The sequence below is a fragment of the Nuphar pumila genome, chromosome 11 (assembly GCF_984573655.1).
Source record: "Nuphar pumila chromosome 11, dmNupPumi1.hap1.1, whole genome shotgun sequence".
NCBI lineage: Eukaryota > Viridiplantae > Streptophyta > Magnoliopsida > Nymphaeales > Nymphaeaceae > Nuphar > Nuphar pumila.
Genome location: NC_143259.1, coordinates 112446510 through 112559550, shown reverse-complemented (window position 1 = coordinate 112559550; position 113041 = coordinate 112446510). Strand labels below are relative to the sequence as shown.

The following is a 113041-nucleotide window of genomic DNA, read 5'->3' as shown; positions in this document are numbered from 1 at the left end:
ATATGCCACGTGATAAGAATTGTTGGAAGAATGTGTGATTCTGTGTTTTGTTCTGCCATGTGAAGTGATACGATGCATATTGTTGATATATATGCTTATGCCCATATTGGTGGTTGTTGACCCCAAGTGCGGTCAATTGATTTGATCAGTCGATCGTCTTGAAGCATGTATCATTGTGTATGGCGCTTGTTGAGAATCTGATCTCCAATGGATTATCTGCGAGGGGGGGTGTATGACCAAAATCAGGTGACCCACTAGAGTGGTGGAATTCTGTGAGGACGTGCACTGTCCAAGACCGGGTAGCCGCGACGACGGTGAACTGTGAGGAAGTGTATGGTCCAAGACCAAGTATACCATCTAGGGCGGTAATTCCTTGTGAGGTCGTATATTTTCCCAGACCAGGTGATTCGGCATGGATCTGGTTGATTATTAGTGGCTATCGACCCAGTGAGCGGTCATTTGTGTTGATGCGGGTATCGCAGTGATTTTTCTTTGATTATGGTTTTTTGTTGAGGTTTGGGTTCCCAAAGATTTTCTGTGAGGGTTCGTGTGACCAAGATCTGGTAACCCGGCTAGAATGGCAGAATCTCTGTGAGGATATACACTGTCCAAGAGCGGGTAGCCGCGGCGACGGTGAACTGTGAGGAAGTGTACTGTCCAAGACCAGGTATACCATCTAGATCGATAATCCCTTGTGAGGTTGTACGTTTTCCGAATCAGAAGGTCCGACGAGGAACTTGTGTGACTTTGATTGTCATGAAAGGCTATGGTGAGCTATATTGATCTTCTGATATTGATGAGTATAGCCAGTTGTGAATCTATAGATTTGGCTTTCTGTTTTAGCATAATTATATGCCCAACTCAGATGTGAGAATTAGATTTATATTGATTTTTAGATCTAGATCATGTTTTTGACCCTCTATTGGAAGGGTGAGCTTTTATGTTGCCTTAAGTGAGTCTTGATAGGTGGCAGTTGGCCGCACAAGGCCTTGAGGGAGTATAGATTGTGTTTATTCATGACGCAAAGTTTGTTAGAGTTTGTGAGTGTGACACACGACGTCTTGATGATGATTTAGAGACCCCGTTCAAGGAACGTAAGCCAGAGCAATGTCTCGTTTTGTCTCTTCATCCCTTATCGGGTCAAGTAGAAGTTAATGATTAGCCTATCTTATGGTCTTCTACTAGACTCATTTTCTTTGATGACTCGTCGTGTCTCTTCATCTTTGAAGATAACGAATAAGCATTCTTATAAGCCTTCTGCTAAACTCCTCCTTTTATGACTCTCTATGAACTCTTGCGAACTCTTGCGGAGACAAGTGTTAATAAATTCACACATACGCTTTGTTCGATCAAGTTGTTGGCTTCAAACCTTTCTTTGGGACTCATTATGTGTTGTCCTGATCCCTTCAGAAGCTTATGTGTCTGGGGGTTTATGTGCATTCGTGCATCCTGATCTTTACCTAGTTCCCTTAGATTGCGATCTAGGCAGATCACCTTCCTATGAAATTTCGAGGACGAAATTCTTTTAAGGGAGGTAGGATGTAAAGAGCATGGAAAAAAAACCGTGTCGGACACGTGTCAGACACATGCCCTGCACGTGTCGGACACGTGTCACGGTCGGTCCGCCGTTTCGGACCCGGATCCGAGCTGGACCCGAGCCCGAACTCGGACCCGGCTTTTCGATCGTTCGAGAAGCCTGTGACTTTAAAAGTCACAGGCGTCTTGGGCGAGGGCCAAAACCCCTCGCCCCTTCTCTCTCCTCTGCACCGCCCCCATCACGCTCCCGCCGACGATCGGAGACGCCGGCGAGCGATTCCGACCGGCCGCCTCCCCTCCAGCTCTGGTGAGTCCCCGATCGCTGCCTCTCTCTCTCTCCTCGCGCGATCTCTGCTCCGTTCCCCTCTGCGCCGTCTCCCTCTCGCCGTTGTCGCCGGCGATCAGAGACACCGGCGCGCGACTCCGCCACCACCTCTTCGCTTCCGCCGCTTCCCTTGGGGCCACCAACGGCCCGAGCAGCTGCCAATCGTCGCCTCCCCCTTACTGTCTCCCCTTCAGCCGCCGACCTTCGACAGTCGGTATCCTCACCGCCGACGACCGGCGATCCTCCCTGCGGCCACCTCTTCGCCTCCCCTTTGAGTTCCGGCGACCCAGTGGCCTCCGAGCACCGGCGACTCGCCTCCGACCTCTTTCCCTCTCTGCTGCTCCTCCCTGCGTCTGGCAGACGCTCTGGCAGCCCGTGAGCCTCGGCAGCGCCACCACCCTCTGTCCGGTGGCCTCGTCCTTCCAGCCCCGATGACGCAAGATCTCCTCTTGTCTGGCGATCGGCTGTGCCAGGACCCTGACGTCGGAGCCATCAGCGCCCCTTCCACTCAGCTCCTCCCCCGTCGCTGTGATCTCGGAGGTATAACCCTCCTCTCTCTCTCTCTTCTGTGTGCTGGGTAGATCGACAGGGGGGCTGAGCCCCCTGTCATCGCCGCCGGTTGGCAGGGGCAAAACCCCCCTGCCTCCCTTTGTTTTGGGTCGACAGGGGCTGGGCCCCCTGTCGTTGGCTATTCTTGGCAGGGGGTTCCGCCCCCTGTCATTCTTTTTACCGTTAGACGACTGGGGGGGGGGGATGAGCCCTTGTCGGCAGGGGGTTAAACCCCCTGCCTTCCTCTTTGTATCGGTCGACAGGGAGACTGAGCCCCCTGTCCTCGTTGCTTTGTCGGCAGGGGGCTCGCCTCCCCTGCCATTTTGCCTTGCCGGTAGGGGGGTTCAGCCTCCCCTGCCTTTTTGCTTTGCCGACAGGGGGCTCTGCGTCCCCTTGCCTTTAGCTTTGTCGACAGGGGGTTTCGCTCCCCCCCTGCCCTTCTTGTTGTTTTGGTAGGGGGCCTTCGTCCCCCTGCCTTTGCCTTTGTTTGCTTCCTCGGCAAGGGGCGAGGCCCCCCTGTCCTTGCTCTTGTTTTTCCGGCAAAGGGCTTCGCCCCTTGCCTTATGTTGTTCTTCCGGCAGGGGGCGGAGCTGCCCTGCTCGCTTGTTGCTCCGCGGCAGGGGGCTCTGTCCCCCTGTCCTTGTGCTGTCTGCAGAGGATGGAGTTCCCCCTGCATTTGTGGCTCAGCAAGGGGCGGAGCCCCCGTGTTCTCTTGTTCCTTCTCGGCAGGGGGTTCTGTCCCTCAGTCTCCTGCATTTTTGCCGACAGGGGGCGAAGCCCCCTGCTTTTCTGTTTTCGAGTAGGGGCTTGCCCCCTGCATTTCGTTGTTCTCCGGCAAGGGGCTTTGCTCCCTTGCCTTGTTCTTGCTGTCGGCAGGGGGTTGCGCCCCTGTCTCGTGTTCTGACAGGGGGGTGTTCCCCCTTGCCTTGTTGTGGTAGGTGTGGTAGGGAGCTTCTGCTCCCTCCCCTGCCTTTCCTTGTGCTAGCAGACAGGGAGATCCTGCTCCCTGCCTCTGCTGTTGTTGCCAAGCAGGGCTGAGGCCCCTGCCTCTGGCACCCTTGTTTGCAGGATGCAGAGCTCCTGCCTCTGCCTTCTGCAGGCAGAAGACCTTGCTGTGTTTGCTTCTCTTTTCTTATATGGCATATACTAATGTTCTAATATCTCCAGATTGAACGGTGGATCCAGCTCGCCCTCTGTGGCTCGAGCTCTTCTTTGCCTACGCTGCATGCGTACGAGGACCCGCAACCCCTTAAGGTAGGGGATTTTTGCGCGAAAGGACAATGAACTGATAAATGCTAAAATAAGAAAGATAACTAAAAGAGGATGATATATGTATATGTATAATGTATATACGTATGTCTTTACCTTCAAGGATGCGGTTTTGCGATCCTTGTCATCTTTACTTTCCTGCACTTTCCTTTCTGTCTCCGCCGCGCTATATGTGCCTAGGATTTTCATTCCTGACTTTACATTTCCTGTCTTTTAACTCAAGGACGCGGTTTCGTGATCCTTGTCCTCTTTACTTTCTCGTACTTTACTTTCTTGCTGCCCCTCGCTTTGCGCCTTGGCATTTACTTGCTTATGTCTGCTCTGTTCTCCAGGATGCAAGTCCTGGTCCTCCTTTACGTTCTTGCACTTTACTTCCTCTATTTACTTGTTGCCCCGCGCTTTATGCGCCATGGCTTTGCTTCTGCTTTATTCTTCGTATTTTACTTTCCTTTGCTGGCATGCTTGCTTTTGCACTTACCTTTTGTATGTATTTGTCTTTACCTTGTTGCTGCGCCTCGTGCATATGCCTTGTTCATGCATGTACCCTATCTTTGTCGCATACTCCTTTTCCTGCTTGCGCTTATTGATCTATCGATGTGCAACCCCATGCCTCGTGAGTCATCCTTTACACTTGCGTAGTCAGTATAGGATCTCTTACCTCACGAGTTGTTTGCGTAGTTGCCTGCTTGTGCGTTACGATGATCGAGGTATGATCTCATACCCCGTGAGTACCTCTAGCGTTCTACCCTCGCGATGCGGCTTCGCTCATCGAGTCTTGCCCCTCGATTTGCCTTTGTATTGGTTTGTGCACGAGTTTGCCTCTTGTCAGCTTGCGCTCCTTGAGCGCAGCTTCAAGTGTATAGTGTATATCGTTTCACTTATCTTAAAGGTCTCGACACACACTTATGCACTTCAGTCCTTCAAAGACGATGTCGTAGGTGCGATCCTATTTTCAGAAATGTATAGCTTGTAAAGTGATAGTGGCTAGATCTCCCAAATCGATGCATTCGGGATAGATGTGTTACAACCTTAGTTCGCCTATTGGATACGACTTAGATAACCTGTGCACGAGTAGGGCGGGGATCCTAGCGAGGTACTTGCGCCATGCCTAGATCGGCGTTACCTCACCTTTGATGCGAGACCTAGTTTCTAGGCTTTCTGGCTCAACCATGTTTGTAGCGCCTTCCTTCGTGAAGGTATTGTTGGATCTTCTATAAGGGACTCATGTTCCTTCTCTTGTAGTTCTACCCTTAGTCACGTACGATATGTTTGGACTATGAGAGCAGATCGAGAGGTCTATAGTAACCTCTAAGCGTGTATTGACACATTAAGCTAGTCCTATTATATTGATTTTCGCCTAATAGGCAGATTGCTCGCGATTGTCTATAGGATCCGAGCACGATCAGTTGGAACTGAATGAGTTCACTGCGGGCTTCTATAAAGTAGAAGCATTGGGATTTCCTGCGAGAGATCCATACCCCTCTTATCGTGGTTGTACTTTTGAACAGGTACGTTGCATACTACGATGAGTAGGATAAGAGGCCTATGTCTGCCTCGAACATGCAATGGCATGTGTTTGAGATCACAAAAGTGATGTTTCTACCCTCACTGAGGATTGACCCCCCTTTTCATCGTGATTGTATATGTGAATAGTTACGATGCGTACTGCTGTGAGTAAGATGTGAATTGTGTGCTTGCCTCGAACGCGCAATGGCGCGTATAACTCACCTAAATAATAATCATGCGCCTTTACAGGCAAGATGCTCGAATGGGTTGAAAGACCAGAGCATGAGAATGGGACGGCGGTTAAGAAACCCTCCGTCGTGCTCATTCGGGATGGTTCATCAAGAGAGAGGATGGATGGTACAAAACTCAGATGGACAGTCATATATGGCAATCTCGGGCAAAGATCTGACCTTCCCCAGTCATCGGAGGTTAGGGGAAATCCTTCGGGCCACTTCTGCAGAAGTACGAATGCGCATCCATTGGGCCTTTGTTTGCCTTTGGGGATTTACTCTCTTGGTCACAGACCGTTCCCTTAGGAAGCAGACTCAGTCAGTCATTCGGAGTATAATAAAATACATAGCATAATGGACCCTCGAATCGATCTCGGCTGTTTCTACGTTTTGCCTTGTGCGTACCCACAACAGCTTGCTCAGTAATGAGACAAGATATAACTTATGCACATGATTATGAGATATGCATGTTGTGACGTGCGTTGCTTGCTTGCTTGTTAGCTCGGTAGTTAGGTATGCTACTCGTTGAGCTAGGTACGCCTGTCGAGGCGTTACCCTTGTTGGTTAAACTGCTTACGCAATTCCTTGTTTAGTAATAACTAGCTTCTCATACTAGTTGATTGCTTATCTTGTGTAGCTTATGAATTGCTTGTGATGCAATAGCTTGTGCCTCACGATTAATGCAATCACTTATCTATGGATTGAGCCATCTTATGGTACTTGTATATGTATTATGAGTGTTATGAATACCCGTCTTATGCAATTGCTTTGCTTGGCTGGTGGATAGAGTTAGTTATTCTTCACTTATTATATCAGTGGGATTGCTATAGTTGTTTGTTTAGCACTTTGATCCTCCCTGCTCTTGTGTGTAGCTGTTTGCTTTACTAGAGCTTTGCTTACTCCACAACACATTTGGTTAGATCTGCTAGTCTTGCTTGTTTCTGCTTGAGCTAGCGTTTATCTTACTTATTGCAGCTTCTGCTCTTTCTTGTCCTTTGCACCCCTACTAGTTTGTTGTGTGACTGACCCATTTTCATGGGCAGGTGGTGAACAGGTTGAGACAACTTGCGATGGCATGATGACGCGATGCATTCAAGGCAATGCCCTTTCCTGACGTTGCGCTCCTGGGGACTTTTTTGATAGATGTGGTATAAGGTTTCTTTGAAAGCATCTCTTTTGATTAGAACTCTGGATTTCTAAAACTGTATTACCAAAATGTGGTTCTTCTTTTCATTTCAATAATATATTTGAACTGCAAATCGGTTTGTAAGGGGGAATCTGCTTTTGATGGTAATGTGCCCAAGGTCTAGGGACTTGTTGTTTTGAACCTGATCTTCCGCTGAACTCCTGTTTTAAACTCTGAAAAATGATTGATTTCAAAGCTTTCAACCTTTTTATAAAAGGTTTCAAGTCCATGATTTTGCGGCGTTACAATGTATGTGTGAAATTTGCAAAGAGAATATAACAGATATCTTCATTGATTGTTTTCTCAATGTTACATGGTATTTATAGAAGTTATACAGGTTACCGAAAAAATAAAAATTACAATAGTTATATAGTAGAACACGGCTACAAAAGGCTCACTAATCCTTAATGGATTTGTTGAGATAAGCCTCCTAATTAGCACAACTTCCTTAGGAGAAGAAAGTTTGTTGGAATAGATCGACCTTTGAGAGAAGTCAATATTCAATATAGGTTTGTTAGGATAAGTTGATATTCAATCTTATCGTCATCTTAACACTGCCCCTCAAATTGGAGAGTGCAGATCCAAAACTCTGAGTTTGTTTGTGAGATACAAAATTTGTTTTTTCTCAGAGCTTTGGTAAAGAGGTCTGCAATATGATCTTTTGACTATACATATCGTGTTCGGATGACACCTTTGATGAGTTTTTCATGGATAAACGGTCAATATCTATGTGCTTAGTCCTCTCATGAAAGACTGGGTTGGCAGCAATATGGATAGCTGCTTGATTATCGCACATAAGATCAGCATGCCACATCAGCTTCACTTGAAGATCTTTAAAAAGAAACATCAACCAAGTTATTTCACAAGTTGCATTTGCCATGGTTCGATACTCAACTTCTGCAGATGATCGTGAAACCATACTTTTTGGTTTTTCATGAAATTGAACTTTTTTCAAGAAAATATAATACCTAGTCACTCACTTTCTGGAGTCTGAACACCCAGCCCAATCAGAATCACAATAAGCTATGACATGAAGATCAGACACAACTGATAGCAGAATTCCTTGACGTAGACCATTTTTTAAATAGCGTATCACACGAAGTGCAACCTCTAGATGAGATTTTCTTGGCATATGCATAAACTTGCTTAGAAAATAAACTGCATACATGATATCAGGATATGTAATAATTAGATATATTAAACGTCCAACCAATCTTCTATACATTGAGGGATCTTTCAACTCTTCATCATCAAAGGATGTCAGAGATAACTTTTGATCCATTGAAAAATCAACTGCCTTGGCACCTAGCATACGTGCTTTATCTAAGATATCTAGGGAATATTTTCTTTGAGTCAAAGATATTCCAGACTTGGATATGGACACTTTTATTCCCAAAAAATACTTTAATGGACCCAAATTCTTCATACGAAAGTTCTAATTTTGATAATTTTTTAACTCAGTGATAGTTGTGTCATCATTTCCTACTATCACTAGATCATCCACATAAACCAAAAAAGCTATAAACACACTATCCTTGTAAAGTGTAAATAGGGAGTAATCAACTTTAGACTGAGAAAAACCATATTGAGTCAAGGTGGTAAAAAGTTTTAAAAATCAATTTCTAGCCGCTTGTTTGAGACCATATAAGGACTTGTTGAGTTTGCATACCAAATTCTTCCCCTGTTTGCCAATCTCTAGAGGTAATTCCATGTAAATATCTTCATCAAGATCCCCATATAGGAAGGCATTGTGAACATCCATTTGATAGAGATACCAGTTTTTAATGGTTGCGATAGCAAGAAGACATTGAACAAAAACTAATTTTGCGACTGGCGCACATGTCTCATGGTAATCTAGTCTTTCTTGTTGAGAGTGTATCACTTTGCCACAAGTCGTGTCTTGTATCGTTAAATAGAACCATTAGAGTTATATTTGACATTGAATACCCATTTAGACCTAACAGGTTTCACTTTGTTTGGGCAAGGAGTGACAAACCAGATGTTGTGATCCTCCAAAGCTTGTATTTCCCTACTTATAACATCATGCCAACAAACATCTTGAATAATATGATGAAATGAAGTGGGTTCATCTATAGTAGAGATGGCTAGAAAATTTTTTGATGTGGTGCAAAAAATTTTTGGAAGGCGACACAATTTACTAAGGAAAAATGAGTACCTTTTGGTGTACTGGTCGAAGTTTCGATTAAAATAGGATCAGATTGAGTGGTTGTACAGTAGAAGTCTCTTAACATGATAGAGGAACATTTTTTTGGAGCTGATCTTCGAAGATTTGGTTCAGTTTCATATTCCTAGGTACTATGGTTACTTGGAGAGACAATGTATTTAAAAGTGGACGTTGGAGCATAACGAATTTTGAGTAGACCATGATCTGTGGAGGATTCATCCATGGATGCAGGGATTGGAAACACTACGTCATTGTCACCCTCTTTAATCATATGATATGGAAAAGTTGATTCATAAAAAATAAAATTGTGACTGAAAAAAATTGAGTGAGTTTTCAAATCGTATACTTTGTAAGCTTTTTGTCTAAAAGGGTATCCAACGAAAATATATTTTTTGGCTCTTGAATCAAATTTGGATTTATTTTGATCAATGCTAGTAGCATAACACAAACATTCAAAAACTTTAAGATGATTGAAAGTTGGTTTTTGATTAAACAAAACCTCATAGGGTGATAGATCTCCTAAATGAGGAGTGTGATTGATCAAGTAAGCATCGGTTAAGACACATTCACCCCAAAACTTGAACGGTAGACTAACTTGAAACATTAAAGTTCTTTCTACTTCTAACAAATACCGATGTTTTCGTTCAACAACACCATTTTTTTGAGGTGTGGATACACAACTATGTTGGTGATTAATTCCATTGTGTTAAAAAAAACTTTTAATCTCATGCGAAAAGAATTCTGACCCATTGTTGGATCTAAAAGACTTAATACGATGAAGAAATTGATTTTGAATCATATAAAAAAAATTCTAAAGTAAGTGTTTGATTTCGCTTTTATGACACATCAAGTACACCCAAACACATAGAGAAAAATCATCTACCAAAGTGAGAATGTAATGGGTCCCACTTAAGAAACTTTGAAAATATAGACCCAAAATATCAACATGCACAAACTCAAAAATGTTTTTTGTAGATATGTCACTTAAACCAAAAGGTAGTCTTGTCTGTTTAGCATGATGACATACATCACAATAACGTAAAGTGTTTAGAAGAATTTTAGAATCACATTTAAAAAAAGTTTCATGCGACTAGTCGAGGGGGGGAGGGGTATCCAAGACGTTGATGCCAAATGTTTAGGTTGTTCATGGGTGATGATAAGGATGCAATAAGAGGTGGTGAGATATTCAACAAGTGCAACCCATCTCGCTCTTCACCCACACCAAACTTCGTCTTTGATGCTAAGTGCTCAATGACACACGAGTTAGAAAAAAAAGTAATTGAAGAATTCAAAGATTTGGTTAGCTGGCTAACATAAATCAAATTGAATTTAAACGAAGGAATACATAGCACATTTTGCAAGGAGATTGAATCTGAATTTTTTACCAAACCTTGATATGAGGAACCCATGAAAGACCCGTTTGAGAGTCCAACATAAATGGTGGATTTTTCATGTTTGTTAAAAAAATTAGGCGAAAAAACAATATGATCACTGGCTCCAAAGTCAATGATCCAAGATGTATTTGAAGGAGAATAAAATGACAAACCTACGAATTTGGTTGTAGATAACTTGCTTTTAATGAAGGTCATAAGCTGGTTATACTCACTTTAGGTGAGCGCAACAGTCTCATCTGTACTTCCTTTCGCCTCACCTCTATATGATACAAATGCATTAACCATTGATGTAGAAGTAGTCCTACTCAAACTTGTTTTATAAAATCTATGTCCAGGTGGGTTTCCATTCAACTTGAAACACTTTTCTTTAATATGTTCAGTGATACTGCAATGCAAATAGGTAGATCTACTAAGTCTTTCATCTTTGGTTCATTTATTTGAACTAAATTAAATGGCACTAACTGCTAATTCACGATGATCATTACGAGAAGAGCTTGAATATAAGGCTGATTTATTTGACACAATTATAAGATTGACTCGAGCTTCCCTACTTCGTTCATCCTGAATAACCAAGGAGTATATTTTGGCAACTGACCACAATGGGTCTTTAAGGAAAATTTATCCTCTTACTGTATCATAAGAGTCATTAAGACCCATAAGAAACTAAAAGACTCGTTCACGTTCATGTTGCTTTTTCGATTGTTTGGAAGCACCACATGTACACAAGGGTAAAGGATTATATGTAGACAATTCATCCCAGAATCCCTTGAGCTTAAAGAAGTATGTAGTTATGGACATAGAATCTTGCCAAAGATGAACTATTGCACATTGGATTTGATAAATCCTAAGAGCAATACTTTATGAAAAACGCAAGTATGCCTAGCTAGACTTTCTGAGCTGTAGTTGCATAAATGACACTATTAGGCAAGTCTCGAGAAATCGAGTTTAACAACTATAATAGAATTATGTTGTTACATCAGACCCATTTAAGATAATCTGGTGAATCACGTTCAGGCTTTAAAATTGAACCGTTTATGAAGCCGATTTTATTTTTGATACTCAAGGCCATTATCATGGCTCGACTCCAATGGCATAATTGTCTCTGTCAAGAGGTTGAGATACAAGGACAATTTCTGGACTGTCAGAATGATGAAGGTAAAATGAGCTTGCAACCTCATCAAAAAAATTTGTAGAAGAGGATTGTGTTTCAGCCATGGCAGTCCAAGAAAAATGCAAAAGTTTAAGTTTCAAAAAAACAATACTTAGCTTCAGGGCCGAACATGCAAAAAGAAAGCTGTAGGGAGCTGGCTATAAGTGTTGAAACAAGCTAATAGACAGGTACTGGTATGGAACCGGTAGCGTCATTGCTGCACACCAATGAAACCTAACGCACTAGAGGAGTGAAAGAGGGAAGGGCATGAGCCGATAGCCGGAACCAACAACGCAGCATCACTGCTGTCGGTGCCTGACGTTGGAAATGCTAGGGGACGATCAGACCAAACACACAAGTTAATGTGCAGATCAGATGTCCACAACAGCAGGAAGATGGCAGTGAGAAGCGCGTACAATGAAGAAATCAGATCTGTGAAACATAGAGAAGGTGCTCTACCACTTGTAGCAGGGATCTGTAAACACCCGATACGGTGCACAACATCAATCCAGATGATTGCAGGTCACCTAAACATGCAGAAATCCTGGCAGCTCTGCTACCATGTGAAATTTGCAAAGAGAATATAATAGATATCTTCATTGTTTGTTTTCTCAATATTACACGGTATTTATAGAAGTTATACAGGTTACCGAAAAAATAAAAATTACAATAGTTATAGTAGAACACGGCTACAAAGGTTCACGAATCCTTAACGGATTTGTTGAGATAAGCCTCCTAATTAATTAGCATGACTTCCTTAGGAGAAAGAAGTTTGTTGGAATAGATCGATCGTTGAGAGAAGTCGGTCTTCAATATAGGTTTGTTAGGATAAGTCAATATTCAATCTTATCCTCATCTCAACAGTATGTGCCAGTGGTGGCCCGTATAATGTGGAAATACATGTCACAATGACACGCCATTTGAGGGCGTGTCATTATGTAATACAATTCCGACATTATGAGACTCGGCTAGCACTTTAAATACTGTTTTATTATTTTTAATAATATTGTGTTAAAATATGTTTTTATATATTAAAATATCAAACAATAGTTTTTTATTTACTAAAATATTCAAAAAATAAGTGCCGCAACAATTTTTTTTTTGAAAAACATGCATGTTGAACTCAAGAGTATCAGATTGTACTGGTGTCTTTGTTTCATAAGCTGAACAATAGATATGGTTTTTGCAGAGGATGCTTTTGTAAATTACTTATTTCTGATTTTGGAAATTAGAGTGTTGATAGAGAAAAGATCTGAATTAGTCAGGCTTGATAAAGAAACCATAGTTACATAAAGCTTCTTGTTATATGGGGAAACTTGCTTAACCTGGTTTCAGAAGCTGGAAACTCTTTGCTTCCTCGAAAGGAGAAGCTGTGGAACCCACTTTCAAAATATGAGAAGCTCGAATCCTTTTGATGGGAAGCCCGCTTCCTCTTCAATTTCTAAATCTATTTTCTTTCACTTCCTTAAAGTTTTTGCTTCTTTTCAGTTTTCCTTCACTTCCAATGTTTTGCATATTAGAAAATGCTAATTTCTTTATAGCAAACTTGCATGTTGGTTTTATATTTGCATCTTTGTGATTTCTTACTTATGACTGTGCTTTATTATTACTTCTGTGTGTTTCCTCTTCATTTTTGCATGCACATGCTTAATCGCTTCATAACAAAATCCCACTTCCTGCTTCCTGCTACTTTTTAACACTTGCACGCTTTCCCTTTACTCATTGCTTCTCATATCTATTTTGTTTCTTGGTAACTATGATTTGAAAGACAACAAATGAAGTATCTTTGTTGCATTCTTCTTTAACTAATAGAAAGGATTACGGTTAAATATAGAGAACAACAAAATTTAGTTTTTATTTTTCTTTAGTCTTCTAAATTCCCCCATTTGACGTTTTAGACAAAAAAAAAACCCAGCAATTCTCTTTAGGAAAATTTTGCCAGTCAATAGAAAACTAACTTTTCAAACAAAGTCATCTTTAGATAAACCATCGTTTTATAATTTTTTTTTTCTGAATGTGAAATTTTAATTGGGTAAATATGGTGCTTTTATGATTAGTTTTACTTTTATTTTTTAACTTAAGTGTTTGCAGACAAATTATTTGATTTTTAAAAAAAATTCCGACGAAAGCCTGAGAAAAATAAATTTATTTGAAAAAAATAATCAGAAATTAATAGACGAGAAATTGTTTAAAACTTTTATGGCTATGGGATTCCACTCCTCCTTGACCCACCTTTTTCTCAAAATTCTAAACTAATCCAACCCTCCAAGAAGAGGAATTTGGTCGGATCCAAGAAGAGGAATTTGTAAAATTTAGCTGTCCCGAATCTAAACTAATCCAACCCTCCAATGTATTTTGGGATCTGAAACCTGACCTGTTTACATCCCTCGAATTATTGAATCCGACCTAATGAGATGTTGGATAGTGGGTTTTCAGATAAAAGAAGGGTAATACTAGATCCAGACCCGACGAGCTTAAATAGCTAACTGGATATAGCTTTTATACTTAATTTGGTTTTGGATATTCTTGGAACTAGGTTTGCATTCATATTCCAAGTGAATCTCTATACCAATCCCAAATCTGACTAAAGGGATTGGTTGGATATCTGATCCAAACCTGAGCATTGACGTCTCTGATTGGGTGGCATCATGCCCCATCCAAATAGAAGGTGAAAACATGCAGACCCGATCCAATAAGCGTCTTAGATTTAGGATTTTTTGGATTGGATCATGTTCTAATGTATGCATTATTGACTCCAACTTAACCAGAATGTGTAGGATTTGGATATCCGTCAATCTTTGGATTTGGTTTGGATTTAGAATCCAACTTGGATATAATACTCTGTAACAATTCAGAAATTGGACATTGTTTCTCGTACCAAATCCAACTCAAATGTACTCGGATTTTGTGGGATATCCGACCTTAATCTGAACCGTTGATATCACTACAAAAATCCAAACTCAATTGCTTGGGGTCTTGTCAGAACCGATCCATCATCAGCCCATTTATAATGTCCAAAATGCAGTCTGCTGGTTCAAGTAGGGAACTGAAACGGCAGATCAAAGTCGGCGTTTGGAAAGAGATGAGAAAAAACGGTTGGATTTCATGGACATCCCTCGAGCTTCTGATCCTCGTACTGTACGCCGCCGTCTTCTATCTTGTCATCATCCAACGGTCATTGAGTCTCTCTCATGGTGGGTGCCTCTCTCTCTCTCTCTCTCTCTCGTTCTAAGACCAATTTGGGGTCTTTGCAGATTACACAAATGGATTGAGTCCAAGGAGATTGGTTGGTCTTCGGGAAGGATGGATCGGGCATCGATTGAATGTACAACAACTACCCTTCTTCTCTTCTCTTTTTTCTTGATTCTCTTTTCGTTTTTTTGGGAATTATACCGTGTTAAGAAAAAGAAGGCATCCGCCTTAAATTAATGTAATACTCATTTTTACTTAAAAGATGAATGGGACATGGTGGTGTGTGAGATTATAGCTCCAGACTGACCCTATGTTAAATGAAAGCTGGTTCATTATAGTAAGCCAATTTAGAGATTAATGCCTAAAGTAAGAAGATAAATAATTGGTAGCAATGGTGGCAGCAATAATAAATATGGTTTCTTTCTTCATTTGCTGCACATTGCCTATCATAAGTTTGACAGTTGTTAGGGAAATCAAACTTTCTATTGCTAGGGATGTCATTGGTATGGGCTTGACTTGGATATCCTAGTAACAATTCCTCATTTAATTACTTGGTACATCCATCCGGGGTCCAATTTGATAATTGGCTTTTTGACACCATAGTTTGATAAAAATTCCGAAGAATTGAGTATGGTGAAGATCTGGACATGACTAGACCCTCTCACATGCAAAATTTGGATCTGGCAAAGGTTGCAGTGGATTGAAACTTGGTTGTTTAAACTCAGGTTTCACCAAGTCTGGCCCTGTTGATCAGAAAGAAACCGTTCATCTCTTGCTTTGGATGGGAAGCTAGGTCAGCAGCGAAGGAAACTGGACCAACAAAAGTTATCCAATTTCTCTCCCTTTTGTTTAATCGTCTTGGAATCTTATTTTTAGTTGTGGTTCCAAACAAATCCAACCACTGATAACAAGGAGTAGGTGCACCAGGAGTGTCCTATCATAACCAACTATACATATGGTTCATCTTTGCTACTATCAATAGTACCATATTGTTAAGTAGCCCCACTATTTTTTTTTACTTGAACGTTTTGTGAATCTGATGATGCAGATATGATCTCCATAGTGTATGTATGAGATGAAGGCTTTCTGATATTTGTATAAGTTTCTAAAAAAGCTAAAAACTAATGGTTCGATAACACACTAAAATTTCATAGTGAAGATAAGGATTCACATCAAAGTAGTTGGATCCAAAGCGTGTTCCCTAGGAAGCAAAACATCATAAATACATGTGCATGGTTTGATTGAACAAATTGAGCCTGCAACTTTGACATTATACTAACCAGTATGGTACTATGGTAGTAGCAAACACAAGCTCGTGTGTGTGTGTGTGGTGTGTGTGTGTGATGACAGAACTACAAAAAGAATTAGGAATCAATCTTATTCAATCAAGAAATAAAATACAGAACCTACAATCCTCCATATAATGTTTATCATTTTTAACTCTCATATTAACCATGAAACTGAGCCTGAGATGCTAAGTATAAGTCTACCATAGGACATGCCATTCATCTAGTATATAAGGCTTCACAAATAGAAATACTTCAATGCTGGTCAAGAAATTTGGTGGATTGTCAACCATGGAACTTGCAATCTGAAATCTCTTTGCAGAACCTTCAAGGCCGATGCCCATATTTTCATGTAATTGATTCTAGTGTTGGTTTTATTCTGCATCCTATGATTTTCTCAAACTCAATTGTGAGTATCTCTGGCAGTTAATGGACTACTTTGTTGTTCTTTTGCAAACTTGTTGAACTCGAGTAAAATAGTAGTTGCTTTGGATTAGGGACTTTACATATTATAAATTTTGCAGGACCTTTCTGATAGCCAATGGAGGAACTTTCGTGGGAATTTGGCTATTCTTACGATTGTGTTTGGAGGGTTTACACTTTTGGCATATGCCTCGAGATGGAAGCTTCACCTGAAATGGAGAGGCATGTCAATTGTTTGGCTTTTGCTCTCCTTGAGTTATATATGTTATCTACATGGTGCTTGGTATGGATTTCTTTCATAATACTGGTCTTCAAGTAAGTTCTGATTTTCTTGTTGGTCATCATTGTAATTTTTCTTGTCAAATTGCAGTGTGGTATTTATCCTTGCTATTGCAACAATGAACTTCATTTTGGTAAAGGTGTGTTGGTTTGTCCCTTCTAATGCCAGCCTATTAATTCTTCTAATGCTTAGGCTTAATTGCTAATTGTTACTGTTTATTCTAAAGTATCACTGTAATTGCCCCAAAAATAGCACTGCATCATAACATATTGTAAAAGTTTCACACTTAAACTTAAAAAACAAAAAGTAAGAAAATTTCAATAATTTCATACTATAAGAAATAAGGTTACTAAGCCCACAAGGGCTCCGCTTATCTGGTAGGGGTGACTTGCGAAGATCACCAAAGTTGACGGGATGTCACAAATTCGAAACCCATGGGTGGCATACCTTACTGCAAGGCCAAAGCTAGGTGTACTCTGTGGTGGGCAGGGGGAGACCTCAAGGGTTTTATCTGTGAGCAATATTTGTAACTTGTGCCTATGAAACCAGCAGAAGATGTTTGAGAAAAGGAGGAAGAATATGACATTGGAATAGAGGAGCAGTCCACGATTTTTCTGTGTTTTGCTACCTCCTGCTTTCATTAATATTTAATATAAAACATTGGGGTTCAGATTTGACTTTATTACCTTTGATACAGAGACATAGTACATAACCGAAGTGCAGACTGGATTGGATCCATCATGACCTGATCCAAATATATTTACATGTTATTTTCTTACAACCTCCCTCAAGCTGTATATATAGATTGGATCATGGACAACTTGCTCTTTAAGAACCAAATTCTCACCTTTTATGTCCCTTGGTGAGGATGTCAGCTACTTGATTATTGGAGTCAACATACTTCACTTCAATTTCTTTATCCTTAATCTTTTCTCGAATAAAATGTTGATCTATTTGGATGTGCTTTGTTCTGCCATGATGAATAGGATTTTGGAAAATTTTAATGGCACTTTGATTGTCACAGTGTATAATAGAACATCTAATCTTTTGATTCAAAGTGGATAAAGTATGATGAATCCAAGTGACTTCGGCAACAAGAGATGCCAAAGAAGGATGTTTTGCTTATGCACTTGATCTGGCTACAGTTCGTTGTTTTTTGCTGCTCCAGGATATTAGGTTACTTCCTAAGAAAATACAATATCCTGAGACAAACCTTCTCATATCAGGATCCCCTGCCCAGTCTGCATCTGTGAACCCCAAAATAATTAAAGGATCCCATATAATTTAAGATATCGTAAGACATCACTAAGGGTACTCTTAATGTACCTTAAAATTCGCTTTACAACTTTCATATACCCTTCTCTTGGATCATGCATAAACTGTGACACCTGAATGATTGCATAAGCAATATCTGGGCGAGTGAAACTCAAGTATTGTAGTGCTCCCACTATACTCCTATAAGTCGTTGCATCTTGCTGCCAACCATATTCTTTTAATTCTACCACATGCTGGTCAGAACTACCAGTAATCACAATGTCATCCACATATATCAACAAAATAGTAATTCCATGCTTTCTAATGCAAGTAAAGAGGGAGTAATCTACCTGACTTTTTTGAAAACCATATCTTCAGATTTCATCAGAAAATCTTTGAAACTAGGCTTTTGAAGCCTGTTTTAGTTCATACAATGATCTCTGTAAAAGATACTCTTTATTTGCTAGATCTCCTTCTACAAAGCCCCAGAGGTTGTTTCATATAGACCTCCTCTCTAAGCTCTTTGTGAAGCAAAGCGTTCTTTACATTCATCGGATGCATTTTCCAATTATACATCATAGCAAGACAAAACACCAACCGGATTGTTCCCATTTGATCATAGGGCTAAACATTTCATCATAATCTAGTCTATGTTCCTGTGTATACCCTTTTACTACAAGCTGAGCTTTAAACCTCTCTATACTGTAATCTGCCTTTTGCTTTACCTTGTATACCCATTTGCTGCCAACCATATTTTTGTCAACAGGTTTGTCCACTCTCCCATGTTCAGCAGGCGTGCAATGCACATATTTCTTCATTCATGGCCTCAACCCAACGACAATCTTTTGCTGCCTCTAAATAATGTTTGGGTTCTTGGATCTCCATCATCGTATGAAAATATATCTGATAATCAAAACTAGAAGCACCATAACTCACTCACATGTCAATAGGATTTCTCAGGTTGATCAACCTCTGTCTCTTGTTGACCAATGTCACAATCCACTTCAACATTTACATGCTGATTTGTCTCCTGTTGAGCTGAATTGTCCGCTATTTCTTTTGCTCTTCTATGATAAACCTGCCCATATTCGCTTGTCATTGGTGGTGAATGCATCCGCTCTGTTCACCATCGAAAGAGACATGCTGGTGTCCAGAATCATCAGCACCTCCTTGCTGCATATCTGCACATGGACTGTTATCCCTCAAATCATTGCTATGAGCCTCATGACAATGCTTTTCAGTATTCTGCAGCATAGACATATTCATCCAATCTTGCATATCGTGATTACATAGAGAGGGAAAAGAGGATTTATCTGCATTAGAATCTTTTTTTGTAAAAGTAAAATTGTTCTCATAAAAAAACATGCCTAGATATAATTATGCAACGTTTTATTGGGTTCCATAGGTGATACCCTCTATGTTCATCATCATACCCAATAAACCTGCATATTGATGTTTTATGGAGAAATTTGTTACTTTGATAATCATCAACATGCACATAATAAACGCATCCCCAAACTTTCAATTCAACCAAACAAGGGTCTCTTTTAAAAAGGACTGAATAAGGCATCTTATTGTCCAGAATTTTCATCGGCAACCTATTTATAATATGAACAACAGTATGAAAAGCCTCACTCCACAATCCCAAACAGGCATGGCTCGCATGAATCATTGTCATCACGCTCTCAACAATGTGTTGATGTTTTCTTTTAGCTATGCCATTCTGTTAAGGTGTAGGAGGGTATGATTTTTGATGTACTAAGCCATGATTTTGTAAGTACTCTTTAAAAGCATTAGAACTGTATTCACCTCCTCCACCACTATGTAAACTGGTAATGGTTTATTCAAACTGGTTTCTAACGAAGTTTTGGAAACCACAAAACAGGCTGAACACTTAAGATTTTCACTTCATGAAAAAGATCCGTGTATATTAACTATACTCATCTATGAACGCCACGTAATATTTACTCGAAGAAGAAGAATCAACAGGAGCTGCTGACCCCCAAACATCAGAATAAATAATTTCGAAAGAAAAATAAGCCCTCTTTTTGATAATCTGAAAGGAGAATTGATGACTTTTACACACTTGACAACTAGAACATAAATTCTTTGTTACAAACTCTTTATTACAAAATGAACCAGATACTAAAGTAGAACTAATTAAAGACTGCAGAAAATAATGACCACAATGAGTCATGAGATGATGCCAAAGATCTATCTATGATTTTAAAGAAGACTGGGACTCAGAAAGGAGCAACTGAAATTTTTGAGCTTCTTTTATCACATAGAGGTTTCCATCTCTCTCTCCCTCATTATACGTTTCCTTTGAATCCAGTCCCTTCACACAAACAAACAAAGGAGTAAAGATAACAAAAGAGTTATTTTGTTGACAAAGTTGAGAAACAAACACAAGATTACATTTTTGGCCTGGAATAAGAAAAGTGTTGGACAAAGTTAAAGATTTATGAATGCTAGAAACATGAGTTTTTCCTATGTAAGTGATGGGGTGAACAGTTCCATCGCCAGTAACAATTTTACCATGGATAGTATAAATTGAGTTAAAAAATCTTATCCTCATCACCTGTAACATGATTGCTTGCTTGCTCCTGAATCCAAAATCTATGCTTTATCTTGAGATCTTTTTGGTGAATCCACATGCATTTGCTGAAAGGCTGCAACTAAAGCTTCATGGTTTCTTTGTTGCTTATTACCCTGCTGAACTTGAACATAGTTGGCATTATGTTCCACCTTTTTTGTTCTAGATGCTACTCCATAGCTGCGTAAATCTCAACAATCAGCCGTAGTATATCCTCTTTTCTTCCGCAATTGACAGGTAAGTGTTAAATAATGTAACATAATTTAATATGTAATCTCATAGTTTTAGTTTACTTTTAAAAGTTTAGTTAGGATTAGGTTAGTTTATTTAACTAGGTTAGGTTTCTTTTTCTTTTTTAGTTTATTTTTGGGCTTTTTTGGTTTTATGCTTTTTTGACCAAAGTCAAGAAGCATAAAGTAGAGAGAGCTGTTGGACTCCCAACAGCTCTATTTAGAGCCGTTGGGAGCCCAACTACTCCCTCATTCCCTCTCTCCCTTGTATTATAAATAAGGGGTGATCCCCTTGTGTTTTGTATTAAGGCTTTTCATAAAGCCCTTTCACATTCAATAAAGAGGTTCATTTTTTATGCCCTTGTGCATGTGTATCCGTGCCATTTGTGCACTTGTGAGAGTTCTCCTTGTGCCTTTGTGCACACCTCTTGTCTCAAGTATCGTATGTGTACACACACTCTCTTTATAGAGATTTTCACATGGTATCAGAGCAATGTTGCTTGGGGAAAGAAAATCTTGCGGTTCTTCACAATATTGAGTGCCTAAAAAAGCATGCCTTCAACTTTCTTAGAATTGGCGTGAAGACTTCTCTTCATCCAATATTTTAGAAGATTACTACAACAAGTAAGATTTTAAATCTCATTGTGGTACATATTCTTTTATCTCGTCTTATCTCTCTAATGGGTGAAAAAGACTCCCATTTCTCACTTGGCTTTAAGCTCAATGACTCCAATTATCATGCGTGGGCCGGAAATATGGAAGCCCATATTAAAGGAAAAAGGGCTTTGGGGTTATGTTTAAGGCTTGATTCCGGAACCGGAGCCTAAAATTACTTTGGTTGAAAGAGGAGAAATCAAAATTCTTGAGGGAGATGAAAGAACTAAGGCTCTTGAAGAATATAGCAAAAAACACGAAGAATGGGAAATGAAGAACTTTAAGATTTTGTCGTGGATCTTCTCCTCCGTTGAGACTAGAATCAACGCCATTATTATAAAGTTTAAAAAGGCTTCTCAAGCGTGGGAGTACCTTCAGAAGATGTACACTTCTAGAGACTTGTCCCACAAATATTACCTCCAAAAGAGGGTGCTAACCCTTCTTCAAGGGGAGATGACTATAAGGGAATATTTTGCCGAACTCTCTTCTATTTGGAATGAGCTTGCTATGCTCGAACCTAAGTGGAGTGAAGAAGCCATAGAGCTTCGTCATAAACAATTAGAAGAAGATCAATTTTTCAATTTTTTGAATGGGCTAAGGCCCGAGTTTGAGCAAATTAGATCTTCTCTCCTATCCTCCTTCACCTCTCCCTCTCTTGAAGGTGTCGTTACAAAATTAGGTGGAGAGAAAACTCGTATGGGCATTAGCAAACAAAATCCAAGTGTTCTTGCAATGCCCACAAATCAAGATGAGTGTGATGGAGCAAATGTTGTTTCTAAGCCCGGAAACAACTTGAGGACATATAAACCTCATCATTTTAAAAGCCAAAATCAAAGTGGTCAAGGCGGAAGAAGGGACTATAACAAAATTGTGTGTCACTTTTGCAAAGAGCCAGGTCATATCAAACCGGTTTGTCCTAAGTGGAAGAAATTACTAGCAATGGCCACCACATCTCAACCACAAAAAGAGGAATCTACAAATGGAGCTCTATCTCTAAATCAAATTGTGGAAGCTCTTCAACCTCTTCTTAAGGGAGTTATTTTCGGTGCCGCTGTGTCTACTCTGTCTCCTCCAGGTAAAACTTCTTGGCTATTGGATTCTGGTGCTTCATTTTATATGTCTCCAAACATTTTCTCTCTTTTCGAATATTTTGAAAGTTCGTCACCATCGTTTGTTTCAACCGCGGATGACACTTCTCTTGAAATTAAGGGAATTGAAAATTTTAAAACCCAAAACTTCTTTATTCCTAAAATTAGATTTATATCAAAATTGAATTTTAACTTACTTTCTGTCTCTCAACTCTTGGACCTTGGGTGTGACATTCAATTCTCATCTAATAAATGTTTAATACATGATCACCGGTCTGGGAGGTTGATTGGGGAAGGCTCTAGGAAGGGAGACTTATACTACGCAGACTCTCTTCAAATTCCTAAAACCCCCTTTTGTAATGTGGCCCAACATAAAGACATAAATGTTTGGCATAAAAGACATGGTCATCCCAATATCACCAAGTTGTCCTATTTGGACTTTACTAAAAATCTTTGTAAAAGTATTTTCTCTTGTAATGATTGTATTCTTGAAAAAATGAGAAGTATACCTTTTGAACAAAGATCTATATTTAGCTCTAAACCTTTTGAAATTATTCATTCGGATGTTTGGGGACCGACACCTGTTATATCCAAGGGAGGTTTCGCCTATTATGTGATTTTTGTAGATGATTTTTCACGATTTTGTTGGATATATTTTCTCAAACATAAGCATGAAGTCTTTACATGTTTTAAATCATATCATATACAACAACAACAACAACAACAACTACGCCTTCATCCCAAAACAATTGGGGTCAGCGATATGAACCAAAAAAGAAATTCATTTTGGGTCTTCCACATGAATCCTTTTCCTCCAATCATTTCTATCCAATGCCATGTCCTCGGTGAGGTTCAAAGCATTCATATCCTTTCCTATCATCTCCATCCAAGTCTTCCTAGGCCTACCCCGACCTCTTTTAACTAATATATTTTCCCATTTCTCCAACCTTCTAACTGGAGCATCATTAGGCCTTCGCCGAATATGTCCAAACCACCGTAAACGATTCTCTCGCATCTTATTTTCAATGGGTGCAACACCTACCTTCTTACGTATCTCTTCGTTCCGAATCTTATCTTTTATTGTATTTCCACACATCCATCTAAGCATCCGCATCTCAGCTACACTCATTTTTTGAATATGATGTCTCTTGGCAGCCCAACATTCCGTACCATATAGTAAAGCGGGTCTAATAGTCGTCCTATAAAACTTTCCCTTCAACCGCAATGGCATTCTACGATCGCACAGCACTCCAGTAGCACTTTTCCATTTCATCCACCCAACCTTTATCCTATGATTTACATCTCCATCAATTTCTCCATACTTTTGAATGATGGATCCCAAATATTTGAAATAATCATTCACCGGTATATCTTGCTCACCAAGCTTCACTACACTCCCATCACTACTTCGTTGCTTACTAAACCGACATTCCATATATTCAGTCTTACTCTTACTCAACTTAAAACCTCTAGCTTCCAATGTCTGTCTCCATAATTCTAACTTAGCATTAACCCCAGCTCTAGACTCATCAATCAAAACAATATCATCAGCAAACAACATACACCACGGTACATTTTCTTGAATCATATCATATGATGATAAAAAATCAATTTAATATTAATTTAAAGATATTTAGGACCGATTCTAGAGGTGAATATCTATCTAATGAATTTAAGAAATATCTTGAAAACTATGGTATTGTCCATCAAAGATCGTGTCCTAAGACCCCACAACAAAATGGTTTGGCCGAAACGAAGCATAGGCATATCATTGAAACCACTAGAAACCTTCTTATTTCCCAAAGTATTCTAATTTTTTTTTGGGCCGAAGCGGCTTTTGCTTCCGTTTATCTTATTAATCGTCTTCCATCCAAAAATTTAGATAAAATCTCTTCTTTTGAAACTCTTTATGAAAAAGAACCTGATTATAGTAGGTTGAGAATTTTTGGTTGTAAGTGCTTTGTCTTTATAGATAAAAATGCTAAACTCTCACCAAAAGCCATTCCTTATGCTTTTCTTGGCTATTCCGAAACCCAAAAAAGGTTTCGATGTTATGATACTAAGAATGATAAGTTATATGTCTCAAGGAATGTAACATTTTTGGAAAATGATAGTGGTTTTAAAAAGAATGAATCTCATTTAGAAAATGCCGACTATTTCTTTTTTTTGACCTATTATCTAAAAATGATCATATCTTTAGTGATGATGAATCAACATATAACAGTGACAATGAAATGGTGAAAATCAATAATAACTCTAACACTACTACCTCTCAAGAAGAAAATATCACTAGAGACCCTATCACCTATACTCATAGAGATAGACGCACCTTTAGAAGTGCTATTGAGCAATATAGTGAACCTAGCGAATCTATCTCCACACATGATTCAAACCCTAGAAGAACAGAAAGAATTAGAAAAACGCCCTCTAGATTCGTATCCTTTGATTCTTTCTCTCCTAAATATCGGGCTTGCTTAAGTGTCATTCACTCGTATTTTGAACTGAATTTTTTTGAAGATGCCAAACGCTGTATTGAATGAAGAGAAGCCATGGAGAGTGAACTCAAAACACTTAGGAAAATCGACACTTGAATTTCAAATGCTTCTCAGTGGAAAGAAAACTATAGGATGTCGATGGGTGTTTAAAGTCAAAACTAAGAGTGATAGTTCTCTTGAGAGGTACAAAACTCGTATTGTAGGTAAAAGGTATAGTCAAGAATACAAGATTGACTATGTAGAGACATTTGCTCCAATAACTTGTATGGTTACTGTCAGATGTCTCATCACCATTGCTTCCATTAGAAAAAAAAATATTTATCAAATGGATGTCAAAAATGTCTTTCTAAATTCTGATCTTAATGAAGAAGTCTACATGGATGCTCCACCTAGTATGAAAATTCCTAAAAATAAAGTTCTTTGTCTTCGTAAAGCTCTTTATGGCTTGAAACAAGCTCCCAAAGCTTGGCACGATAGGTTTAACAATGTAATGACTGAAAATGGTTTCACTTCATGCTGTACTGACACTGCATTGTTTGTTAAGAAATCTGATGCAGAGATTGTTATATTACTGTTATATGTTGATGATATATTAATAACAGGTGATGATGCCAAAGGAATCAAGAGCATTAAATCTATCTTGACTTCAAAATTTGAAATGTCAGACTTAGGATTTCTGACATATTTTTTGGGAATTGAGGTTGCCTATTCTCACAGAGACTATTTTTTATTTCAAACTAAACTTGCTTGTGAGATTATTAATCGATCAGGAATCACAGATGACAAGGTCTGTGAAACTCCTGAAATAGTAGGTTCAAAGATGAAGATTGATGATGGGATTCTCCTAAAAAATCCCACACCTTACCGACAACTGGTTGGATCTTTAACGTACCTCAGCATTACTGTAATGAAAAGAGGCGGAAGCTCCACTGGAGTAAAAAGCACTCTTTAAGAGTGACCTTAAGAGCCAAGAACACAAACACTATAAGTGCACACACAAAACTCTCAAAAGTATAAAATGACTTAAAGTCATAAGTTGGATTTATTGAAGAAAGGAAGAGAAAGGTGAAAACCCAATGCTTACAAGAGGAGAACACCTCCTCTATTTATAGAGGAGGGAGGCTCAAAGAAGGGACCACAAGGGGCTCCCTTGTAGTCGTTGGGAGCCCCAACGGTCAGAAATCTGACCGTTAGGGCCCCAACGACTACAAGTGTGGAGCCCTTGTGGTCTTACAAAAAGGGGGAAAATAAAAAAGAAAAAAGTAAAAAAGAAAAAGAGAAAAAGGAAAAAAGTAAAAAAAGAAAAAGGAAAAAAGTAAAAAGGAAAAAATACATTGTGGTTTTACAAGAATACCCCTATCAGGTATTTCACTAAAAAGGAAACTGTATATATATACATATATGTATATATATACGAATGTATATATATATATATAAGTATATGTATATATATATATATATATACATATTTTAACACGCCCCCTCAAACTTTACGGGGAGAAGACCGAAAGTTTGCTAAGAAGAAACATAAATCGTGGAGTTGGGAGCGCCTTGGTGAAGAAGTCAGCTAGTTGATACTCTGAAGTAACATATGGTAATGAGATAGTCCCTCTGAGATATTCGTCTCGAACATAATGGCAATCCATTTCGATATGCTTGGTCCGCTCATGAAAGGTGTGATTGCTGGCAATGTATATCGCACTTTTGTTATCACAGCAGAGCTTGGTGGGAGTGGAAATGGGGACGCCCATGTCACCAAGGAGACTTCGGAGCCATACGATTGCCATAGTTGTCATTGTCATGGCCCGATATTCAGCTTCAGTGGATGACAGTGAAACCTTCTGCTGCTTCTTGCATCTCCACGAAATGAGGGATTCACCTAAAAAAATACAAAGACCCGTTATTGAGATACGATCATTGGGTTTTCCTCCCCAGTCAGCATCAGTAAAAGCAGTTAAGTCAAGAGATGAGGAAGAGGATAAGAAGAGTCCCTTGAATATAGTATTTTTGATATATCACACAATTCTCATTACGGCCGCCATATGAACCGAAGTAGGTGCATGCTGAAACTGACTTGCTGCATGAACCGCATGAGCTATATTTGGACGTGTGATGGATAGATAGGTGAGAGATCCGATTAATTGACGGTAGGGGGTTGGATTCTCAAGAAGAACACCATCTCCAAGTCTCAGTTTTGCATTAATAACTTCGGGAGTCTCAACTTTCTTTTCATCAGATATTCCTGATTTGGTACAAATTTCTGCAGCTAATTTCATTTGAAATAGGATGTATCCTCGCGGGGAATAAGCTACTTTAATCACTAAAAAATATCTCAAATATCCAAGGTCAGACATATCAAACGTTTCTTTTAACATAGACTTTACTTTATTTACTCCCTTTTTGTCATTCCCAGTGATGATCATATCATCAACATACAGTAAAAGCATAATAATGGAGTTACCTGTCCTTTTAACAAAAAGAGCAGTGTCAGTATAGCAAGAAGAAAATCCTAAATTGATTAATACATTACTAAACCTATCATACCAAGCTTTAGGAGCTTGCTTAAGTCCATATAAAGCCTTTTTTAATTTCAAAATTTTTCCATTTAAATTCATACCTGGAGGCGGTTCGATATAAACTTCTTCATTTAAATTACCATTCAAAAAGGCATTTTTGACATCAAGTTGAAAGATTGACCATTTTTTAACAGAGGCTATCGCAATAAGAGCTCGAACACTAGTCATTTGAGCAATTGGGGCAAAAGTTTCATCATAATCTACCCCATACTCTTGGGCATATCCCTTGGCTACCAACCTAGCCTTATATCTTTCCAATGAACCATCACTCTTAGTTTTTACTTTAAAAACCCATCTACATCCAATGGGTTTCTTGCCATTGGGAGGATCAATGATTTCCCAAGTTTGCGCCCTTTTAAGAGCATTAAGTTCTAGTTCCATAGCTTCATTCCAATGAACATATTGTTTAGCATTATTGTAATGAGATGGTTCATGAAAGGAGTGAAGAGCAAGTAGGCATGCTCGAAAGTTAGGAAAAAAAGAATCATAAGAAACAAATCTATTGGGTATTTTGGAAATCCGACTTGATTTTCTTTGAGAGGTCTCTTCGATTGACTCACTTTGGGAAAAATTTTCAAGGGCACAAGGAGGATTTCTTTCATTCCTTCTAGAGTAGACTTGTATTTGTCTTGAAACATTTTCTTCTAAGTTTTGATCATCATTTGGATGTTCAAAATGATTTTCACCAAGGGGTTCACTAGGATCAATATGATCATCTATGATGTTTTCTTGAGGCAATAAGTCAAATAAAAAAGAATAATCAATATTTTCATTTGGTTGGTGCGAAAAACCATTTTCTTCTTCTAGGAATGTGACATCTTTTGAGATATAAAGTTTGTTTTTGAATATGTCAAAACATCTATAACCTTTTTGTTTTTCGCCATATCCTAAGAAAATACATTCAATAGCCCTAGGAGAAAGTTTATCATTTTTGTGAGTTAGAACAAAGCATTTACATCAAAAAATCCTTAGTCTTTTATAATCGGGAGACATATTGTAAAGTTTTTCAAATGGAGAAAGATTTTTCAAAGAGGATGAAGGGGTTCTATTGATAAGATACGTTGAGGTTAGAACCGCTTCGGCCCAAAAGGATTTTGGGATATTTTTTGAAATTAATAACGTTCTTATAGTTTCTATTATGTGTCTATGCTTTCTTTCCGCAAGACCATTTTGTTGCAGAGTGTTGGGACAAGAACGTTGATGACAAATTCCATTTTCTTTTAAATAACTTTGAAAATCATTGGACATATATTCGCCTCCCGAATCAGACCTAAGAATAGATAGATTTCCCAAAAATTGATTTTTAACCATTGCATGAAATTCTTTAAAGAAGGAGTAAACTTCGGATTTGCGACTTAGGAAGTAAATCCACGTGAATCGAGTGAAGTCATCAATAAAGACCACATAATATGAAAATCCTCCTTTAGACAAAATAGGGAAAGGTCCCCACACATCGGAATGAACAAGTTCAAATGGTCGAGTGGTAAAGTAACTTTTTCGAGGAAATGGAGTAGCTTTAGATTTCCCAAAAATGCAATCTTTACAAGTCATGTGATTGTCTTTACAAGTATTGTTCAAAAACGGAAAGAGATTTTTTTACAAAATTTGGATAAGCAAGTCTCTCATGCCAAATTCCAATACTTTTGTCTTTTACAAGATTGCAAGAAGATTTAGATGGAAGAGTCAAAAAGTCCATAAAATAGAGATCACCCCTTCTATGGCCTTGCCCAATCAGCTTCCCTGACTGGAGATCCTGCACGGTGCAATCTTTAGGTGAGAAAGAGACTTGACATCCATGATCAGTGATTTGAGAAATGGAAGAAAGATTTAAATTAATTTTTGGAACGATTCTTACTTTAGGAACGATTTTTTTTTGAGAGTTTTTAAAATCAAGCGTTCCAATATTTTCAATTTTTAATGATGTTCCATCGGCCGTTGAAACATAAGAGGATATGGGTTCGGGAAAAACATTTGAAAGAGAGTTTTTATGAGATGTCATATGAAAAGAAGCACCGGAGTCTAGTATCCACATACCTGGAGGTGATGAAGAATAGGCGATGGCGGCTTCGGATGTTGAGGAAGAAGTTTTGAGAAGATGTTGGAGAACTTCAGAGATGTGATTAAGAGTCTCTTTGATATCTCCCTCTTTGGCATTTTTTTCTTCCTTCTTTGGAGAATTTTCTCCAACCGCGGCCACTTTTCCTTTAAGTTTGGGACAAACCAGTCTAATGTGTCCCGGTTCATTACAATAATGGCATATTATTCCCTTTATAGGCCCATTACTATTTTTGTTGAAGTGAGGAGGTCTATAGACTTTAACATTTGATCCGGACCTAGTAACGACCAAAACTTCATCATTTTTAATGCTTAAGCCAAGTCGAGTTTCCTCTTGGCATATTTCGGCGAGGGCATCTTCAATAGGTAAGGCTTTGCTTCTATGGAGAAGAGATGCCCTAACTTGTTCAAATTCCGGGCGAAGACCATGAATAAATTGAAAGAAGTGCTCATTTTCAATTTGTTCCCTTCTTAATTCAATATCTTCTGGAGCCACCCATTTAGGCTCAAGAAGAGCAAGTTCATCCCAAAGAGGGGTTAGAGAGCTAAAATAGTCCCGGACACTCATATCCATTTGTTTGGTGGAACAGATTTTTTCTTGACAAAAAAATTGTCGAGCAAGATCCTTTTGGGTATACATACCCTTAAGGAAAAACCATGCCTCATTGGCCCTTCTAAATTTGGCAATATTAGCACAATTTTTATGGTCAACATTGTTCATAAACCATGCCAAAATTTTGGCATGATTACTTTCCCAATCCTTAACTTTGGATTGATGGTCATTGATAGCTTTGATGCGCTTATTGCCATCTAAAGCTTTTTCAATCTCATTTTCAATTTTAGTGAGAACAAGAGATGGTTCGGGAGTAGTTCCCATAACAAAACCCCAAAGTTTCTTACCTCTTAAATGATTTTCCATCGCGGAGGCCCATATGAGATAGTTGGACCCATTTATCTTAAAAGAAAGCTCCACTTTAGAATCACATTCCATCGGCACCAAATCCTTCATTTCTTCTTAAAATTTGAGAGGCACACGTTCCAAGATAATAAAGAGAAGCCCAATCACCAACCGAGCTCTGATACCATGTAACGAAAAGAGACGGAAGCTCCAATGGAGTAAAAAGCACTCTTTAAGAGTGACCTTAAGAGCCAAGAACACAAACACTATAAGTGCACACACAAAACTCTCAAAAGTAGAAAATGACTTAAAGTCATAAGTTGAATTTATTGAAGAAAGGAAGAGAAGGGTGAAAACCCAATGCTTACAAGAGGAGAACACCTCCTCTATTTATAGAGGAGGGAGGCTCAAAGAAGGGACCACAAGGGGCTCCCTTGTAGTTGTTGGGAGCCCCAACGGTCAGAAATCTAACCGTTGGGGCCCCAACGACTACAAGTGTGGGGCCCTTGTGGTCTTAAAAAAGGGGGAAATAAAAAAGAAAAAAGTAAAAAAGAAAAAGAGAAAAAGGAAAAAAGTAAAAAGGAAAAAATACATTGTGGTTTTACAAGAATACCCCTATCGGGTATTTCACTAAAAAGGAAACTGTATATATATACATATATGTATATATATACTTATATATATACGAATGTATGTATATATATAAGTATATGTATATATATATATATATATACATATTTTAACAATTACGAGGCCTGATATTTCTCATGCAATACATGTTGCTAGCCAATTTCAATATGCACCTACTACAGTTCATATGAGCGCCATTCTTCGCATTATCAGATACATAAAGGGTACAGTAAACAAGGGGGTATTTCTATCTTCTTCTTCTGAATTGAATTTAATTGCTTATACTGACTCTGACCGGGAAGGTAACCCAAATAATCATCACTCCACCACTGGTTTTTGTATTTTTTTAGGAGAATCTTTAATTTCTTGGAGATGCAAGAAACAACAAAAGGTCTCACTTTCATCCACAAAAGCCGAATATAGAGTCATGGCATCTACTACCATGGAGATTGTTTGGATTCGCAGCTTGCTGAAAGATATGAATATTCAAGTTCAAGGGCCCACAAAACTATGTTGTGATAATAAAAGTGCAATTTACATTGCCAAAAATCACACATTTCCATGAGCGCATGAAGCACATTGAGATGGACTGACACTATGTACGTGAAGAATACGTAAGAAAAACCATAGACCTTTCATATGTTACATCAAAATACCAACTGACAGACTTCTTCACTAAAGTGCTGTGCTCTCCAAGATTTAACTTCCTTCTTGGCAAACTTTCGGTTATGTCACCCTAAGTTTGAGGGGGGTGTTAAATAATGTAACATAATTTAATATGTAATCTCATAGTTTTAGTTTACTTTTAAAAGTTTAGTTTGGATTATGTTAGTTAGGTTAGTTTTTTTTTTCTTTTTTAGTTTATTTTTAGACTTTTTTAGCTTTATGTTTTTTTGACCAAAGTCAAAAAGCATAAAGTAGAGAGAACTGTTCCAACAGCTCTATTTAGAGCCGTTGGGAGCCCAACGACTCCCTCATTCCCTCTCTCCCTTGTATTATAAATAAGGGGTGATCCCCTTGTGTTTTGTATTAAGGTTTTTCATAAAGCCCTTTCACATTCAATAAAGAGGTTCATTTTTTATGCCCTTGTGCATGTGTATCCTTGCCATTTGTACACTTGTGAGAGTTCTCCTTGTGCCTTTGTGCAAACCTCTTGTCTCAAGTATGTGTGTGTACACACACTCTCTTTATAGAGATTTTCACAGTAAGACCCCATGTTTTTTTTTTGCTGATGTTGCTGAAAATTTTGTTGCTGCTACTGCTGCGGTAAGAGAAATAATCCTCTTCCCCCTTGTCCATAGTTCCTACCTCGGTCCCTTGATCTGAAATTATTTTGTCGCCATCGAACTCTATTTGATCCCACATTAATATTAAAAACTTCAAGAAGTTTATCTCGTTGATCATTATTCCCTTTTAGAACATGTGAAGCTTCTTATTGCAGCAAGATGGGTCGTAGTTTCTCATACAGAGGGAGGTGTTCCTGACACTCCAGAGATATGACAAGCATTGAGTATTCTGGTCCAAGTCCAACAAGGATCTGTTGGACTTTATCTTTGTCAGAAATGGGTTTCCAATCAAGGCTAGCTCATCGGTGATGGTCTTCATCTTATTCATGTATTTCATGATAGAAGACGAGTTCCGCTTCATGTTTATAAATTGAGATTTTAGCTGCATTGCTCTAGATTTATAGACCTTGGAATAAACTTCACGAAGTTTATCCCAGAGTTCCTTCACACTCATTCCATCCTGTGAAAGGGTACACAAAAGATAGCTAACATTTTATCCTGTCGAATCCAATGACAACATTCTGGGTTTCACGTGAGACTGCTTCCAGTATTCCCTTCTCCATCTTTCTTCTCTGTTAGGTATTCAGAAGGCTTTGGTTCAGAGTCATTCAAGTGTCCCATCAGATCCAGACTCTATGAAAGAAGTGATTTGCCGTTTCCAGATAAGGTAATTTAAAAAAGTTAGTTTAAAGAAGAGAAGTGTTCATGGGAAGAGGAGTACAAAGTTGGGCATTTGAAGAAATTGTGGGTGCAAGAATAACAAAAGATAAACTCACGATCAGTTTTTTTTTCTTGGCAGAACCAGGAAGGGTTCAAGCAGTAACAGTAAAAAAGTATGTGGCACCAAAACCAAGGAAGGCGATATTTTCAGTTAGAGTCGTGATTTTCTCAATATCACGACTTTAAAAAAAGGGTGTAATTTTCAGAATCATGTCTGCCCTTTCCTGATATGCTGTAGTACAAGAAAAAAACAGGAAAAACAGGGAAAAGAAACAAAACCAAGGAAAAAGAAGGATTTAGGGTTCCAAGATTGGAAGAGAAGAAAAGCAGGGAAAAAGAATGATTTAGGGTTCCAAGATTGGAAAAGATCAAGGTTTTCTCCCTCTATTTTTTTTATTAAGAGGGACATGAACAGCAGGTGAGAAAGACCAGGAGAGAAAGGTCTTTCCTTTTTGTATATAAGAGAAGTATGAAAAAGGCTATTACGAGAGATTGCAGGCAAGGAAGAAAGAGTGGGACAATAATAAAAGAAGAAGATGAAGAAAGGATTAGATGAGAGGACAGATATGATTAAGAGTTACCTGGATGAAGATGTTGGCTCTGATACCATGTGAGAAATATTTGTAACACGTGCCTCTGAAACCAGTAGAAGATGTTTGAGAAAAGGACGAAGAAGATGACATTGGAATAGAAGAGCAGTCCACAATTTTTCTGTGTTTTGCTACCTCCTGTTTTCATTAGTATTTAATATAAAACATTAGAGTTCAGTTTTGACCTGATTACCCTTGATACAGAGACATTACATAACTGAATTACAGACTGGATCAGATCCATCCTGACCCGATCCAAATATATTTACACGTTATTTTCTTACATTATCAACTGGGGGCCAGCCAATGCGCGGTTGGTGATTGGGGGGGGGGGTTCCCTTGGATTATCCAAAAAAAAAATGGAAAGAAATAAGGCTACTAAGTACTCACTATTAAATAAAGTCAAAATGGCAAATAACAAACAATAATTAACCTTGTAAAACAAGACAATAAATTGTAATGAGATCATTGGATTTTTCATGTATCATTAGGTATTAGTGAGGACAGTAAGGGCACATGCTTCGCATTCAGTGTGCTTAACCGGTTCTATTTGTTCCTTTTGCAGATATTTTTGAAATCTGCATATTTTTCACTTGTAATTTGGACATTCAACATTTTGGTTCTTCTTTGTAACCGTATTTATGAAGGATATTCCTTTTCCTTGTTTGGGTAAGTTTGCTTAAGTAAATTAAACTCGATTATGCTACCATTTACCGTTATGAGTGCATTCTTATACGGGACAAACCAAGATAATTCCTTTTAATCAATTTGGGCAGAGAAAGTTGGGCATTCTTGGATGGCTACCGAGGTACATTTAGATGGCATATTTGCTTCAATCTTGGTAATACCTTCACCTCTTGAAAATAATGAAATATGTTTCTTTATTCACTTTGGTCAATTCATGCCATTTTATATCCTCATGAATCTGTATGTCACTTTCTTTAATCATGATCTTGGTTCTTGCTGAAATATGATTAACTGCAAGCTTAAGCTGATTTATATTTTATAGTTTTTGTTATAGTTTTTAGGAGAAGTGTAACTCTTTCATTGATTTTGCCAGAAAGTTAATAGTTTTTTTTTTTCATATTGAAAAAGAAGTTTGATGCCTTCTTGTTTTGAAAAGTTTAAAGTTTAAACCTTTGATAACCAGGGAGAATTTTGTTCTGGTTGCCATTGAAAGGTTTAGGTTTTTGCTGACTGGCTATTTGTACCTGGATACATTTGATATCAAGATATGTATCACTTACTGGCTATTGCTGCTAAAAAGGCATACCCGTTTCAGGGATCAAAGTCTAAACCAAAATGTGCTGAATCACATATGCTGATTTTGCGGCATAATCAAAACCATCCATGCACACTTGCATGCATGTGCAAACATGTGCATGTACACAGAATCATAGGCATATGAAACATGCAACACTCCTTCCTTCCCACCAACATTGCAAGGGCTTGTAAACATAAAGCTTAAGCCTGAAAGGGTTAGTCATTGTGACTATTTTTCTTGTATGACAATGTCATTCCTTCCCTGCAATATCTGTTCTCCAATTTCTTAGATAAATTTCTGGAACACATGTTAAATACTAAATGCTACTCCATCAATGTATCACTGTCACATGGCTTAATGATAATTAAGTTAAGAGAATGAGTATGCTGAGTGGAAGAATATGCAAGAAGAAAGGATGCATACCAGATAAATATACATGTATGTTTTATAGCCTTTGGCTTTATCAAATTTCTTTTAAATTTCTTATGTCCTTATCATGGTAAACTCAAAGACCTATTTTTTAAAAAATAATGGGAAATATAAAATAGATAAGTTTTAAAAATTTTAATCAAAATTTCTTTTTTTGCAAAATTATCTGATATATTTTCTGTTTTCCTGCAAAATCCCCATCACTGTAAGTTCTGCTGAAGTTTCCATACCAATATTAATGCATAGCTGGATTTTTAGGACACTATCATATCCAAGGGGCCTTGGGTTCAAATCCTGCAAGAAAGTTATTCCCCAGATTCATATATCTATATAATCACTAGAATATGAGAACTAGAAATATGAGCATTTCCAACACTTTTTTTGCAAATCCAACCATGTGAATGTGCTTAGCATGGTGAATTTGATAGGAATCAACCATTGGATCATGTGTTTTCGATGAAAAAATGTGATTTTTGAATGCTTGAATATTTATGATGATTATGAGCCATTGATTTTAAAACCTTAAAAAAATCTCGTTTATGCATCAAAATCGGATGATTCAAGAGCGTGTTCTTATAAAACCAAGCGTGTAGATCACACCCGTACGGTTAGATTCAAGAGAAAAGAACAAAAAAAACCATGAAAATCACGGTTCACACATTAGTTTTCATGCTTCCAGTTCTCATAATCTAGTGACTATATATATAGGGAAATACATCCGTGCTAAATGAAATATGCTAAATGTTTTTTTTGGGCTTTTTTCATTTTATTTTTAAATTCTGACTGTATAGATGTGTTACACATCTATGTACTTGATTTTATAGGAATCAACTCTTGAAGCGTTCGATTCTGACACACGGGTGGGTTTTTATAAAGTTTGAAAAATCAATGGTCAAAATCTTTGTAAATTTTCGAGATTCCAAATATCATTTTTTTATCGAAAACACATGATCCAGGTGTGGATTCCTAATAATCGACCATGCCCAACACATTTATGGGGTTGGAACTGTGAAAAAAACATTGGAAAAGCCAAAAAACCGATTTAACATGTTTTATTTAGCACAAATGTATTACCACATATATATATATATGAAAAATTGGAAGCTGCCTACCACGTTTTTAGCCTATCACCAGCAAATAGGTGTTTTTGGGTTGTTTTTCACAAATCTAACCCTGCAGATGTGTTCGCCATGGTCGATTTGCTAGGAAATGACACTTGGATCATGTTTCTTCGCTAAAAAACATGATCTTTTAAGCATTTAATATTTATAAAAATTGTAGACCATTGATTTTTAAATCTTATAAAAACCTACCTGCATGTTGGAATCGGACGATCCAAGAGTCGATTTCTATAAAATCAAGCATGTAGATCACATTTGTATGGGCAGATTTGAAAAATATATAGAAAAAACCCTTCAAAAGCTCGGTAGGTTGGCAGTAGGCTAGAAAAGTGCTAGGCAGCTATAACGTACTCTCTCTCTCTATATATATATATTGCATGTGTATTTATATATGTATCTCTTGATTTGTCTTTTATTTAGGTTGATAAATCTCTCCTGATTCTTGAACTTAGATTTTTATGTTTGGTTTTCGTTGTGATGTAATTTTGGCAGTGATCTTGCGAATGATCAGCTTTGCATATGATAATTATTGGTCTCAGAGTACTCATGTTGATCGAAAGGTAGATCTTACTGTATATTTCTATCTTATTGTGAACACTATCAATGCTGAATTTCTGGCCTTTGATGCTGTATTTAATGGATAATTGTTGGACAATCCTATTTTGCATTTTCTATATTGGAAATTGCATTCTGCAACTAGTGTTTTGAATTTGGCTGTTTTCATTCACTCTAGGCCATACCAAACACAAGTGGAGTAAACTTATTATGTATTGTCTACTTTGATGTATCAATGATCTACAAGAGTCATCATGTATATTTCTTATGATGTGTTCATGGAATTCTCTCTACTACTTTTGACATTTCAGTAGGGCCATATTGACAATATTTTTGAAGTAATCATACAACATTTTTTTTGCCTGATCCATTTCTCTAATAGTAAAACTCAGACACGTACCTGAATTTAAACCTAGATATGTATAGGTTCACCATGTTGGTATCAAGAGATTCTAAAACGGTGAAGTTTAAACACTTGTTCATATTAGAAGATTTAATTTGCCATCAATTTAGATTATTAATGGTGAAAGTTTTTTTATCTGCATCCACTTACAACAATTCGTATGTTCTTTTTCGCTTACTGTAGATGATCTACTGTCATCTAAATCTAAATGTGCATGTGACATTGCAATACTTCTTTTTTCCTTGAAAGTCAAAAGATAGAAAGAAAGCTAAATAATAGTAATGATTATGAGAATACTATAATGAAACAGGCGGAAATACAAAAAGAGGCCACTAAGGGCATATAAGAATACAAAGCAATGTGCACAAACACAAGTCCACCAAGGGACAATAAAAAATCCATTCCATAATCAGATATTTGGGTGACAAATAGAAGATTTAAATTTAATTTGAGAATGTATTTAACTTTTGAAATAATTTTTTTATTTGAAAATTTTTTATCAATTTTTTTTATTCTTTTGATTTCAAGAGATATACCATCGGCACTGAAAACATTTGACACACTTGAGTTATTACGACAATTAGATAAAATATCTTGATTTGGGGTTATGTGAAAAGATGCACCAGAATCAAGAAGCCAAGAAAATTTGCTAGGGTTGGTGTAGAATGAGTCCGCGACTCCAGTTGAAGAAGATCATCTAAGAAGAGCTTGAATTGCTTCCACTAGTTGAGATAAGGATTTAGCTATTCCAATGGATGTATCTTGAGAGGTATAATCGTCCTTAGTCTCTTGAGGTGTTTCAACCGTAACCACTTTCTTCTCCATATAATATTTTTCATCCCTTCTCTTTAGCTTGGGACACATAAGTTTAATGTGCCCTGGTTCATGACAATAATGATAATTTTTTTTTCTTTTTGTTGTCATAGTCATTTGTGTTTTTTTCAAAGTGAGGTGGTCTATAAGTATGAGCATAAGATTCGGGCCTAGAGACAACCGACACGGATTCTTCATCATTCTTAAGAGAATTTTTCTTTAACCTATTCTCTTCCAAAGGGAATACATGTTTTTGAGGTATTCCCAAGCATTGTTTGCATGCTTGAATTTATCAAGGCTAGAGCATTTTTTTATGTCAACTCCATTAATGAACCAATACATAATCTTAGCATGTTCTACTCTCCGCTCTTTTCATTTTTTTTCATAATTAACTATAACTTTAGTTTTTTCCACATCGGAAAGACGGATTTCTTTTTCGTTCTCCGCCTTAGTGAGAACTTGGTTGCAAATCAGAACCATTCACTAATCTCCACAACCTTTTTTTCCAAATGTGATGCATGCTTCATAATTGAAGACTACATAACATAATTCGTATCGTTAAGTTTCATGGGCATGATGGTGACACTTTCTTTGTGATCTATTTTTACAAGGGTAGAAGAGAGAGAGAGAGAGAGAGAGAGAGAGAGAGAGAGAGAGAGAGAGAGAGAGAGAGAGAGAGAGAGAGTACAAAAATACGAGCACCACTTTCACGAACTTTGTGTAGATTAACGAGCACAACGAACTAATCAACCTTCAAGAGAGCACAACTTGATCACACAAACACTTGAGACGAAGAAGAAAGCAAGCTTGTGTTGCAACCACCAACACAAGCATGAGAGAGATGATTTCATGAGCCAACAAACTTTTTTGGCTCTCAAAGAGCACATTGCTCTGATACCATGTGAGGAAATACGATCCTCTAATTATGAACTAAAATGTCCACCAATAAACAAAATGGATAAGCATAAAAGTGTCACTAAGGATACACTTACAAACACCTAAAAAGCGGTTCTCTACAACAAGAAATATATAAAAAATATATTTTATTAATCACCAAAATGCAAAGAAATGCATTACAAATAATGAGGGGTTTCACCCCTATTTATACACAAGTGGTAGTCTCAAATGGAGCTGTTGGAACAGTCCAACAACTACAAATAGAGCTGTTGGAACAATCCCAATAGCTCTATTTGACTAGTCAACTCTATGTTGACTAGCCCAAAAACAACCTAACTAAAAGAAAAAAGAAGGAAAAAATAGTTACTAGTTACAATATTTACATATGTAATATATATGTATACAAATACATATACATACTTAATTATATGTATACATATATACATGTATATATTGTATATATACATATTATATGTATATACCAGAGTTGCTAGTCGAGGAAGCGGGAGCGGAAAGCGAGGCACTTCTAAAATTTTAGGAAGATCTATAATTCATATTCCTCTTGCAATTATCTAACAAATAAATCTTGTTGCAACTTGCAAGCATTTAATAAATACTACATAAAAAAATCATTATTCTTATTCATATTGCAAACAAATGCATGCAAGCATTTAATAAATAATACATTAAGAAGCTAATAAAATTGATTAAGAAGCGTACCTTTTTCAAGAAAAGAATCAAATGACTTGTTATTTGATGTTTTGATCTTTGTAAGATAGCAAATGAGATAATGATGAAAAGATGTTGAATTCAATTACAACAGAGGATAATAAAACCTGTTTTCTTTCAAAACCGGAACAAATAAAAGAATGTTATTAAGTCTACTACTTTTAAGTTGGCAGATCCTTTGCTGATGAGTAAAAGAACATGACTAAACTTAGTAGCATATGCTTCTGCACTACACTTCTATAACCTTACAAATTAACAACACTGGCATATACAACAACTACCATCACGTATTCATCTATCCATCAAGATTCAATAAGAAGGCTTGATTCCTGAACTTACAAATTAACAATGCCGGTATATACAACCACCATGGCATACTCATCTACGCACCAAAATTCAATAAGAAGACAAGAAATGCATGAGCATGGTAATTCACCTCTTTGATATTGTTATTAACAAGATCCCAAAGAATGCGAGAAAGGAAACCACCAGCAACTAGCAATAATTGAACAATTCGCATCGCAATCGCAATCGCAAGGGGGCGCTTCCCCAGTACACTGAGATAATGGCAGGGTCATACACCAAAGGTAAGGTCTCCCCACTTTCAGTATCAGATACCTTAAGACAAACACATTACTACAAATTCCTACACCCATTCTAGCAGACCCCGATATGAAGCAAAACAACCAATCCAAAAAGCCAAAATCTTCAAATGATTCTATAAGTTCAATTACTTGCATCCAATATTCATAGAATTCAATAAAAAACGAGAAATGGAACACTAACCTCTACGAGACAAAGCTGAACGTCATCAGCGGCGAATTGAGAGTCGCTGAGGTTCTAGCCACAGAGACCCCTCATCAACGTCGCCAACTGCTCGTTCTCCTCCATTTGCGCCCAAACCCACTTGATTTCCTCCAAAACCTCCCCCATTCTCTAAACCCCCACCTAAAGAAAAAAACCCCTACAGTTTAATCAATCTGAAAAAGAAAGAACAGAAAAGGAAACAACTGAAACTCCTCGAAATCGGATTCCCTCACCTTAGAAATGCTCATTTTGGCTTTCAGAGTTGTCCTCATCGTCTCCGCCGCCATTTCCGCTTCCGTCGCAATGGCCCTAACGATCAATCGCCTGGTTCCTCTATAAAGACAACACGAACTCCTTCCCATTCGCTTCCCCTTCACTTCACTTCACTTTTACATTAGTGATGGTTCCCACAATCACAACGATCTTATCCTCCTGCCGAGAAGAAATCAACCAAAAACCTATAAAAAATGAAATCTAACAATCGTAAAAGAAAAAAAACAGAAGATGAGAGAGCGAGACAAACGGGATAAAGAGAGTGAGTGACAAAGAGAGTGTGACACACACAGAGAGGGAGAGACTGAGAGACAGACGGGAGAAAGAGAGAGTGAGAGAGGGAGACCGAGAGACAGACGGGAGAAAGAGAGAGAGAGATAGAAAGAAGGAGAGCAAGAGCAGAGTTATCGGAAGCGCCATAGAGAGTGGGAAGCGTGAAACGTCGTGCTTTCAAAATGTGCTGGGAAGCACGCTTCTCCTTATCTTCCTAGGTCGCTTCCGGTTCGCTTCTTAGGTCGCTTCCGAGATGATTTTTGGTTCGCTTCTAAGTTGTCCCACAATTCTTGCTTCCTGAAATTTTGAAAGTGCCCCGCTTCTCGCTTCTGCTTCCTTGATTGACAACTTTGAGTGAGAGAGACCGTGCCTTGCCTACCCATGGTGCCTCGCTATCGCCGGAGGTCATCGGAAGAAGGATGAAGGTCATCAGAAGAGGAGCTCGCTGCAAAATTGAGGGAGCAGAAGCGGGAGTGAGAGAGAAAGTCGAATTAGGTTTCAACTTTCCCTTTTTTATAATGCCTATTTACTATGCCCTTTATAAAAGGCTTTTCTATAAATTTTAGTTTTTTTTTTGTAAAAAGTCAAAACAAAAGGTCAAAATGGAAGATCGCTTCCCAAAATAGGAAGCGAGCTTAGGGAAGCTTGCTTCCTAATTAGAGGAAAGTGCACTTCCCGTATTGGGGAAGCATGTTTCCATTTTAGGGGGAAGCGTGCTTCCCAAAATAGAAGTGTGCTTTCCATGCTGTTTCGAAAGTGCGGCGTTTCACGCTTCCGAACTGCATTTCGGGAAAGCACGCTTCTCCATGCCAAGTGGCGCTTCCGGTAACCCTGGTATATACATTTTAACAGTTCTCTTTAGAATACAGCTGAAAAGAAGACATCTCCTATTTTGAATTACTAGAAGATAAGTTGTGAAAACAAGTTCTTGGGAAATATGTTAGTCTGCATGTATTTTGACCTTAATGGCAATAATGATTGGTGAATATATTAGAAAATAACATTTTATAGTTCTTGTAGATAATTTATTATTCTCATGTTTTGGAAGTAAAATAAATCAGGCATCTTCAAAAACCATTGAGAGTAATGATCAAGTGAACAAGAAAATAAATATTTGTAAAGACTCCTTCACTCTACTTTTTAAATAATTGGAAGTTAAAAAGATCCATATGTCCAAGATTTGAACTTGGAAATGCCTGTTCTAGTGTCTGTAGGATGAAAGTTAAAAACATCCACATGCCTATGTTTGAAAGTGAGAAAGAAATATAGAAAAGTTCATTTAGGTAAAATGTTCCATTGACATGTATATCATAGTTTTACAAAATTTGATTTTTTATTTTTTATAGCCAAAAGTGGATTCTTTAACCAGATCTAACCTGGACTGACATTGGTAAAAGCAAGAAAATGGCATCCTGGAGGAGGGTTTGATGGTATCTCTGGGTGTTAAAAAATATCTGGCGATTGTTTTACTCTTGTATTACTGGTTTAGTATGATGTCCGAAGGATGCCGATGCATGGATGTTTAAATTCCTTGGGTGGTGAGGCCTATGATTAAGAAGCTTAGGGGAAAAAATAGTGGTTTTGCATGCTAGATCTTATCTTCGCAATAGAACATAGCTTCACATTTTGTTAAAATTGATTTGACCAGTATTGGCTTTCATTGGTGATTGAAACGTTATTGTGTGCATGAGCTTAAGCAATAAAGTGGCTTATTGTCCACTTGTAATTTATCCACTTTTTTGGTTTCTTTCTGATGTTGCCATTTTCTCATTTTGACAATGATGCTTAATTTTCTTTTAAGCAAGTTGTGATGGCTTTGCAGTTTTGTTAAGTTATTTTGGCAAACAACTCCTGCATGATGCATTTGATTGACTTGTTTTCTTGCCTCTTGCTACCTTGTCCTTTCGTTGTTACTGATTTTCTGCAGAGTGAATAGAAAGAGTGCTTCTCTAATCTTTTGATTTTTTTTGTTATATTGAGAGTCAAGGGATGAAGCTGTGGTGAGGAAAGAAAGGGTCCATCCATGAGAAAACCTTGAGGATAGTAGAATACAAGACTGAAACATGAGAATCAGGTCACGGAAGAGGAAGAAATTAGAGTTTGACTAGAGCACAAATTTTAAGAAGGATAATGAGGGCATCTAAAAACAACTACAGAAGAAAAGGAAGACATCTCTCTAGTTAAAGCAAGGAATAGTTAAAAAAAATTTCTTGTTAATAATTTTCTGGTTTGCTATGTGAAATCAACTTTTGCTCATGAAAGTTGAAGGAAAATGGGGAGAAAGTATGCATCAATGCTTGTGTGGCCTACTCCTTCGTAATGAGAAAACAAATTTCAAAGTGATATAAGGTGATATGAACACTAAAAGCAAATATAAACACTAAAAAGTGATTGGAAGGTTTTAATATCTTATACCATGTCCTTACCCATTGCAAATGCAGCTCTTTATCTATAACAGTACTTCTTTGTTATTAGTGTTTCTTTTCAAAATTGCAGTGTTTTGATTAATTTGCTATAGTCAAGCTGACATGGAAGTGCCATAATCTATCCGGAATTTTGTTGCTTGTTTTGGATATATTTAGCTTCTAAGTGTTTTCTTTGTGGTACATAATAGGAGAAGAGTATCTACAAAGAAAAATTCACATTTGAGGCATATCTATGTTATTTGCTATATGCACCCCTCTACATTGCTGGTCCAATTATAAGCTTCAATGCCTTCTCCTCACAGGTTGGTTATGGTCCTTTTTCTCTGTTTTCATTTTTAAATATCTCAATTGTCTTTTTGAGATAATATATTATCCTGATTAAAAGACATGCTACAAATATGGAACTTATTGATGTGATTTTATTTTTTCCTTTTTGAGGCTTAACAACAAAGCCATTGACATAAATTAGCTCATGCAGTTTCTGATTTTTTGGCATGTAATCGATGGAATATAAGTTGGAAATCAGTGAATTAAATTTATGAAAATAAAAGATTTGGTTTAGAAAAGATACCAGTTCATGGAAGATGTTAATACTGTCATGAAACTTAAGTGTTCTAGGCTCTAGTTCTTTTGTTGTTTGTTCATCACTATTATTTATTACATTATGACAATTGATCACTTATTCAGTAATAGGTCTGCCTATAATTTTCCTTCCACTGATACTTGTGGATACTATAATTCATGTGGTTCATTTGCAGGTTCATCCATTTTTTTTCATGAAGGAACACAGAAGTGTAGTACTTGGATTACTACTGTTATAACTATTTTTATTGGATCATCCTTGACCGCTAAATGATTGGAGGAGAAGGATTCATGTGGAAGACCCAGAATGATTTTCTTTTTTGGTTCATATCGCCGACCCCAATTGTTTTGGGATGAAGGCGTAGTTGTTGTTGTTGTTGTATCCTTTACCGCTTAAGGGTTTGAATAGTTAGGGGTTGGAGTATGTTCGTTTGTTGTTTCTATCACTTATGTAAGAAGTAACCAACATATCTATTAGACAAACAAGAGCATAACAATGCACCTGTTGTAAATATCATAAATGACCTGCTGATTGCGGTGATTCATTGTCTACTGAATGCAATTGGAAGGCTCCAGAATCTAAGATCATATGCTGATTAGCTAATTCACATAGAAGCAATCTATTTTACCTTAAAACTAGGTAAAGGCAAACACTGCTAGATGTTAGTGGACAACTGGACATCCTTGAGCATTTCATGTATTGTTTATATGATTGATTTAAGCATGGCCTACATATGTATATATTTGTTATTGATGCCAATGTCGCAACTTCTCTTTTTATATCTTTAATGTCATGGCTTCATTCTCTTGGCAGTTGGATGTGCCTAACAAGAATTATTCAGTTGGACAAGTGGCTTTGTACTGTATCCGTTGGGTTCTTAGTCTTTTCCTCATGGAACTGATGACACATTTTTTCTATTACAATGCCTTTGCAAGCAGGTAGTGCCTTGATTAAAGAATAGCTTCATTCTTGATCATTATTATTGAAATTTTTATTAAGTTATTCACTTGTGGCTATTTTTTAGTGGCGTATGGATGCATTTGTCACCTTTGGAAGTGTTCATTGTCGGTTATGGGGTAAGACATATTTCTGTAATGAAACAAGGAGTCTTCACACACCTCACTCAAGAGGCACAAATCACATCCACGAATCGTCCAAAGCACAAAAGCCACTAAGGGCTTATGAAGAACGCAATCACAAAGTGCACATGCACAAGTCCACTATGGGACAATCCAAAATGCACTAAGGCTTACACACCACAAGAGTGCATACAATATAAAGGAACTTCAAAGAAGCTTACATATACAAGGAGCCTTAAGCCCTTATTTATGGACAAGAAGAGGCCAAGAGGGAGCCTCCAAATAGACATTGGGAGGCTCCCAACGATCATATTTGTGACCGTTGGGAGTACTCCCAACAACTATAAGAAGGCATTTTACAAGAATGCCCTTACATAATGAGATAAAATACAAAAAATTAAAAGAAGAATAAAGAAAAACCTATTTTCTAACATGTATAAAATGGTCAAAATGCCCTTGGTGGGAAGCCTAAATTGCATTATTAATTATAGTTATATATATGTATATATAAAACTATCTATGAAATTATACATATAACTTAACAACTTCCACATTGTAAAAGATTTTGTAGTCGAGTGAAGCAAGCTGCTATATTCTGGATGCTTGGTCTGACTTTTGTTAGCTTAAATGCTAAACATGATAAGAGTTTTATGTTGATCACTTCTAGTAATGTTTAGTAATTCGTGTTAAATAAAAGGAGCTGAATATATCTTGTAACTGATGAGAATTAGATTTAAATCTTTCATAGTTTGAAAACATCAAGTTTGTTTAATATATTTGTATGTCTTTTGACATTTTTGTAGCTTTATCATGATTGCGATGGTAACATGAAAATAAAGTGCAATAGGTAAAAGCTGCTTAATATGTTTTTGATGTTTCAGTGTTCTCCCAAGTTTTTAGTGAATATTGTTGCAGTTCACTTGAAGAAAAAAAAAATAGTATCGCTAGGTCAGCAATCTGCTGTATGTTTGGGAAATGATGCTATATTAGATTCTTTAATACAACATTGTTACTATTAATGTTTATTTTTTTTCTTTTTAAAAATATTGGTTTCAGCAGATCCTTGTTGGGTCTGTGAAACTCTATTTTTATAGCATTGAGCCATTACTTGAATTTTTAGAATCTTTTGATTAATCCAGAATTTAGATAAGGAAATTTATGAATGTAATAACTTTTGATCTCATGTTGCCACTATAAGATCTTCATCAATGTTCATGTAACAATGCATAATAATTGATATTAGAAATATTAATTATAAAACAATGATTACTCTTTGAAACCGTTCTCTCTCTTTGAAACCATTATAGAGTAATTTCATCTAATCATCATTTAGAGAAACTATTTAAAACTCTTCTGTGTTTAGCCTAAAGAATGCTTTGGTTTTGATGGTTAGTGGTGAATCTGGTGATTTTATGGTTGGGCTTAACTCCGCCCCTCTATCCACGTATCATGGATAGGGCTCACATTTTCTTTGGTTGGAGTTGGAGGTTGCTCAATTAGGTATGGATGAGTATGACATCCCACATAAAGGATATATATATTTTCTTTTTGTGATAGCCTATCAAAATGCAGGCACTGTCTCCCACAGAAGGACTATTTTTGTTGTGTCGTCTTCTCATATTTGACATTGGATCAAAATTGGAAGTTAAGAGTTTAACTCAAAATTCTATCTTTATTCTCGTCCCATCAGTCATTTCTCTCCTAGCCTCATACTCTGGAATGAATGATTTGATCACAGAAGAAAAGATCATGACTAGAAACCTTCTTTCTTTCAAGCCAAAAGTTAATTGACTACTTTCTGTAGTATAAAATAAGAAAGATTTCTACAGTTAAGGAATGGGAAAAGTCACTCTCTCGGAATAAGCTTCCCACCTGGGAATCCAACCCTCAGACATGGAATTTAATTCAAAACTTTCACTGTTACATTGGATAAGTTTTGGGTCTGATGCCTTGAAGCTATAGTTGTGGATTGATGCTCTTGTGCAAAAGAAGTCTCCTCCTTATAGATGTGGGCGTTCTACTTTCCAATTTGAAGCCTTTTAGTTTAATTGACTACTTTTTTTTCTTGTTGAGTTCAGCACTTTTCTTATTTGGTTCTTTGTTCTTGTGTTTATGGTTGTTTCTCTTTTCAATTTTGAGACTAAACCATATCCCTTTGTTCAAATTTGAACATGTAATACATGCACATGCCACCGTAAATTACTTGTACACATATCTGTTTGACAGTCTTTCTTATATTCCTCTTGTAATTTTCTGAAAATTCTGTACCTGGTTCCTTTAGCAAAATATTTTTATTCTTTTCCGTTTCTTTTCCCAATGCAGGTCCTAAATTTCATGTGGCTGAAATTCCTCCTTATTTGGCGCTATTTTCGGTTTTGGGCATTGGTATTATTATAATTTTGTACCTTCTATAATATTTTCATTAAATTATATGCTCATCTCTGTTAGATGCTGTGTTTCACTATGTGTTTGACAATAATTCCTTGAGGTTGTACAGTTTTATCCTTCTTTTTATTAGTGTATCTGATATAGATTCTCATTTGCACACAATAAATGTTGATCTTCCAAGTTTAATTGTTTGTGCGGTTCATTACCGACATTTTAAGCATATATTGGAAAAAGTTTGTACATTAAACTTCAAAGTTGGTGCCCGCATGCGGTGTTTCTAAGCCCAATAATGTAATCATACTAAAGACAGAATAAGTTAACTGGCTATGGCTACAATAATATTTGTAGTATCATAAATACATTTCCGTTTCCTCCACAACCTCATGATGGTGTTGATTAGGGTTTAAAACTAACTTGTTAAAGCAAGCATCCCTTTAAGATTTATGGAAACCAACCAAATGTGTTTCTAGAAAGCATAATTACTCCCATGAGAACTCATGTTCATATTAACAGCATGTTAAATGCGGACTCTTATCATTTGATAGTTTGTGGGGTACATGTGTCTTTACTCTCTTTTTTCATATGGAGTTATCATGTTACTTTATTTGCTCATGTGCTCGTGTCCATGTGGTCTGACTCTGATATCCCTAATACATCCCTAATACTCAATAGATAAAATTTCTTAGTCTTTCATTCCTCTCATATCTCACTGCATGTTAATCATATCAAGACGTTCTATTCAAATTTTAACCTTTTCCATGGATCCCTGAAACCCTTTGCCAGTGATGCAATCTTAGAATTGGTTCGTCTGGATCTTCTCGGCATATTTTTGAAGGCATATCATAATCAAGTGTTGATGTTCAACATACTAAGAATAACTTTTGAGTAACTGCTGGGAAATTTGTCCCTGTTCTTTGATAAGGATAAAATTAATCTTGTGTTATTTGTCAGGTTTTCTCCTGAAAGTTTGAGAAGAACCTGTGAAGTGAGAAAAGAAGAGAAAGGAAGAGAAGAACAGAGGCTGCGGCTGTCACGATTTCAATCAATGAAATCGTGACTTAAACATTGTATTTAGGTTTAAAAGAATCAGTATGGGTCCGGGTATGGTGTAATGTCTAGGCCCAAAAGAAATAAAATGACACTGTACATACTTAAGACTCGGGTCCTAATATTCAGATTGTACATACAATGGGCCCAGGTCTTAATATCCAGAATACACTTTTTCACCCCGCCTCAAGTTGTTCATGGTTTTGGATCATGAACAACTTGCCTTTAAGCATCCAAAAACGATCTTTTGTCAAGCCCTTTGTAAATATGTCTGCAACTTGTCTTTCAGTATTGACAAACTCAGGTTCGATCTCTTTTTCTTCAACCTTTTGTCTTACAAAATGTTGGTTGATCTCAATATGCTTAGCACGACTGTGATGTACTGGATTGAATGACATGTTGAAAGCACTTTGATTGTCAGACAACAAGGTAGAGTGAGAGATCTTTTCTCCCACTTCAGTTAGTAAATGCCTGATCCATGTGGCTTCAGTATTAGCGGCAACCATGGATCTATATTCAGCCTCAGTGCTTGATCTAGCAACAACCTTTTGTTTTCTACTACTACAAGAGACTAAATTTCTTTCAATGAAGACATAATATCCTGATATAGATCTTCGTTCATCAGGATCTCCTGCCCAGTCTGCATCATAATATACAGTAAGTTCATGCTCATCCTTGCCAGATGACTGTGGTGAATATATCAATCCGTTTCCAATAGTCCCTTTCAGATATCTAAAAATCCTCCTAACCGCTTCCATATGTCCAGTACGTGGTGCATGCATAAACTGAGACACCTGATTGACTGAATAAACAATATCAGGACAAGTGAATGTGAGATACTGTAACATCCCTATTAGACTTCGATACCTGGTGGGGTCCTCACACAGATCTCCATCATGAGTGTTAAGTTTTTGGTGAAGCACACTTGGAGTTCCTAGAGGCTTGCAGTCTTTCATACCTGCCTTACTGAGAACATCTACTGTATACTTGTGTTGAGTGAGCGTCAAGCCATGAGCCTGGTTGTTAACTTTTACACCAAGAAAATAGCACAAGGCACCAAGATCTTTCATTTTAAACCTCTGACCTAGCAAGTTTTTTACTTCTTTGATGTGAGCTTCAGAGTTTCCTATGATGACAATATCGTCAACATAGATTAACAGTAGGGTGGTCACATTCTGACTTCTAAAACTGAATAATGAGTGGTCCAGTAGAGAACGTGAAAATCCATGCTTTTGAATCTCAAGCGAGAAGCTGTTAAACCAAGAACGAGATGCTTGTTTTAGACCATAGATAGCTCTCTTTAGCCTGCACGCATGGGTTTTACAATTTTGTTCTTGATATCCAGGGGGTTGTTCCATATAGACTTCCTCCTTCAAATCCCCATGCAAAAATGCATTTTTCACATCAAGCTGACTCAGCTTCCTTCCATGTTCAACAGTCAGGGAAAGAATAATTCGAATCGTTCCCATTCTTACCATCAGGCTGAAGGTCTCATCATAATCTTGCCCTGCTTCTTGGGTGAACCCTTTTGCCACCAGTCTTGCCTTGTATTGTTCAATGGTTCTATCTGGTTTATACTTTATTTTGTAGACTCATTTGCATCCGACAACATTTTTGTCAGGTGGTTTGAGAACAATTTCCCAGGTTCCACATTCATGTAAGTCTTGCATTTCATCATTCATGGCTTCTCCCCATTTGGTAGAAGTGGCTGCCTGATAGTACATAATAGGTTCATCTTCTTTATTGAGGGCCGTTAAAAAGAGCTGAAAATCGGAGAAGTTGTTATAGCTGACCCACCTATCAATAGGATGTCGTATGCAATTTGATCTCCTGACTTCAAGGGTATGAGAGGAAGTAGGATCGGCTGCTGAGGCATGATTTAGATGACTTGATGTTGTCATTCTCTGTCTAGAATAGGAAATGCCCTTGTATCTGCTTGGTACGGATGATTATACTTCTTCCTCATTCTGTGACCCCGATGTCCCAGTGGTCTCAAACATTTCTTCTTCTTGCTGCACACAATCTGGAGGAAAAACTTCATTGGAGCTAGTAAAAAGTTCTGAATTCAGCCAAGGATGATAAACTTCAGTTGTGTCAGAGGGCATGTCCGTTGTGTTGGCTCTGCGATCAAAATTTTGCTCATCAAAGACAACATTCCTTGAGATTCTGATGCGCCTGTTGGATTATAATACCTATATCCTTTGTAGTCGTCTGTGTATCCCACAAATCTACACTTTTGAGCCTTGTTCTAAAACTTATTTCTCAGGGACCGATCAATGTGCACATAACAAACACATCCGAAGGCACGCAAATCATGCTAACTAGGATGAACTCTAAAAAGGCCGTAATAAGGAGACTTATTTTCCTGAACAACCATAGGCAGTCTATTTATCACATGTACGGCAGGATGAAAAGCTTTTGTCCACAGATTGATGGGAAGGTTACTGTCATAAAGCATACTCATGGCACTTTCAATGATATGCCTATGTTTTTGCTCAGCAATCCTATTTTGTTGAGGGGTGTGTGGACATGACACTCTTCTTCCTATCCCATTATTTTGAAGAAAAGAAATAAACTCACTGGATGTGAACTCCCCACCTCCGTCACATTGAAAAAATTGGATGGACTCAGAGAATTGATTTCTTACTAAGGAAAGAAAGTTTTGAAACAAAATGAAAACTTCCGACTTATTTTTTATGAAATATATCCAGGTGTATCGAGAATAGCTATCAACAAAGATTATGTAGTATCTGCTTCCAGAGCCAGAGGCAACTGGGGGTGGGTCCCCATACATTAGAACAAATTATCTCAAAAGGTTTTGAAACTCTCTTATTAATGGAATAAAAAGGCAATATATGACTTTTGCATAAAAGACAACTAGAACACTTCTGACTTTTCTCATCCCCATTGAGACTTTCTTTTGGAATGAGATTATTAGAGACAAGTTTCTCAATAAAATGACTCCCACAATGTCCTAATTAACTATGCCATAAGAAAGGCTTATTAATAACATTCAAAAATACTAAAAACATTTGCAGAAGAGGAGGAACAAGACTCTAATGAAGACTTTGAATTCAGATGAGCAGGACGGACGAACGGAGGGACATGGAGCTTCTTCAAAGACACACATATTGCCTCATCTCTTTCCTTCAACGAATGTTTCCCTCGTGCGAAGGTACTTGACCTGCACAGAAAAGGGAGTGAATTCAACTGAAGCATGATTATCATCAATAAGTTTGGAAACAAAGACTATTTTTCTTGATGTTGAGAGCATGAAGGACATCAGAAAGTTCAAGAGTAGAATGTGACATGGGAATGACAATTTCTATAATATGAGAAATTGGATGGTGGGATCCATTGCCAGTGACAATTTTACTTTTGCCAAAATAAGGAATAGGGTTAGAAAGTTTACCTACATCATCAGTCACGTGAGTTGCTGCCCCTGAGTTAACAAACCAAGTGCCTTGATCATTCTGCTTCAATTTCAATTCTAACAAGGCGGATATCAACAGATCTTTAATCTCTTCACTGTCTCTGATATTGGTGGACCTTCTTTTGGGTTCTGTCTGTGGAGCTTTTCCTTTATTTTCTGGATTGTGCCAACAATTCGCCTTGATATGCCCCCTTTTGTTACAAAGGAAGCAAGTGAGGATGGATCTTTGTCCCTGTGCATGAGTCATTATATTCAGAGTGGGAAGCAAACCACGTCCTCCGTGTCCACTTCGCCCTTGCCCCCCTCGTCCTTGTCCTCGACCGTAAGTCACTCCTGTGGCAAAAATTTCTTGGGAATTTGTATGAACATGAGTTTCTTCAGAAAAACCCCTCAGAATCATTTCGTACTGAATTAATTTAGCTCGTAACTCATCAAAGGTAGGAAGGGCAGGCAGACACAATAGTGAAGTGACGATTATATTGTAGTCAGATCCCAATCCACTCAGAGTTTGTTGCACCATATCACTATCACTCACCGCACATCCTATAACTGCAAGCTGGTCTGTGATAGTCTTCATCTTGTTCAGATATTCCATGATGGTTATGGAATCTTTTCTCAGCAACTGAAATTCTCTCTTGAGAAAAACCATCCTCGCCTGTGAAACCTGTGAATACGTCTGAACTAATCTCTCCTAGAGTTGCAGGGCTTTACAATTGTCAGGAATTACAACAAGGACCTCTTGAGACAGGGTAGAAGTGATATATGCAACTACTGACTGATCTTTCCTTTCTCAGTTGAGATATTCTATATTTTTAACATACACAATTAAACTTGCCCGTTTGTCATCTTTCTCTTCTCTCGTAACAAATTCTAGTGGTACTGGAGTGGTTCCATCCAGGTGGCCTAAGAGTCCTTGGCTCCTTATAAAAGGGATGATTTGTCTATTCCAAATAAAAAAGTTTGAGGTGTTTAACTTTTCGGAAACAAGCTGATTGAGGAAACTCGGAAAAAGGCTCGATTAAGAGGAATGAGAATCCATGAAGAGAATGAAGGGAAGAGAAAATTAACAAGAATACTCACGAAGTAAAATGCCCTTTTTTTTTAAGAGACTGACGATCTGAGTCTGTTAGATCCAAAAAGGTAATCACGTCAGAATTCTTCCTCCTTTTATAAGATTTGTGATTGAAGCAATAAAAAAAAATGTTGAACAAATAGTTTAAATTGATATTGTTTTCAAACAAAACACAAATAAAATAATATGGGCAGACAACTGTTTTATGAATATCAAAAGCGACACCGAGAATAGGCAGACTAAAAAAAATGGAGATGGAGACGCTGGGCAGGAATGAAGTTGTACTTCAATCGAAGAAAAGGAACACGCAGAAGATAAATGCCTCAGATCTGCTGCAAAGACGTAATCAGATCTGGATATATCAGATGAAGAAGAGCCGAATGTTGGAGAATATTTGAGATGATTCCCAATACCAGACGATCAAACCAATATGGATCGACTTTAGGGACTCACGTGAAACGTGAGTCCACCAGAAAATAAGTAAGGGAGAGAGACGAGGGATGAGGAAACTGACCTTTTTGGATGTTTTAGAGATTCACGTTACCGTGATGAAATTAGGGATTTCACCGTGAATCCACATAAAAGAGATAAAAGAGAGAAACAGGAGGAGTGAAAGGCACGAGAGGGATGAAACCTCAAACCTCTAGTTCTGGTCGAACCCTTCTTTGAAGCCCCTTCGATTTCTGGGTGGATCTCTGCTTTGATACCATGAAAGTTTGAGAAGAACCTGTGAAGTGAGAAAAGAAGAGAAAGGAAGAGAAGAACAGAGGCTGTGGCTGTCATGATTTCAATCAATGAAATCGTGACCAAACATTGTATTAATAGGTTTAAAAGAATCAGTATGGGTCCGGGTCTGGTGTAATGTCCAGACCCTAAAGAAATAAAATGACACTGTACATACCTAAGACTCGGGTCCTAATATTCAGACTGTACATACAATGGGCCCGGGTCTTAATATCCAGAATACACTTTTTCATCTCCACCTATGTGCCTTAAGGTTTTTGTTTAGCTAGTGTCAGAAACTATGGAGATTTGAATCTTTTAGATCCTAAATGTAGCACTTGTCATAACATAAGTCTATTTATGGTAGGCTTTTGAACTGCATCTGTGTGATATTTGATTTCTTGGTTTGACCTCTATGGATTTTCATGCATTTCAAGCAAAATGGGAGTTACAAATTCTTGTGCAACTTTTGATCTTTAATTTTCTTTTCATTTTATGAATTTCTTTATCAAGTTATTGTTAGCTTGTATTTGCAAATATAAAAGAGAATGGATGAAGTTGAAATAGCCCTTCAAAGATGGTTAATATCAATGCCTATGACCTGACCTGCATATCAATAGAGACCTACCTATTTGAGCAAAAAAGATATTTAGGATTATTCCAACTATTGGGGTATTAAACTGTGCAATTTATGGTAGAATTGTCTTAAAAAAAGTTTTTTTTTTCAGGGTAACTTATAAAAAATTTAGGTAGGAAAAGAAAAGCCTGCATCTGGTTTATTGAATGTGTTGGGACATACTCATGAAAAAATTGATTGTGAACAACAGTGAAGGTTATTGCAACCTCTATCCGGTGGAGAGATGCAACATAGTACCTCTTGGATGAGTTGAGTTGTTTGTGGAGGAAATTCAGACATTGATTATGGCATTTCATGTCAGACACAATTCCATGTCAAACATTGAACCAGAAGAATCAGATTTGTTTGTAACATTTTCTGAATGTTATCCACCCCTAGGAAGAAAAAAGAGAAAACCAAATGTTTAATGAGTTCTGAAATTGCTGACAGCTTTTGAACAAAATGTAAAGATATGAATGCTTTAGGAAGTAACATCTTGAACAACATTATGAATGGAAAAAAGACACAAAAGATCTGTTGTTGCTATCCAGCAATCTTATTCAGGAATCCAAGTTCTGCAGATATTCATGGAAAAAGCAATGGAACTTTTTTTAGTTGTTGATAATGGTATAAATAGAACATGATCATATTAAGATGGTTGCTGAACTTAAAAAACTTGGAAGTGTTAAATATGTACACTCATATATATATATATATATATATATATATATATATGTTGAGAATAGGTGGTTTTAAGTTTCAGCTTTATTAAATTAGAGGGTATTTGAAATTGTATTTAGTTACGGGGTTAGATGTAATTTCTTATTTTTGGCTTCTCTCTATTTAACATAGAGAGTAGCTGCCCTAATGTGAAGGAAGTTAACTTTCTGTGCAGCCGTCTCCCTCTCTCTCTGTAATAACCTGTAAAAAAAAAGAAAAGAAAGAAAGTTTGGATTCGGGTCGGATCCGGACCCGGACCCGACCCAGACCCGAATGGAGGCACCGCCTCCCGTGTTTTTAACACAGGGAGGCAGGGGTTTCAAAGAGAACCCCCGCCCCCTTCTTCCTCTCTCGTTCTCTCTCCCCGATTCTCCCTCGTCTTCGGTGATTTGCCGAAGAGGACTATTAGGCCGTCGCCGGCGACAGCCCCCCTCTGCGACCACGCCGACGCTGCCGCCACCTGCCACCGACGCCGCCGCTGCCGCCGTCGGCAACCACCAGCTCGTACGACGGATCCTGCTCGCTCTCCGCGACCCGAGCCGCCAATCGCGTACATCCGCGGACGACAGCAAGCTTGCAACTCTCAAAGGTAGGGGAAGATTGCACAGAAGACTTGGATAATTGAATTGAGTTCAATTAACTAAAAAGGGCAATTAAATAAATATATATGCATATATATATATATCATATATATTTATACGAGTACACATTTAACTCAAGGATGTAGTTTCGCGATCCTTGTCCTTTACCTTGCCGTTGCGCATCGCGCACAGGTTTTGTGTTGCACTCCTGTTTACAGTCTTTACTTGCCGTCGCGCGTTGTGCGAGGGTTTGCGTTGCACTTCTGCTTACCGCCTTTACTTTGCCGTTGCGCCTAGGCTCTTGCTTTTGCATATGTGTTGGTATTGCCTTGCTTTTGCAGATGACGTGCAGGTTCTTGCTCTTTGCGTATGCCTTAAAGGCATCCTCGTGGAGGATGCAAGAGACATCTATCACTCACTCTTGCGACAAGAGTTCAGTTGGGAGCTAGCGATACATCTTCGTCTAAGGAGAGGGATACCTCGCAAGGATCCTGGCTCTTCGTGCGTGCAGTCCTGCAGAGTCGACTTGAGGTTTCAGGGAGCTGCGCAAAAGCATCGAAGACTGCTCCAAATCGAAGCATTTGGAAGGATGTGACTGGCTGGTTCTGATCGCCTTTTTGGCATATCTCGGGTGATCCCGAATTGGGGGTTCGAGCGAACTTCTTAGCGGGTGTTCTGTTGAGAAACCCGTATCCCGTCTATCGAGGCCGGTATCGAGTCATGCGAGACATGTAGATACCCCGATAGCGGATGTAATTTGAGATAATCACATGCATCATGTTGGCACAAGGTACTGCTGTTTCAAAAGATAGAGTAAAGTTGATAAACTTTACATCTTTGTGAAACACTCTTGTTGAGGCTTCTATTGACGAGCTATACCCTCTTTATCCTAGAGTACTTGTAGTCGTGCACGACACGTCTAGTACTGCGATGATCGGATGAGACGGTCGTGCGACCTCGAATAACGCTAAATGCAAACTGTTGTAATCACATAAATGGCCTCACATTCGCCTTCACAGGCAAGATGCTCGAGTGGTTTAAATACCACAACATAGAATGGGTCGTTAGTTAAGCAACCCCTAACGTACCTATTCGCTTCTTTATATCTGTTAAGGGAGAGGACAGAGCGGTACAAACTCCAATGGACAGGTTGTTAACAACCACCCTACGGGCAACGATCCGGCCTCCCCAGTCATTGGAGTTAGGGGAAAGGGGCTACATTAGTTAGCTCAACACTTCTGCAGAAGTTGGATGCGTCCGTGGCACAGCCTCCTTTGAGGAATCCTCTCTCGGCTAAAGCCATCCCTTTGGAGCGAACTCAACTAGCTATTCGGGTTATTGAAAATACATAGAATAACAGACGCCCGAACTAGTTTCAGTTGGGTCTACGTTTTGCCTGCGCGTACCCGCAGGTTCGTAATTATCGAAACATAAGGTCTGTTCACACTGGTCGTTGAGTCGTGAGCTTCTTTTGCACTACTGCTTCTTTTGCATTACTGATTCGCTTGCACTACTGATTCGCCTGCACTACTAATTCGCTTGCTTGCTCGATAGTTCAATATGCTACTCGTTGAGTTGTGCACGCCTGTCAAGGCGTTACTCTAGTTGGTTAAACTGCTTACACAGTTCTTTACGGAGTAATAAGGAGTTTCTCATACTAGTTAAATGCTTATAATAATAGCATTATACCAGTTGCTACATATTAGCATGTGACTTGCTTTATCCCTTGGTCGAACTGTTTGGTGCTTATTGTAGCGTAACACTTGTTGACTTGCATCTCTTATGATTGATGTGATTGCATACAGCTCGTAATCTACGAACTGGTGGCAACTAGGATTGATGTGGCCGCTTGTCTTATAAGCTGCTTACATATTGTGATATAATTGTTGCCGTATGATTGCTTATGAATGGCTTGTGATGTAATGGTTTATGCCTTACGATTAATTTAATTACTTGTTCATGGACTGAGCCATTTTATGGTAATTATATGTTTTACGAGCATTGTTATGAGTGCTTATCTTATTCAGTTGTTTTGTTTGGCTGACGGGTAGAGTTAGTTACCCTTCGCCCATAGAATCAACTGAATTGCCATATCTGCGCGTTCTCATGTGTCGTTTACACATGCTTTGAGGGCCTATTTGAGGATTGCAATATTCCTCGTGTCAATCATACGATGCGTAGGATTATATGCTTATACGCGGAGTGATACAATGCATATTGCTGATATACATGCTTATGCCCATATTGTGGCTACTGTCCTTGAGTGCAGTCAACTGTTCGAAGCAGTCGATTGTATAGATGCGTGTATCACTGAGTAGGGTGTCTGACGAGCACCTGATCTCCAAAGGATTATCTGCGAGGGCGTGCATGATCAAGACCAGGTACCCGGCTAGAGTGGTAGATTCTCTATGAGGATGTACACTATCCACGAACGGGTAGCCGCAAGGACGGTGAACTCCTGTGAGGAAGTGTATGGTCCAAGATCAGGTATACCATCTAGGGCGGAATTCCTTGTGAGGTTATACCTTTCCCAGACCAGGTGATCCGGCATTGATCTTGTTGTATGTCTTAGTAGATATCGACCCCAAGAGCGGTCTTTTGTGTTGATGCGTGTATCGCATTGATTTTCATTGGATATGGCATATGTTGCGGATCGGTTTCCCAAAGGTTTCGCTGTGAGGTTATACATTTCCCAGATCGGGTGACCCGGCTAGAGTGGGAGATCTCTGTGAGAATGTACACTGTCCACGAACGGGTAGCTGCAAAGACGGTGAACTCCTGTGAGGAAGTGTAGGGTCCAAGATCAAGTATACCCTTTAGGGCGGTAATTCCTTGTCCGGTCGTATATCTCTCGGACCGAACGATCCGACGTGGATCTTGTGTTTTCGCTTACCATAAAAAGTTATGGTGAGCTGTGACGATCTTCTGAGATTTTTTGTGATAGCCAACTATGAATTCATAGTTTCGGCTTTCTGTTTTAGCATGATTACGTGCATAACTCAGATGTGAGAATCAGATCGTTAGTGATTTGAGTTAGTGATCATGTTTTGGACCTTCTACGGAAGGGTGAGCTTCTCTGAGAAAGTATGATGCCTTAGTGCGTCATAACCGGTGACGGTTAGCCGCGTAAGACTTTGAGAGATGAGGATAGATTAAGGTTGTTCAGGACAATGCGTTTGTTAGAAATAGTGAGCGACAAACGATGTCCTGATGGTGATTAGATGCAGAGACCTCGTTCTAGGAACGAGGACAAGCTTGTTGCGTAGTAGTTCTCAACTTACGATCAAATGGATCGTATGCTGCGTTGGTCAGTTGCACTGCTTACTTGCTTTGAACTGCTTACTTGCGTTGAACTGCTTACTGTTTGCACTACTTACGCATTTGCACTGCTTACTCGCTTGCACTACTTACTCGCTCGCACGCCTTATTCGCTGGTACTGCTTACGTGTTTGCACTATTCACCTGCTTGCATTGCTTACCTGTTTAACTGCATATCTGCTTTAAACTGCGTAGCCTACTGAATTAAATGTACTTAATTCAGTTCCTTATAGTCTCTCTTGTGCACCTACTATTTTTTCGCGAAACTAACCCATTCTATGGGTACAGGTGATGATTAGGTACACTACGGGCGATGGCGCGATTGCGAGATGGCTTTAAGGCTTCTTCTTCCTGCTCTTAGCTCGCGTCCTGGACGCTTGGGTTTGTATCGGATTTCCCTTAGGATATCCGAATCTTGTGAGTTTTGATTCTTTTAGCTAACGTGCCCAAAGTTGTCAGCTTGCCTTATGATTTATCAAAGAAAAATCTTCTGCTGATTTCATAAACAAACTCTGAAGGAAAGAGATATTTCTAGTCTCTTGCCTGTTTTTCTGAAAAGGTTCGCAAGTTTGAAATTTGGGGCGTTACACTCTCTCTCTCTCTCACTCTCTCTCTCTCTCTCTTTTACTCTAACCAAGGTTCGGTACTTCTCATCCGATCTTCAACATGGTATCAGAGTAGTCGATCGTGGGATCGTGATCAATCGTGAACAATCTACGATTGATCTATATTCAAATCGTGGGAGCGTGATCGATAGCCGATCGTGGGAGCATGATCGAGTGTGATCAAAGCACAGTTGATCGTGGAAGGTGTCTCGATCGTGATCAAACTTTTATCTAATGAAAATATTTCTCCAATCAGGTCAGCGATTTTAAAAAATTTTTTCCGGATATGCTGCTAGTCGTGGATGCTTGCTGTGGGTGTGGTAGCCTCTTCTAAAGTTTTTTTTTTGACTACCTGCTGCCGTGGTTCTTTGTTGCTGAGTTTCTTCTTCGCTGTCAGCGATTTAAAATTTTTTTTGTATGCTGCTGGTCGTGGATGCTTGCTGTTCAGATCTGGCAGCCGTAACCCTTTGAGCCACGCTGTGATTTTTGGGTTTGACAGCTTATAACAGATTTGATTTCTGCAGGGTCGTGAAATAATTTTTTTATGCTGTCGTGAGTTACAGCATCTACCTATATGATTTCAGCAACAACTGTCATGATTTACTGTTGTCAGTTTTTGATCTTGCTATGTATCACCACAAGGAGACTGCATTGACAGCTCCTACCAACCATGCTGTCGTAATTTTTTTAAGAAACATGTTAGTTTCGGTTGTGCTCATGTCGTGGAAGCAGCAAGCGTAGGGAGAAAGAATCAGATCTGGTTGTCGTAATGACGGATGTGTGATGGTTACACACACTAAGTCGTGGTGGATGTGTGATCTTGATTTGCAACCTATAGCCATCTCTGGGTGAGGTGGTAGGTTTTTTTAAAACTATATTTGGAGTTTGGATCTGAACAGTCGAAGGGTGTGTTTCTCAGATTTCATTGGTGAGGGCAAAACTTGATATAGTCGGGCTCGTAGGTGATTGTGGGTGTGCGCGTGTGGTTGATCCTGCAGAGGCTCCTCTCTTTCCTATCCCCCCTAAAGTGTTTGGATGTGTGTGTTTTATGCATAAGCTGGGTCCTGATCGAGATAAACTTGCTGCGCAGTCTATTAAATGTGTTTTCCTTGGGTATCCTAAGAACCAAAAAGGATATCGTTGCTATGACCCTATATCCCATAAAGAGTATGTCAGTGCGGATGTTACCTTCTTTGAGTCTATTATTTATTTTTCGAGTACTACTCCAAGGTTACAAGAAAGTCAGGGTGATGTTTTTCCTCTGCCAATTCCCCCGTTTCCTTTAGAATCGTTCACTCCAAAGCCTGTGGCTCCATCCTCTGAGGAGTCTCGATACAGAAACCCTCCTATAGTGTATACTCATAGGTTACCACCTACCTCCATGCCACCAGTATCTCCTTCTCATGAGGCAAGTATCTCTGAGCATACTGAAGTTTCTGCTATTGATGAAGATCTTCCTATTGCTCTGCGAAAAGGGAAACGACAGTGCACTCTTCATCCCATTTCCCAGTTTGTTTCTGAAGTTAATCTTGGGGCTTCTATGAAGAATTTTATCTTGGCTTTGTCTGCCTCCTCTGTTCCGCTTCATCACAGTCAGGCTCTATTCGACCCCAAATGGATGCAGGCTATGCAGGATGAGATGGATGCCCTATGTTCTAGTGGCACTTGGGATTTGGTTGATCCTCCAACTGATGCAGATATTGTTGGCTTCAAATGGGTATATACCATTAAATATAACTCGGATGGGTCAATTGAACGGTACAAAGCCCGGTTGGTTGCAAAAGGATATACTCAGACTTATGGTGTTGACTTTTTTGAAACTTTCTCCCCAGTTGCTCGTCCTGGCACTATTCGTCTTGTTCTTTCTGTTGCTGTGCACCATGGATGGCCCTTGTTTCAGTTGGATGTCAAGAATGCCTTTTTGTATGGGGATTTGCATGAAACTGTCTATATGCAACAACCCCCAGGCTTCGAGGTTCAGGGGGAGTGTAAGAAGGTGTGCAAGTTGAAGAAGGCTATTTATGGCCTGAAGCAGAGTCCAAGGGCATGGTTTCACAAATTATTTGAGGTAATGTCGAGTTTTGGCTTTGTCAGGTCAGCTTCAGATCACTCCTTGTTCATCAAGAAAACCAGTGCTGGAATTGTTGTTATGGTGGTATATGTCAATGACATCATATTAACAGGGAGCAGTGCCCAAGATATTTCTGCCACAAAAGATCATCTTCAGAAACACTTTGTTACTAAAGATCTTGGTCACCTTCGATATTTTTTGGGTATCGAAGTTGCAAGAAACAAAGAGGGCTTAGTGTTGTCTCAAAGAAAGTATGTGTTGGACTTATTAAAAGAGACTGGAATGCTAGGAGCCAAGCCAGCTAATATTCCAATGGATCCCAAAACTCACATGTTCGATGAGAAGTCTGAGTATGTGGACAGTGTCAACTTTAGATCCTTGGTGGGTAAGTTGCTATATGTAACTGTTACTAGACCTGACATTTCATTAGCTGTGAGTAAAATTAGTCAGTTCATGGACAAACCTACAAAAGTTCACTGGGATGCAGCTATGATGGTTCTTCGGTACTTAAAGGCATCTCTTGGTAAAGGTCTGTTGTTTAAACGAAATCCATCTTTGGACGTTGTTGCTTACACTGATGTCGATTATGCAGGATCGGTTGAAGATAGGAAGTCAACATCTGGATTCTGTGTGTTTGTGGGAGGAAATCTTGTTACCTGGAGGAGTAAGAAACAAACCGTTGTAGCCAGGTCTAGTGCTGAATCTGAATACCGAGCAATGGCCCAGACTGCAGCTGAGATTATGTGGGTAAAATCAATCTTGACCGAGCTTCAAGAAAAAGTATCCCTACCTATGTTAATGATATGTGACAATAGGGCTGCTACATATATTGCCAACAACCCAGTGTTTCATGAAAGGACTAAACATATTAAAGTTGACTGTCACTATGTACGTGACTTGATTCAGGCTGGTTATATTTGCACAGATCATGTATCTTCCGAAGATCAAGTTGCTGATGTCTTTACCAAGGCCCTTGCGAGGCCTAGTTTCTTCCATTGTTGTGACAAGCTGAGCATGATTGATATCTATGCTCCAGCTTGAGGGGGAGTGTTGAGAATAGGTGGTTTTAAGTTTCAGCTTTATTAAATTAGAGGGTATTTGAAATTGTATTTAGTTACGGGGTTAGATGTAATTTCTTGTTTTTGGCTTCTCTCTATTTAACATAGAGAGTAGCTGCCCTAATGTGAAGGAAGTTAACTTTCTGTGCAGCCGTCTCCCTCTCTCTCTCTCTCTTTTACTCTACCCAAGGTTCGGTACTTCTCATCCGATCTTCAACAATATATATATATATATATATATATATATATATATATATATATATATATATATATATGCAGAAATACAAAGAGTGCTATAAGCACTTACAATGTCCACCAATGGACAAACAAAAGAGATGATACCCAAAGTCCACAAAGGGACAACACAACATAAAATATAAATGTCTCTTATTGAAAGAGAGAGAGCTCTCAAGAGTGAAAATATACAAAGGGTTCACCCCTATTTATACAAGAAAAATGAGAGGGGGGAGGCCAAATGACCTCAAAAGAAGAGCCACAAAGGGGGCTCCCATGGAGTCGTTGGGAGCCCCCAACGATTCAATGGTGGGGCCCCTTTAAGTGGGTAAAAAAGGGAAAAATAAAAACGAAAATAAAAAAATAAATACAAAAAATAAAATAAGGAGAAAAACAAGTACCCCTATTGGGTACATGTGAAATGACTAAAATATCCCTATTGGGTATGATTGAATATATATATATATTGATTACATGTATTTTAACATTCATTATATACCGAAATACCCATCAAGGGTATTTCAGTCTTTTCACTGTAATAGGCATTAGCCCATTAGGGGCTGACAACCTGCTTTTTCTTTTGTTTTTTGTAATTTTTATTTTTTGTACCTTTTGGAGCAGCTCCAAAGTGACTGTTGGAGCTGCTCCCAACAGTCATAAATATGATCGTTGGGAGCAGCCCTACAACCACTTTGGGCTGCTCCCTTTGTAGTCCTTGTGTTATAAATAGGCCTCAAGAGGCCTTGTATTTCTCAACTTGTTTTTTGAGTCTCTATGCAATAACAAATTTGTTAGACCCTTGTGTGAGTGGTTTGATGATTCAATCAAGTATTCTACTTGATTGAAAGTGTGTTATTGCATGTTTATTGGATTCAATCTATTTCATTACATGGTATCAGAGCTTTGGTGGTCTAAAAGCAATTTTTAGAGAAAATATCGTGACAATATCAAGAGCAGGATCATGAGCTCAGCGGATACAACAAATCATGGATTGTTGCATCGGAAATCATGCCATCTCTCAAGCAAGTCTTGTATTACATTTTCTTTTTCTTTCTCTTCTCCTCCCCACTCTTTCTCTTTCTCTACCCTTTCTCTTCGCATTGTAAAGAAATGGAGAATGAGAGGGAAGTAATAATATCTATTCCCGTACACGCCTAAATGATACAAACTATGTGATGTGGGCATCCAAGGTAGAACACAAAATATAAAAAAAATGACTATGGGGTTTGGTGGATAGTACCAAAAAGGAGCCTAAGCTCATTCTTACAAAAATTGAGAATAGGAAGGAGGTTGCTCTTCAATGAGAAGAAATGGGTAAAATTGTTTTCTGACTATGAAAAAAATGGAAAGAGTGGAGGATGGGCCATTCCAAAATAATTGGATGACTCATCAATAGTGTGGATATTCACAAGTATTCTAGCTTGGAGAAATTTGATTTCACTAGTGATGCGTGAAAATATCTTAAAGACATGTATAGTCTTAAAGATATTGCACGCATGCAATGTTCAAAACAAGGTGAGAACCATGACTCAAGGAGAGATGAGCATTAGGGAATACTATAATGCACTCTCTCTTCTTTGGAATGAATTGGCTCTTCTTGAGCTAAAATGGCATTATCCACAAGATGTAGAACTTCGTAAAAATCAAATTAAAATGAAACATTTCTACTAATTTATTAATGGGCTTAGACCCGAATTTGAATGAACCATGTCGGCTCTCCTTCATAGAGGAGGTTTTCCTTCCATAGTGAAAACTCTTGAAGCATAAACTATGGAAGAAAATAAATTGAAAAAGCCTTCTGTTTTAAAAGATGAAGAAACCGTGCTTGCCATGTCAAAGCCCGATAATCATACTAGAAGCTATAAACCTCCTCATTTTATAAAAAATGAGAATGGAAGAAACCTCAACAACTATGAGAGAAATGAAAAGAGGGGTGATCATGAATACAAAAAAGGTGAAAAGATAATTTGTTATCATTGTTACGAACCGAGACATATCAAGCCTTTTTGTCCCAAAAGAAAGAAGGATGATCATAAAGAGTTGTCTCGGTTGAAAGGAGTGATATAGACGGCTCCAAGTGCATTGACTCGCTCTCTTTGGCTCAACTAATGGAGGCATTACAACCCATGCTTAAAGCTCAAGCTCCCTCTTTTTCGGGAGCGGCCATATCTACAAGTGGTGACCATGGTAAGACCTGTTGGATCCTTAACTCCGGTGCCTCTTTTTATATGACCCCAAATGAGTCTATATTATCTGAATGTAAGTTTAACCCAAATGACTTATGTTTCAACTGCTGATGAAACATCTTTGAAAATCAAAAGTTTTGAATTTTTTTAAAACATCCAATCTTTCACATACCAAATATTAGAGTAGTACCAAAATTAAATTTAAATATTTTATCAATTTCTTAAATTACAAACCATGGTTGTAAAGTACTATTTTCATCTAATGATTGTCTAATATAGGATCTCCAGTGTGGGAAGCTGATTGGGCGAGGCCATAGAAGATAGGATCTCTATGTCGTGGACAATCTTGAATTACCAAAAAACCATTTTGTAATTTTGTGAAAAAAAAGATATAGAAATTTGGCATAAAAGACTAGGACATCTTGGCGTAACCAAATTACACTTGTTTCCATTTCTTTCAAATTATAAAGAAAAAGATTTTGTGTGTAAAGATTGCATTCTTGGCAAAATAAAGTCTTTGCCCTTTAGACTATGACATTTTATAACTAAGAACCCATTTGAGTTAGTACATTTGGATGTATGGAGACCGGCTTCAGTCCTATCCAAAGGAGGGGTATCCTATTATGTTGTGTTTGTAGATGACTATAGTAGACATTCTTTGATATTTTTTCTAAAACAAAAATCTAAAGTATTTGAGTGTTTTAAAAAATTTCATTGTTATATTAAGAATCAATTTAAAACTACTATTTAAATCTTTAGAACCGATAATGGAGAAGAATTTGTGTCAAAAGAATTCAAAAATTATCTTGACCTAAATGAGATTATTCACTAAAAATTGTATCCATATACTCCTCAACAAAATGGACTAGCTGAGATGAAACTTAGACATTATTGAAACCACTAGAACACTTCTTGTATGTAGAAATGTTCCAAAAGCTTTTTGGGCCGAAGCCGCCCTTACGACAATCTATTTGATAAATAGAATGCCTTTCAAAAACATTGAAAATCTCTCCTATTGACAAACTTTTTAAAACGTCTCCCAATTATAAAAGGTTAAGGGTCTTTGGATGCAAATGCTTTGTCCTTACCAATAAGAATGACAAATTTTCTCCAAAAGCAATCCCTTGTGTTTTTTTTAGGCTACGGCGAAAGCCAAAAGGGATATAGATGTTATAACATTGAAAGAAACAAATTGTATGTTTCTCGAAATGTCACTTTTCTTGAAAATGAAATTGCTTTTTGCAAGAAAAAAATCCAAGAAAGTTGTGACTACTCGTTTCTTTTTTACCTTGTCAATGAACATGAACGACGTGAAATTATTCATAACACACATGAGAGTAGAAATAAAGACACACATAATGGAAGTGAGAGTGTGAATGCGGGTCCTAATGATATAAGCCCATCCCATAATGATATACAAACCTATGCTCGACGTACCGAAGATCATCCACCATGTGCTTTAGAAAGATATTCTCAAAATCAGGAAGTATATTCTTTTAGTTTTAGAAAATCCATATGAATTTCAAAAGCCCCTAGTAGATTTGTATTCTATGATTCTTTTGAACCAAGGTATAGATCATGCCTAATGGCTATACACTCATATTCTGATCCAGAATCTTATCATGAGGCTAAACATCATTTAGAATGGATTAAGGCCATGAATGATGAACTAAAAGCCTTGGAAAAAACAAAAACTTGAGAAATCGAAACATTACCTAAAGGAATGAAAACTGTAGGATGTAGATGAGTGTACAAGATAAAAACCAAATGCGGTGAAACACTAGAACGATACAAAGCTAGGTTAGTAGCCAAGGGATATGGAATTGACTATGACGAGACATTTGCCCCAGTTGCTTGAATGACAATTGTTAGAACTCTCATTGCTATAACCTTAATTAAAAAATGACCTATATTTCAAATGGATGTAAAAAATGCATTTTTAAATGATAATCTGGATGAGGAGGTTTACATGGATCCCCCATTAGGCTTTAACCTAGCACATGGGAAAACTCTTCGGTTACACAAAGCCTTGTATGACTTAAAACAAGCTCTCAAAGCTTGGTATGATAAGTTCATTAATGTGATGACACAACTTTATTTTAAATATTGTTTTACTGACACTGCGTTGTTTGTTAAGTCTTCCAATGCAGAAATAGTGATCTTATTACTTTATGTAGATGACATGATAATCACAAGAAGTGATACATAGGGAGTTAATCATATCAAAGATGTGCTTAAAGCCAACTTTGATATGATAGATTTTGGTTTTTTGCAGTATTTTCTTGGAATAGAAGTTGCCTACTCACCTCGTGGTTATTTTTTGTTAAAGACTAAGTATGCAGTAGAGATCATTGAACGATCAGGACTCTCGGATGAAAAATGGGTTGATACTCCGGAGGTCATAAATGCCAAAATGAAGAAAGATGATGGCGAGCCTTTACAAGATTCAACCCCCTTACAGACAAATGATTGGAGCTTTGTGTTATCTTTCCATTACTCGTCCTGATATTTCTCATGCTATTCATTCTGTTAGTCAATTTCAACATGCTCTCACTAGAGTACATATGAGTGATGTAATAAGAATTGTTAGATATATTAAGAATTCCATTAATAATGGATTATTTTTATCATACTTTTCCTCGTTAGAAATCATTGCATATTTTGATTCTAACTGGAGAGGGGATGTAAATGATAGACGCTCAACCACTGGTTTACGTGTGTTTGGAGGTGATTCCTTAATCTCATGGCAATGTATCCTCCACTGAAGTTGAGTATCGTGCCATGACAACAATCACATCTGAGTTAGTATGGTTACGACAACTACTAGAAGACCTGGGAATTCACATTGCAGAACATCTAGACTATGTTGTGGCAACAACAACGCCGTCTACATTGCAAGCAATCATACATTTTATGAGAGGATAAAAATATTGAAATGGATTGCCATTATGTTCGTGAAGAATTTCTGAAGAAGACCATCACATTGCCATACGTTTTCTCGGAATACCAACTAGCAGACTTCTTCACTAAAGCGTTTCCGTCACCTAGATTCAAATTTCTATTTGACAAACTCTCGGTTGTCCCACCATGAGTTTGAGGGGGGGTGTTAAAATATGTACACTTATATATATATATATATATATATATATATATATATATATATATATGAGTTCATTATATACCGAAATACCCATCAAGGGTATTTTGATCTTTTCACTGTAATAGGCGTCAACCCATTAGGGGCTGACAACCTGCTTTTTCTTTTGTTTTTTTGTAATTTTTATTTTCTGTTTTTTGTACCTTTTGAAGCATGGCATTGGATAGAAATGAATGGAGGAGAAGGATTCATGTGGAAGACCCAGAATGATTTTCTTTGTTGGTTCATATCGCCGACCCCAATTGTTTTGGGATGAAGGCGTAGTTGTTGTTGTTGTTGTACCTTTTGGAGCAGCTCCAAAGTGACTGTTGGAGCTGCTCTCAACGGTCATAAGTCCAACAACCACTTTGAGCTGCTCCCTTTGTAGTCCTTGCGTTATAAATAGGCCTTGTATTTCTCAACTCATTTTTTGTGTGTCTCTATGCAATAACAAATTTGTTAGACACTTGTGTGGGTGGTTTGATGATTCAATCAAGTATTCTACTTGATTGAAAGTGTGCTCTTGCATGTTTATTGGATTCAATCCATTTCATTACATGAAGGGGAGAGATCCTTTTTCCCTAGTAACAAGTTTCTTTTTTTTTTTTGGGGGGGGGGGGGGGGGGGGGGCGGGGGGCGGATGTGGGGGTTTGGTGTGTGGTGATGCTTGCCTACTATGTCAGCTGGGTACGGGCGCGGGTACAAGTGCGGAGGGTACGGCACGGCAATTCCAAAAAATATGGGTACGGGGACACGGCTATATATATGTATATATAATAAATATCACATAAATAAAAAATAAATTCAAAATAAACTGAATATAATCTAAATATATATGCTATATCTAAAATATATTTTATATACTGAAAATATAAAGTTATAAACTGAAAATATAATTATAAATTATAAATTGAATACAAACTTATATGTATGGAGGGTAAAATGGTGTGTCCAGGTGTTGATGCATGTGGACACGGGGACATGCGTGCCGACACGGGTACAGAGGGCACAATGGAGTGTCGAGGTACCATAGCTTGCCTATTACTAAATTCACCAAGTGTCATCCTTCAAGAGTGTAAGCAGCACATGTACAACCCAAGGAATCATGTTTTCCCAGCGAGCATCCTTTTTATCAATTAGGAAACCTGCTTTTGCATTCTACAAGCTCCAGTGGACTCATCCTTTATGCTGCTTGGTTTGAAGGAGATGAACAATGGGATGTTGGATGTCTCTCATGGGTGGTAAATGTGGCTGCAGCAGCAGTTCCTCCAGTTTCTGACTAAACTTACGTACAGCTGGTGTAGTAGACTAGACCCCCAAACGAGTTTATAAAAAGCTGGAAAGAAAATGCTACAAGCCTTCTTTCGATAGTTCCACCCTACGACCCGAAAAGTACACATGGATGACTTGGTGAACCTATCTCTGGTCCTATAAGCCAGTCGCTAAGCATATTTCTAAATTGACGTGGAATTGAAGTCCTCGATGAGAAACAGAACACATAAGAAACAAACACGTCTTAGAATGCTTGCGTTCTCATCTAATATTCATGCCAAATTGGTCCATAACTCTATCAGAGTAGATGGAGTCCTCATTGAGCTTTGAAACCCCCTTATGGCCTTTCTCTTGACCAAAAAAATTGAAGCTGATAAAAAATCATTGATTGGATTATTGACATCATGGTCTCTCTCTCTCTCTCACACACACACACACACACACACACGTACACACACACACACACACCTGCACAGAAGTATTAAGGTGATGAGATATCTGTAGGTGCAGAACTTATATAAGCTTGGGATTGTTTTGTTTCTATGCAAATGGACCTTAAAGCTGCTAATCATTAATTTTTGAATACTTGCTTGACTGCAGGTAGGAGGTATAGAAGCTCCTGAGAATATGCCTAGATGTATCAATAACTGTTACAGCTTGGAGGGCTTTTGGAAATCTTGGCATGCATCTTTTAATAAATGGCTAGTTAGGTGCAAACCAGTATCTCTGGTACCTAATGGTCTAGTTTATATGTCAATTTAAAGCATGCCCATAACATGTATATTGATATATTTTGGTATTCTAGGTATATGTACATTCCACTTGGGGGATCAGAAAAAAAGCTGCTGAATGTGTGGGTTATATTCACATTTGTGGCAATATGGCATGACTTAGAATGGTTGGTCTTTTGGTTCTTACCAGTTCCATGTTAAAATTCTATGCTTTGTTTTGATAGGTTTAGTATGATTTCCATTGAATCTATGTTCTACCATCTATTAACTTACACAACTAATATGTGTTATTAAGAAGTCCATAAGCTATTGTCAAATTGAAAAAAAGGAGAGATTTTACCAGTATTCACATGGTCAAGCAGAGGAAACTGTCCTCTTTGTTACATCTTTACTGATGCTGACCATGAAGCTTCTGTTACTATGATGAACCAATTTAAGGAGTTTGAGTTTTTTGTTGATATTTTTCTATCTTATACTTTACATTTTATTCTAGGAAGCTGATTTCGTGGGCATGGTTGACGTGTCTCTTTTTTGTGCCTGAGATAGTAGCAAAATCAGCACTCAACAGTTTCCAGGTAACCATGTTTTTTCTTCAAGTTATGATCCTTTCTATCTGCTTCATTCATTCTTTCCTCTGTATTTAGCACATAGCCACCATCTATTTTTCAGCAAGGGTTTTTCCCAGAAGATTTTACGAAGTGTTTTTTCTTGGTAAAATCTCGGCATGTAAAATGAATAACACGAAAGGTAATAAGTAATAGGTTTATCTCATAAAATAATATGTTCTCTCTAAAACAAGAGCCCCTTTATACCTGCATCCACAGTTGGAAGAAAGAGTAAGAATCAAATACGATTAGAATGAGAAGAGGAAGGAGATGTCGAGAAAAGCTTGGGGGTTATTAATCAATCTGCTTTCCTTATACCAAATCTTTGAACATTACAACTTTTTATGGCAATAATGCCCTTGCAATATTGTAGACATGACAGTCAACTAAACCAGCCCGGTCAAACTTGTGATCCAACCTGGTCAACCCAACTGTGGACACAAAGGACCCTGTCTTGCAACAGTTTAAATAGTTTTTTCTTACGAAGTTATAAAGAAACAGTTAGGAAATATTTGACATAAAGAGGCGAAGAACAAAAAATATATGCTTAAATATTTTTTGAAAATATCATCATATTATCATGATATTGTTTGTGATATAATTTGATATTTATATTGATATTTTGAAAATATTGTGATATTTTTGTGTTTTTATTGGTTTTTGCATAAGAAAAACATTATAGCATGATATTTTCAAAATATTGGCAATATTGTTGACTATGGTTAGCAATCTAACCATTTTTTCCATACTAATATTCATGATACCATGTTGGATTTTGTAGCACTTTGTATCTTTGATTTTTTGCTTTGCATTAGCTTGCATAGGTTTGTGACTATATACCTGTCATCAAGTTGCTCATGTTGACAATATTCTGTAGATATTACATGAATTAATTCTTTAATAATGGAATGGAATTATAATAAAGGTTATTTTGTATAAGATGAGGTTAGTTTTGGCTTTTGGTCACTCGCATGAAATCTGGTTCAATCATCAACTCAATATACAACAACAACAACAACAACAACAACTACGCCTTCATCCCAAAACAATTGGGGTCAGCGATAATCATCAACTCAATATGCTTTACAAAATAAAAGATCACCCCGTATACACCAATGCTGTAAAAAGCAAAAGATTGAGACGCGCCATGAACTGAATTGTAAACTTCAATATAAAGTATAACCCTTAAAAATTAGTTATTCAAAAAATTAATGGTATTAACAGAATCATATAGTGAGAATAAATGTATTATTATGGAATCAACAAGCTTTATCTAACAATTATGTAACCAATAGTAACCTGTATAACATACAGGATATATGCAAGAAGGTGCACCGTGCATATCTTGCACAATGCATGCACAGGGACCTTGAGTTGGTTTCTAAAACATTTCTTTGATGGTTAGAAGAGGATTTGAGAAAAGATTGAAGACACAAATGAGAAAATGAAGATAATAAAGAAATAGGAGAAGGAATAAGTGCTTCTGAGTGAATAGCTGTCTAGCCTTCGGCTACTCTACCTTTATTAAAAGCCCGGTATGAGAACTTTGAGAATTGATCATACCCAGGGACATTGCCAGAACGATTTCTGTGTTTATACTAAGCAGGGCCTTTCTCTGACTGATTGAATTGATGCTTAGCGCTCTTGTATACCAACAAAATAGCCCATAAAAATAAGCTTGTACATGGTCAAACCCTTATGGCGGGTCAACTCAACTAAGGTGGAAGGATCCTGTTACGGACATTATGTTGATCTCAGTGTAAGATGTTCTTACCTGAAACCAGTGTATTTCACTATATGTATGGTTCAGTGTAGTGTACTATGTTCTTTGTGTTAGTCTTATTATTTTCTCTTGCCTGCCATATAAAAGATAAGTTACTTGAAATGCTAATTGTGCATCATTTTTTTCTGAACCTGTTAGGCAAGGGATGCTTGCACCCGGTTCATCTTACGAGAAGTTGGTGCATTTTGTGGTGCCGTTACAATTTCTTGCCTGATGGTATGTCTTTCTCTATGATGCTTTACTGGCAATGTACTTGAAAAAGAATAGAGTTAGTACTGTAAACGAGGAAACGAACAAGGCAACAAGATGTGTATGGTAATTTATTATCAATAATCTTTTTCAATGAAGTTATTATAATCAATGATTTACTCTTATAAACACACACTTGGTTTACTATTTAATGCAAGAGTTAACTTTTCTTTGCAAGTTGATGGGATATATGTACTTCTGTTCCATTCTTTCTCCATGTTGGCATGGCTGTAGACCAGAAGTTAGAAGATTCTACCCCTGTAATCAATTGATAGTAAAAATATATTTGATCTTTCTATTAGGTGCTTTTTTTCACTTATACACGCTTTTAATTCGTTGATGGCATCATCTTTAATGCACTGCAGCTGCTACAGAAGGCTATATGTTCATAGAGATTGACAAGAACTACAAAATGAATGGCATACCTAAGCTTGGAGTCAATAATTATTTCTTCTGTGTCCACCCCTTAACTAAGAAACTTGATTTTCTCGATCCACTGGATCCATTTATATTTCTAAAGTTGTCTATGCTTTTGGTTTGTTCCATTTGGAGGGAGATTCAAATATTCGTTGATATTCTTTTTTTTTTTTGCAGTATTATGTTCTTCACTCCTCTCAAAAAGAAAAGTGTAATATTATTGACAGTATGTTCACAACCCTACATTATGGGAATGTATGAGATCTGTGAACTAGGGTTCATCAATCCTATTGATTCATTATTAGGTGCATTGTTAAGATGTATATATATACTATGTAATTAGCACAGTCCACTAGGGACTTTTTTTTTATACTTTTTCTTTATGACTGTTTGACCATGGACAAGCTGGTCCATTTAATAGGACTGTTGGGATCAAGGTTGCCAAACTAGGAAGCGGAAGCAGGAAACGATACGGGAAGCGGAAGCGAGAAACGAGGCATTTTAAAATTTATAGGAAGTGGGAAGCAAAGTATCAATTTAAAAGCGAAATATTAAAAAAAATGAAGCAATATGGTAATTGAATAGGAATCGAACAAGAAACAAATAAAACTAAAATAAAATTGATCATTCTTATATTTCGTGATTTGAGTAAAAAAGTTAAATTTTTGTTAAAATCTAACAATGATGGTTACTAATTTAAAGAAAGTACATGAAAAGTGAGTGAAAGCATGAGAGAAAATACATGAAAAACATGAAAAGAAATGTGAGAAAAGCATATAGGAAGCATAGACCATGTGTGTGAGAAGCATAGAAGAAGCATGGGGGAATCAAGATTCCCATGAAGTTTCCGAAGCGAGGACTATCGCGCTTTCGAAGCGAGTTTCCGGGTAGCGAGCTTCCCACCTACCTAAGAAGCTTCTGGTAACTCTGGTTGGGATCCTCCCCAACGGTCACATTGTGATTGTTGGGGAGCTCCCCTTTGTAGTATAAATAGGGGACCTTGTCCCCTCTCATTGAATTGTGGTTTTAGAACATTTCTTCAATAAAGTACATTATTTATTTTATGCTCTCTTGTGCTATTCTGCTTAAGCACATTGTGACTTTGTGCATCTAGTGGCCTTGTGACTTCATGTATCTAGTGGCGTTGTTATTGTGTGTTTAGGGATATCTTTTGTGATCTCCCATTTCATTACATGGTATCAGAGCCAGGTTGGGTTCTCTTGATCTTGATAGTCTTGCCTGTGGTGATTGAACATCGTGACCAAGGTGTGTTGCCTTTTTTTTCTCTTTAGCTATCTCTTTTTCATCATGGAGCATGAATCAAGAGTGAAGCTCTCCTTCAAACTCAATGGATCCAACTACTTGATGTGGGCTTTGACTATAGAAAATCATCTTAGAGGAAAAAAACTTTGGGGCTTTGCGATGGGCACTACTCTTGAACCATCGTTAAAGCTCACTAAGATAGAAAAAGGTATTGAGAAAACTCTTGTTGGAGATGATCATGTTAAAGCAATCACTGAACATCAAATAAAGGTAGAGGATTAGGAAAGCAACCATGCCAAAATTTTGGCATGGTTTATGAACATTGTTGACATAAAAATATGTGCTAACATTGCTAAATTTAGAAGAGCCAATGAAGTTTGGTTCTTTCTTAAGGATATGTATACCCAAAAGGATTTTGCTAGATAATATTTTTGTTAAGACAAAATTAGATCCACTAAGCAGGGGGACGTGTGTCCGGGATTATTTTAGTAGTTTGTCTTTTCTTTGGGATGGATTAGAACTTCTTGAGCTTAAATGAGTGGCTCCCGAAGATGTTGAGATTATAAAAGAGCAAATTGAGAAAGAACACTTTTTTCAATTCCTTCATGGTCTAAGGCTGAGATTTGAACAAGCGAGGTCTTCTCTCCTTCGTAGAACCAAGGCTATGCCTCTTGAAGATGCTCTTGTCGAGGTATGTCAAGAGGAAACTTGTATTGGCATGACCAATGAGAATGGTGATGTTTTGGCCGTTACTAGGTCGGGTTCCAATGTAAGAGCCTATAAGTCCCCCCACTTTGTAAAACAAAATAACTATATAATGGATCCAACTATAACTATATAATGGATCCAACTCTAATAGTGAATATATGAAGGGTGTTATTTGCCACCATTATAATGAATCGAGACACATTAGACCAGTATGCCCAAAGCTTAAGGCAAAATTACTTTAGTTGGAGAAATCACACCCAAAAAGAAGAATCAAACAAAAATAGAGGAGATACTAAAGATACTCTTAGTCAAATATTGGAGGCACTTCAACAACTTCTTAAATCATCTTCTACTTTGGGTGTCGTCATTGTATATTTTTAATCTCCTTCAGGTATGCAGATTCTTGACTTGGGTGCTTCTTTTCATATGACACCTCGTAAGAATGCTCTCTTCGAAGTTTGCACTAATTCTACTTCATCTTACGTTTCAACGACCGATAAAATTTCTTTAAAAATAAATAGTATTGGAACACTTGACTTAAAAAATTCTCAAAAAATTCTTGTTAAAAAACTAAGGGTGGTTCCAAAATTAAATTTAAATCTTTTTTTTGTCTCTCAAATTTTTTATCATGGTTGCAAAATTTCTTTCTTATCTAAAGATTACAACACCATGCAAGATCTCCAGTCAGGGAAGCTGATTAGTCAAGGTCATAGGAGAGACGATCTTTACTTTATGGATTTTTTATCTTTTCTACCTAAGTGATTTTGTAATTATATACAAGACAAAAGTATTGATACTTGGGCATCTTAGTTTTTCGAAGATGTATCCCTTTCTTTTTTAGGAAAATATTTGTAATGATAAAGATATATCTTGTAAGAATATCTTGTAAGAATTGCATTTTTGGAAAAATGATAGCTATTCCCTTTCCTCATAGAACCTTTATTTTTACTCGTCCTTTTGAATTAGTGCATTCGGATGTATGGGGTCCTTCACCAGCCATATCAAAAGGGGGTTACTCCTATTATGTTATTTTTGTTGATGATTTTACTAGATACACATGGATTTATTTTTAAAATCATAAATTAAATGTATTTTCTTTCTTTAAGGAATTTCATATAATGGTTAAAAATCAATTTCTTAGCAACATATCCATTCTTAGATCGTATTCGAGAGGGGAGTACATGTCAAATGACTTTTAAAGCTACTTAAAACAAAATGAAATTTGTCATCAAAGATCTTGTCCTAGAACTCTTCACAAAAATGAGTTAGCGGAAAGAAAGCATAGACATATAATAAAAACCACTATGACTCTTTTAATTTCAAGGGACATCCCAAAAAAATTTTGAGCCGAAGTTGTTTAAACCTCAAATTAATAAATAGAACTCCCTCGTCTTCATTACAAAATGACTCTCTATTTGAAAAACTTTTTAAAATGACTCCTGATTCTAAAAGACTAAAAATCTTTGGTTGTAAGTGTTATGTGCTTACTCATAAAAATGATAAACTATCTCCAAAAGCCATTTAATATGTTTTCTTGGGCTATGGTGAAAATAAAAAAAGGGTACCGATGTTTTGATCCAATAAATAACAAACTCTATGTTTCAAAAGATGTCACCTTTCTTGAAAATGAAAATTGGTTTGATAGGAAGACTTAAAGAAGAAATTGATTACTCATTTCTATTTGATCTATTGCCAAGATACGATGAGTCTAACTCTATTGAGGTGTTTGATTCTTTAGATAATAACTCTAGTATTGATCATCCGATTTTTTATGAAGTTAGTCATCAACATGAAAGTTTGAATGAAAATGTATCAAATGATATGCAATGTGTATACTCTACACGGGGAAGGTAATCACCCATGTGCCCTTAACAAGTTTTCTCAAAATATACCCTTAGAAGAATCCTAACTTAGGAGATAAAACCGAATCTCTAGTGCTCCAAGTAGATTTGTATCATATAACTCATTTTCTCCAAACGTCAAAGCATCTTTAATAACTCTTCACTCTTATTATGAACCATCTCACTATAATGATGCCAAACAATACTCTCATTGGAATGATGCAATGGAAATAGAACTTAATGCTCTTAGAAAAGCTAACACATGAAAAATAGTTGATCATCCTTTAGGCAAGAAATATATAGAATGTAGGATATTTAAGGTCAAAATTAAAAGTGATAGATCATTAAAAAAATATAAAGCAAGATTAATCACTAAAGGGTATGTCCAAGAATATGGAATAGATTATGAGAAAACCTTTGCTCCCATCGCAAGAGTGACTAGAGTTCAAACTCTTATTGTCATTGCATCTATTATAAAATGACATTTTCCAATTAGATGTTAAAAATGCCTTTCTAAATGAAGAACTCGGTGAGGAAGTTTACATGAAAGCTGTTAAATTATATGTAAAATCTACTTAGGATAGGATTAGTCTAGTTAGCTTTTTACTTTTTTTATATTTTTTGGATTGTTTTTTGGCCTTTTGACTAAGTCAAAACAAATAGAGCTGTTGGGAGCCCAACGAATCCCTCTCCTTTCTTATTTCAATGTATTATAAATATGGGGCAAAGCCCCCTCATAATGCATGAATTCTTCAAGGGTGTTTTACCCTCTCAATACATATATTTTTCATTCTCTTTTGTGTACCCTTTTTCGGGTATTATAGTATGAACCCTTGTGGTTCTTGTGAGTGTTTGTATTTGGTATTTTCGTTGAAGTTATTTGAAGCTTTGTTCGGTGATATGATTAAAGAACTCATCTTCTTACATGGTATCAAAGCTCGGTTGTGATCAAGCTATTCTTATTGATGCATCGAGAAACATGCCATTCAAAGTTTGAGAAGAAAAGTGACATTCTTTTCAAGTATATGTGAAGTTGTGATCATGCAAAAGCTTGGAGGAGCATTCGTACTCACTATTCGTGGTGGAGTACATATTTTTTTCCTCTCTTCCTCTACTCTTATTCTTTCTTTTCTTTACCATTTTCTTATTCAAACCTTATAAAATGGATGACAATGATAATGTCACAATTAAACCCATTAAACTCAACGATTCAAACTATGTTACATGAACTTTAATTATGAAGCACCTTATATGAGAAAAGGGGTTGTAGGGATTAGTGGATGAGACCGATTTGAAACCTAAGCTATTTCTTACAAAGATTGAAGGAGATAAAGAAATATCTCTTACGGAGGTTGAAAAAACTAAAACCCTTACCACTTATGAGAAAAAGTGAAAAGAACGGAGAATGGGACACTCCAAGATTATGTCTTGCCTCATAAGTAGCGTAGACATCAAGAAATGTTCAAGTTTTGCAAAATTTGAACATGCCATGATTATCTTAAGAGAATGTATTCTCTTAAGGATATTGCACATACATGCAATCTACAAAACCAAGTTCGGAATATAGTTCAAGGGGACAAAAGTATTAGAGAATACTACAATAGCCTGTCTGAATTATGGGAAGAGTTGACTATTCTTGAACAAAAGTAGCATTGCCTACAAGACATAGAACTCTGCCAAAATCAAATTAACGCGGAGCACTTTTTTTAATTTGTTAATGGACTAAGATCGGAATTTGAATCTACCTAATCCATTCTTCTTCATCGAGGAAACCATGTTTGCACATACAAACCTCCAAATTATGGGAGGACAAATGATGAGAGAAATGAAAATGAGTTTGAGAAAAGAAAAGTTATTTGTTACTATTGTCAAGAATCGAGACATGTAAAAACTCATTATCTGAAATTGAAGAAAACATATGAAAAGAAGGTTGCCTCCGTCGAACCTTCTCAAGAATCGAGTGAACCATCCATCGGAAGCATGTTCTTAACATAATTGGTGGAAGCACTTCAACGTCTGCTCAAAGGAACATCTTCATCTACTGGAGCCGTTGTATTTTCCGTTGGCATCTCCGACCTTGGTAAATTTCTTTGGCTCCTTGATTTAGGTGCTTCCTTTCACATGACACCAAACATTGATATGTTATCTGAATGTTATAACTCAAATGGATCAAATGTTTTACTGTTGATGGAACATCCCTTGAAATCAAAGGAGTAGGAAATTTTGAAAAAGGTTTTCAAAACTCAAAAAGATTTTGCATTTCATAAGTTAGATATATTCCTAAGCTCAACCTAAATCTTTTATCTTTCTCACAATTGTCTGACCATGGATGTAATGTTTCCTTCTCTCGTAGATGTCGAGTTTGGGTTTATTTGAGTTTTCCCTTCTTGATATTCTTGGTCACATTTTCTTTCTCAAAACGTGTTTGGGTTTTATCATTATAGATAAAATAATTTAATCTTTCCCTCTAATCCTTGTTTTTTGCTCTTATTTTCTGATTGAATCTGTTCTCTTATATATCACGTGATATTTTTTATATATGTTTATGGTGTGATTGCAATCCAACATTGATATCGGGTTTGCTGAAAATATCCTTGCTGATTATTGGTAATCGTTAGGTTCAATTTTAACTTGATGTGCAAAAAATCCAAGCTTATTTTACTTTTTGGTTTATCGCGTGATATTATCGTTTGCTATCTATGATTTGCAGTGTGATATTGTATTTTTTCATTATCGTTCTCTACCCGTGGTTTATCGTGTGGTATTGTTCCTTCTTCATTTATTCTTCATGGATCCAAATCCTTCTCAAGGGCCTATCTTTGCCAATTTTTTCGGCCAATTGATCTCTGAAAAATTGAACAATTCCTACTTCCTTATCTAGAAGAGGCAAATCATTCCTTTTATCAGGAGTCTGTATCTTGCTGGTCACATAGATGGATCAGTAGCTGCTCCATCTGAGTTTCTTGTGCAGAAAGTTAAAGATGACAAAGGATCTGGCACCGCAACCAGAACAGTTCGTAATTCAGATTATACCAACTAGATAAAAAAAGGTTAGGCTTTAGTAACATATATTACTTTCACTCTATCTCATGAAGTATTAGTGGAAATTCCAGGTGACTGTAGTGCCATGGTGTTAGACTTATTCTCATATTTCAGAGGCTAAAGTTATTTACCTGAAAAGAGAATTCCAAATGTTGAAAAAGGAAGCATCCATGTCTATATTGGAGTACTTCAACAAAATTAAGTCCATCACAGATCAATTAGCATTGATCGGATGTGAAGTTTCTAAGAAAGACAAATTCAGCAAACTCTAGTTGGTTTGAAACCCGAGTTTCATATGTTGTCTACTACCCTGTAGTATACCAGAACTATTTGTTGCTTTGATGATATGAAAGCCAAGTTTTTTAGTTATGAGATGTCATTGAAAGGAATGCCAATCACAGAAAGGGTTGAAGCAGATTCACATGATGCATTAGTTACAGGAATATTTCTGAATTGTGGACGTGGAAGAGAACGTAGTAGAGGCAGGGGTTTTTATCAGGAGGGACGTAGAATACTTCCTACACCTAATAGACCTCCCTTTGCAGGAAGAGGTACTTCTAATAATAATATTCCTACATGCTATATCTGCAAAAAGATGGGCCATGTAAAGGTAAAATGTTGGTTCAATAATGACCCAAAATATAATCCTGAAGCTCGAGGTAAACCTCTGTCTACTGATCAAGGGCAGAACAAGGGACATAATGGTCCTGACATGAAACTTCTTTTGGCTGCACTTTCTAGGTTGAGCTTTAAACAAAATGACAAAGGTGTTTGGTACGTGGATTCAAGGGCTGTCAGTCATGTCACAAGTGATACAGGTAAATTCTCTAGATTAATTCTTTATTTTGATAAAAGTAATATTGTTACTGGAGATGGTAGATGTCATCCCATCACACACACTGAAAGTATTCTTATTCTTTTGTCTAAATCTCATCCCATTCACTTGTCTAATGTATTGTGGTCTCCCAACATTAAAAAGAATATAGTCTTTGTTTTTAAACTTGTCAATGATACCAATTTTTATATTGAGTTCACTCCATCTTCTGTGTATGTAAAGGATCTTCAAACGAGGAATACGTTCGCTGAAAGAGAAAGATGGGGCTACATGTACGTCTTCAAAGAAGATCCCTTGAATGCCTGAGATAAATTAAATAGTTGTTCGAAGCCTGAGTCCTCTACGTGTGTCTTTAGTATTTCAAAGTCTGGTCGATCAAGTGTTTGGCATAGCAGGTTAGGTCATTATGGTGAAGTCTTTATTGAGAGATTAGTCTCAAATAAAATGTTGCCTAAATCTATCTTAGATCAAGAGTCTGGTGATAGTTTATATCCTAGTTGTCAAGTTTTCAAGTCATGTACTTCCATTCAATTCATATAATAAAAGAGCTTCGAGACCTTTTGAAATTATTCATTCTAATGTATGGGGACCATTTCAACTTGTCTCTTTCTCTGGTAGTAAATATTATGTTTCATTCATTGATGATTATTCTCGTTACACTTGCATATTCTTCTTGAAACATGAATATGAAGTTTTTGATGTGTTTAAACAATTTTGTGCCTATGTTCATACCCAATTCTCCTTGAACATTCTAAATTTTCGGTGCGATTGTGGTGGTGAATACTCGTCGAAGGAATTTATTGACTTTTTACAGAATAATGGGTCTGGTCAAAGAGTTTAATGCCCGCAGACACCTCAACAAAATGACATTGCTAAAAGGAAGCATCGCCATATTGTGGAGAGTGCGATGTTTATGATACATGCAAGTATGATTTCTATAAAACTATGGACTGAGGCGTTTCACACAACTGTCCATATCATAAACTGATTGCCCATGAAATTCTTGCAAAATAGCTCTCCTTTATGTTATTCAAGAAGCATCTGAATTATAATAAGTTAAGCGCGTTTGACTGTGTATGTTATGTTCATGTGGACAGTCAACTGAGAAACAAATTTCAGGATAAGGCTTATATCTGCTGCTTTGCTGGATATGCTGATGACTACAAAGGTTATAGATGCTACAATCCTAAGTCAGGAAAGATTAAAATCTTCAGAAATGTTATATTTGACGAGTATAATTTTTTTAATGATAAGTGCAACAATCATGTTTTGCAGGATAACAATAATGTTGAAGTATATCAGCCTTGGTTGGATGACAGTTTATTTTAAGCAATAAGTAGCGGACTGCAGTAGCCGAATCACAATTTTGATCAAGTCCATGACAATGAATTAGAGAATGCCCCACCTAAATCCAACATAGAAATTGATTTTGACAATGCATAAATAATCTCAGGCAGATTTAAGGAAGGATGTGCTGCACAAGACGCAATCATGGTCAACAGCATCCAGCCTTAAGTGACCAATAGCCATGGTCAGATCAAGGGAGTCAACTCGAGCCGATGAGAAGGTCAAACAGGGTGAGACATCCGATCGGAAGATGGGTAAGTTATGAAAATTTCAGCATGGATTTTCAATGTTTTTTCACTGAGATCGAGAGGTAGAAAGAACACAAAACGTTTCAGCATGCAGTATATTTGGATAAAAGCCATGAATGGAGAAATAAAGGCTTTACATGAGTGTCAGACTTGGGAGATAGTGAAAAGACCACCTAATAAAAATGTAGTTGGCTTATAAAATAAAATACAAACCAAACCTAATGGTACCATTAAGAGATACAAAGCCAGGTTGGTAGCAAAAGCATTCACACAGGAATATGGACATGATTATGACAAAACTTTTAGTCCTGCTGTTAAAATAGATACCATTCAAATAATTTTGTCCCTAACAGTTGATCATGGATATAAATTAAGTTAATTGGATGTGAAAAATGCAGTTTTTCATGGGCATCTTAAGAAAGAAGTTTATATGGAGCAGCCACTAGGGTATAGTGAGGATGATCCAAAGATCTGTGTTTGTAGATTAAAGGGAGTCATTTATGGGTTGAAGCAAGCTTCAAGATCTTGGTTTGAAAGCTTTTCTCTTGCAATTCAAGGTTATAGTTTTATCCGTTCTCCAATTGTTACTTGTAGCTGTGATAAACATATTGAGGAGGTGAAAGTTTTCTTAAATAAACAGTTTAAGACAAAGGACCTTGGTCTGTTGAGATATTTTCTTGGTATAGAGGTAGATCGAAAGGATGATTCCCTAATCCTTACACAACATAAATACACAATGGATCTTCTTAATAAAATAGGGATGAAGGAATACAGACTGGCTGCCACACCTGTTTCTATTCATCAAAGATTGAGTGCTAGTGAAGACAAATTATATCATGACCCAACAAAGTTCAGAAGTGTAGTTGGTATGCTGCAATATCTTACATTTACTCGTATGGACATTGTATTTGCTCTTTATCAGGTGTCACAATTTATGCATCAACCGACTGGCTGCCACACCTGTTTCTATTCATCAAAGATTGAGTGCTAGTGAAGACAAATTATATCATGACCCAACAAAGTTCAGAAGTGTAGTTGGTATGCTGCAATATCTTACATTTACTCGTATGGACATTGTATTTGCTCTTTATCAGGTGTCACAATTTATGCATCAACCAAGGCTGCCATGTAAAATTGTCTATGAAAAGACAATACGCAAACGAGCACAAATAATATTGAAAAGATGTGCACGAAGGCACTCTCACAACACTTGAACAAAGTACGCAAAAGCGTAAAAATAATAAACATGCACAATGACATGTATTTTATAGAAAGAACCAAATGCTTGAGACTCTCAAGCTTAAGAAATACAAGGGGGGAACACCCCTATTTATACAAATGCAAGAGAGTGCAAAAGGGGGGGCTCCCAAAGGAGTCGTTGGGAGCCCCCAACGGTCACATTTGTGACCGTTAGGGGCCCCCAATGACTCTATTGGGGGACCCCCAATGCACATTAAACAAATGTTAAAAATAAAAAGAAAAAAAGAATTACAAAAAATAAAAAAAGGAAAGTTACAACATATTCCAAAAGGGAATATGCGCAAAACAGGAAATGACAAAAATACCCTTTCGGGTAAATATATATAAATATATATATTTATATTTACAATGATGATTTTTAGGAGATACATTTTAACACCCCTCCTCAAACTTACGGTGTGATAACCGCAAGTTTGTCAAGAAGGAAATGAAATCTGGGCGAACATAAAGCTTTTGTGAAGAAGTCGGCAAGTTGATACTCAAATGTCACATATGGTAGATCAATGACCTTCTTCAAGTATTCTTCTCGGACATAATGGCAATCCATCTCTATATGCTTTGTTCGCTCGTGAAATGTGTGGTCCTTGGCAATGTAGATTGCACTTTTATTGTCACAGCATAGCTTTGTTGGTTCTTTGACAACTACTCCCATATCTTCCAAAAGACGTCGAATCCATACAATTTCCATGGTGGTAGATGCCATGGCTCTATATTCGGCTTCAGTGGATAATAAGGAGACCTTCTGTTGCTTTTTACATCGCCACGAGATCAAAGATTCACCTAAGAAAATACAAAAGCCAGTGGTGGAGTGACGGTTACTAGGGTCATCTCCCCAATCTGAGTCAGTATAAACAAGCAATTTTAATTCAGAGGAAGAAGATAGAAAAACTCCCTTGTTCATGGTTCCTTTCAAATATCTGATGATGCGAAGGACAACACTCATATGAACGGTTGTAGGAGCATGCTGAAACTGACTGGCGATGTGAATAGCATGCGACAAGTCGGGTCGAGTAATGCTAAGGTACATTAGAGAGCCTACCAACTGCCTGTAAGGAGTAGGATCTGTTAGGGGAACATCATCGTCAATCTTCATTTTTGATCCCACGACTTCAGGAGTTTCGCATACTTTGTCATCAAAAATTCCTGATCTGTCAATAATCTCACAAGCAAGCTTAGACTGAGATAGAAAATAACCACGTTGCGAATAGGCAACCTCAATACCAAGAAAATATGTCAGAAAACCCAAGTCTGACATCTCAAATTTTGAAGTCAAGACAGACTTAATACCCTTGACTCCTTGAACATCATCACCTGTAATTAGCATGGCATCAACATAGAGTAATAGAATCACAATTCCTGCATTAGATCTTCTAGTAAATAGAGCGGTGTCAGTATTGTAATGAAATATGCGGAAAAGCAAAGAGTGCACTAAGCACTTACAACATCGACTAATGAGCAAACAAAAAGGGCTAATACCCAAACCCACAAGAGACAACACAACATAAAAATATAAATGTCTCTTATTGAAAGAGAGAGAGCTCTCAAGAGTAAAGAATACAAGAGGGGTTCACCCCTATTTATACACAAGAGAGGGAGAGGGAGAATGGCCAAGAGGCCTTAAAAGGAGAGCCACCTAGGGGCTCCCCATGTAGTCGTTGGGAGCCCTGTGACCGTTGGGAGCCCCATCGACTACATGGTGGGGCCCCTTTTGTGTGAGCAAAAAACATAAAAATAAAAAATATGTTTTACAAAAAATAAAAGGGAAAATAAAAGAGGAAAAACAAGTACCCCTATCGGGTACTTGTGAAATGACTAAAATGCCCCTATCGGGTATTACATATATATATAAAAATATATATATATATATATATATATATATATATATATATATGAATTACATGTATTTTAACACCCTCCCTCAAGCTTTACGGGGATATAACCGAAAGCTTGTTAAGGAGAAACAAAAACCGAGGAGCCACAAGAGCCTTAGTGAAGAAGTCCGTCAACTGGTATTCTGATGTGACGTAAGGTAGTGCTATGGTTCCTCTTAGGTATTCATCACGAACGTAATGACAGTCCATCTCAATATGCTTAGTACGCTCATGGAAGGTGTGGTTGCTTGCAATATAGATTGCGCTTTTGTTGTCGCAACACATCTTCAAAGGAGTAGAGATGACAATGCCCATATCACTGAGGAGGCTTCTTAGCCACACAAGTTTCATGGTTGTAGTGGCTATAGCACGATATTCTGCTTCCGTCGAGGACAAGGATACTTTGTGTTGCTTCTTGCATCTCCAACAAATCATAGTCACCTAAGAAAACACAAAATCCTGTAGTTGAGACTCAGTCATTGGGATTTCCTCCCCAATCCGCATCAGTATAAGCAATTAAATCAAGTGACGAGGCAGAGGAAAGAAAAACTCCTTTAGTTATGGTATTTTTGATATATCTGACGATCCTTAAGACTGCACTCATGTGCACGGTTGTAGGTGCATGTTGAAACTGACTAACAGAGTGGATAACATGAGCTATGTCTGGCCGAGTAATGGATAAGTAGGTTAGAGACCCAACAAGTTGCCGGTAGGGAGTAGGATCCTCGAGAAGTGTTCCATCTTCCAACCTTAACTTTGCATTGATGACTTCTGGGGTTTCTGTCTTCTTATCATCGGAGATACCGGATTTAGAACAAATGTCAGCAGCCAGTTTCATCTGAGAGAGAATGTACCCTCGAGGAGAGTACGCCACTTCAATCCCTAAAAAGTATCTTAAGAAGCCAAGATCTGACATGTCAAAATGTTCTTTTAAAACTTTCTTAATATCATAAATTCCTTGCTCATCACTTCCAGTGATGATCATATCATCAACATAAAGTAGTAAAATAACTACTGAAGACCCTGCATTTTTCACAAACAAAGCAGTGTCAATATAACATGAACGAAAATTCAAACTTGTCATTACATTACTAAATCTATCATGCCAAGCCTTTGGGGCTTGTTTTAAACCATATAATGCCTTTTTAAGTTTGAGAATCTTATTTTTACCAATACATACTCCTGGTGGGGGATCCATGTAAACTTCTTCATTTAATTCGCCATTTAAAAATGCATTCTTAACATCGAGTTGATAGATAGGCCATTTTTTTCACTGACGCAATAGCAATAAGAGTCCTAACACTAGTCATTCTAACAACAGGTGCGAAGGTTTCTTCATAATCTATACCATATTCCTGAGCATATCCTTTAGCAACTAACCGTACTTTATAACGTTCTAATGAACCATCACTCTTGGTTTTAATTTTGAAGACCCATCTACATCCTATTGATTTCTTTCCAGTGGGTAACGAAATTATTTTCCAAGTTTTTGCTTTTTCAAGGGCACTAAGCTCTAAGTTCATGGCTTCAACCCATTGGGGAATATCTTTGGCCTCATTATAGTGTGAGGGTTCATGAAATGAATGCAACGTAATTAGACATGCTCTATATCTTGGAGTTAGGGACTCATAGGAAACAAACCTATTAGGAGGATTGGAGATCCGACTGGATCTCCTTAAAGAGGTTTCTTCTATGTTGGATCCTTGAGAGTATTTTTCTAAGGCGCTCATCTGAGTTTGTTGACCACGCCTAACATATGTTTGGATTGGTCTATTATCTTCATCTATAACATTATCAAGAGGAATTTCCTCTAGGTCATTCAAAGACTCATTAGAGATTTCCTCTTCTTGAGGAGTCTCATCTTCTTGAGATAGAAGATCAAACAAAAAAGTATATTCACTTTCATCAATATCTTTAGTTTTCACAAAACCATTTTCATTTTCCAAAAATGTTACATCTTTGGATACATAGAGTTTGTTATTTTTCAAGTCAAAACATCTAAAACCCTTTTGATTTTCTCCATAACCCAAGAAAACACATTCAATAGCTTTAGGAGATAATTTGTCCCGTTTATGAGTAAGGACAAAACATTTACATCCAAAAACTCTTAATCTATTGAAGTCGGGTGTTCTTTCAAATAGTTTTTCGTATGGAGATGTATTTTGTAAGGATGAAGATATCATTCTATTTATTAAGTAAGTTGAGGTTAAGGCCGCTTCGGCCCAAAAATTCTTTGGAATTTCTTTGGAAATAAGGAGTGTCCTAGTGGTTTCCATGATGTGTCTATGCTTTCTTTCGGCCAAGCCGTTTTGTTGGGGAGTCCTAGGGTACGATCTTTGATGACAAATTTCATTTACTTCTAAATAGTTTTGAAATTCATTTGATAAATATTCTCCACCCGAATCGGATCTAAGAGTAGAGATATTACTTGAAAATTGATTTTTAACTATCATATGAAATTTTTTGAAAAAATCAAAGACTTCGGATTTTAAATTGAGAAAGTAGATCCATACATATCTAGTGTAGTCATCGATAAAAGTGACGTAATAGGAGTACCCTCCTTTAGACATGACGGGGGAAGGACCCCAAACATCCGAATGAACTAACTTAAAAGGTCTTTTGGACACAAAAGTTCGGTTTGGAAAAGGAGTAGATTTCATTTTGCCAAAAATACAATTCTTGCAAACAAAATGTTTCTCATTACAAAATTTCTTTCCAAATGGAAAGGAGTACATTTTTGAGAAACTTGGGTGTCCAAGTCTTTGATGCCAAATATCAATATTTTTATCTTGGACATGGTTACAAAAAGAGTTAGTGAGAAGTTTTAAGTTGCTCATGTAATAGAGATCTCCCCTCCTATGGCCTTGCCCAATCAGCTTCCCGGACCGGAGATCCTGTATAGAGCAATCCTTAGTTGAGAAGGAGATTTTACATCCATGATCACATATTTGAGCAACAGAGAGGAGATTTAAATTAAGTTGAGGTACAACTCTCACGTTTGGCACAAAGAAATCTTTTGAAAAGTTTAAGGTTCCAAAACTTTTTACTTGTAAGGATGTACCATCGGCAGTTGAAACATAGGAGTTTTTATAATTATTACATAAATCGGAAAGCTCATTTTCAATGGGGGTCATATGAAAGGAAGCTCCAGAGTCAAGGATCCAAGACGACATACCTGGAGGAGAGGAGGAAGCTACGGTGGCACCCGAAGTTGATGGAATCTTGAGTAGAGTTTGTTGTGCTTCCGATAGTTGAGCAAGAGAAAAAGAGTCATTTCCTTTGATGGCTTCCTCTTTCTTTTGAGTAGCTTCTTCAACGGAAGCAACCTTATTTTTTGGTGCTTCATTCAACTTAGGGCAATTAGGTCTTATATGACCCGGTTCTTGACAATGATGGCAAATGGCTTTTCTATAGTTGCCATTATAGTTATTTTGTCTTCCAAAATGTGGAGGTTTGTAAGTTTTCATATGGTTGCCGGGTTTTGATACGGCCAAGACATCATCTCCTCCTTTAATCATGCCAAGACGGGTTTCTTCTTGGCATATTTCGGCTATGGCATCTTCCAAGGGAAGAGACTTTGATCTATGTAGGAGGGAGGATCTAACTTGTTCATATTCGGGCCTAAGCCCATGTAAAAATTGGAAAAAGTGTTCTTTTTCCATTTGTTCTCTCCTTAACTCCACATCTATACTAGAAACCCATTTTGGTTCTAGTAAAGATAGCTCATCCCATAGAGGGCCAAGAGTGCTAAAGTAGTCCCTAACACTCATTTCTCCTTGCTTGATAGTCCGGATTTTTTCTTGAAGAAAGAATTGACGAGCAAGGTCTTTTTGGGTAAACATACCTTTCATGAAGAACCATGCTTCATTTGCCATCCGAAATTTGGCAATCTTGGCGCAAATCTTGAGCTCCACATTGTTCATGAACCAAGCAAGAATCTTGGCATGCTTACTTTCCCAATCTTCTATTTTAGATTGGTGATCTTCAATGGCCTTCATGCGGGCATCTCCTTCAAGAGCTTTTTCTTGATCACCTTCCATCTTAGTTAGTTGGAGTTGTGGTTCCGGAATGGTGCCCATAACGTATCCCCAAAGCTTTTTCCCTTTGAGGTTGTTTTCCATGGCGGCGGCCCACATCATGTAGTTGGAGCCATTGAGCTTGAAGGAGAGATCAATCTTTTGTTCTCCTTCCATAATAATCACTCACAAGAGGATAAAAGAAGAGAGATACAACACGAAAAAAATATAGCTACACAACTAGCTATATTAAGAAGAAGAGCATACACAAGGCTCTGATACCATGTAATGAAATATGCGGAAAAGCAAAGAGTGCACTAAGCACTTACAACATCCACTAATGAGCAAACAAAAAGGGCTAATACCCAAACCCACAAGAGACAACACAACATAAAAATATAAATGTCTCTTATTGAAAGAGAGAGAGCTCTCAAGAGTAAAGAATACAAGAGGGGTTCACCCCTATTTATACACCAGAGAGGGAGAGGGAGAATGGCCAAGAGGCCTTAAAAGGAGAGCCACCTAGGGGCTCCCCATGTAGTCGTTGGGAGCCCTGTGACCGTTGGGAGCCCCATCGACTACATGGTGGGGCCCCTTTTGTGTGAGCAAAAAACATAAAAATAAAAAATATGTTTTACAAAAAATAAAAGGGAAAATAAAAGAGGAAAAACAAGTACCCCTATCGGGTACTTGTGAAATGACTAAAATACCCCTATCGGGTATTACATATATATATATATATAAATATATATATATATATATGAATTACATGTATTTTAACCAGTATAACATGAGGAAAAACCATTTTCCAACATTACACTAGTAAATCTATCATACCAAGCCTTGGGGGCCTGTTTCAAACCATAGAGGGCTTTACGAAGACGAAAAACTTTATCTTTAGGAATCTTCATGCTTGGTGGAGCATCCATATATATTTCTTCGTTAAGATCACTATTTAAGAAGGCATTTTTAACATCCATTTGAAAAATGTTCCAATTTTTAATAGATACAATAGTAATAAGACACCTAACGGTAATCATTCGAGCTACAGGGGCAAAGGTTTCTTCGTAATCAATTCCATACTCTTGCCCATACCCTTTTGCAACTAAGCGAGCTTTATACCTTTCTAGAGAACCATCGCTCTTAGTTTTAACTTTAAAGACCCATCGACAGCCAATAGTTTTCTTTCCTATAGGTGGAGTTTGGAAATCTCAAGTTTCTGCTCTTTTAAGAGCATTAAGTTCACTTTGCATGGCTTCTTGCCATTCTATACATTTTTTAGCTTCTTCAAAATTTCTTGGTTCAAAATAAGAGTGAATGACACTAAGGCAAGCCCTATATCGGGGTGAAAAAGAGTCAAAGGATACAAAACGAGTTGGAGGTCTTCTATTTCTTTCAGATCTTCTATGGTCAAGAATAGGAGAAAACTCACTATATTGATCAATAGCACTTCTAAAGGTGTCTTGGTTTCTACGAGAGTAGGTTATTGGCTCACTTGGAACTCTACTTTCTTATTCATTGAGTGGGTTATGTTCACCAATATCTGCATCATTTTCCTCATCATGGTTTAATGATACCTCATCATCACTAGATATATCATCATTACTAGACAATAAGTCAAATAAGGAGTAATCAAAATTTTCTTGTTGAGAAACATTTTTTTCAAAACCACTCTCATTTTCTAAAAAAGTTACATTTCTAGAGACATATAGCTTATCATCTCTAAGGTCATAACAACGAAAACCTTTTTGAGTTTTGGAATAACCAAGAAAGGTACAAGGAATAGCCTTGGGAGAGAGCTTGTCATTCTTATCAGTAAGTATAAAACACTTACATCAAAAAACTCTTAACCTATTATAATCAGGTTCAAGCTTATGTAATACCTCAAAGGGAGATATTTTTCCTAATATCCTAGATGGTAAGCGATTTATCAAATAAACAGAAGCAAGAGCTGCTTCAGCCCAAAAGTTTTTAGGAATATTTTGAGATATAAGAAGGGTCCTAGTGGTCTCAATAATGTGCCTATGTTTTCTTTCAGCCAACCCATTCTGTTGAGGTGTTTTAGGACAAGACCTTTGGTGAATAATTCCGTGATCCTCAAGATATACCTTAAATTGATTGGAGAGATATTCTCCTCCAGAGTCACTTCTAAAAATCTTTATGTTGCTGTTGAATTGATTCTTAATCATTGAATGAAAATTTTTAAAACATGAAAACACTTCATGTTTAAACTTAAGAAAATATATCCACGAATATCTAGAAAAATCATCCACAAATATTACGTAATAAGAAAAACCTCCTTTTGAAACAACAGGTGCAGGTCCCCAAACATCCGAATGAACAATTTCGAAAGTTTTAGAAGAGAACATAGTTCTTTGCTCAAAAGGTAAACTTCGCATTTTTCCGAGAATGCAGTCATTACAAGAAAAAGAGCTTTTACATAGGTCTTTTGCAAAATGTAAATATGATAACTTGGTGATATTAGGATGACCAAGTATTTTGTGCCACACATTTATATCTTTATGTCGGGCAACATTAAACAAAACTTTTGGAACTTGAAGAGATTCCATATAGTATAAATCTCCTCTTCTAAAGCCTTCCCCAATCAATTTCCCGGACTGGTGATCCTGTATTAAGCATTTATCACAAGAGAATTTAATATCGCAGCCATGGTCCATGAGTTGAGAAACAGATAGGAGATTTAAGTTAAGTTTAGGTATAAATCTGATTTTTGGAATAGAAAATTCTTGAGTTTCAAAATTACCTATTCCTTTAATTTCAAGAGAGGTTCCATCAGCAGTGGAGACATAAGATGGGGAACCATTTTTCGAATAATCTGAAAGTGAAAAAATGTTTGGGGACATATGAAAGGATGCACCGGAGTCCAAAAGCCAAGAGATTTTACCTGGAGAGGAAGAAGTGGAAACGGCCGCACCAGAGGTAGATCCCTTGAGGAGAGGTTGAAGAGCTTCCACTATTTGATTTATAGAAAGGGTCCCACTCGAAGATGCCTCATCCTTCTGCGGTACACCAGTGGTAGCCATGGCTAGAAGTTTCTTCCATTTGGGACATACGGGTTTGATATGCCCCGGTTCTTTACAAAAATGACAAATAGTTTTGCTATAGTCCCTTCTTCCTCTTTGACCACCATTTTCACCTTGATTTTGAAATTTAAAGTGAGGGGGACGATAGGTTCTTACATTGTTTCTGGGTCTGGATACAACATTGACCTCACTATTTTTTTCAATATTACAAGGGACCGCAAGAACATTTGGTCCTTGTTTGCATAAATTCATACGAGTCTCTTCACCACTTAATTTGGTGAGAACATCTTCAAGAGAATGGGGGGAAAAAGAGGAGAGAAGAGATGACTTTATTTGCTCAAATTTGGGCCTTAGCCCATTCAAAAAGTTGAATAACCGATCTTCTTCAAGTTGCTTGTGACGAAGCTCAATTGCCTCTCCACTCCATTTTGGTTCAAGCATTGCAAGCTCATCTCAAATAGAGGAAAGATCGGCAAAGTATTCCCTAATCGTCATTTCACCTTGAGTAAGGGAGATAGTCTTCTTTTAAAGATAATACTTATGAGAGAGATCTCTTGAGGTGTACATTTTTTCAAGATAATGCCAAGCTTCCGATGCCTTTTTGAATTTAATAATGTTGGCATTAATCTTGGTTTCCACGGATGAGAAAAACCATGAAAGAATCTTGAAATTCTTCATTTCCCATTCATCGTGTTTCTTGGAGTATTCTTCAAGGGCTTTGGTTCTTTCTTCTCCCTCAAGAATCTTGATTTCGCCTCCATTTACTACGGTAATCTTGGGTTCCGGTTCCAGAATTGTGCCAAGTACATATCCCCATAGGCCTTTCCCTTTTATATGAGCCTCCATATTTCCGGCCCAAACATGATAGTTGGACCCATTTAATTTGAAACCAAGAGCAAAATGGGACTCTTTTTCGCCCATTAGAGAGTAAAGAGGTAGAGAAAAAAGCGTACCAACACAATATTTCCAATACCAACTTTGCACAAGATTCTTCTAAAATATTTGAGAAGAAAGATCCACCACTTCAAACTTCAAAGATCAGAAGGCACGTTTTTTGAGGCACTCGAAAATGGAGAATCCCACGGTCTTCAATAATCAACCTTGCTCTGATACCATGTAAAATTGTCTATGAAAAGACAATACGCAAACAAGCACAAATAATATTGAAAAGATGTGCACGAAGGCACTCTCACAACACTTGAACAAAGTACGCAAAAGCATAAAAATAATAAACATGCACAGTGGCATGTATTTTATAGAAAGAACCAAATGCTTGAGACTCTCAAGCTTAAGAAATACAAGGGGGGAACACCCCTATTTATACAAATGCAAGTGAGTGCAAAAGGGGGGGCTCCCAAAGGAGTCGTTGGGAGCCCCCAACGGTCACATTTGTGACCGTTGGGGGCCCCCAACGACTTTATTGGGGGACCCCCAATGCACATTAAACAAATGCTAAAAATAAAAAGAAAAAAAGAATTACAAAAAATAAAAAAAGGAAAGTTACAACATATTCCAAAAGGGAATATGCGCAAAACATGAAATGACAAAAATACCCTTTCGGGTAAATATATATAAATATATATATTTATATATATAGAGATATATGTACATATAATATATTATATGTAAATATATCTCTATGTATATAAATATATATATTTATATTTACAATAATGATTTTTAGGAGATACATTTTAACATGCCACACGTTGATGCTGTCAAAAGAATCCTGAGATATTTCAAGGGGACCGCAGGAGATGGCTTGTTTTATAGAAAAAAAATGGCAAATGAAGATATGATGATGGACATGGCATATTCGAATGTTGACCGGTGATCTTGATGAAAAAGATGTTTCTAGATACTGTATTTTTATTGGGAGAAATCTTGTTTTATAGAGTAGTAGGAAGTACAAGGTTGTAGCAAGGTCAAGTATTGTTCTATGGTTGCCATTACTGTTGAAGTGACTTCGATGTATGATTTGGGAGTAAGTGTTCCCAAATCACTATTGTTATATGACAATCAAGGGGCCATCAATATTTTGGTAAATCCTATTCAACATGGAAAAATAAAAATTGAAATTGATCAACTTTTCATTTGTCAAAAAGTGAAAAGATCAAGAGATAGAGACATGATATGTACGGACTAGTGTTATAAAAAACGCGCCTTGAGGCACAAAAGGCGTGCCTCACCTTGAGGTGCCGCCTTCTGTGCCTCAAGGCGCAAGCCTGAGGCGCAAATATATATATATATATTTATTTATTTACAACAAGATTTCAGAGACATAATCAACAAAGTTTTTGTAGGTTAATCTCATATATTTTCCAGTTATTTCAGTTATGTAATAAGTTTATTAGTATATTACTATATTTTAACTTTTGCTGGTTAATCTCATATATTTTTCAGTTATGTAATCAGTTTTTTAGTTAATTTTATATGTTAATCTCATATTTTTTAGAATAATCTCATATATTTTAACTTTTATAGGTTAATCTCATATATTTTTCAGTTATTTCAGTTATGGAATCAGTTTCTTAGTATATTTTAACTTTTGTTGGTTAATCTCATATTTTCCAGTTATGTAATCAGTTTTTAGTTTCTTTTATATGTTAATCTCACATTTTTTAGAATATTCTCATATATTTTAACTTTTGTAGGTTAATCTTATATATTTTCCAGTTATTTCAGTTATGTAATCAGTTTCTTAGTATATTTTAACTTTTTCTGGTTAATTTCATATATTTTCCAGTTATGTAATCAGTTTTTTAGTTACTTTTATATGTTAATCTCATATTTTTTAGAATAATCTCATATATTTTAACTTTTGTTGGTTAATCTCATATATTTTCCAGTTATGTAATCAGTTTCTTAGTATATTTTATCTTTTGTTGGTTAATCTCATATATTTTTCAGTTATGTAATCATTTTTTAGTTACTTTTATATGTTAATCTCATATTTTTTAGAATAATCTCATATATTTTCCAGTTATTTCAGTTATGTAATCAGTTTCTTAGTAAATTTTAACTTTTTTTGGTTAATCTCATATATTTTCCAGTTATATAATCAGTTTTTACTTACTTTTATATGTTAATCTCATATTTTTTAGTACTTATTTGAGATTTTCTATTTCTTATTGGTTGTTATTTCATCAATAAAGCATTTCTTTATTTATTTGTATTTTTAGATATTTTTTTATAATTTTTTTAAAGTTTTTTAAAAAAATTGAGGCTTACGCCTCGCCTCGGTTTTTGGTGTAGCGCCTCGCTACGCCTCAACGCTTTTCACAACACTGGTACGAACTAAAGAACAAGTTGCTGACTTATTTACCAAAGGCCTCACGAAGAACATATTTTGGTACCTGAGAAGCAAGTTGTCCATGGTTGATAACCATGTTCAACTTAAGGGAGGCTATTAGCGTGAGGTCGGGTCTGGGTCAAGATTCGGGACCTGTGTACCCATGTCAGTCCATGTTGTTTTATTGTATTTTTTCTTTGCCTTAAATGTCCCTCATTAGTATTCTTTTGTATTATATGTAAGCAAGGGTATTTCTGGAATGTAACTTAATCAATAGGTCAATATAAAAGAATAGCAAGATGCACGATTTCCCATATTGGGAATCATGTGTATTCATCCCCACACATTGCTGTTTTCTTTTCTCTCCAGGAAACTCAGAAACCCTAAATCTAACAGGTAAAGTCCTAGATATGACTTAAAGTAAACTTTTTGACATCCTGCTGCAGGAGAGATAGATCATTAGTGGCTATAAGTTTGCTGCCTCTGCTACCAAACAACCCTTAGCAGGGGCACCTAGTAATATAATTGTGGAACATCCCAGCAAACAATGGTTACATTTTATTTTATTTTATCTTCCATTTATGTGTGCTTGAAAGGGCTAGGCACTCTAAATTAAACTTTGGTTCCATGATATATTTGGTCAACAAGCATCTTATTTCAAGATATTTATTCAAATTCTTATAATTTATGATCCAGGATTTCATTAAAGTGTGCTTTGTTATGTTCTAGTGATGAAGCTAAGCAAGCCATTTTGATATTAAAAATGTAAGGTAGTTTCACACTTCTCTTGCTATAGGGTAAGGTTGATGAATGATTGGTATATGGCACCATACTGCCTTCCAGGCAGCTTGCATATTCCCTGGGTTTCATCTCCTTGCTATTGCTTATGGTTATTGGCATATGATGTGTTATGACTGCTTTTGGTTGCAAGCCAGCTCATCATTGCACTTCGTCAGATTGGAGTCCGTTTCTCGTTATCTGCAGAGAAGATTTGAAACAAAAATGACATTTTTTTTACTATTCTGGTGTTTCCTTTAATTTTAAAAATTATGCCTTTAATTGTGTTAGCACAGGAAATACCAATGAAGTTCTACATCCTCTTAGTTACACCAGTAAATTTTACATTATGATTGTGATAGTCTAAATGACTTCCATGCATTTATCATTTAGCTGTTTTACTAAACTATGCGAAAATGCAGATTGCAAATCTTGTTGGTTATGTTATTGGGCCATCTGGCACGGATTGGTTGATTTCGAGAATGTTAACGAAAGATGGTATGGATGACATGAAATCTATAGCCTCCACATCTGATCAAACGACAGGAAAGTTAAATCATATGCTTTTTATTCATCTTTTGCAGGTCTACCCACACTTCTTGGTATTTTCATAACATTTTATGTAGGGACAAAGGTATGATTTACAATTTTCTTGCTTTAATGTCTATTATGACAGCCATTGTTCACTTGGCTAATTTCTCTTCATGCACTCTTGTTGTTCTGCAGCTCATGTTCCACATCCGTGACGCTAGGACAAGCCATCCATGAATATGGTAGGACATTTTTTTTAATCACGGTGTATGTTTTGCATTTGAACACAAATTATTTATTTTGTATTTTTTTACCTTTTCTAGTTTTGATTCAGAATCTTCGTTCTTCAGTTATTTTCCCCATCCCCAGGGAAACAGATTTACATTTTAGTAATTTTCTGGATCAAAAGTTAATTAAATTTGCTTCCTGTTTGGGTTTGTTGGACAGAATCTTGGACGCATTCAAAGTAATACTGTGCAAGGTTATGACAGCACATTGATGAAACTAACAGAACAGAATATGTGAGGCACAACTGCAGTTGTTTAATTTATTTTGGCTCCAGTAAAAACTTTACAGTGCCAATATGAGGATGAGAATAGAAACATCAAAAGCTGGGAGGTGAGATTTTCATTGCAAGCGATCAACATCATCCTTTTATTTATTTTGTTGGGCATTGTGACTAGGAAACTGACGGAGATCTCTATACAGCTTAGAAACCATACAGAAACCAAATTTTATTTCTGTACGTTTTTTTTATAGGTGTTTGTGGGAGCACAATGTTGTTGTAAAAAAATAAAGCTAACTTTTAGATGTGAATTTTTTAGATTACAAACGGTTGTGCAATTGTTCAGTTTCTTGTGTAATGCCATCAACATTATTCAGTTTCTTAACAGGGTTATAAAATGCCATCAATTTAATCAGGAAATGATCAAATATTTTGATGAAAATTATGAAGGCCAAATTTTAAAAGGATTATTAATCTTCATAATAATATAACTTTTTTTATTTTTCACAATTGAGCCTTCATAACATGCCTTTTGTAGTCCCTTCAAATGACCAGAAGTCAGATTAGCAGTGCAATTTCAGTGATTATTACTTCTGTGCAATGTAAGGCCACAGTATTGCAGGTACTCACTGCAACTACGTTTGCAGCTTTTCTACACAAAATCCTCCTCTCTCGCTTACTAATTTTGAGTGGCTTGCAAGCGTCGCTGTTTGCACTTATGTGCTTAATCGTTTGAAGTAAATTGCTCTATAAAAGGAATACGTTAAAATTTGTCCATAGGTTGAACGTGGATTTGGATCTCAAGTATCACAGCGAAAACTATGACATTGTGTTTTCTTTTCTTCTGTTGCAATTTAAATCTCAACTCCATGCCCCCCTGCCCTTTTCCCTTTCCTCGTATCTTCGCCCAAACATATGCAAACCCCTTCCATCTATTTAAAAACACCTCTTGTGGCCATTTCTTTTTTTACTGCAGAAATGCACTAGAATATCCATGCCATGAAGAATATCAGAGTCAGCCTTTATATGACAGGAACAAGATATTCAAACCATGAATATTGCAGAGTGCCAGGAAAGTGTAATTTAATATGGTATGGTTCACATTGCCATGTTTTGATGTTGTGGGTGCAAGTTTTAAGTATGCAAATCATAGCTAATCATGCTTGGGTGCATGCAGTATCTTGAATGTGTATCATAGGTAGTATGTTCATTGATGAAGATCTCCCAGTTGAGTTGAGACTCATCACAAGGCATACCAAAATGGAGCATTGTTTCCATTTCGGTATGCATGAAAAAGAAAGTTCATATACTTAGCTATGTAATAAGGATATAGGAGAAAATGAAGGGCCGGTTGTTGGTATGATCCTGGTAGGCTTCTAAGTCCAAATATATTTTCCTACTTAGTGTATTCCATAATGCAATTTTTCCGTTGTCTAATTTTTTGGATAAAGTTGGGCTACTGGGTTGTGCTCCAAGCACAACATTGCAGCCTGATCCAAGCACAGCATTGCTGCCTAAAAACTTAATCCCTGTCTTGATTAATAATGTATCAACTACACCCGTCAATAATGCTGTATCCGCATCTGTAATTCTTTGACAAACTATGTTCAGCACATTGTTTACATGAAGCCTTTCCTTTTTGGAAACTAAAGAAAAGACAAAAAGAATGGGAAGAAAAATATAACTAAACAGAAAAAGACACGTAGAACAGATGCACTACTCTTTGCACCATTTGGAAAGTGATTCAACGCTTTTTGAGGTAATATCATTACATGATGCTTGTAACATTCTTCTTTTGGTCAGTGCCACTTGAACTGCTTTCAGAATCACTTCCAGACCCTGCTAATGTAGTTCCATCATTCTTGCCAATGCAATCTGATCCATTTGGTGCAGAACTTGCATAAGTAGGTTGTCCATAGTAAGGCTGAAAATGAGCAACATACTTTGTGGTGTGAGAGAGTGCATGATACCCAAATGTAGGTGGGTAAGGACAAGCAGAATAAGCTGTTGGATTATGGTAAGCAGAAACTGGCAAATATGGGCCTGGTGGATATGGAGGGAAGACGGTGTAAGGAGGAAAATGGCTCATATGGATTGGAAAGTAAGAAGTTCTAACTGCACTTGAAGCACATGAGATTGGTGTATTTTGATTGATTGGAGTATGGAACTGCAGTGGTTGTGCCATAGCCACAAGATTCAAATGACCAGGAGGGTACCCATATTGTGAAGTGGAAATAGAAGTTTTTGAAGGAAGAATTAGTGACTTCTCTGAATTTTGAGATTTACTGGCTAGAAGCCTTTGTCTTTTTGATGATGTTTTCAGCGCTGAGGTATGTGCCTTCCTCGATATGGGCTGTGAACAATCAGCTCCTTGCTACAAGAGAACAAACAAAAATGTATCAAGCATCAAGCATCAAGCATCAAGCATGCCATATGAGATATGGTGAGGAAAGACAAAAATGTTGAACTCTTGACTGTTTCTTTGAAATCAATGTTGATAGTGTTGGGTCTGGCCGAGGTGGTTTGGAAGACACATTATGTAGCAAATTTTTTCAAGTTGGTTAAGGCATATTGATTAAAGTTTGGACTAGAAATGAGTCTCCCAAGTAGACTGTAAAAAATCCAGAATATGATCTAATCATTGGAAAAAGATAGTCAATCTTCAATAAGAACAAACTAAATCAACAATGCAGTAAAGGGATTGGGATCTTACAACACTCGCAGTAGGAAATGGATGAAATAATTCCTCTCCTGCTTCTGCATCTGTCCTGCAAATCAAAATCATGTGAGATACCTGCACAACTCCGGCTTGTTACCATTCATTAATGAACAAACAAAGAGTTAAAACATTTAATGGACCTATAGTATTTCTGAAGCAAGTCCAAGTTACGGTGCTTAGTTTCTTTCTGTACAAGGTCATCTGAAAAGCCTGCCATGAAAAGTAATGTAATACCCAAGGCCTTGAAGAAGAAGCTCCCACTGCGAACGTGGACTAGCAATGCCAATTGGCACATTAGTGGCCCAAATGATTTGAGCTTGTTGCGTCCCATCCTCTGCCGCACGTATCTGAAAAATGAACCCAAAAATGAAGAATCATAATTCCCTTTTGTTTTATGAAGCGGACAATGTTGAAAATAGTACCATATTGCTAGATGGGATCTTTCTAACTTGGAATTGAATTCTTGTATGGTGTTTGTAATATTAGTTAGAAATAAAACGAATATTTGTAAATGAAATTTAAAATCTAGGTGCAAGTTCGTGGGAGAAAGTTACTCATTTTGAGGAAGATTTCTTGTTCTTCCCCCATATTTTATGCATAAGAACAAGCAAGATGGGCAACTTGGATCTGATGGTCGCATAGCCTTCTCCTCCTCGAGTATTTTTACAGGACATAATATTGGATTTTGCTGATTTGGATAAAAAACTTTCCTCCTAATGCCCGGATGTTCATATAAAACATGCTCCTGTGGAAGCATTTTATGTCATTCAAAATATAGCTGAATTAAAAGAGGAAAGAGGTAAAGCCATAAAACTTCTGCAACAAGAAGAGTTACTGCTGCAAGATACGAAAGACATGGCATAGTGGAGAATCTAAACCATCTGCGCAGAATGTAGTCCCAGACATCAATGATCAACATGAAAGCACAAACAAGGCAGTTTAATACCCAACAATAAATGCAAAAAAAAAAAAAGGATAACAATGTAAACAAGTTGCTTGTTGGTGCTTCTTGATGTAAGTTATGAATATGCACCGACATCAGAAGTACTTATCTCATGATCATCACTGTAAAACCTATGTAGGAAGAAGCTCATTTACATATTCTGAAAAGCTAAACTCCTCACCAGTTGCAAAAGTAAGGCAGGCCAATTAATTAATCCAGAGGGTTCACATGTGAACAAAGCTGTCAGGTTCTTATTGATGCTTGAGGGAATGCTTCCGCAGATTGCATGTCCTACACATTTCTAGTATAGTGGTACCATTATTTCTAACTTGAAGCCACGGCCTGACTGGCTTCTTCAGACATACATTTTTGTAAGGATAATCTACATGCCGCATTACTTCAGCAATTTTGGGTCATGAAACCCACTAGGTTTAGACTCACCAATGAGCATAGGGACTTGTGCACAAGCATGGTTGGTTATCATGGATGGTACGAACCCTTGAATTCAGCCTCTTATCTCTCAGTACACTACAATAGATCAATATCAGTCAATGGGGTTTGTAAGCTGCATCAATTAGGCAATACACTTATGCATTAAGGGTATATTCAGAGATCAAATCTTGAATCATGCAATTTACAGTATAATGAGGTAAATAGATAGAAAATGTACAAAAAAGATTAAATTGTCTAATCTAGTAAACCTACAAAACAAAATTTTTGGTTAAAGTATGTTTTAAGCAGTGTTTTGGATAAAATACATTTTAAAACTGTGTATAACTATTCTGTCAAAGTTTACATTTTCTAGAATCTCATTAAGCAGATGAACAGTACTACGCTTGGTCACGTGAAATTGTGCAACATGCATAACTACCTTAAGAATGGTTCCTCCCATGAAATTTTCACATGGGCAGCAGGTAAATAAAATAATCTACATTGATTAAATAGGAGATCATTGTTAGCCAATTTCTTGTCATAAATTGCCATCATCAAAAGCTACAATTACAATACATTCAGTGTCAAAAATGCTTTCACACATTCATTCAAACTTCATTATAAAGCAGTAACAAGGTACACAAAGTGATGTCGAATAGTACACCATCTTCCCCAATATAAAAGGCCAGCATGAAACGCTTCAAAGTGGAATGCAAAAAGCAGGTTATAAAATTATCTTAAAAGAAGCCATCCACAAAAATAGATTTTGAGTAAAAAATTAAATCCACATTCCTTGACAAAGAAAACATATCATCCACAGATTTTAATCCAAATTCAATTGAAGTTGAAAAATCTGAATATCAGGAAATTTATGACCATTATCCATATGTTGAGAAGAAACTAGGAGACTTTCCATCATTTTTTTTGCACATATTTGATGTCAAACAGAATAGTTTTCATATGCTTTTCTTCCAACGCATGCAAATTATTCTATACAGTTTCATCAGGCAAGTGGAAAAGTTCGATAAATAAAGAAGTTGGTAGACCTCTCAAAAATGAAAGTAAACCACTATGTATGTCTACATAGATCAGGGAAGAGTAATACCCCTGGATCCTTTGGAGATACATATGGCTCTCCCTCTCTCAATATGTGGAAATCATTGAAATCTAGTTCATGCATATCTTCACATCCATGGCGAATAGCAAGCGAAGCAAATACTATAATCTTCCTCATGGTATGAGACTGGGCATTCTTCAATGAAAGCATCTTTGAATCAATAATTCTCCTTACTTCTTTCGGGCAGAAAGCAACCTTTGGAGGCTTTCGGAATGAAAACACATTTCCTGGCCCCTTATGCCCAATATCTCGTCCAGTGCAGTTCATATCGACAGATGTTGTGCATCTTTTAATTACTTCATCTTTCTTCTTGGATTTCTTATACTCCATCTTGTTAATAATATGAGAAGGAGCGTATCCTTCAGCATGATCACCCAACATGTCTTGTTTAATACCTGTATGCTCTTTCCAGCACACAGGAACTCTCTCTGTGCATTGATGTTGGGTACCATTACTTGCAACATCTTCCTTGCACTCACTGAACTTTCTTGAATTATCTCCAATATCATCATCCTCATTTTCATCATCCATGTCATTATCATCATCTGTCGAGTAATCATCATCGACACCGTGATATGTCTCTCCAAATTCTTCTGAAACAAAATCACCATTCTTAATTCTGTCCACACTGAGAAGAAGCAACTCATCCCTACTCATCCAATTTACAATTCTATAATTTTGTTCAATTGTTTCAAGTGGAACACTAGAAACATCCGGCATCCTGGAATCCAGGTCCGTGTGCATTCTGTGTTCTGCATCATCGATGTCACCAACCTTTTTCTCTGCTTTGTGTTCCTTGATTCTTTTGGCACTGGTATGCATCTCACTGATATAGAAATCCTAGAGAAATGTATGTTAAAATCATTAACTATATAAAGTAAAGACATGTTAAAGACATTATACAATCTATACAGTTAAAGCTGGATACTGCAGGGATAACACAGTCCATTTTGACAGCTCATGTGAAAAGAAAGAGCTGAACAAAGTCGATACGAAAATCAGGCTTAAAAAACTCAGGATGAATAAACTGGACATGAGAATGCTATACAGCAATGAGCTCATGCTACTGATAGAAGGTATAATCTTGAATCTTGCATTCATTTAGAAGAAAATTGGTGAACAGCAAGAAGTAAAGCAAGGAAAAGAAAAACAACTGAAAATAATTGAAAGTCAAAAGAGTCCATCTTCAATTCCTGCAACTAAGATTTGAAACATAATTCATGAGATTACAGATATTTTTTAAGTTGAAAATAAAAAAATCGAGTTGTGATGTTGTGAATATTTATTATCTACCAACCTTTATATATGTGATATTTTTTTTCCATGGGGGTCTTTTGTTATGTATATGTTGCTATTATTCAATATTTTTTATGTTTTTCACTTCTCTGCAACAATTTTACATATCCAAATAAGAAAAATCAGAGAATAACAGGTCAAGACATTATTCTCAGATTGAAAAAAGCGTCCAAGTTGGTAAAGTCTTTACTTGGTCAGCTATAGAGGAAGATGCCTTGTCCCTTTCTTGCAATTGAGCTTCCAGTAAGGTTATCCTTTGCATTAGCTCCGCATTCTTATCTCTTTCTCTCTGCAACAGGGCAGAAATCTCAGCAATGCTAACGTTGTTTCCTTCTTCATCACCTTCTCTCTTTGAAATAATTCGATCGGCAGCTGAATCACCGGCATGAACTGCACAAGAACCGGAACCTGATGGAAAAGTATGGACACTGTTTCTTCTACACACTTCAGAGTCTATCTTGTTCTCTTCCCTGTTTGACGAGGGAAGCGGTCTCTCTGACATAGGATTGTTAACAATGGGGCACCCAGTGCAAGAGGGAGAAGCTCCCATTAAGCTGCCGTTAGAATGGATCACATCCATTTTCAGGTTTACCACTACTTTTAGTGCAGAGTCAAGACATTCTTTATTTCTTCTTCTTTCTTAGTATACATAAAAAGGACATTGGAACTTCTGCAATTTCTTCAAAAACTAGGATGAAAATAGAAGTAAAAGAAAATAAGAAAACACACTTCTAGTGTGAGTTTTAGGTGAAAACAACACCTTATATAACTTTTGATTATTGATAATGTAAAAATAATAGGAGATTCACATATTCATATTTTACACCACCATGACCAAAAGAATCTTTTAGCCGTTCTGTTGAGAAGTCATCAAAATGCGCAAGAAATTCTGAGTGCAGAAACAAAAAAGCAATGAAAGAACTTACTAGGTGAAAAACCCAAGTGGGCAATGATAACAAACAGTACAAAGAAAGATCACAAGGAATTGCAGACAGATTAAGAAAATGATAAGTTGGTATTGTTATTCTGTTCATGATATATCAACTACACTGTACACCCACAAAAAAAAAACGAGGCATGAGCACTTGAAAGAAATTGACATAGCAAACTGAGAGAGAGAGAGAGAGAGAGAGAGAGAGAGAGAGAATTATGCTGCAGGGGGTGACCAAAAGAAGGGTGACGGTGGTGGGAAGGTTTTTATTTTAGTGCTGAAACTCGCAGAACGAAGTTAAATAAAATATTTCCATTGGCAAAGCAAGAGGGGTGTGACGGTGGTGATCGAGAATGGTGTCTACGTTTATTGGGCACCTGCCTTTTTCAAGAAATGGTGCACTGAGGGAAGGAGCATGCACACGCACAACTCACGTGCTTCCTGCATCTCTCTCTTTTTATATATAAAAGAGACTTACAACTAAAGGAAGGTGCAATATCGATAACGAATGATGATCGGGCGGTATGTATTCTTTCTCTAATGACTGAGCTTTTTATGATCAGCCTTTACATATTGTATTTTTATCATTTATTTATTTAACAACATAATTTAGATTATGAATTTTTAAATTTAAATATATTTTTTAAATGCTAAAAAATGTGAGCCATACATTTTTCATGTTATGTAAAACATGGCTAAATGTAAAATCTTAATGTAAAATCTATTTTATTATATATATATATATATATATATATATATATATATATATATATATATATATATATTTAATGCACTTTTTGGCCTTTTAAACATGAATACAGTGCTTAATCTTAATTGGCATTTTTGATGGCTGAATGTTTGAAAACGCTTCATGAGATTTGGGTTCCATGCAAATGAGAGAATGAATCTCATTGGCGCGGCTAAACAAACATAAAAAAAATGAGCCGTGAGAACTTGAGTGTGTTGGCTCATGTGAAAATCAAAATAAAAAGGGTTTCTTGCGATTCTGATTTATATGATTCCAAATCAAGTTTGATTTGAAGTCACAGCTTGGCATTTCTGCTACACGAGCCATGCCATGTTATGTTAGATGTCAAGTGGATCATGATTATGATAACAGTATGAGGCTTAATATATCTATGGTTGAACATCTGGCATGGGATCCAATAATCAGCATTCGTAAGAAATATCATAAAGACCAATGTAGGAAGCAATGTGTGGGTCATACTCACATCAACACCTTGTGATTGGTGTTATGACCTTGCTTATGAGATTGATCGAATTATGTGGGCATGCTCAATCTTATTAGGAAGAATGAGGCTTACATAAAACCCTTGTTTCTTCTAGTGATCTTTAGGCTTTGTAACTTGTATGACAAATGAGCTATATAATATCAATGCTAAAGGTGGTCACGATTTAAAAAAATATGGTCCAATCCCAAGTCGACACCATGTTAACACTTAGGAGGCCAGATTAAGAAGAGACAACTTTCAAGTTCTAACTAGAAAGTGTATATATATATATATATATATATATATATATATATATATATATATATATATAGGAAAACTGAAATATGTAAACTAGTATGAACCAAGATTTTTATAGAGGTTTTTGCAAATCTAACCCAATAGATGCATTCGGCATGGTCCATTTGCTTGGATTCAACTATTGGATCATCGTGATCAGATCAAGAAATGTGATTTTGTATGCTTGAATATTTATGAAAAGTCTAAGTCATTGATTTTTTAGCCTTAAAAAACCTTCTTATACATCGTAATCGGATAGTCTAAGAGTCTGTTTCTATAAAATCAAGCATCTAGATTGCATTTATATGGTAAAATTTTAGAAAAAATAAAAAAACCTATAAAAATCTTGGTGCATACTGATTTACAAATTCCAGTTACCTTATATATATATATATATATATATATATATATATATATATATATATAGAGAGAGAGAGAGAGAGAGAGAGAGAGAGAGAGAGAGAGAGTAATGGGTAAGTGCTTGACACTTTTTATGCCTATTGAGCTTTGGAAAGATTGTTTCTATTTTTTTTAAATATGGTCATACAGATCTACATGCTTGATTTTATGGGAATTGACTTTTGGATCATCCGATTCCAACACCAACTTAGGTTTTTATAAGATTCAAAAATCAACTATCTATAATTTTAAAAATTATTCAATGCTTAAAAAATCATTCTTTTCCTATAAAAACATGATTCAAGTGTGATTTGTTAGCAGATCGATCATGCAGAACACATTTTCAGGGTCAAATTTTTGAAAAACAACCTGAAAACTCCTATCCACTGGTGGTAGGCACATGATAAGCACAAAAAGCGTTGGATGCCTTCCTTTACTCTCTCTCTTTATACATATACCAATTCTTAACAAATGGGATGTAGAGGCGGTTTGCTTTCAATTGATTGAAATGACTAAAACACTTTTTAAATCGGTAAGTCAAACATATTTAAAAAATGTAAATAAATATATTTTAATAATATAAATTTAAAAAATAAGAGTGACTTTTTGACCTAAAAAATAACAAATTAAAAAAAAATACTAATATTATTAAATATAAAAGGTTTAATATTCTTAAGTTGACGTTACAAAATATTAGGTCTTTGAAGGCAACCCCACATTTTATCTAGATATATTTAGGGGCATATGAACTACAAGACAGAACCCACTTGGGATGCCACATTCCATACAGGCAGGTTCTCCCACGTTTGAGACGCAGACAGTTAGCCTCAGACCCATGCATTTGATCCGCAGAACAAATCCCATGCAAGGACACCGCACGAACGGCGTCTCTCCAGTGATTTAAACGCTCCCACTTAGACTTAATATTGAGGACATAATGCCTATGTGACACAAGCCAATCACATGACAGCATTTGAATTCCCTTCCGCGGAATGCACTGAGCGTGTCTGCGCACTCACGCAAACGCTGGACGCACAGACGTTAAAATGGTGCATCCTGCGGATGCCGTTTTGGCATCTGCCGTTGCTCGGTGCCGCCCCCCACCCCCACCCCCCCACCACCACAAACGCACGTGAACATGCCGCACTGTCCTCTCCACGCGCGTCAGCGATTCAAACGCACCCTAAGCGATCCTTGTATCTCTGCTAGTCACAAGAACACTTTTTATCGTCCTCTTTCATCATTCTTTTCCTTTGCACACGTGCAACATTTATGATTTTACCAGTTTATCTGGATTCCCTTGCCCAACTTCCTCAACTTCAGGTGAGCCAGGGTGCACCTACACTTGCACATCACAATAGAAGACAAGATTACGTGGGAGCAGCGCCACCACAGGTGGAAAGTGTCAGAAGAATATATATATATATATATATGCCAACCTTGGATTCCATCATTCCCTCACCTCTATATTCACTTATATTCATAATATATTACAAAATAATGCAATTTGTTGGTTTAGTTGCCTGCCAAAAGGGTGCTCCTGAATCATCTTTCTTTATTAAACAAGAGCCTTGAAACTCTTAAAGTAGCACGCAGAGGTGTACCTTATGTTCCTCTTAAATAAAGTGAAGCCCACGCCTTTCTGTGTTTTCTATTAGTGAGCTGCACATGGTTATATGTTCGTGTACTTAAACCGAGAATGCTAAAAGAAACGCTTCTGCTGTTGCCAAATCGAAGCCTCTCTTTCATGTTCACGCATACACGTACATACAGGAAAACAGGCAGCTCCTAAACAGTTTTATCTTAAATACTTTAAAAAACATATTTGCAAGTGTTTTTTTGGTTAATCTAAATTATTGAATGCTGATCATGGCCGATTGATAATCAGGTTTTTCATCGGCTTACAGAAGTAATTAGTGAATCCATACATTAAGCATAGACACATTACAATTTACATACGGTTAAACGAGAGAGAATATGATTGCACAAAAATTGTGCATTAAGCACCGGGTCGCCATCCATCAGGTCTTGGGCCCCACACCTGACAGGCCTGTCCCCAAGATGGAGGGTGATCAGGTGCTTAATGCACTAATATTTGTGGTCATATTGCACCTGATCTTTCACTGGTTAAACATACATTAAATTTCAAAGCAGGATGCTAAAGTATTTAAAGGCTCAGTTTGGGAGCCCGGCATTGAGATGAAAACACTATTTCTATGTGTTGCCTAAATATGGTGTTGAGGATGGAGTTGATAAAAAACATCGTAGTCTAAATGGTGTTGATATGTGGTGTTGGGAACTCCAGTTCCAATGGATTGCATTGGCAATGCCATTGCTCCGGAACAGTCAGAGAGCATGAGAGCACGGGTGAAACTGCAATACACCAATTCAAGGCTCCTAAATAGAGGCTAAAAGACCTTGTCATCACTTCGACAGTTCTTTGTTATTTACAAAATGTTAAAATCAACCTAAGCATTGTTTGTCCTCAAGGGGTTTTGCATAGTGGGAGGAGGTCTTGGCTTCTAGAAGGGTGATCAGGGTTCCATTCCGATGCACGTCAGCTAGGGGGTGGCAATCGGGTCGGGTTGGCGGGTCAGCATACCTCGACCCGAACCCGACCCGTTTATTAAACGGGTCGGCTGTGGCAAACACGAACCCGACCCGTTTAATAAACGGGTAACCCGACACGACCCGCCAACCCATTTAATAAATGGGTTGGGTCGGGTAAACGGGTTTTCAGGTTCGCGGGTCAGGTTGGCGGGTTGACGGATCGGGTTGGCAGGTTGGGGGTTGATGGGTCGGGTTGTCGGGTCGGGTTGGCGGGTTGACGGGTCGGGCATACGGGTTGGCGGGTCGACCCACCCGCCTAACCCGTTTATTAAATGGGTCAGCCGGGTTGGCGGGTTGGCATACCCCCAACCCGAACCCGACCTGTTTAATAAACGGGTTACGCGGGTCGACCCGTTTATTAAACGGGTTGGCTTAAGCCCAACCCGAACCCACCTAAGAGGCGGGTTGGCGGGTCGGGTTGGCGGGTCGTGTCAGAAATTGCCACCCCTAACGTCAGCCCTTTGCATATAAGAAGAAGCAGGGCGAGAGTCCCTGAGGGCAAGGGGCAGGCCACAGGTTTGCATCATGGGGAAAGCGACTGGTAGTATGGCAGGTATAGCCAGCACCACTAGGTCTTTGATCCTGAGGGCAAGTGGTTCCCGTACCTTATGAAAAAAAACTAAGCAGTGTTTTCCTCAGAAAAATTATGCTAGTGAATAGTGTTCTTGTACAAAAGCATTCATTTCAAGACATATAATCAAATCTTGCTTCTTCTTTTTCAGCAAAAAGCCTAAGCAAGTTTTGAGTATATATCTTGAAATGAATGTTTCTGTAAAAGAACAATATATGCTAGCATAATTTCTCCAAGGAAACAATGCTAAAAATATAAACCAAATTAATAATGCAAGATCCTTATTAAAAAAAGTTAAATAAAAATGAGCAAGTAATCAAACAAGCAATGGTAGGAGCAGTTAGTGCACATCACCTTGTTGTGGGGCGTTGCAAGTTCAAATCCCTATGGTTTGGTTGTGTAACTGGTTTGAGGTCTGACTTACCCCAGCTTGCCTATATAAAAAAAAGTAATCAAACAAGCAAAACTGAAAATGACTCCAGACATGAGTTGGCCATGAGCTGGAATATGGATTTGGTTCCGGAGATATCCATCTTCCAACCCAATTCCTTGTTAATTTTATCTCGCTCTCTGAAAAAATTGCGGGGGTCTCCTGTCATACAGTTGGAACATTTACTGATCAACTGACCATAAACGGCCCTTGCTCCCATTTGGAAGGAACAAATGCTAGGAAAAATGCAAGTTAGGATGGAAAAGTGGCAACTTTTCCATTCACCAAACAACAAAAAAATTGAAAGGATTTTTTTATCTGATTTTGACGGGAATTTTTCTCCATAAAAAAGTTTAATATAAAGATTATTAAGTTTTGGGGATAGCCCTGGCCGTAATGAAAGCACTTGTAACACTTTTCCAACAGGATTTTCAAATGTCACACAAATAGAGAAAAATTTTCCAAAAGAAAAGTTCATTAAAACCTTTTATAAGCAAAATTTTCTTTTCGTAAGAGATTTTTTCCTACTTCCAAACTTGGTGAAGTTTATCAAGTCTCAAACTTATAGAGCACTTCTAGAATCCCGATCGAGTGGATCTAGAAAATGGCCATTGCATAGGAGTACACCAACCTCAGGTTCAAACTATGTCTGATACAATGGCTGCAATCCACAGATAGGGCTTTCAAATGGTCAGGTTTATGACCCAAAAGGGTTTGGCATAGTGGGATGGGACCTAGGTGCTAGGCATGTAGTCTAGGTTCAAATCTTATGGGTGTCACCCCTTGTGCAAGCCGAAGCATGGTGGCTCCCTGGGGCAAGGGGCAAGCCCACAGAGTTTTACGTTGTTAGGACAATGACCATATGTGCGGCAGACAAATCCAACGGTTACTTAGAATATGAAACTCTATTTAAGATATGATACGAACTAAGCAACACATCACCCTATAGATTATAATATATACTAAAACTAATAAGCATTGAATTAACCATGTTAATTAGAGTCATACTTTTATGTTGAGTTACACTATTATGTTAAGGAGTATATGAACCAATATTTTGTTTATGTATTTTATGAAGCTCATAAAATTCAGTAAACTCATTTGAAATATATTCACCACCTTTATCAGATCTAAATGACTTTATTTTATAATTATAAAAGTTTTCAACCTCATCTTTAAAAATCTTAAAATTTTTAAATGATTCATCTTTTGTTTTCATGAGATAGACATTACTATATTTTGAGAAATCGTCAATAAAGGTTATAAGATAATTGTTAGCCCTATGAGTTGGAGTATTTTTTTAAATCACATGCATCACTATGTACTAAGTCTAGTATCTTGGAAGGTTTTACACAATTTGAATTTTTTTTTGCAAATTTTACATAAATACAAACATCATATTTTTTAAGATATCCAGTTTTGCATTTAGGAATAAGTCTTAAATTACCCATGCTTCTCAAAGACATAATTAACATGCCCTAATCTAGCATGCTATAAATCATATGAACAATATATAAACATAAATAAAATCAACTTTATTAATCAAATTGAGCTTGAACAACCCATAGATGACATAGCCTTTGTTTACAAACTTATGGTGCTTCAATAATATAATACTATCGGATTTCATTACAACTTTGAAACCATGAGTTATAAGCACATGATTTTTTATGACAATAGGTATATGATACTCATTTTGAAGGGTTAAGCATTTCTTAGAGGTGAAATAAAGTTTCATATTCCAGTTTTAATGAACCTTAGCTTCATGTTTATCTCTCATGAAGATCTTATGATATTTTCCTATGGCTTCGTACGTTTTGAATATACTTCTATCATTGCATAAATAGATCATTAACCTACAATCCAGGTACTATCTTTTATCTAAATTAATCATGAATATCTCACTAACTACAACCATCAAGTCATCATCAAGTTTACTAGTTCCTTGAAATTTTATCCTATGTCGACATTCTCTCACATAGTGACCAGGTTATCTACAAGTAT

At 37.2% G+C, this 113041-nt stretch overlaps 1 protein-coding gene across 2 annotated transcripts; it reads left to right on the top strand.

Moving 5' to 3' along the window:
* The first annotated feature begins 14371 nt into the window (after window positions 1-14371).
* Window positions 14372-98387, top strand: LOC149822879 (MBOAT (membrane bound O-acyl transferase) family protein). Of its 2 annotated transcripts, XM_089981298.1 has the most exons (19): window positions 14372-14524; window positions 14585-14655; window positions 16333-16514; window positions 16602-16650; window positions 34149-34252; window positions 34360-34424; window positions 36890-36957; window positions 43762-43875; window positions 44970-45094; window positions 45181-45232; window positions 47558-47620; window positions 70296-70405; window positions 70501-70593; window positions 70920-71001; window positions 72953-73030; window positions 97447-97522; window positions 97609-97658; window positions 97751-97797; window positions 98003-98387. In XM_089981298.1, the coding sequence occupies exons 1-18, from the start codon at window positions 14413-14415 to the stop codon at window positions 97790-97792; spliced, it is 1536 nt and encodes a 511-aa protein (XP_089837424.1). In that variant the 5' UTR covers window positions 14372-14412; the 3' UTR covers window positions 97793-97797; window positions 98003-98387. The 2 variants fall into 2 exon arrangements, with proteins under 2 accessions (XP_089837424.1, XP_089837425.1); XM_089981299.1 differs by lacking the exon at window positions 47558-47620 and having other exon boundaries at window positions 14381-14524.
* Window positions 98388-113041: the final 14654 nt, after the last annotated feature.

Bases quoted from the DNA above. Each gene is read 5' to 3' on its own strand.
- LOC149822879 (XM_089981298.1), top strand. From the start codon at position 14,413: ATGAGAAAAAACGGTTGGATTTCATGGACATCCCTCGAGCTTCTGATC. The intron at 34,253-34,359 runs GTAAGTTTGCTT...CAATTTGGGCAG, and splicing joins TATTCCTTTTCCTTGTTTGG to AGAAAGTTGGGCATTCTTGG. The intron at 43,876-44,969 runs GTTGGTTATGGT...TTCTCTTGGCAG, and splicing joins TCAATGCCTTCTCCTCACAG to TTGGATGTGCCTAACAAGAA.